This window comes from Leptodactylus fuscus, chromosome 11 (genome assembly GCF_031893055.1).
Source record: "Leptodactylus fuscus isolate aLepFus1 chromosome 11, aLepFus1.hap2, whole genome shotgun sequence".
In the NCBI taxonomy this organism is placed as follows: domain Eukaryota; kingdom Metazoa; phylum Chordata; class Amphibia; order Anura; family Leptodactylidae; genus Leptodactylus; species Leptodactylus fuscus.
The window spans coordinates 81362990-81472888 of NC_134275.1; the positions used below are offsets into that span (position 1 = coordinate 81362990).

At 46.1% G+C, this 109899-nt stretch overlaps 4 protein-coding genes and 1 non-coding gene across 7 annotated transcripts; 3 read left to right on the top strand and 2 right to left on the bottom strand.

Moving 5' to 3' along the window:
- Positions 1-15671: 15671 nt before the first annotated feature.
- On the bottom strand, positions 15672-15744 carry TRNAK-CUU (transfer RNA lysine (anticodon CUU)). The gene has a single exon. It is a non-coding gene; the product is annotated as a tRNA-Lys (tRNA).
- Positions 15745-23158: 7414 nt separating this feature from the next.
- PPP1R18 (protein phosphatase 1 regulatory subunit 18) lies at positions 23159-40777 on the top strand. Of its 2 annotated transcripts, none has more exons than XM_075260318.1 (4): positions 23159-23352; positions 25733-27124; positions 38470-38662; positions 38762-40777. In XM_075260318.1, exons 2-4 carry the CDS (start codon positions 25874-25876, stop codon positions 38779-38781), a joined length of 1464 nt encoding a protein of 487 aa, XP_075116419.1. In that variant the 5' UTR covers positions 23159-23352; positions 25733-25873; the 3' UTR covers positions 38782-40777. The 2 variants fall into 2 exon arrangements, with proteins under 2 accessions (XP_075116419.1, XP_075116420.1); XM_075260319.1 differs by lacking the exon at positions 23159-23352 and adding an exon at positions 23878-23903.
- A 6837-nt stretch (positions 40778-47614) lies between these two features.
- Positions 47615-62462, top strand: DHX16 (DEAH-box helicase 16). 2 transcript variants are annotated; one of them, XM_075259204.1, is made up of 22 exons: positions 47615-47672; positions 50133-50399; positions 50683-50894; positions 51248-51410; positions 52228-52284; positions 52970-53224; positions 53307-53525; positions 55570-55764; positions 55862-55972; positions 56492-56607; positions 56709-56919; positions 57524-57622; positions 57846-57998; positions 58101-58241; positions 58913-59075; positions 60130-60248; positions 60334-60401; positions 60486-60648; positions 61015-61176; positions 61339-61512; positions 62137-62296; positions 62395-62462. In XM_075259204.1, the coding sequence occupies exons 2-21, from the start codon at positions 50202-50204 to the stop codon at positions 62263-62265; spliced, it is 3108 nt and encodes a 1035-aa protein (XP_075115305.1). In that variant the 5' UTR covers positions 47615-47672; positions 50133-50201; the 3' UTR covers positions 62266-62296; positions 62395-62462. The 2 variants fall into 2 exon arrangements, with proteins under 2 accessions (XP_075115305.1, XP_075115304.1); XM_075259203.1 differs by having other exon boundaries at positions 47622-47696.
- Positions 62463-63895: 1433 nt separating this feature from the next.
- MRPS18B (mitochondrial ribosomal protein S18B) lies at positions 63896-83874 on the bottom strand. The gene is made up of 7 exons (XM_075259210.1): positions 83774-83874; positions 67128-67239; positions 66723-66820; positions 64981-65049; positions 64805-64871; positions 64668-64727; positions 63896-64185 (listed from the first exon to the last, which is right to left on the bottom strand). The coding sequence occupies exons 1-7, from the start codon at positions 83831-83833 to the stop codon at positions 63983-63985; spliced, it is 669 nt and encodes a 222-aa protein (XP_075115311.1). The 5' UTR covers positions 83834-83874; the 3' UTR covers positions 63896-63982.
- An 883-nt stretch (positions 83875-84757) lies between these two features.
- On the top strand, positions 84758-100814 carry PPP1R10 (protein phosphatase 1 regulatory subunit 10). Its single transcript, XM_075259206.1, has 19 exons — positions 84758-85494; positions 93886-94003; positions 94091-94177; positions 94355-94490; positions 94902-94953; positions 95074-95151; positions 95273-95443; positions 95544-95646; positions 95745-95854; positions 96075-96175; positions 96257-96404; positions 96496-96651; positions 97385-97631; positions 97722-97797; positions 97908-98096; positions 98229-98355; positions 98453-98578; positions 98833-99183; positions 99424-100814. The coding sequence occupies exons 2-19, from the start codon at positions 93897-93899 to the stop codon at positions 99528-99530; spliced, it is 2472 nt and encodes an 823-aa protein (XP_075115307.1). The 5' UTR covers positions 84758-85494; positions 93886-93896; the 3' UTR covers positions 99531-100814.
- Positions 100815-109899: the final 9085 nt, after the last annotated feature.

The window sequence follows — 109899 nt, forward strand, 5'->3', positions numbered from 1 at the left end:
ATGGACATGCTCAGTCCTCCATTTCTTTGCAGCCCCTTTGGCCCTGAATAGGGGTCCCCTCACTACTAACCCCAAATTTCCTAACTGGAGGCTTTATATTGGTTTATATTGGACGCCTTTAAAGCCCCTCACACAACCTATTCACATTGGAAAGTATTAGAAGCGACAAACAATATGAACGCCATAATCACTCCAACAGCAGTTGTGACTCAGCTTTCCCAGACTCCTGAATGACAAACCTGCCTATGTAAGCAGTGACACACCGCCACACCCCTTCTGCAGCGTATCTAAGCAGATTTACTCTTCAGAATTCTGTGAAATTCAGCTGCCGCCTTGCTCAGACCTGTTGTGGAACTGATCGTTCAGGGCGTGAAGTGAAATACAAGAGGTGACATTTGCTGGACAGGAGCCAGGAGGACGTCACGAGAAACTAATAATCCATAGAGATCTCCTGCTGAGCCCCAAACACTATCGCAGCCTTGTATTAGGGCGACGGACAGGTTAGGTGACCGGTATTATTTATAGGGATCGTCCACTATAGAGGAACAGTGACAGGTCTGTATTTCCTAAATCCAGTTGTCCCTCATTCACCCCCCCCCCCCTTAATGCTATTCCTGTTCTGGTAGGGCTGGAGCCAGTTATGAGGGTTCTGTGGAGGATATTTATGGGGGCGCTGTGGCTCATATTCATAGAATACTATTGCTGGCATGCATTTGTGAAATCAGGGCCAACTAAATATTGCCCCTATAAGTGTCAACCAGAGAGTACCCCTATAATCAGTGCCAACCAGATAATTGCCCTATAATCAGTGCCGGAAGGGAGTACCCCTATAATCAGTGTCAACCAGACAATTCCCCTATAATCAGTGCCAGGTAGAGAGTACTCCTATAATCAGTGCCAGACAGAGAGTAGCCCTATAATCAGTGCCAGAAGAGAGTACCCCTATAATCAGTGACAGGCAAAGAGTACCCCTATAAACAGTGTCAGGCAGAGAGTGTCTCTATAATCAGTGCCAGACAGAGAGTGTCTCTATAATCAGTGCCAACCAGATAATTCCCCTATAAACAGTGCCAGGAAGAGAGTACCCCTATAATCAGTGCCAGGCAGAGAGTACCCCTATAATCAGTGCCAGGAAGAGAGTACCCCTATAATCAGTGCCAGGAAGAGAGTACCCCTATAATCAGTGCCAACCAGATAATTCCCCAATAATCAGTGCCAGACAGAGAGTACCCCTATAATCAGTGCCAGACAGAGAGTACCCCTATAATCAGTGCCAAGCAGAGAGTACCCCTATAATTAGTTGCAGACAGAGAGTACCACTATAATCAGTGCCAATCAGATAATTCCCCTATAATCAGTGCCAGGCAGAGTACCCCTATAATCAGTGCCAGGAAGAGAGTACCCCTATAATCAGTGCCAGGAAGAGAGTACCCCTATAATCAGTGCCAGGAAGAGAATACCCCTATAATCAGTGCCAACCAGACAATTCCCCTATAATCAGTGCCAGGAAGAGAGTACCCCTATAATCAGTGCCAGGAAGAGAATACCCCTATAATCAGTGCCAACCAGACAATTCCCCTATAATCAGTGCCAGGAAGAGAGTACCCCTATAATCAGTGCCAGGCAGAGAGTACCCCTATAATCAGTGTCAACCAGATAATTCCCCTATAATCAGTGCCAGGCAGAGAGTACCTCTATAATCAGTGCCAGGCAGAGAGTACCCCTATAATCAGTGCCAGGAAGAGAGTACCCCTATAATCAGTACCAGGAAGAGAGTACCCCTATAATCAGTGCCAGGCAGAGAGTACCCCTATAATCAGTGCCAGGCAGAGAGTACCCCTATAATCAGTGCCAGGCAGAGAGTACCCCTATAATCAGTGTCAGACAGACAATGGCCCAATAAAAAAGCAGCTTTTCCGCAAAGTGGGGCCTCGGTCTATGGAAATCTCCCCTTTGTTCAGGAGACTTCAGGACAGTATGGTAAAGAGAGCCAGTGTGGCCAATGGGTCCACTGGGATTGGGGTCACTGTTTCCACTGCTATCTAAACCCTTTCTATAGTCCTCTGAGTCACTGCCATAGTAATGGTGGTCGCAATCCCCTATAGTAACAGTCCCAAGAAAAAAGTGGCACTATCGCTTAAAATCAAAAAGTTGTAGGTATAGCTTGCAATTTAGACATCATGCTCATATATACGGTCAAATATAAGTCTTCGAAGTGGGGCTCAACATCCCAAGCAAGACGGACAATGCCAAAATTGTAGAAGGAAAAAAGTAGGGGGCGCTCACCCATCTGGAGATATTTCTTAAAACTTTGTTTCCTTTATTAGAACATAGTAATTAAAACAAACTGGGAGGAAGAAATGACATACAATGGCGTGGGCAACAACCGTATCACGCCAACGCAGGCGCTTTCTCAAGCCTAGTATGTGTCAAATAGGCCACAATCCCCTATAGGCCAAGGTATATAGACCATATAGCCGAATTGGTTAATAGTCGTGAGGAAACAATTCACACCTAACCAAGGGAAGGCAATGTCATAATGTTACGGGTGGATATGCGGACAAACCACAACCAGTTCCAATACAACCTAAACCAGTATGTACCAGTAAGTACCAGTATGGTGAGTCTGGCCACAGATACATATATATATAGATAAGCCATACTGGGCAATCAGAAAAGGCGAGGGTTATGCAAATCTTGAACATAAAGGATCTTACAAATGTAACAGTATTATACAGATTAGGACGCTATAGGACGACTCTATAGGACGACTCTATAGGACGACTCTATGGGACGACTCTATAGGACAACTCTATAGGACGACTCTATAGGACGACTCTATAGGACAACTCTATAGGATGACTGTATAGGACGACTCTGTGGGACGACTCTATAGGACGACTCTATAGGACGACTGTATAGGACGACTCTATAGGACGACTCTATAGGACGACTCTATAGGACGACTTTATAGAACGACTGTATAGGACGACTCTATAGGACAACTCTATAGGACGACTCTGTAGGACGACTCTATAGGACGACTCTGTAGGACGACTCTATAGGACGACTCTATAGGACAACTCTATAGGACGACTCTATAGGACGACTCTATAGGACGACTCTATAGAACGACTGTATAGGACGACTCTATAGGACAACTCTATAGGACGACTCTATAGGACGACTCTATAGGATGACTCTATAGGACAACTCTATAGGATGACTCTATAGGACAACTCTATAAGACGACTCTATAGGACGACTCTATAGGATGACTCTATAGGACGACTCTGTAGGACGACTCTGTAGGACGACTCTATAGGACGACTCTATAGGACAACTGTATAGGACGACGCTATAGGACGACTCTGTAGGACAACTCTGTAGGATGACTCTATAGGATGACTGTATAGGACAACTCTATAGGACGACTCTATAGGACGACTCTATAGGACAACTCTATAGGCTCACTCCAATGTGATGTCATCTTAAAATAATGGAGACCAATGACCTGAGTAACTAATAACACCCATGTACATTTTTTTTTCTAATAGGAACTACAAAGTCAACAACAACAACAACACACAGTAAGTGCGGACACCAATATTCTGGGGGAGGGGGTGCACACCAGCCTGTAGGTAGCCAAATTTAACAATACACAATGTGAATGATGAGGTGAGCGCCATCAAGTGGTACCCGGGAGGGTTGTCACAACCCTGCTCCTACACTGCACAGATACAGAAATGTCTTCTAGTCACTGGCCGCTCTGCCAGATCCTAGCCCATGTAACTGTATATAGTAAGATCTGCTGTCATGTATATTGTGTATACAGGTTATTCATTGAGCTTTATGTCTTCCTCTCCCTGCAGAGTCTCTTATACCGACCTCTAAAGCTGAAGGTAAGCAGTCTGCAGTTTCTTATATAATAGGAAGGACTTAGAATAAAAGAGATAACTGTTCTGATGCCATCTTGTGATGCATTTCCAGGAGGGACAACAGAGGGACTGTACAATGCAGAGTTGTGATCACCCTTTGGTGCATTATATAATGATTAGACGCTTCTAGAAGTATTTCTATAGTATTTTTAGAGGCATTTGGTTCGCCAATATTTGTGCCTAAAACCATTGCATTTCAGTCCCTACTCTATTCCCTGGCAATAGATGGTCCATATATGAAGTCTATGGATTCTTGCCACCTATGACTGTACTTGTATTTATAGACGTCTTATTCATTGAGCTTTCTGTCTTCCTTACCCTCCAGCACCACTGGCAGCTGAGACCCCGACTCCTAGTAAGTAGCTTTTCTATAGCAACATTACTAAAGACATTGGCCTCCCCCTCCATGACACAGCGCTCAACCCTGCTACAGGTCTCGATGGAAAACCTCCTACCGTTCTGTGTATACAGCTTCTATGCTGACTATGTGTCTCCCCGTGTAGTCTGGTCCAGGAGTTACATGTAACAAACCATATGCAGAAAGTTCATTCTTTTCCTATTTCTTTGCAGCAACTGCCCCTGACGGAATTCCAACCTACGGCGTCATACTCGTCGCTTTGTTCTCAGCCATCGGTGGCGTTCTCATCTTTGTAGGAATCTGCTATGCCTGCAGCATCGTAAGTAGTTTTGGAAATTAAAGGGGTTTTCCCCATCTCCATCAGGATAAACCACCCATGTTCAATCTGTGGGATTCCAACCAGGGTCATCCTTGTGTCCAACCAGGGTCAACCATTCCACCACTTCTTCTCCTTGGCTTTTTCTGGAGTTGACTATCCTGGCCCAACCATACAGCATTCAGATTAAACCTAAAAAAAAATTTACGGCTTATCTCACAAAAGGCGTCATACAGCTGCGCCGATCTAAAAAAAGGGGGCCCACCATAAGACAAGTCCTAGGAAATAGACCATAGTACCCTTTGATCTTAGATGTCTTCTGTAGGACCATTATTGAGTTAGAGCCTTGGGCTCAGCAGAGAATCATCTGGTGCTCTAGTAGGACATTGGGTCCAAGAAGTTTAGGCATTGGAACTCTGTCAGCCCTATACACCTGCAGACCAACCTGTAGATCCACAGCTCCCCCTAGTGGAAGGGTTGATGAAGAGTGATTGTCCCTCACATGTCCTCTATTTTCCTCCTTAGATATTTTTGTAAGAACTTCGCTCCTCAGGACCGGACCTTTACCTGCATGAAGTCGTTCTTGACATTGTATTCCAAGCATATGAAGATGAAGAGATGGAAATACCGAGCTGATTTGTGTTTTCCTCTAAAGCCTTATATCACGCTTTCCTTAATGTAGTACAAGTATTCATCAGTTCAGTAGTATCCCGCCTAAAGGGGAATTCTGAGACTGGTCACCTACTGAAATGGGCCATCCATCAGAGGCGGTCCGGATCATGGCACCCCTGCCGATCACACCAGGGGTGCTGGGGTTGAATCTATGGATTGGTCATCAATAGCAATCTGGTTTGGGTCCAACTCCCGAGTCGGTCATATTCTATTTGACCAATTCTAACACTGTCATAGTACCCCGTAAGGGCAAAATGTGCCAAATGCTGCACTAGAGTGCGCTCCATCTGTACCGACGCTTCAGAGCGCCATTACTTATCTATTAGATTCCTTTTTCTAAATATTACAGGCCAGGAATTGAACAGATTGGGATGGCCCCATTGTATTGATGTCATGTGACACCATAGACCCCCAACTATCTGTATTTAACCCTTTATGGCAATGTGATGGTGGGACGGTCATGGCCACTCTACCTCCACAATATGTGTTTGTCTTTGTATTCTCTTCTCTAGCCCTTCTTGTCCGTGTCTCCGCCTCTACTTATAGTCTTTGTAATATAAATGTGTAACGTAAATTATTGATCGATTTATTTATGATTCTTTATTATATAAGGATATAGAGACAATCTATGTGCAGCTATTGAAAACCGATTTACTACATGTTGTCCTAAGAGGTAACATAATAAATACATCAACCGCAAATGTGTTGTGGTGTTTTGGTGGTGAATTCATCCTATTAATATTATAAATGTGAAAGTTTGTGTGTTTGGATGTTTGTGGGTTTGTGGATTTGGATGTTTGTTCCTCAATCACACCCGAACGGCTGAACGGATTTCATAGAAATTTCACACACACCTATAGGCTACTTTGAAAGTGTCTCACTCACCTCAAAAGATGTCTCCTTCTCCGCTGTTGGCCCGGGCATGACGTCAGCGCAGCTAGTTACATGCCACTCCTATTGGTGTATGGCGGTGTGTAGGCGGGATAGGGAGCCAGCACAGCGGCCCCATAGGTTTTGCGCCAAATTGTAGGCGTGGCCAGTGCACGGAAACCCTTTGCTCAACATGGTGGCTGCCCGCATGACATGCCAGCCGGCCACACATTGCATGCAGCAGCATACCCGGCCCGAACAAGGCCAGCTGCACGTACCCACGAACTGTGCGGCCGGACACACACACGGCTCCGGAAGGACCGCACATGCTTGCTGAGTGCTGCGGGTACAGGGGTCGGTGGGCTGCTTAAGGGAGGGGGGGGGGGCAACAGGTGATGGGTAGGGGCCGGGGGGGGTTGGTGGTTTGGGGGAGGTGGTGGTTGTTATGAAGGGGGGGGGGGTTAGGGCCAGAGGGCAGAAGGTAAGTAGGGGGAGGGGGGCCAGATTGCACATGTGGAAAGGGGGGAGGATAACCGGGGTCACGGGTGGGCGGTGGTGGGGGGAAGGGGTAGATGTACGAGGTGACTGTAATCTCTAAAGGGAGGGTTGGGAGGCATGGTTGGCGGGAATCGGGAGGGCCAGAGGTGCAGCAGCGGGGCCGTGGGGTCCCGGCCCACGATGCTGTGTGCGGGGCCCGTGCCGGCCGCAACGAAATGGCTGTGGGGGGCCACGGGCTGTGCTGCAGGTGGTTCACACAAGGCTGAGGGGACAGTGGACGAAGTCGCGGGTTATAGCTAGTAGTATATACTAATGGCGGACACTGTCTACTGGGATGGGTCCAAGGCTTAAGTTTACTACAATTTACACCGATTTCTGTCACAAATTAGTTAATGTATCGGTCCGACTCCCACTAACCCGTCTACTTTTGTTGCCATGTACAAAGGTGATGCGTAATTTACACCTTTTTTACTCCAGCCTAAATGAACACATCCTTCTAACCCATTGGATCTGTCTCAGCATGGCCGCCAGTTCCCTTGGGCTTATTCTCCAGTTACTAGAGGTATGTTGGAATCACAAGATGTAGCAGGCATCTCAACATGTCTTGGCTTCTCCTGGAGACAGAAAACAATCTTCCTTTCAATAATTAATAACTAATCGTGAAATACAATTTAGAATCCACAAGCAGCGAAATATCCCAAATCTACCATAGCCGTGACTGAGCTGAGAGGAGATATGGTGCAGTGACCCTTCACCTTTATCTCTGGGGTCTATCAGAAGAGGTTCATGGGCAGAGACTCCGACCAGTCACTATAAGAAAGGGGCCACATAGCAAGTAGTCCCAGTGATCTCAATGCAAGTGTCAGGATAGGGAGCAGTCCTAAGACATCAGACAACTAGGCCTGAAGCCTGCCCGGATCATGGAGAGGTAAGTAACAGTGTTTTTTATGTTTCTTACCCCTGCCGGGCCTCCAATCATTATACTCGGGGGTCTGAAAAGACCCCCGAGTATAATGATAGTGTTTGTGGGGCCCGCGGTGTCACTTACCGATCCCAGCCCTGCCAGGATCAGTAAATAAATAGGGCCCGTTACCGTAACAGCCTATAAAAAAAAAAACCGCAGCGGTAGCGTCTGTCACCAAGCCCCTAATGTCCCGGGCCCTGTGGCAGCTGCCTCTGCTGCTACGGCGGTAGTTACGCCCCTGTGGAACACCCATTCTTGTTATCGGTGGGGGTCCTAGTGAGCGGAGACACCTAACCCCTATCCTGTGAATAAGAGATGTGTTATTCATGGGAAAACCCAAATAAACTTTGTAGGATTTGCTTGTACTTGATTTTGGTGGCTCCGCCCTCGGTTGCACCTTGAGTAATCCTTGCATTCTTGTGACTCGATCACCGTCAATCCCGTGGCGCGGACTCTATTGTCAGCGTTTGTAATCCCGGTTGTTTATTAAGGTCAGTTCTGCCTATTATGATCAGATCTGGGAATTACGGAGCAGGAGAAAGACGTCGTCTCTGCAGGAAGTTGAGGTGAGAAGTGCGGAGATGTCTATACATGACATATGTCATAACTGGTATAACAGGTAACAATATCTGACATCGTTTAGTGATGTCTCATATTACGCAGCTCGGTTGTGTCCCTACAATGCTCAGCAGGTACAAGCCTTAGGGTTCTCCGCTTTCGTTAAAGGGGTGGTGTCGATATACAGACATCCCCTATCCACAGGACAGGAGGACAGGGGTGGAAAGTCTCCTGAAAGCCTCCTTGTGAATGGAGCAACAGTGCATAGGTGTCCAATACTCTGTTGACTTCTATAGGACGGCGGGGAAATGGAGCAACGGTCACTCAAGTGCACTGGTGCTCCATTCACAAGGAAGCTTTGCGGCAACTTTCATGTCCCGTCCTCCAGATCACTGCAGAATCCATGAAGAGATCGAGCAGAAGATTTACCCTTTCAGCGTCCTGCTTCAATCTCTGCCAATTCAGGGAGAAATTTGGCTCAGATTGTAAAATTTTTATTCTATTTCCTGGTCATGACCATGGGGCGGCCATCTTGTCTGAACTTCCCCTCTGTTAACAGCATTTAGTTATATGCTCTACAGCATAGTCGTGGCCATAGGCAGAATAGTCTGGAGATGACTCATTGAGATCTATGGGAGAGTTTTCTACAGATAATCTGTGCAGAGAGGAGGAGGAGATAATCTGTGACATCATCTATTGTCAGTGGTGACAAATTGGTTTAAAAAGGTAAATTTTTTTGCTTTAAGGTGTTAGTTTAATAAAAGATTGACAGTTCCTTGATGATTAGCAGTGTCAGGACAGCTGTTACAAGTAGGAGGCAAAGGAATCAGTGTGAAGATGCATCTCATAGAAATACACTGGAAATTCTGCACACAGCATTCACAGATAGAATGAACAGGCAGTATGAGTAAGCAAAACTTTATGGTCACTTTATTTCTCGTATGGTCACTTAATATATCACTGCAACCTTACTTGTGCTAAGTTTCTTCATTTCATGAGGCAAAGAGAGCAGTGTGAAGCTGCGTCTCATAGAAATACACTGGAGATTCTGTACACAGCAATCACAGATAGTATGAACAGGTAGCATTCTTGTATGGACTCAATATATCACTCCACCCCTGCTTCTGATAAGTTTCTTCATGACAGCTCTTACAAGCAGCGGGCAGTGGAAGCTATACCTCTAAATACACTGAACATTGTGCACACTGCACTCACAGATAGTATGAACAAGTAGCATGATTCAGGGAAGTGGTATATCTCTGAATTCAGTCATTGCATGGACTCATCTCACATATTATATCACTGCTCTCCTACTCCCTTAGATAAGATAGAAATCATATCTTCTGCAGGACTATATACTTGTAGAGACATATTGAGGAACAAAGAGGGTGGAGCTTGGTGGGGAGGAGAGAAGTCCAAGAACTGGCAGGAGGGATCTGATAGAAGGTGATATAATCCTGTAGTTCAAAGGAAGTCAACACAAGGAAGACTGACATCCTGTTTACACAGGTGAGCAAGCTCTGGGATGGTAGTCAGTCTTAGAACCAATGGCTATTAAGGTTAGAGTGTATGGGATCTGGAGATATGACGTCACAAGATCACATGAGATGGTCATATGATGCTTTGACAACATGGTCATTAGCAAAGTGCTGATTTTTAGGGGACTGATTTTAAGGGATTCGGTGTGGTCCTTCAGGTGTGTTTTCTGGAAGGTATGGTGGAGGTTGCTGTGTTGGAGGACATGGGTTCTGGAGATTCACTTGACCCAGATGCCCATAACAAAAGGGTCGAAACGCATGGGTGAAACGAATGACATGGCCACCTATTTCTGGTGAGCTTACAGGATATTTTTAAGAAATTGCTGGAGTGCCCCCATTAATACCCCAGAGAGGGGGTTGGAAATCCAGTGGTATATATCAAAATAGATGTTTTCAACTCTTCCATGTAATATGTGTGACAAAAAGATTCTACCAAGGAAGATCGAGCATTATCACCGGCTAGTTGTCACCCATTGGCCTATTTTGTTTATCACTAAACAACTTTTTTGTGGGCTTCAAAGAAGGTGCATGATCTGTCTCTATGGAAGGTAATATGCCACTAGTGATGGCTGATGACTAGATCAGTGCCCACCCACGAGGACCTCTGACCAGTCAAGATGGTAGGTTATATGCCACTAGTAATATCTGATGACTGGATCAGTGCCCACCTATGAGGACCTATATACCAGTCAATATGGTAGGTAATATGCCATTAGTAATGTCTGATGACTAGATCAGTGCCCACCTATGAGGACCTATTACCAGTCAATATAGTAGGTAATATGCCACTAGTAATGGCTGATGACTAGATCAGTGCCCACCTATGAGGACCTATTACCAGTCAATATAGTAGGTAATATGCCACTAGTAATGTCTGATGACTATATCAGTGCCCACCCATGAGGACCTATTACCAGTCAATATAGTAGGTAATATGCCCCTAGTAATGTCTAATGACTAGATCAGTGCCCACCTATGAGGACCTATTACCAGTCAATATGGTAGGTTATATGCCACTAGTAATGTCTGATGACTAGATCAGTGTCCACCTATGAGGACCTATTACCAGTCAAGATGGTAGGTAATATGCCCCTAGTAATGTCTGATGACTAGATCAGTGCCCACCCACGAGGGCCTATTACCAGACAATATGGTAGGTAATATGCCACTAGTAATGTCTGATGACTAGATCAGTGCCCACCTATGATGACCTATTACCAGTCAATATGGTAGGTAATATGCCCCTAGTAATGTCTGATGACTAGATCAGTGCCCACCTATGAGGACCTATTACCAGTCAATATGGTAGGAAATATGCCACTAGTGATGGCTGATGACTAGATCAGTGCCCACCCACGAGGACCTCTGACCAGTCAATATGGTAGGTAATATGCCACTAGTGATGGCTGATGACTAGATCAGTGCCCACCCACGAGGACCTCTGACCAGTCAATATGGTAGGTAATATGCCACTAGTAATGACTGATGACTAGATCAGTGCCCACCCACGAGGACCTCTGACCAGACAAGATGGTAGGTAATATGCCCCTAGTAATGTCTGATGACTAGATCAGTTCCCACCCATGAGGACCTCTGACCAGTCAAGATGGTAGGTAATATGTCACTAGTAATGTCTGATGACTAGATCAGTTCCCACCCACGAGGACCTCTGACCAGTCAACCATTCATGTGAGACACTGGTGAGATATCATCCAGTCAAGAGGACCTCACTTGGTAATTTGAGAAGGTTCCTTGGGCACTATTGTGGTCTTCTGATTATTATTAGGTGCCCTGGATTGTTGAAAAGACTGAAAGCAATCGAATTGGTCCATCTAGCTAAGCATTACATATCTAAAAATGTAGAGTATTTCCTTCCTCAGGCTGATCCTTACCAAAGGACATGAAGGTCTATAGAAAATATCAAAGAGGCCAGGTGGGAGCTCTAAAGCTTCTGAATGAAAAATAATAGAAGACTTCCTTAACTAAACTCTATCCTTGCATGTCTCCTGAGACTCAATGGGTCTGTTCCTTGTCATCCTTAGCCATAAAATCAATGTTTTGCAAGACGTCTTCATAGCTTACAAATCTGAATTCCTTTGACTTTAAGATCTCCTATTAATCCTTTAGCAGTAGAAGGAGGAAGTGCAAAGTAAATATCATTATCCTTAATTATTGTCAGTGCTGGAACTGTTGCAAGCCAAACACAGCCAAGCGAGCAGCGAAACGCACTATAGCTTAACCGTATAGAAGGTGACCGTGTTCAAGGGGATGGTCGTTTTAATGGTCGTCCTCGAGTGGTGATCTTATTGGCTCCATGTAGCTTCCTGGTGGTCAGCAGAGGAGAGAGCACCTACAGGTAATGATTGTATGGGACTATGTTAGCTGGTACTGCTGGGTAGGCTTTAGTATTATGTATCTGGTACAGCGTTGAGGACCCTTGAGGTCCCTATGGTGTGGCTCAAGCAACATGGCATTACCATTGAGACCAACTAGCCCTAAGTGACCCAAAAACAGAGGGTTTGTGTATCCAAATTGGTGATCTCTCACAATTATAGTGTTTGGGCTCAGGGGTATAGCTTGAAGTTCCTGGGTCCCTAAGTAATATCTGTAACAGCCCCTCAGTTGCATCATAATACTGGAGTCTTCTAAGGTGGCAGAGGAACCTCTGGCAGATCCTCCTCAGGTTCCAAGTTCTGTACCCTCTATAGTAACCACAAATAGGGAACATTGAATGCTACAGTATATGTTATGGGCAGAATGAAGGGCCACATTGGGCACCACTACAATGAGGCTGGTTGAACATGGTTGGTTTGGACATTATGATTTCCATGTCTTGTATCCAGATATTCAATCTTCAGTGACAGACGATTACTTAAGGAGGTTGAGAATTTGACCAGCTGCCAGTTTCATTGGTGTAAACTATGACATATTGTGTCAGCCCATTAGATGTTGTCTTCTCCCAAGGTAATTACATTCATGACCTACATGTGTGTCCTGTCCATAAACTTCCCAGAATTTCTCAAGCCAAAACGTCCTCCACCGGGTCTTATTACCAAGAATTGGTTGTTGTCCTGGTGAAGCTTCTCAATGTGACTGTAATGAAAATCTAAGGAGGTGATGACAAACTTATAGCCAAAAGAGAAGGTCATTGGGGAAAAGTGGTCAATTGGGTGGAGACTCTAGGATCCTGTTGTATGGTGTCCTGTGGCACATTTACCCACGATGTGGCCTCCATACTCCAACCTGACCGTCGTCCAATCTCAAACAGAACCTGGATTTGTATTGGTCCAGGTTTCTAGTTCCTGACACCATTGCAAACAGGTGGCAGTGGCTGGTTGTCAATAGCAGGACACGTAATGAACGCTGTCGCACCAAATGTCCTTCTGCTAAGTGTCACGAAGCGGGGAAGATGGGAGATGTTCTTGCTTCTTGGTGAATCAAACGATCCTCTCTAGTGGTGATCTGCCTGGTCTGACCAGAGCCTGTTCACCATGTGTGTATCCTAATATAACCATTACCCCCTACACATAACATCAGCACAACCTAGATGGCTATCAATGGCTACCTGCTTCCTCAGTCCAATGATGTACACCCTCTCAAAGTCTATCAACTGGTCAAGATGTCTTAGACGACATCATAGAGACATGTTTAACAATCACCAAAAGGTACACTACCCAAAAGTAGCCTTTAGGGCCGAGGTGGAAGCACTTTTGTGCCCTCTTGTGGCAAGACCAGTGTCAGACCACACCTGCAATCATATATGAATAAGTCTCTGTATTGTAAGTGGGTAAATAACTCTACGACAAGGCCAAGAACTTAGGACAAGTGGCAAAGGGTATCTATACCAAATGATCTCCTTCTAATTCCCACCATGTCTGTTCCTCCCCAGACCTGACTCCCAAGAATGACATCTACGTCTTCAACGCTCCTGTTATTTGGGCTCCTTCTCAGTGTTCCCATCCAGAACTTGGCCTGGGATGAAAAATGGGAAACCTTCAAGAAGAACCAAATCACAAGCTCCTCGGCGATCAACTGTGATGTGGTCATGGCGGGAAATTGCCGGGAGATGCAGAGCTTCATCCACACACAACCAAGCGTCCTGGAGAATTTCTGCAAAAGCATCACCGGAATAAAAAATATCAGCAGAAACAAAGAATTTAAGGTCAGCACCTGCGAAAGACAATGGAACGAAAGCTGTACCTACCAGGACGCCGAGGTCCAGATCGGGCGGATATGTCTGACCTGCAGGAACAGGAAACCCGTGCAATTTGTGAAAATGGGGACATGTTAGATTCTGCCGTAATTCCTGCAAAATTTGTAAAATTATGTTCTGTTCTGTATAATATATAAGATGGTGAAGGACAGAAAATCCTATAGGAATCATATACATATAAGGGGATGGATTACAGGGTGGGCACACCAGGCATGTACCCTAGACACCATGTCACCCGCCCATCTGTCTATCCGACAACACAAATCTCTTGTGTCCAGACAAATGCTGCAGCCTCCTCACTGCTTACCAAGCACAGCGCCGTCCATTGTACAGTGGCTGTGCTCGGTATTGCAACTCATTACCATTTGTTGGAATGGGACTGGCCATGCGATCATGTGAGCGTCATGGCTTCTTCAAACAGCTGATCAGAGGGGGCGCCGAGAGTTAGATCCCGACCAATATGATAGTCCTGATAAAACCCTTTAAGGCCTCATTTTTAATGGCCGTGTCTTACCATAGTCTTGCACATGAGGTCTAAGGGTTTGGGACGTCTGATATAATCGGGGCCAAATGTGTCAGTGTTACAAATCCCGATCTCTTCGTTCTCTTGCTGATGAGCTATTAATGAATTTATTTGACGTATGTGCAGTAAATGAAGTCGTGAACATCACATTGATCTGCGCAGCCTGATGTCCTCTGCCGTGACCTCGCACTCACCACCGGGTCTACTATGACTTTGGAGACTTCGCCACCAGGGCCCACGGGGACATCGGGGGACATAAGGGGTCACTCTTGATTTGTTACTCTATAACATTTCCTGTTGATACTTTGGGACAAATCCTTTAGGGCCCATTCGCACTATTGAATTATCCGTCTGGAGCTGACAATGAAAAAAACGGACAGGCCATAGTGAATAGTGAATGGAGTCTGTCATCGGATGTCAATTATAACTGCGGAAACCCTGGCGTCTTCCATGTACGTATAATACAGGCAGAGGAAAACACGAAGAAAAACTCTGCAGAAAAAAAAAACGATGCGTTCCCATTGTGGGCTTTTCCGCATAATTTTTTATGCCGCGTTCCTCTACGTGGAGACTTCAAACATGGCACATTATCTTTTGAGACAGTTGTTATTTTAATTTTCACCTGTAGGTGTCAGTATTGTTTTATCTGTTTTTTCAAAAAAAGAAAAAAAAAGAAAAAGAAATTTTTTGTAACGCCATAGGAGCGCCGGTCCTGACTGAAAGAGCCCGTCTGGCCTTGGCTTGTGTTTGGTCTTCAAGTAAATGTGACTAAACTGTAATACCAGACACGGCCACGAGATAAGACTGGCGCTGTTTCTGATGAAACAAAAATCAGACTAAAAAACCTAAGTGCCTGTAATGGTGACGGTTGTCGGGGTAGTTTAGAGTATATTCACACTGTTTCTTACGTTAGGAGTCTTACAAGACATGCTGTTACATCAAGGTGCTGCAAGGGGTTAATCATGTTTTTTCGGGTTGCCTCTGCATGGAAAAACAACATCAAACGACACTTTTCTAAGTGTTTTCTGACCGGAGGGATAGTAGAAGGACACGATTTTTGCACTGAAGGGGCGCTGTGCATGTGTACCATGGCGAGTAGTGTGTGTATATATATACTGTGTACTGTGTATATATTTTACTTAGAGAGTATACAATGCTATACAGATACTGTAACAAGCTTCGTAGACAATTTATTTCTGAAAAAGCAACATGGCAAAAACTTCCGCCCAACGTGGGGCTCGAACCCACGACCCTGAGATTAAGAGTCTCATGCTCTACCGACTGAGCTAGCCGGGCTGGATACAGACTGCTCCAAGCTACATCACCATCTACATAAGCCTTCCTCCTCCCCCTCCCCCCTGACTTCAGTGTGCGGTCAGGTTACTTGGAGTTTCTATGGGGGAGGGGTGGGGGCGGCCCTGCAGTTATTGGGAACGCCTTTTCTTATAATCCAAGACTCAGACAGAGGATTTGGTAATAAAATGACAGTCCACTAGATAAGATGATTTTATGGTCCAAACATGGATATTGGGCTCCGCGTCCCTTTAAGAAGCTCGGTTTAGGGCATTAATATGGAGGATCACAAGGATACGGCTACAATGTTCCTGCTGTATATTTACACAGACTAGTCCAGAAGTCAGAACACCAGAACACACACTTCAGACTCCTTTCCCTTTCTTTAGGACACTTCTTGCCGGTTATACTTTACTCCTGTATTTTGCGCCGAAAAATTACAGTAAGTCCCAAGTCTGTGACCCGGAAGGGCGAAAATACTGGAATAAAGTATATACAAGGGATTGATATAAAGTAGAGAAGACACAAGAATGGAATCAAAGAAGAATCGAGAAGGAATAAGGATAAATCTGTCCCCACTGGCAAGTGTCCACCAGGTGTCAGCAGTAACTGATAGATAGATAGATAGATAGATAGATAGATAGATAGATAGATAGATAGATAGATAGATAGATAGATAGGAGATAGATAGATAGATAGATAGATAGATAGATAGATAGGAGATAGATAGATAGATAGATAGATAGATAGATAGGAGATAGATAGATAGATAGATAGATAGATAGGAGATAGATAGATAGATAGATAGATAGATAGATAGATAGATAGGAGATAGATAGATAGATAGATAGATAGATAGATAGATAGGAGATAGATAGATAGATAGATAGATAGGAGATAGATAGATAGAAGATAGATAGATAGATAGATAGATAGATAGGAGATAGATAGATAGGAGATAGAGAGATAGATAGATAGATAGATAGATAGATAGATAGATAGATAGGAGATAGATAGATAGATAGATAGGAGATAGATAGATAGATAGAAGATAGATAGATAGATAGATAGATAGATAGATAGATGATAGATAGATAGATAGATAGATAGATAGATAGATAGATATATAGATAGGAGATAGATAGATAGCTAGATAGATAGATAGATAGATGATAGATAGATAGATATATAGATAGGAGATAGATAGATAGATAGATAGATAGATAGATAGATAGGAGATAGATAGGTAGATAGATAGATAGATAGGAGATAGATAGATAGGAGATAGAGAGATAGATAGATAGATAGATAGATAGATAGATAGATAGATGATAGATAGATAGATATATAGATAGGAGATAGATAGATAGATAGATAGATAGATAGATAGATAGATAGGAGATAGATAGGTAGATAGATAGATAGATAGATAGGAGATAGATAGATAGATAGATAGATAGATAGATAGAAGATAGGTAGGAGATAGATAGATAGATAGATAGATAGATAGATAGATAGATAGATAGATAGATAGGAGATAGATAGATAGGAGATAGATAGATAGATAGATAGATAGATAGGAGATAGATAGATAGATAGATAGATAGATAGATAGATAGGCGATAGATAGATAGATAGATAGATAGATAGATAGATAGATAGAAGATAGGTAGGTAGATAGATAGATAGATAGATAGATAGATAGATAAGATTTCTCTGCAGCCATACTTGTTCAGTCTTATACTATTTGTACTGTTATGAGCACTGAGCGTGCCGCGGCCTGTAGATTCTGAGATGTAGCTCTCGGGTTTTTTTGCTTTCTCTTAGCATTGCACAGTCTGACCTTGGGCTGAATTTCCTGGCACGTTCACTGCTGAGAAGATTGTCAACTGTTTTCCACTTGTGAATAATCTTTCTCAGAATTTTACATGATAGATCTCGAATCTCGGATTGATGGGCAACAACAACGGCGTCTCTAAAATCATTGCTGATGTCTTTCCTCTTTGGCATTGTGTGCAAATCCTGAAGACTCCAGACCAGCAAAATGCCAAAACTTCTGCTTGTGTTATTGGGGGGAGTCGAACTTATTGATCAATTAATAAAGTGCAATTACTATGGAAATAGTAAAAGACAAAAAAAACAAAAAAGATGGTTATTTTACCCTCCATACTTATTTCTCCCCCTACACTTCCTCTAGAATCTTACTGTAATAGAGAATTTCACTTCCCCTACACACACCACAGTGTCTGGCCTGTAAAACAGGAACTTAAAGCGAGAGAGACCTTAAAGGGGTCCTCATCCTGGACCTCCATCATTACCCAGAGCAGCTGCAGATAGATACATTACACAGACAGTCCCCATCACATGGGCAGCTACAGCCTGTACCATCTCTACCTGCTGAAGGTAGTCTCTATATTCTCCTAAATAATCTAACGACCCTAAGTATATAGTCAGGGGGGCGTAGCTGAGCTGCTTCTTTCTAACTGTGTGACGGGAGCTTGTCTAGTCCTCAGCAGTGACCGTGTTAGGAGATTGTGCTGTGTGAGTCTGGGCTGATACAAAGTAGTAAATATATATATATATCTGCAAGAAATGGCCCAACTGGTACAAGGAACATAAGATTTATGTAGGAAAAACTGGCATGAGTTATAATAAATCTGTTGGGTTGAGGTGCGGATGCCTCAGCCTGCCTTGATCTCCGGCCTGCCCACATTCGCACATTGTGGGGGGTGGGCAGGGGATTGAGGCTTAAGGTGCATGTTTGGGACAAAAAAGGGTTATGGCGCCTCAATATCATCCCTAGACATAGAGGGAATGATGAATTTGTCCTAATGTGTCATACAGCTGTCTGACACTATCCTCTCTTTAAGGTCGTTGCTTCATTCACTTCTATGGCCTGGCAGTCCTACAGAAGTCAATGAAGCGACTGTCACTTACATGGAGCACACTGTGGAACTTGCAGGTCCCCATTGTTGTAATCTCTGGGGTTCCCAGTGGTCACCCATCATACGGTTTCTCACTGTCCTCTTCATAAGGTCTAAGTGCTACTTGTAGTGCACAAGCACGGCCATCACCTAATTCACTTCTATAGCCTGGCAGTCCTACAGAAGTCAATGAAGCGACTGTCACTTACATGGAGCACACAGTGGAACTTGCAGGTCCCCATTGTTGTAATGTCTGGGGTTCCCAGTGGACGCCCTTTCCCCGTGAGCTGACACTTATCTCATACGCTGTGGGTAGAAATAAGTGTCTATAAGGGGACAGACCCATCTAATAGCTTGTCTGGTTCAGAGGTTTGGAAGACGCCTTATAGATGGTCGGCCAACCAAATCTAATGTGTATGTGCTGCATTACAAAGCAAGGTGCTATTTCCTGGGCTCGCCCCCTTTTAAATTCGAGCGAGACAACTATGTGGGTAAAAGACAATTACTACGGGAAGAATTTGTGCTCGGAAACGCGTTAGCCATGTCTCGAGCCTATCCAGTTATTTGCCACTGGACCGCAAACAATGTGCAGAATAAAGGGGCTACTGTACCCAGGGTAAAAGATCCTAGTGTCAGGGGTCAATTATTTGACAAAATTTTCCCTTTAAATTCCATTTTTGGTACGGAGATCCTTTTACTTAATACCTCCTATGGCCACCAGGGCGCGCACAGCCACGAATATCAATGAGGATAGCCATAAAATATTCATTGTATATTTGTATTTCATCCCATTTGTATGACGAGGCCGTACATCTTACAAGTCAGCGCTGTCCTCTTATGCCCTCTACCTACTGCCGGGCGACTTCTTCTCTTTGACGTTGCCATATTCCCACGTCCCCTAAGGCGTCAGACCTTTCTTTCGGATTGCTGTCTGCATAGCAAATGCTGTTCTTAAAGGGACAGTAAGAAATAAAATGGACAGTAAGGGATGTTTCACCGAATTTGAGGAATGAATTGCTGAAAATGAAGGCTGTGCCACGTATAAAAGTATTTCATTTCGGCCCTATCCTCCCAGCCAGGACTTTGTTGGAGGAGAGTTAGGACATCCCCATTACACGGTCGGCCGATCCTGTGGGTTTGACGGGTTCAGCCAATTACCCCAATATATATGGCCACCCTTTCATTCATTATGGCTAGGTGGTCATAGAGAGATGTTTCATCGATACTCACCATCCGTCAAACACCTACTGTACCCGTCCTCGTATTCCCAGTTGGGGTGAATACTTTGGACTACATCCAATTAGCAACTTGTCATCTTAAAGGGGCTGTCTAGTTTACAAAGAGTGTCTCTCTCTTTGGAGGACTTGTTTTATCCTACATTAAATAGACAACCTATTGATTTGAATGGACAGTGTGTAATTCCTCACTTCTCCTGCGGAGGTGCACTTGGGAAATTGAACACGTACTTCCAGGCTTCTCCATGGATTACAGTTGATCACTGGGATCTTAGCAGGTGGACGGGCACTTTCTGATCTGTATATTGTCAAGAGACCCTTCTAATAAGTGGGAATTGTACAAAGTTGAGAAGTCCTTTAACTGGTAGCAGTTGTATGACCTAAAAAAACTGCAGCCTGTGGTTAGAGATAACTATGAAAGACCTAAGGAGGAGATCACTAGAAGATAATCTGATCAGCCCAGCCTCTGTGCAAATGTATTAGTCAATGGACCTGATGTAGTCAGAGGGTATTGGGAGGGTCAATGAGTCTAGACAAGAGCCAAAATGATAGCAGGACAATGGGTCACATGTCTGTAAATCCAAACATTGATGTCTTCTCAAAGGTTCAGGAGGCCAAAAATCAGCAGATACCTCACCATATCTTATCAACCCCAACCCCCAGTACTACTGTATACAGGATGACAGGGCTGGGACCACCCACAATATAGTCTTTCAACGATCATGGACACACAAAATTCAGTCTGTACTTCAATGGTTGAACAACCATTGGCCAACTTTTGTTATATGTGTCCTAATGGGATGATCGTAAGGGACAATGCCTGGATTTTCCAATGAGAACCCAGTTAGGAGACCAGGAGTCCTGACATGATAGTGATCTATGATGCTGGGAGTCCCTGTGGACAGTAGACCCTCGAGGAAGGAGGGACTCAGCACCATGCAAGGAGTCCTGGTCTTCTGACTCCTTTCAGGGCTGGCAAATACAGCCAATATTCCAGCTTGGATTCCCACTTGGGCACCAGGGCCTGAGTTTTAAGCTACCTCTATACCACCTACAGCTATGTCCTGGGGTTTAGCACCTAACCTAGGGATTGCCGTACAAGAAAAATCTACTCTGTCTGAACCTGAGATGATGACGGATATCAAAGTTTGGACCAACATCCAGATTCTAGGTGTAGGGTTGTATATAGATATTGAGAAACAGTTGACTAGAAACCTTCACTGTGCACTGATCTTGGGCTCGCCTGTATTCACAGTTTTGCTGGTTGCCGTTGAAAACAGACAACAAGGTTGTTGACAGACACGCCCCCCCTGAATACGTCTGTACTTTCTATGGGCGCCATATAATACTACAGTCCGATGCTTCTGAGTTTCGTCCCAGCTTCAGTTGAACAAGGGTCTGTCTGCAGACAACGGCGGCCAAAAACAGGAGCCGCCAGTCATTATGTCAATCCCGCAATTAACATGATCACTGAGCCGAGCAGCCATGTACGTGGAGGAGGAAGGAAGAGGGACCGGAGGAAAACAACCTAAAGCGGGACACCTCTAATTTACATTGGATTCAATCCGGGAAAGTTCCCAGCAATCGTCCCAAGGGTATTAATAACGGCCCGTTCACACAGGCACAGAGGGGGCGGATTATGGCGCGGAATCAACGTCATAATCCGCCCCCTCACAATGAGGGTCTATGGAGGTAACACGCCGCTAGCGGAAAAAAGAAGCGAGTTGCTCTTTCTTCAGACGGACTCCGCGGCTCAATGAGCTCCGGCGTCCGCCTCGCGGCAGCAACCTCCAGAGTCGGCCCATTCATTTGAGTCTACTCCAGAGGGAGAAGCCGCGACTGTTGGAAGTCGCGACATTCATGGCAGCCGGATTTTGGACTGAGAGTGACGCAACTCCCCGCGTTACTCTCGGTGCCAAAATCCACCCCCGTGTGAACTAAACCTAAGTCCCCCATTCATCCAGTGTATACCATAAGACATATGGCATACCCCAGGCTACTGTGCCCCCTAGATTAGATGCCTATCGGAGATGTATCACATGGCGATATGTGGCATACGTCACAGCCTTCCATCAACGGTACAACTGTAATGAGGCCCCACGTTGCAGAAACGCAGATTTTTTGATTTTGTTGCAGATTTTGCTGTGGTTTTTGGAGCCAAACCCAGGAGTGGATTAACCAGAAGGGAGAACGTCGGAAACGTCGACAGTTTCCCTATAGGTATAGCGTTGCAGGAAATGCCGTGATGCGTTGTCAATGTGGTTTTTCCGGATTGCTTATATACTGCGGGACGCTACGTGGTGTCTTAGTCAGAGATGCCAAAATTATCAATGCCCAATTGGTATACTATGGATGGACGCGGTCACATGGGCAGATGCCTTTTCGCAGGTAACAAGTGTGACTTTGAGATGCAACATTGGGCTACCATGGCCATAGGTCCAGTGGCGCCTCCTGTGGTAATAAGAGTCTATGCACCCGCTGGGATTCCAAGTATCGATGATATAGTCTGCAATTTTTACGGATCCGTGTAGAAACCATACACAAAATGGAGCAGGTCTCGTGGCACAGACTCAACTTGGTGCATTTTGGCCAATCTCAGCGCCTACGAGCGGACGGAGCGAGTCGTAAGAATCCGCGATGACCTACGGATATGACCCGCGTGCACGGAACCTTGCAAATTTTTGATACTTTTCTATGATCATCCCATAATCCGGACCGTCGCCAGATTAAAGGAATTCTACTGTAAACCTATACACATAGAGTCAGACGTAACTCCAGGAGAAGATTGCCTACGATGCCGGACATTTTGGGCAGAGAGCTGGGAGATTTGGAGGATCTGAGGCTGGACGTGATGACTTGTGTTTTTTAATTGGCCCTTTTATGATGCGAGCATCGGAGGAAGTTGTCATCGGAAGTGAGCACTAAGTATAGGAATGTGGTTTTTTTGTAATATTACTGCAGGCTGTAGCCGTCCTCGCCCCTGGGCCGGCACGGCGAGGGTTAATAAGTCTGTATCTCCCCCCTCCTCCTTCCTTAGTGTCTCCACCCTCCCCCTTTACTCTCAGTATTATTCATAGCCGTAACCTCACCCACCACCCTCTTGCTCCTTCTGTCTGTGAATCAATTTCTTCTTTCCGCACACCCTTCTCTTCCCTTCTGCTTCATTTAAAGGGGCGGGTTTTTTTCAGCCCGGTTCCTTTTTTTAGAAGTTTAGATAGAAAAACACAAAAAATTTTTGTTTCCAAAAATAATACTAAATACAACTTGGAAATCCCACTTGGACCAAGACGGAGCTGAGATTTCTGGGAGGACGTTGGCTTTTCTGTGCGATGGAGAGGAGACGCTGCTGATGGGTTCGCCCCCTTCGCTCTGGTATAGGGTCCGTTTTCGGAGAAGTTGAGCGAGGAATGATCCTAAGGACATAACGGAGCGGCGCCGAGGATTTGGAAGCGGTATGTATATCCTATAGATGTGTGTATTCATTCTATATACATGTAGGCATGTATACATATGTCCTGAAATTCAGAGGGGGCACTACTCCTATGGCCAAAAGTGACCGTAATAATATTACGTACCAGAAAACCGCCATGGATATGTATACAAAGAGTAGGTGTGTGTATAGTATATAGGTATATATAGTGACTAACTTTCTTTGTCAGTATATAGCTCATGTTTCATATACGTCTGTCTATATGTCAGTATGTGTGGACAGCTGCGCCTTTGTCTCTCCATTGTCTCTCGCCAGGCCGATTACTCTCGTACAGTCACATCTCTCCGGACTCAGCTTTCTGACTGATCTGATAATGTTTCATCTGGCCGTACGGTCTCGCCGCCGTCTCATTGTTTTGGGTCGCTATGTCCCCGCCCCCAGTCGTCTGCCGAGCCCCCCCAGATTTATTGCACTGTATGGTCTTCTTGCCAGCTTGGTTATCCCATTGTGTTGGTGTTTCGTTGTCTCCTTGCACGCGTCTATCCCAGTCTACTGTCACTGTGTAAGGTTGGGGTAAGTTCACACAAGTGAAATATGCGGCGCAAAAAATCTGACGTGAATTTGGAGTGGAATTCATGGCAGAAATTGGATCGGCCCATTCAATGTTATGGGTTCTTTGCGATTTTCACATGGTATCCGCGGCCAGACGAGACACGTCCGTTGTATTCCAATTGATTGCACGAGGTCGACTTCCAATCTATGGTGGACTGTCACTGTGACCGTAGCTGAAAGCAAAGGGAGACAGACCAGGCAGTGCGACATACACAAAAAATCGCAATGAAATTTTTGCTGTGTGAACATACCCTTAGTCGACTGTCTAACTGCAAGATGCTGTCTCAATCTACTGTTAATGCACTGTGTTGTCTCACTTCTGTTATTGCACTGCACTGTCACACTCTACTGTCTCATTTCATTACGCTGTCATTGCACTGCTTTGTTCCACTGCACTCTACTGTCTCATTGCACTGTGCCATCTTACTGTAGCGTCTCTCTGCTGTCTCATTGCACTGTACCGAATTACTGTAGCGTCTCTCTGCACTGTGCCGTCTCACTGTAGCGTCTCTCTGCTGTCTCATTGCACTGTGCCGTCTTACTGTAGCATCTCTCTGCTGTCTCATTGCACTGTACCGAATTACTGTAGCGTCTCTCTGCACTGTGCCGTCTCAATGTAGCGTCTCTCTGCTGTCTCATTGCACTGTGCCGTCTTACTGTAGCATCTCTCTGTTGTCTCATTGCACTGTACCGTCTTACTGTAGCGTCTCTCTGCTGTCTCATTGCACTGTGCCGTCTTACTGTAGCATCTCTCTGCTGTCTCATTGCACTGTGCTGTCTTACTGTAGCGTCTCTCTGCACTGTGCCGTCTTACTGTAGCGTCTCTCTGCACTGTGCCGTCTTACTGTAGCGTCTCTCTGCTGTCTCATTGCACTGTGCCGTCTTACTGTAGCATCTCTCTGCTGTCTCATTGCACTGTGCTGTCTTACTGTAGCGTCTCTCTGCACTGTGCCGTCTTACTGTAGCGTCTCTCTGCACTGTGCCGTCTTACTGTAGCGTCTCTCTGCTGTCTCTCTGCACTGTGCCGTCTTACTGTAGCGTCTCTCTGCTGTCTCATTACACTGTACCGTCTCACTGCACAGCGTTGCACTCTTTCTCTGCTGTCGCTGCACCGTGCTGTCTCACGTGTTATGATTTGATTGTGCCGTCTCCTTCACTTATTTGGTTCTCCCATAGTACTAAGCAGTCTCATTTCACTACGCTCGGTTCATTCCATCCTTGCTCTTGCTGTCTCGTCCTACTTTCTCCTGTGATTCCAGTCTGTTTACATCCCCCACATCCCCTCTCCCTCTTTAACCAATAAAAATATTTGGCCTCCAAATGTACAATTTTGGAATTACAAGCCATAATCCTTAAATTGGTGTTTACTCTGATTCCCCCACAATAAATAGATCGACAATTACCATAATGAAATGCATATTAGTGATGCCATAGAGCGCCAGGTGGATCCGGGGTGCCAAACAATGGGCGACGGGTAATTACTATGCCATGAGCTACTATTAATATCATTTAGCCCTTCAGTCTAGAATTTTTGATGATAATTGTATAAAACATTGGTTCGTCACTTGCAAAATTTTTGGTTTGGTGGAACCAATTAAACGTGTCAAACCAAAACCTCATTGCTCCGACTTCTGTTTTTGTTAGATTTTCGCACTCGTGACCTCCTTTACTTCTCACTATTGATGTTTGATACAAACCGGTCGTCCTGCTAAAGTTCCTTTCGAGCCTTTATGTTTCATATTCCCATCTCTTTCTACCCATAATCGATATATCGTATTGTATTTCCCCAGGAACATCCAACGACAGTAAAGTAAGCTTGGTTTTCTCCTTCCGCCATGCCTCCTTGGCAAATATTGATCATGGTGTCTGAAAAATAACCCAGGAACTTGAGTCAACATCCAAGATCAACACTTGGATCCATCAATACTAAAATGATGGAGGTTCCAGACTGGAAGTTTCATCTTCTAGAAAGAAAAAGAAAGGAAGAAGAAGAGATGAAAAGGAGAGAGAGGGAGGAAGAAGAACGACTGGCCAAGATGCCTCCCTGGAAGAGAGAGATCATTCTTCGAAGGAAGGCCAAGGCTGAGGCGTCCGTTTCGGAGAACAAAACTGAAAGCGAAGGAGAACAAGAGGAGAAAGTAGGAGGAGGTGGTGGAGAAGAAGAGGAAAGAGAGAGCAGGGTTTTGAGAGAAAATATTGGTCCAGTCCAAAAAAATCCATTTATCCAACAGGAGAAGCAAAGACGGATACCGGAATATTCCTGTACTAGACCAAAGTCTACCAACGAACAAACAGTCCAACGCATTCCCAAGGTAGACGACCAAGTCAGAGATACAAATCTATCAAATGAGGTGAAGGAGCAAGATGCTCCAGCAGAGGAACCTCAACCTCCCTCCATTGATGTTAAAGGGAGGGTGAGCAGACTGCTTAGTAGATTTGGAGGTTCAAGGACCGAAGACGATAGCGGTGACCCATGTTTACAACGAGTAAATGGAGAAGGGGCGACCAAAACGGTATTGCCCACTACTCCTGTAGTAGTAGAGCCTGAAACCCAGGCCCCTAGTATTTCAAACCCCACTTCGCCTTCTCCTTCCTGCTTTCTTACTGCCACGGGAAGCCAGACTCTAACTCAGGAAACCACTCTCCCCTCCTACGTCACTCCTTCCTCTTCCTGTGTTGACTCGGAGCCATCAGAGCTTTCAATTTGTGCGGCCCCCACGGCCATGAGTGGGATCAACACCAGGCAAAGTATGACGGAAGAAGTTCGGCCTTTTCCTTTCCAGCTGCGTCCAGCATCTCCAGCCAGACATCTAAAGCAGACTACCCAAGTTTCTGGAATCTCCTCAAGGCCTGAACCCTTTAAAGTTAATGCTAGTAAAACAGAAGAAGATGGAGAAACCGGGCTTAGTCCTTCCAAAGTCACTTCTAATCTCCAGGCCATCAAAAGAGTGACAGGAGAGAGCCAAGCTTTGCAAAGGAGGAAAGGAAATACTATTACCGTCAACCCACGAAAAGCGGCGGTCTGCGAAAATGGGTATGCGGTCACAGAGACTAAGTCACCGACCACCAAGCCTGAGTCTGGCAAGAAACGTTACCCAACGGCAGAAGAGATCAAAGTCATCGGGGGCTACCTGGCGTTGTCTAGGTCCTGCCTGGCCAAGCACAGTCAGGACAAGAAGAAGGTAAGGGCTGGATTTAACCTTGTCCTTAACCTTTTTGCATTGCCATGTTTTAGCATGACAGACCCAATTTTCTTATATAGAATCTCTCTCGAGGTTAAGAACGTTATCTCAGATAACAAGACGACTATTATCTTCGTGTCTCTTCCTACGTCACAAGGCGAACATCCCATTTCTTATCTCCAGTCTGTCTGGGGCAAATTGTTCATCCTTGTGCCCTAAAGAGAAATATCATAAATTCTTCAAATATTGAAAAAAATAAAATTGCTCCCCCCAGCCATAGACCTATGTGAACCCTAGTGGGCCCGAATGCAGAATCTCTCCCAGGGCTTCCACCTACCGTGGGCCACTTATACTGCTCTCTTCTTTGGGTTTCCTTTGGCACGGGGTCCCAGATACAACTGTTACCTCTGCACCCTGGTAGGTGCACTAGATTTTTGGTAACGTAGAGCAATGATTTACCCAATTTAATTGTGTAAGATAAAAATCTGCCCGGTGTATTCATTCACACTTCTGTACAATCTTTGCAATGGAAATGGTTGACTTGTATGATGACTGGTGCATTATTTCTTAACTTGTCACCCTTCATCCCTCCGCCGCACCCCCTACATAACAACCCCCACCTCTATCTCTGCTGTAGAATGTTATCTCTCATCATTCCATTGGCAGGATGGAACACGTTGCAGGTCATATATAGAGCTTCAGCTGCTGTATACAAGGACTCTGCTGTCTCATCGCAACTCCCTAGCTGCATAAAGAATCCTGGTTATCTCTGCCTATTGCACAGTCCTCACATTTAGTCTTGGATTGACTACTTAAGAGCTTATCCTAGTACTCACCAAGAAGTACCTCCAGCAGGTGCAAGCGGTTGTACCGTATATAAACATCCATACGTGCTGCAAGATGGCGGCTGTCCTGAATGTTTAAGCAGTTGGCTGGTTGGGGCATCTATGAACATGGGGCTTGTATATACCCTTGGCACACTTAGAGGGCTCCTTGGCGAGCACTAAAGTAATCCCTGTAGTGAATTATTTGCATCGTATTCCATTACACAGAAGGGTATGATATTTTTGAAATTTGGCCAAAAAGCGGACAACCCCTTTAATGAAGACTATTTGCAAAGTGGCTTCCTTTCTCCTTATTACAGTAAGTAATGGGTAATTGCTAGGAAATGTGATCTGTGAGGTCTGACTTCTGTGATCTCTGCCGACTTCTAGAATAAAGGGAGAGGCCCTTTACGCTTTTTTCTTTGCACACACCACTCCTGACCAAGCATTGTGCAGGAAACACACCCAGGCCCAGTCACTTCGCCCTGCGTCTCTGTCTAATTCCTCTATCACCAGACATGTGGACGGGTTGCCATCTATGCAAACTCTTTTGTCCTGCTGAGTATGGAGAAGTGGTGGTGGGTGTTGGTATGATGGTTGGTGGGTGGTAGGTCTTAGAACAGGAGATGGTTTCTCCGGGCCCACAGAAATGGGGCATGTAATTCTGCAATGGATCCTCAAACCTTTGTTGCCTAGACCATTGGGGTTGTTTTTGGTGCAAACTTTTTGACTGTAACTTCAGAAGACTCAGCAACAAATGGGATGGACACCTGTTGTCCTATGCATTCTGCTATGAAGGGTCCATGGGAAAATGTCTCCAAGTTCCTCCGGACACATGTTCTCCAAATTACTGTGTGCATGTAAATACAGGAAGGGACTGAAACTCTACACAGGAAGCTCAATCGGAAAGATGTTTATTGCAGATTTACGCAACATGTAATGTGACCTTTGTGACCCCTTTTAGTTTAGATCTTGCAGGCATCTTGCTTAAAATGACCCAACCAAGTACGTCGCCCTCGTAAAGTCAGATGCAATATCGCCAGAGCAATGCACAGACCACCATTGAATTTATTTGTCTACTTAATAACCAGCAAGTCTAAGAACTTGAAGTTTCTGGTCAAAATATTTAGCCCCCTCCCTCTCCCCACCCAACCCAATTGTCAATTTGGTTGTTTCCAATGGTTAGTAGAGATTTTTCAAAAATGTGGAGGAACTTGAGTCCAAGCAGTGATTTCATTGACCAACCATAAGTAACACAAGAATACAACCCCAAGCTCTTAGGTGCAATGGTAAGGGCGTTGCCGCTTACCTCCTTGGAGCAATAACAGCCCTCTTTGCTCCGAAGAGTTCATTTGCATATTGACAAAACCCAGCAATATCTCGCCAACTGAGACAGCAAGTAACAAGGGGGGAAACACTGATTCGGGAGACCCTAACCTATCTGCAGGGCTAGTTTGTGGTGACTCCCATTTGGCCGGGCCTGCCAACCATCTGATGGGTATGGTGGTGTCCCAATCCTTCCTGATGGCAGATGTTGGGAGACGACCACTCCTTAGTTATGATGTAAAATAAGCCACTGCCAGAGGTGTCTGCTAGATAAACTATTGATCACCTATCATGAGGGTAGATCATCAGTATCAAATACACCTAAGCAGTGTTGGTTCCTTGGGGCTCACTAGACAATATGATTCTGGTAGTCCACATTCCAAAAACCCCTAAGAAATAGACCATAGCCTACTTCAATTTTGGGTGTCTTCTGCTTGACCATTATTGTGCTGAGCCTTGGCCCATTGGAGGATCCTCTAGAAGCCCAATGGGACACTCTGACACTGCACCTAAAGTCTTGGACAACTCTTTAAGTTATATAGTCAACTAGTCTAGTAGGAAAAGTTACCAAAGATGTTACCCATCAGGTGAAAAGTAAAGATAGACATTTTTGGAAACTCCTGTGTAAATTTGGCCTCTTTATTGCTGACGGTTATGAGGGTCAGGGGTCAACTGTGAAAGGACTCAACAACGGAGCGTCTCGGAGCTGATAGTATAACTATGTCCTCATGGCTAAACGTCACATCTCAGGTGAACATTACTGTCTATACACACTAGCCAAAATCTGCATAGCTGCCATACATTTACCCCATCATTTACACAATTTCTGACATAAATTATTATAAATATGATATGATGGCCTCACCCTACATAACCTCACCACTACCCCTTTTCAAGAAAGGGGTGAAGGCAGCGTAGCATTTTAAAAAGTTGTAAGAGGCAGGGCCCGGGCAAGAGTAAGAGTCAGGGCCCGGGCAAGAGGACAAGGCAGGGCCCCGGGCAAGAGTAAGAGTCAGGGCCCGGGTAAAAGTATGAGGAAGAGCCCAGGGAAGAGGACGAGGCAGGGCCAGGGCAAGAGTACGAGGCAGGGCCCGGGCAAGAGTACGAGGCAGGGCCAGGGCAAGAGTACGAGGCAGGGTCCCAGCAAGAGGACGAGGCAGGGCCAGGGCAAGAGGACGAGGCAGGGCCTGGATAAGAGGATGAAGCAGGGCCCGGGCAAGAGGACGAGGCAGGGCCCGGATAAGAGGATGAAGCAGGGCCCGGGCAAGAGGACAAGGCAGGGCCCGGGCAAGAGTACGAGGCAGGGCCCAGGTAAGAGGACGAGGCAGGGCCCGGATAAGAGGAGGAAGCAGGGCCCGGGCAAGAGGACAAGCAGGGGTGAACCTGCCCCTTTCGCCGCCCGAGGCGAACTACAGAAAGCCGCCCCCCCCCCCCCCGGGAGGAGGGGGCGGAACGGAGGGGCCGTGGCGGAGTGCGAGTGGGCAGGGCGAAGAAAAGGGGCGGGGCTTAGAGGCGTTCGCAGGCAGAGAGCAGGCAGTGAGAGGACCTGCTCTCTGCCTGAGCGTGGGGGGAGGCTGCTGGAGCAGCGCTGCTTCAGCGGCCTCCCCAATCCACCGCTCGGTGCTAAGCCAGTCCAGGACAGCTTGTCCTGGACTGACTTAGGTAATCAAAAATGCCGCCCTCCCTGGGGCCCTGACATAGCGCCGCCTGAAGCGGTCGCTTCAGGTCGCCTCATGGGAGGTGTGGCGCTGAGGACAAGGCAGGGCCCGGGCAAGAGTACGAGGCAGGGCCCAGGCAAGAGTACGAGGCAGGGCCCAGGCAAGAGTACGAGGCAGGGCCCAGGCAAGAGTACGAGGCAGGGCCCAGGCAAGAGTACGAGGCAGGGCCCAGGCAAGAGTACGAGGCAGGGCCCAGGCAAGAGTACGAGGCAGGGCCCAGGCAAGAGTACGAGGCAGGGCCATGGCAAGAGTACGAGGCAGGGCCCAGGCAAGAGTACGAGGCAGGGCCCAGGCAAGAGTACGAGGCAGGGCCCAGGCAAGAGTACGAGGCAGGGCCCAGGCAAGAGTACGAGGCAGGGCCATGGCAAGAGGACGAGTGTTCATCCTAAAATATATATAGCAGGCCCTGATTTTCAGCTCTCTGTCAAAACAGAGTGAATAATGAAATGATCCAGATTTGGCCTTCAGTCTTCAGTGACGTGGGGGTGGACTGAGTGCCGGAAATGGAAGCAATGAGTAATAGAAGGTAGAAGAGCGAAGAAAAGGATGTAATTACAGCGAGACAGCTGATAGTGGGCCGAGCAGCTGCACAGGGGTCGCAGTAAAGGCTCCGGGACATATTTTACACCAATTACACAGCGCAACGTCTCCTGTTACATATACGCGAATATCACTACTGTATACATTCTTTATATGGGACTGGCATTTAAAGGGAATGTATTGCCATAGTTTGGGGTTTTTTTTGTTCTTCATTACAACTAGATCTAAATCCATCCCTCTTTTCTAATCTGTTTTAAGTTTCTGCTTCATTTACAGCATTTAGTGATCTGCTTTACAGCAATCTAGATAGCAATAGCCTCAATGAGGCCTATGGGAGAGTTTTCTAGACCTGTTCTGTGCAGGGAGGGGGAGGAGATAAGCTATGACATCATCTATTTCCAGTAGTGATGTAATGATGGCTCAGTAGTAGAGATGAGCGAGTACTAGTCGAAACTCCCGTTTCGAATAGCACACACCCATAGGAATGAATGGACGTAGCCGGACGCTTCCATTCATTCCTATGGGTGCGTGCTATTCGAAATGGCCGTACTCGCTCATCTCTACTCAGCAGTGTTATCTATAGAGGTGTTATCTATAGCGTTGTTATCTATAGAGGTGTTATCTATAGTAGTGTTATCTATAGAGGTGTTATCTATAGTAGTGTTATCTATAGAGGTGTTATCTATAGAGGTGTTATCTATAGTAGTGTTATCTATAGAGGTGTTATCTATAGTAGTGTTATCTATAGAGGTGTTATCTATAGAGGTGTTATCTATAGTAGTGTTATCTATAGAGGTGTTATCTATAGTAGTGTTATCTATAGAAGTGTTATCTATAGTAGTGTTATCTATAGAGGTGTTATCGTCTAGTGTAATCCTGCTGTGATGTAAATAAAGTTGGTCGAATAACTGTGGGATGGGCAGACGCTTGGCTGGCAGCTTTATAAAGTGTATTGGTAGTTCTATAGCTTAGGAATGGCTTCTTATATGTTATATATGGGGGCTGTGTCACTGAGCAGGATGTATGGAGAGCAGCGTGACCAGCTTGTCTTTTAGCTGCGCTCTCTCCTTCCTCATTTCCGTCCATTGCAAGCAAGTCTGCGCTAACAAACCACCAACGAAACGTCGTTGTGTGTGACCCTTTTGCAATTGGACAATAGCTCTGCACTTTAATACCTCTCTTGTGCTGCACCATTATGGCCGCTTCTCCAATTTCAGCGCCTTCCTTTGCACCGGTTTCCTGCTCTATTGATGTCTTTGAATCCTCAATTTCTACCAACTGGGCACTTGCCCCATATACTACAAGTTCTTAGGTTTCACATGTTTTGTTGACCCTGCTGTCTGCAAGATTTCACATGAATAGCCGCACACCTGCTAAAGCACACACATTCTTCAGAAGCTGTGAAATGTGCAGAGACTCGCCGCAGGGTGCACGAAAACAAGTGCAAACCAAAATATATGTTGTGGATACCAACAAAGTACAGGGGGGTAATGAGAGTCTGTCACCAGAACCAGCATATCACCCCAGCCCTGCAGATAGATAGGTTACTGTCACCAGACCCAGCATATCTCCCCCGCCCTGCAGATAGATAGGTTACTGTCACCAGAACCAGCATATCACCCCAGCCCTGCAGATAGATAGGTTACTGTCACCAGAACCAGCATATCACCCCAGCCCTGCAGATAGATAGGTTACTGTCACCAGAACCAGCATATCACCCCAGTCCTGCAGATAGATAGGTTACTGTCACCAGAACCAGCATATCACCCCAGCCCTGCAGATAGATAGGTTACTGTCACCAGAACCAGCATATCACCCCAGCCCTGCAGATAGATAGGTTACTGTCACCAGACCCCTCCATATCACCCCAGCCCTGCAGATAGATAGGTTACTGTCACTAGAACCAGCATGTCACCCCAGCCCTGCAGATAGATAGGTTACTGTCACCAGAACCAGCATATCACCCCAGCCCTGCAGATAGATAGGTTACTGTCACTAGAACCAGCATGTCACCCCAGCCCTGCAGATAGATAGGTTACTGTCACCAGAACCAGCATATCACCCCAGCCCTGCAGATAGATAGGTTACTGTCACCAGAACCAGCATATCCCCCCAGCCCTGCAGATATATAGGTTACTGTCACCAGAACCAGCATATCACCCCAGCCCTGCAGATAGATAGGTTAGTGTCACCAGAACCAGTATATCACCCCAGCCCTGCAGATAGGTTACTGTCACCAGACCCAGCATATCACCCCAGCCCTGCAGATAGATAGGTTACTGTCACCAGAACCAGCATATCACCCCAGCCCTGCAGATAGATAGGTTACTGTCACCAGAACCAGCATACCACCGCAGTCCTGCAGATAGATAGGTTACTGTCACCAGAGCCAGCATATCACCCCAGCCCTGCAGATAGATAGGTTACTGTCATCAGACCCAGCATATCACCCCAGCCCTGCAGATAGATAGGTTACTGTCACCAGAACCAGTATATCACCCCAGCCCTGCAGATAGATAGGTTACTGTCACCAGACCCAGCATATCACCCCAGCCCTGCAGATAGATAGGTTACTGTCACCAGAACCAGCATATCACCCCAGCCCTGCAGATAGATAGGTTACTGTCACCAGAACCAGCATATCACCCCAGCCCTGCAGATAGATAGGTTACTGTCACCAGAACCAGTATATCACCCCAGCCCTGCAGATAGATAGGTTACTGTCACCAGACCCAGCATATCACCCCTGCCCTGCAGATAGATAGGTTAGTGTCACCAGAACCAGCATATCACCCCCAGCCCTGCAGATAGATAGGTTACTGTCACCAGAACCAGTATATCACCCCAGCCCTGCAGATAGATAGGTTACTGTCACCAGAACCAGTATATCACCCCAGCCCTGCAGATAGATAGGTTACTGTCACCAGAACCAGCATATCACCCCAGCCCTGCAGATAGATAGGTTACTGTCACCTGGATCACACAGTGTTTTCCCCTTGTGTCACACCGCCTCCATTGCTGAGATATCAGAGTTTTGGTTAATTTGGAAATGTGAGTATTGCTACTGCTTCACAAAGGTGAGTAGTATCGCCCTCATTGCTCCAAGGAGTTCATTTACATATTGACATAAATGGCGAGAGCTCGTCAACAACGGGACCAACTCAAAAGAGGAAGCACCATTTCGGGTTGATATGATGGGTTCTGGTTACAAAATTCCTTTAAGGGTGTGGTACACTACTAAGTAGCAATGGTCACAATGTAAGATGTCTTGCCTGGAAGACATTGATGTTGCATGACAAAATTTCAAAAGGTTGGGGTGGGGGTGGGGAGTCAAAGATGCCAGATGTCCCTATACATGTACAATGGCCAGTAGGGTGGCTCCTCCAGTTATGACCTCCTCTGTAGTCTAAAGCTTCCATATTGGTGGACTCCTACATTGTCACCCTTTTATGGGGATGTGCAGAGCTTCTCTCTGATAACAGCAAATTCCTGAAGGTTTTTAGGGGGGCCACAGCTGCCCATACACTTATAATAGCTGTCAGCCGAATGAGCTATTGCTTGGCTGATCCTCGTTCCCCTGACATCATGTGTTGGGATAGAGGCGGTAAACCCTCACACATATAAGAGAGTCTGATATCTGCTGACTCTTATGTGTATTGGCACCTTAACTTGCCTTTGATCACTTGCTACACATTTTGGGTTTTGGAGTGGGACAAGAACAGAACCTAGCAAGACCCCGCATCTCCATCCAGATGTTGCCCTGGTCACATGCAAACCGATGGGCCGCCACATTGCCCCAAATAATAATATTACTAAAAAAAAAGGCAGCAAAGAATCCGCATAATGTCAGAACTGATAGAAAAAATATTAGATCGCTATTTTAACCCCTGATAGACTGTCTGTTCCTTGACTCAAGTTAGGAAGACGATCCAGAAGTCGGATGCCATATATAGACAACATAAGGAGATTATCGGTGCCCTAAATGCAAGTCTGCAAAACTGAAGCCAGGCGGCGTGTAAACATATCCGAATACAGTAGTAATATCAGACGGCTGACACCAATCGCAACGCCACCAATTGCATAACTTCGCACGTCACCCCCGCACATAAGGCTGTATGAGCTGCGTGTCGCCACAGATTATGGAAAAATAAGATAAAAAACCAACTGATTTACCCCAAATAGTAAAAGATTGTAATGGAATTAAAGGAATACTCCAAGTAAAGCTGATACAATGGCCCGTATGTGCTAAGGCTATTGGTCACACAGTGTAAACCTCGACCCTGCCGCCACGAGATGCGCCAAATTCATCATAGTGGTGCACGCTGTTGACCGATTCGGTACATCGGGCCAAAAGGTGGACACGCCCAGGTTTCCCCTCCAGTCTAACTTAGTCATAGGTCATAGTGAGACCCCATTGATCATACGAACCCTAGTCTGAATGGAGCAGTGGTAGTGCAGGAACGTTCAATGGGACCACTGGGGATTAAAAGAGCGGCTGCAAGTCTGCTTGACCATTGTTCTATTCAGACTGGGGTGCAAGGTCCCCCTACGCTCATGAACGTTGGGCTGCCGACTGGTTGGACCCCCATCCACTTAACTGCCATGTAGGCGACTTCACATCTGTGTTGACATCTTTATTTGGAGCCTTTGGTGTAGAGTCCATCAGTCCATCAGATATCCCTTTATGCCAGGGAACAAAAATAACCGACTCCCGACTGAGCCCATTATAGTCAGGGTCCATTGTTCTTCATCAGTAGACAGATTTTTTTCCATTCTTCTGGTCTTGTGATGGATGATGGACCAGAACAACAGACAGAAGAATGCAGATGTGAACAGTTATACATTTGTCCCGTTGTAGAACTCAATAAAATCACGCCCACTTGTCTAATGCTTTTTAAAAGTGTCCAGGATGGTGCAAAGATTTTATATTTTTGTTGCAAATCAAAACTAGGTACAGATTACTCCAGAATTCTGGGCAAAGAACTTGGTGAATGTGGGATCTATGAAACGCCTAAGGGGGCGCCGTTCTGTTTGACACAGAAGGATACTGTTTCTTACTCTAAATCCCTGTGTCATACATCTCTCCGTCAGGCCATGCAGCACTCATAAAACAGTGAATTGATTTTTTGCTCTAGTTCCTGTCCACCGGCCTCCATCGATCCGGTCCTTGTGGTGTTCCCATCCATAATGATGTCCTTAGCATTAGGGTGGAAGAAACTTCATTGACATTGACCAAACGTATCATTGTGGTCAGGACATAAACATCAGAATGGCAGGACTAATGGAGGTCAGTGTCGTAGGAAAAGACCAGGATCACATTATCAGAGCCTCCAATGGTCAAGGACAGAAGCTTTGAGGGACCTACTAATGAGTTGGGTGTGTCGTACATCCAAGTCTTTGGTACCTTCTTAAATTCAAGGAAAAAGTCCTAATTCCCTTACCAATACATAAATTCCCCCTGAACCCTCTAAAGGCACAAAAATATACAAATAACTGAGTGTTGAGTTCCAATGGCCATTGTTGTCTTGACTTCCATCTGTCAAACTTTTGATACATCTGGTTCTAAAACTTCAGACGTGGTTGGAAAGTGTATGACCCCATAGGTCAAATTTGTCCAACTGTTTGTCCTTTGGGCAGTCCCCAAGGAATCAGATTTTATTTTTATCCACCCCCCACCCCACCCCCCATTGACTAGTTTAGTGAGTTACGTTGTCGGTGAGATCGTACACGTGAACAATCCTAGGGATGAGTGAGCCACCAAGTTATGGATCATGAGAATCTTACGCATGTGCAGCCAATAACCATCTTTTACGGTATTTGCAGAGATTTTCCCACCAAAAATGATTTGAGAAATCTCAGATGTAAATTTTTGAATTGACAAACAGTCAATTTTTGTTTTATTCGGGGTTTTTTTTGGGTGATGTTGAGTTTGACTGATCATAGAACACAGATGTGAAGGAAACCTTCCTAAAGAGAGACTAGAGGAGGCGACGCTGGCCAGGCGGCCTAAGGAAGAGTTAAGAAAGAGGAGGGGCACAGAACGGAGGAGACTTTGAGAAGAAGGCTCACGACATCTGGGGTCACTGGAGGAGGAGAGATAGCTGGGTGAGATAGGGAGGGGACATTGGAGAAGAGGGCCTGGAAATCCCCTGGGGCCCGAGAGAGAGACAGAGATTATTGATGGCTGGTGGACAATAGACAGAGCGAATAAAAGGGAAATACAGACTGTAGTAGGGAAGGGAGATCATAATAAAGTCTTTTATGGAGCAGCTCGGGAGGATATAATAACTGGAGCATAATACGATTATTCAGAGAGGAGGAGAATGTGTCGCTGTGACTGAGCTCCTTCCTCTTCTTTCTTCTTCATTTTCTCCCCGTACGGCTAGGCCCTTCTGTCTTCCTCCTCCATCTTGCCCTCACCCTTCACACCTTGCCAAGTCTCTGCTCCTTTCCTGGATAGATCTCGGCTTCTTAGCTCCCACTTGTCTCTTTGGGATGACCCCTAAGGATATAATCTCATTAAGGCCACAGCCAATTAAAAGATTAACATGGTTAACCCCTTCCTGGCAGGCCTGTAAAAATAAACATAACCAATGCGTGGCCCTGTCTGCTGCAGCACCCGTTTCACTGGTGGTCGGTGCATTAGGACCTGACCATCCTTTAGGTTAGGGTGTAGCACTGGTTGGCTACCGCAAACGAAAACTGGTGGCATGGTATGGTCAACGTCACCTTGGGTGACCGAACAGCTCCTTTGTACTTAGAGTGCCATGAGTAGAAGGAATGGTTTGGCCTAGAATCCACGAGTTATCCAACGTCAGTCGCTTCACGTAATGAACTCTCTTATCTCTGTTTCGATGGGAACTTCCATTCACCACATACATCTGTAAGAATCTGGACCCTTTTCACTAATCTCAGTTCTCCTCGCTTTCTTCCATAGATGAACATCTCCTTTCCAGAATCGGATCTAGAGAGTACCTTCGAGTATCCATCAGAGAGCTCTTTGTTAGCAGAATATGGCCCAGTAGATGAGCCAGAGATCCCAGTTCCTCCACTTGCTCAGCCCGAGGATGATGAGGAAGAAGAAAGTGCCCTGTTAGGAGGCATCTTACGAAGGAAAGCTCTCATAGTCGGTGAGAAGTTTGACAATAACTTGACTCAATTTTTAGTTCTTTTCTATGATCTCTTAGGATATTGTCTTATTTTCTTCTAACATGTCTGCTCTGTTGTAGATGAGTCCTGCAAACGCTGAGGAGAGGTCACAAAGCGTTTTGGGTACTGAGCACCATGCACCTGAGGATCCCGGTGTTTTTATACCAGTGGAACTAGCCCTGTTTACCAATGAGACCAGCACACACGACCAGTGGAAAAAACAGATGTTCCCTTCGGAGCCAAGAGATGACCCTGGCCAACCTATGAACAGTCGCTTCTGTCTTTCGGTCAATATGTATAACAGAGGTCGTGATGTTGTTTTCGCTCTTTGGACCATTGAACCTCCCATAGGGGGCATGACCATTGACCGAGGAACCAAGAGCACCATGTTTGGTTATGTTTACCAACTCCTTTTTGACGATTGAGTTCACCCCCGCCTTGTTATTTCCCTTGTTCCGGAGAACAACCGAAATAACGTCAGTGCTGGTTCCGTCACCAACGAAGCCTGAAAACCCCATTGACTTCATTGGGGTAAGTCAGGTTTCCGTCACGATGTCCATCTTTTTACTGGACCTATCACTATTTTGTCTGCCATGGACGAAACCTAACAGTGGAGGGGTAACAATGGCCTGTTCTTAGAATACATATTAGTGGTGTTGACTAGTTTTAGCCATCTATTAGTATCTTAGTTCATTGTGACGTCGTATAGACCAACTTCATTTAGGACTAGGACAGATTTCCATTAACCGGTTGTCCTATTTAGTCATACGTTAAAGGGGGTTGTACAGTTTTAGAAAAAGGATATCTACTCTTTTTTTAAAACAGCGACACCCGTGTTCAAGGGTTGTGTCTGGTATTGCGACCTGACTCCTTTGAAATGGAGGAGGCTGAACTGCAATACCGTACACAACCTGTGGACAGGTGAGGCACTGTTTTTGGAACAAAGAGGCCAAGTGTTGACTGTTAGTGGAACACGTTACTGTTACCAACCACTGAAAGCATCAATGGAGTCCATCGGGATACTCGTCGGCATGTTCGTTTTAGCTAGTCATTTAGTTTTTAGATAAAAATTTTTACTGCTAACCGAGTTGCCAGAGAATGTTTTCCTATCACTGGTAACCCCGGACGTATTACTGGTGACCGATACTGTAGTCTATGGTACTGCTATAAACCCATATTATACCATTGGTAACGCTGAGTCAATCAAGAAATTTTTTAGAACAAAGGTCTTCCATTGGCTCAGGATTGTCCCCGTTCTCGATGAGGACACACGGCTTCAGACTATTTTCAGATGGCTAGATCTTATTACCGGAAAGTATTTCTTGAAACTGCTTATTTTGTTGTTTTTGTAATTTTTTTATACTTTTTTTTTTTTTTTATATTTTTGTATTTTTTTATACAAGGAAATTTTGCAAGCGTTTGCTATCCAAGCTTTAAGATTTCTTCTATACGTGAGTGCCAAGCCCTTCATATGATTGTTTTGCAGGAAATATGGGTTATACAAAAAAAAAAAGACCCTTTGACTGTCCAACCACTTTGAATGTGTCGCCATATTTTAGGATTTTTATTTTTGCATATTATTTTTTACTGTTATTGGTGGTAAATGAGGTCCATAGTGGAGACCCTACGGAGACTGTGCCCCCTACATAGGGATGGTTGGCCAAGACGAGAGAAAATTATAATACGTCGGAATGGCTTCCACCACCGTGCGGGGGTTTACTGGCTCGCCGGACCTCATAGTATTCTAGCAGAGGCAAGTCTGCTTCAATAATGCACTGTGTTTTGCACTTATTTTTTGGATATTTTAATATATATGTATGTATGATTTCTCATTGTATTTCTCAGATGGATGTAAAACATGTTTGGGATCATGAAAGTACATGCTGTAAAATATACCATGAAGAGTATGAGTCCAATGACCACCTGGTGTAGAGTTTTTTTGTATTCTTATACTGTATGGTGCGGACCTTTGTTTTTGTATGACTATGCTGATACTGGAGGGGTTGCCAATTTGGATAGCACAGGGCCCCGAGGACAAACCGATCACTGGGCCCCTCTGCCTATACTTTGAATGTTTTTGAAGGGCACCCATTGCAATAAACCATTAAAATGTAACCCTGTTGTCTTCCAAAACTCTTGGATTTATGTAGTAGGGGGTAAATATCCTGAGAAGGATGAAGCCGGCCATGTGCTTTGGTCGGCTTTTGGCCGAAAGGAAACAAAAATTCTCAAGGAGTCTCGTGTGGACCTTCACCTAAGTGCGGTAGTAACTGCACAAATAGAAAATTGGTAAAAGTCTAATTTGGAGAATTCCTTTGCCCATGGAGGCCAATGGCAGATGTTGGAGGAGACAAGAATGAGGCCATTGGATTCCTACATACCTTTTGTTCTTTGTTGGCAGTGTCCGTCTCCTCTCGGGGAGTTTATCTATTGGCTGCCAACCATCTTAGGTGTATGTGCACCAGACACCTACATTGTAGTTACAAACTACCTTCTGTTAGGTGAAGGTCCGTACGAGGCCTAAGCGCTCCTCTGGAATTTTGGCTTTGCAAAGGTAATGAAGACAAGTTCTGACTAGAAGTTCAAAGAAGAACCCTTAGACCTAAATTTTGGGATCCTGGAGAAATCTTTTAAAATAATCCCGACTGACCGGTATACATCAGGCTTACATAAAGCATAAGCGCCATGTTCTAGTCCAATGACCTCTTTGGGGAAATATCTCAAGGATTTAATAAACTTTGTTCTTTTTCATATCAATTCACATTGACCACGTTGGGATCATGCTGGTATCACGTTGGTATCTTGTGACATGTCCATGATGTTACTGCAGGTCCATCAATTCAGATGCCACCATGGTGCACCATTTGGTTAACTGAAGGCTCTTCTATTTTTGGGCTGATGGGGACGTCCCACATGTATCACCTTTATCACCATTTATCTGGCTGCTGGGACCGCAACCAATCTCTAGAATGGGGTTCCCAAGCCGCCTCGTTCATTCACACAGCACAGTCGCAGCAGAGAACATCAAACGAAGATGTGGTTGAGCGTGATAAACGCCAAGGTCATTTCTACACAAAATACAAAGACGACTGCAAAACTGTTTACATTTTGTTAATAAAAAGTATTAAAAAATTCTGTCGTCTGACCGTGATGTGTTTACATTCAACCAAAGTGAAATCCACAGAACTTAAGCCTATCGAAAAGTAGAAAGGCCTCACCCTCCCAAGGCCCAGTAGAGTTCAAGACCAATGTCCTCAACTCACTGAGGCTTGGAGAGATCTTGTCTGCTCTTCATTATATGTATAAGCAACCACACATCCCCCCACTCCCTAGAGTTCAAAAACATAGGTTTGGCTCCCCCAGTGGTCGGGGGTCCTAATAGCCACACATGCACCAGGACACCCACAAAGATGTTGCATCCTAAATATTCCAAGAGACGTTCAGCATGTCGTGTGAGTGTATGAGGTATATAAAAAAATTAATATTGAGAAAGTGGATTTACCATGTCTCATGGATGTTCAGGTGCCCACTGGGCCACTTCGTCCTTGGCTTTCATATTCACTTACCTAATGGTACCAACCTGTGTACACCCAAGCTTAAGCTTTGCTTTGTATGTTCCCCTGCATTACCAATGGCCCCAATCCTAGCCATTAAAGAAGACTACATGAACTTAGCCAAAGGGCCAAGGAGCAATGTTTTTGGACATAATGTTGGCAATAGACACACCTATGGACACAACTGGTAATGATGATTTTAGTCGATAAATGCATTGCCCAGGTTGGAAACCACTGGAGATGCCTCATCCATAGTTAAGATGTCGAAAATCCTAAATATATGCAAAAACATTCCAAAAATATACAAAACGATCACCATCTGCTGGCCATAAACAGCACTACAGCTAAGCCAAAGAAACCCGTTCCCCGCGTCCATCCTCCTCCGAAGGTTTTGTTTGACTTTTTTTTCCACCACATGGAACTAAATAAGTCACCAAACCAGCTCGGACGGGTCCCAGAAACCTTGCACAACCGCAATCACATTAATCAGAAACCCGATCTCAGCGTGAAGGGCGACATAATCCATTTTTTGTGTAAGTTGTCTTAGACATGCACGTGGGTGGACAAGCTGCGTTATGTAGCACCTGGACCATCGGATGTTACGACAGGTCACTGCTGTACTCTAGGAGGTTTCACAAAAAATGCAAATAAGTAAATTAACTGTTCTATGGAAGAATTCTTAGAAAAAGATTCAGATCTCCAATAACCGGACAACTCTGCAGTCCATGTCAGTGTGTGCGTGATGTGACGGTAATCTGTATGTGTGATCTATCTACTCTCTTCTGGTCCTTGGCTTTGTCATGTGACCAGTTATAAGACTCTCCGACTCACATCAAGTGTGGAAAGACAGTCGGTTTCTCGAGTTGTTCCTGTGAGAGTCTGTACGTGAGTCTCACAGCACTGAATGAAGGAAGTGACTTCCAGAACACACGTAACATAATGTCACAGGGTATCGGTCACGTGACCCAGCTGAGGACCGGAAGGCGATGGATAACTCACAAATACAGCCGCCAGTAAGAAGATCACCTTCACTACAATTTACATGATGTATTTTTCTTACAGGACAGAAAATTTCAAAAAAAATTGAGCGCTACAGTAGTAAACCCAGCAGAAGTTTTTTTTAGGAACCCAAAGTGTTGTTTAGTATCCCTAATGTCAGTCCACTATTTTTCTGGACCCAAAATATTAGTCTACCCTTTCTAAGGATTCCAATCATCAGATAGTCCTCTATGGCGTGCTACGGGTCGGGCTGCCACCTTCTTGGTATTCCAGATCTCACTCAACCTTCTTGGATCCCAAGTGTTGGTCTGCCCTCATTCCAAGACCCCACGTCTCACAGTTCTCCCCTTTGGCATCTCCAAGGGTCAGTCCAAGTGTCAGTTTTCTTGATTGACCAATCCCAAGTGTCAGTCTGCCCTCTTTCCGTTATTCTAAGGGTCATCCCTCTTCAAGTGCAACTTTATCCTCTCTCTGGAATCTCAACAATCGGCCAACTCCTAAGTATCAGTCTGCCTTCTTACTGGAATGCCAAGTGTCAGACTGTCCTTTTCTTGGTAATCTAGTCTTCAGACAACCTTCCTTCTGGAATTCCAAGTGTCAGTCTGAGCCTGTCCTGAGACCCCAAGTATCTGGGTCTTCTGACTTTCTGGGATTTATAGCATTGGTTTGTCCAGTTCACCAGTTCCAAGCGTCAATCTGCCATCATTTCATGGTTCCAAGTGTCCGCGTGCCCTCTTTTTAGGGTTCCAAGTGTAACTTTACTTGCTTCCTTCTGGGATCTCAAGAATCTGTATCAGTGCCCTCTTTTTGGAATACCAAGTGTCCGTCTGTCCCTTATCTGTGAGCTTAGAGGTCCATTTAAACGGGGAGGTGACCTGACCGTAACAATCTTCAGTAGCAAATCGATCAACCCTTGTTTACTTGTGTTGTTTGCCCCATACAGTGCATTCTTTTTGGAAGCACATCCCCTGTTTTCTCAAGGTCATATGATGTCAAATGATGACAATGACATAACTCTAAGGATTGCAGGGATTGGTTCAGGAGCCATGGGGGCCCCACTAGGGCCAGATAGACTTCTTTGATCCCCTTTTTGATCTTCTTTGATGATCGTCAGTCTGTGCATTGTAAATGTATTTCCCCTGCTCTCTGGTGCACTGGAGTGAGAAGCTTTATGATACACAGCCTGCCACTGTCAGAAAGGAGAATATTAACCATTCCATGGCAAAAATAGCAGCTGATCAGCATTATATAGTCAAGGAGGGATTCTATAGGGGAGGTTGTGGCACAAAAGGGGGCATCATTACTATGCAGGGGACACTGACAGGGGATGTGAATGATGGGGACCTGCTGTGAAGAGCGAGACTATCTAGTCTTGAATGTCTTACAAGAACCGGCATCTCAATAAGCATGATGGTGAGGTCGGAGCAAACTGCCATGTCTTTGGCGAGCTCCATATCATGACATTTGGGTTCACGAAATAAAACCAATTGGGAAAAGCCACACGTTACTATTGGAAGTAAGAAAAGACATGGCAGAAGCGGCACTCGAGGAGGGTGAGAAATGAAGTCTACAGAAAAGTGCTGGATGAATGTGCTGCTGTGTTATCCTGCAGTGTGGAGGAGGCCCGAGGACAGTCATGGAAAACAAGAGAAAGCAGTATTGTCAGCCCTGATCCCGCACAGCGCCCTGATGTCACTTTACAGGAATGTCATTCTTGCTGGTGTACGGCCATTGACTTTGTGACCTGTGATATTTCATGGGCCAGCAGGGAGGATCACAGCCATGATATAATGTCTCCATTCAATAGGAATTCCAGATGACCCAGCCCAACTGTTAAAGGGACTGTCGCACGATAACAACCCCCTTAAGATTACATACATATGTTGGTGTATACTAAGCCCCACCCATTCATGTAGTGACACTGTGTATATCTACATTTATGATATATTATAGGATTGTATTACGGTATATAATATTTACAGTATATTTGTATATAAATGATGCATTATATGATTGATTGCATTGTATAATATTTATTTTTGTATATAGATGATGTGTTATAGGATTGCATTATGTTGTGTATATAGTTTGTGACCTATTTAATGATGTTTATAGTTGTACATTTATTATGTATTACATGATTGTATTATGTAATGTTTACAGTTGTATATTTATGATGCATTATATGATTGTACAGTATCCTATATTTAGCGTTGTATATAAATGATGAGTTATAGGATTGTATTATGTAATGCACATAGTTTGTGACATGATGTTTATAGCTGTAAATTTATGGTGTATTATAGGAGTGTTTTTATTTGAGCACTGACTGGCGGTGATATTTGTATGGAAAATAACATCACAATAGCATTTGGTGCCAAATTCTCTTACAGGCAGTGGGTGTCACAGTGATGAGGTGGAAGGTGTTGGGTCCCCTGGGGTGCTGCCTGCTATTGGTCTATGGTCATGTGATCCACTGGGGCCAGGAACTGCAGGAGATGCCGGATCCTCAAGGACTCAAATCAGCTCTGCAGTTCAGGTGGTATCAGTTCCAGTTGTAGGGGAAACCAATAAAAAAAATTGAGCAGAAGCGAGAAGTGTAACAAATTTCTTAAATATTTTCTATTGCTTTTGTAGTCATTATTGTCTTTGGCTGAAAAAAACGCTACAAAATCTGCAACAAAAAAAATCTGTGTTTCTACAAAGTGTGGCCTATGTCTTTAATATGCACTATTATTGACCCATGAATGATACTGATGATGTTCCGGCCAAAAGTGAAACACGAAACCATACCTCCCAACTTTTGAAGAGCCGAAAGAGGGACAAACTTCGCTCCGCCCATTTTTATGTTGACTCCGCCCATTCTCATTCATTTTTCATGTGCCCCCACACAGTATAATCTTCCTACAGTCACCTGTAATTTATATGTCCCCCCTCCATCTCTCACAGTTTCATATAACCCCTTTATCTGCCCCCAGTTTCATGTCCCCCCTCCATCTCTGCCCCCAGTTTCATGTCCCCCCTCCATCTCTGCCACCAGATTCATGTCCCCCCGTCTCTGCCCCCAGATTCATGTCTCCCCCCTTCATCTGCCCCAGTGTAATGCCGTTCTCCCCCCCTTCATCTGCCCCAGTGTCATGCTGTTCTCTCCCCCTTCATCTGCCCCAGTGTCATGCTGTTCTCCCCCCCTTCATCTGCCCCAGTGTAATGCCGTTCTCCCCCCCTTCATCTGCCCCAGTGTCATGTCGTTCTCCCCCCCTTCATCTGCCCCAGTGTCATGCCGTTCTCCCCCCTTCATCTGCCCCAGTGTCATGCTGTTCTTCCCCCTTCATCTGCCCCAGTGTAATGCCGTTCTCCCCCCCTTCATCTGCCTCAGTGTAATGCCGTTCTCCCCCCCTTCATCTGCCCCAGTGTAATGCCGTTCTCCCCCCTCCTTCATCTGCCCCACTGTCATGCCGTTCTCCACCACCCCTTCATCTGCCCCAGTGTCATGCTGTTCTCCCTCCCTTCATCTGCCCCAGTGTCATGCTGTTCTCCCCCCCTTCATCTGCCCCACTGTCATGCCGTTCTCCCCCACCCCTTCATCTGCCCCAGTGTCATGCTGTTCTCCCTCCCTTCATCTGCCCCAGTGTCATGCTGTTCTCCCCCCCTTCATCTGCCCCACTGTCATGCCGTTCTCCCCCTCTTCATCTGCCCCAGTGTCATGCCGTTCTCCCCCTCTTCATCTGCCCCAGTGCCATGCCGTTCTCCCCCACCTCATATGCCCCAAGTTTCACGGGCATTACATCGCGCTACACACGCCGAAGCCAGAGCGCAACGGTAAGGGAGGAGCTGAGCTGTGACAGCTCCTGCTTTACCCGCTTATATGTTCAACTCATCGGCGTCCTCCGGATGCCAATGAGTTGAAATCAGGACATACCTCCTGCCGACCAGGACCGCGGAACAGGACACGGAATTCATGAATGTCTTGCAGAAATCGGGACGGTTGGGAGGTATGCAAAGCTTATTGACCCCAATGCAAAATCTGTAATGGAGCCGCTATCTGCTTTGGACCATTTAGAACACTGGAAAACGTGTGAAAGCTGGTTTTATTGACCTAAAGCCTATTTATACATCATCATCATCATCATTATTATTATTATTATAGGTCACAATAATATTATAAATATCTTATGTATCTCTAAACAACTAAAGTTGTTTGCCGCCATGTTTCTGAAGCCCAGCCCTCGCTTCTATACAATCTGTTCCAAAATGGAGACAAGACAGCTTCCTACACTTTGGCCTCTAGCACGTGCATGGTGAACAGGACGTGACGTCATTGAGACGCATGATGCGTTCCATTGATGAGGGCAGAACGCTCCAAACATAGAGCTAAGGACGTCATCAGTAATCGCCAGACCGGATGTGGCTCGTTGTGTGTGGACTGAGCAGGAGGGATGTAAGTTTTATGTTCTTCTTATAGGTGAGTGATATGGCTGCGCTGGGGGGAATATTGTAATGCAGTATGGAGGGTAACGGGTCCACGGACGCAAGGGATTCTGGGATTTGTAGTACTCATACACTAGAACTAATACAGACGTAAGGTGACAGTGTTTCTCAGAGCAGCCAATCAGATCTCTGCTGTCAGTTCTAAACCTGCTGCGGTAAAATGAGAGCTGCAATCTGATTGGTTGCTTAGGGAATGGCTGACACTGCACATCTGCATGGCTTTTGTGTATTGTGAGGCTCTAAATGTGTAAGACACCGCACACCCTGTTTGGCTCCACAGCTGCTACACTGTATGCTGCACCACTACAGCATATTACACCACTCTTTGGTTTGGGTTACGTGGCGACTTTGGCCACGAACACCGCAGTGTTACATTGCAGCAATGCATCTGATTGTCAATGCGGTCGGGTTGTGACACAGGTCGTAATAGAGCGGTGGTGGCCAAAATCCAAACTTGCTGAGAGCAGAACTGTCACCAGCGTAGGCCTCAGTGTGACTGACAGGGGAGATGTCTGAGACGCTGCTACCTGTACCCTGATATTCTGTATCCAGAGTCATTGAGGAGCCTGGGCTTTACTTGGTGTCTCCTGTCCCATCTTTCTCCTTATAGGGGAGTTTGAATCCATTTGCCCAATCTGACTGGTGATGATCGACCTGGTGGTGCGGTCCTTGTCATGACCCCCAGGTCGTTCCTCCTTTCCCAATCTCACAGGTAACCAATGCTGTGTTCACTTCTGTTGGCGCTGCTAAAGATTTCAGTCCTGGTAACCCCAAAGAAGTGAAAGGAGCGCTGGTCACGCAGGAGCACTGGCACCACATTCACAAGGAGGCCTCGTCCCCTGATCACAGATGAGCCCCATCGATGTAAACTCCCCGGACGATCCCTTTAAAGGGGTTTTCTGTTCTCCAGGATAGATCTTCAGTATCCGATCAGTGAGATCTGACACATGGACCCAGCACAGATTTGCTGATCTCTCCGGGCACCAAAAAACTACTGCTATGGATGGAGGCGGAACCAGTTTTCTCCTATTTGAGTAATAGGCACAAAGCTGCTGCTTGCTGATCCCACTGCGATACAGCGGATGTGGCTGCGGCTCTGCCTAGTCCTTGAATGAGATCAGAGCTGCCTCCACCCCGTCCAGGTCAGTAGCTTCAGGTGTCCGGAGGTCGCCGGGTCTGTATGGTCTGTGTGTCAGTAGATTGTAAGCCCTTGTGGGCAGGGCCCTCTATCCCACTGTGCCAGTCAGTCATTGTTAGTATTCGATTGCTTTGTATATTTTGTGTACTGTATGTAAACCCTCAAGTATACAGCGCCATGGGAGTAATATAATAATGTACAGAGCACCATGGAATAATATAATAATGTACAGCACCATGGGATTAATATAATAATGTACAGAGCACCATGGGAGTAATATAATAATGTACAGAGAACCATGGAATAATATAATAATGTACAGAGCACCATGGAAGTAATATAATAATGTACAGAGCACCATGGAATAATATAATAATGTACAGCGCCATGGAAGTAATACAATAATGTACAGCGCCATGGAAGTAATATAATAATGTACAGCACCATGGGATTAATATAATAATGTACAGCACCATGGGATTAATATAATAATGTACAGCACCATGGAAGTAATATAATAATGTACAGCACCATGGGAATAATATAATAATGTACAGAGCACCATGGGATTAATATAATAATGTACAGAGCACCATGGGATTAATATAATAATGTACAGAGCACCATGGGATTAATATAATAATGTACAGCACCATGGAATTACTATAATAATGTACAGAGCGCCATGGGAGTAATATAATAATGTACAGCACCATGGGATTAATATAATAATGTACAGCACCATGGGATTAATATAATAATGTACAGCACCATGGGATTAATATAATAATGTACAGCACCATGGGATTAATCTAATAATGTACAGAGCACCATGGGATTAATATAATAATGTACAGAGCACCATGGGATTAATATAATAATGTACAGCACCATGGGATTAATCTAATAATGTACAGAGCACCATGGGAGTAATATAATAATGTACAGAGCGCCATGGGAATAATATAATAATGTACAGAGCACCATGGAATAATATAATAATGTACAGAGCACCATGGGAATAATATAATAATGTACAGCACCATGGAATTACTATAATAATGTACAGAGCGCCATGGGATTAATATAATAATGTACAGAGCACCATGGGAATAATATAATAATGTACAGCACTATGGGAATAATAATACTATATAAATAAACAATAATAAGAAGAATAATATCCATATTACAAATTCCTGGGACTCAGAAATCCCCTGTAAGACATTCTGTCCCAGCAAAGATAACTTTTCTTCTTCTCCCTCCCTGCAGCCTCCTGTCTCTTCTCACGACATCCAGACCACTTGTGGCCATTGCTGAGAACCATTCCCAATAACCGCAATGGATGGGATAGAAGTGTGGGTGAAGGACCGGCTCCACGATGTCCTGGGAATGAGTGACCGACATGTGGCGCAGTTCCTTATTGGCACCGCCCGGCGAAGTTCAAGTGCCGTAGACTTCATAAGCCGCCTGAATGATACGGGGGCCGTCGATGTGACCGACAAAGTGCGCAGCTTCGCAGAAGAGCTCTGGGGGAAGGTGAGGAGATGACACCACATATAGTCATATAAGAGCTGAAGGCCTTGGATGTGTAAGACGGGGGGAGGCCTTGTACTATTTATTCTCATCTTTCTTGGCCGCCATTTCTGTTGTGGGTTAAGGCTTCTGCTCTCTCCATCCCCCATGCTCTACACTGCACTTCTGCTTGGCTGTGTTGTATAAACCAGTGTCCCTGTGCGGATAATTCAGCCATGCTTACAGTGTGATAATGGAAAGATCTCGCCTGATAATGGATTTTCTCTTCATTCCCTCCTCGTCTCAGCTGCCCCGTAAAGCTGCGGTTGAGCGTCCGGCGAGAGCGGCCGAGAGAGAGGCTTTAGCAATGCAGCAGAAGAACAAATTGTACACCCTGCTGGAAGACAGCGACGAAGACGAGGACAAGGTCACGGGCAAAGATGAGAAGAAGAGGAAAAAGAAACATCTCAGGAAGAGGAAGAAAGAGGAGTCGTCTGACAGTGACAATGATGGAGTGCAGTGAGTATAGTCCATGGGGACCGCCATGTTTGTCTCCGTGGAGGGGAATAGTCACTAATAGAGATGAGCGAGTACTGTTGGGATCAGCCGATCCGAACAGCACGCTCACATAGAAATGAATGGACGTAGCCGGCACGCGGGGGGTTAAGCGGCCGGCCACCGTCAAAGCGGAAGTACCAGGTGCTTCCATTCATTTCTATGGAGCGTCCTGTTCGGATCGGCTGATCCCAACAGTACTCGCTCATCTCTAGTCACTAAGCTTGTATAAGAGCGTCACGTAGATCAGATGAAGGTCTACTCCATGCTCTCTACAAAGTGACCGCATTCATTAAACCGTCTCTTGATCCTACCAGGAATGAGAAGGCGCCATCACCACAGGTCATCTCTGATGATGAGGAAGAGCGAGAGGAGCAGGCCAGGCTGAAGGACCTGGAGGAGCGAGATGCATTTGCAGAGAGGGTAAAGCAGCGCGATAAGGAGAAGACCAGGAACATTGTGGAGCGATCGGATAAGAAGGTGAGACACTGACATGTGGGTGAGCAGAGGTTAAAGGGGTTCTCCCATCTGGGCAAACTACCCCCTATCCACAGGATAAGGGAGACCTTGCAGATCGGTAGGAGTTAGACTACCCAGGCCCGCACCAATTAGGAGAACGGGGGATTTATGTCCCTTGTTCTGAATCGATTAATGGGGGTTGAGACTGCAGGAACTGGGGCTACTAGTTACCCCTAGACACTTGGTTTGGGTGAGGAGAGGTTTGTCTGGAGTTATAGTCCATCATGCACCCTGCCAGTCCATACAATCTCTGTGTGAGTTATAGAAATGGCCGACAGTCAGACGCCATCGATCAGCTTTGCAGCGGAGGATCCATCCAGTCATTAGAACAGCGGACTTGTATCCTATACTTTTCTTCTGCATTTTTTGCTGATGTGAAGGCTGCCATACTCCCTGGTGTCCAGCTCCTGAGTAAGTCCTCCGTCCTGCTAATGCACGTGACGGGGGGTATACAGGGCTGCATTAGTTTGTATATTCTATAGCATTACATCACATATCCCCCTCCTAGAATAAAGGGTCTATTTGGGCCTTTCCCATTCTTGGTGTTCGGCTTATTCTCGCTCTGGATCTGGTATTTTCCAGGAATAGAGCTGAGCTGTAATCCAGACATGGCGGAGAGTAATTCTGTATATATGTGGCAGATGCTGAAGGGCTCCCCCTAGAGGCAGGGTCACAGGCAGGTTATACTGATGTAATATATTGGTCGCATGGTGCCGATACACAGTCCATCACCAGCCGGCTGATACGTTGACTTATACGTTATGTTCTTTCTCTATAGGCTTATGAAGAAGCGCAGAAGAGACTCAAAGTAGCAGAGGAGGACCGTAAGAAAATGGTAAGACTTATGTAGTGCTTAGAGGGGTTGTCAGGTGACGAGTCGATAAGGACATTGCATGGGACCTGTAGGGATCACAGCACTAGCACAAGTGCCACAGCTTCTTCACAGAGCTGATCAGCAGGGGTCCTGGGGTGCCTCTCTAAGACCTATTCTAACCTGCCACAGCTCCTTCTACAATGACCTCAGCACAGGTCACAGAGCATGCCCACAACACTATCCTGTAGAACACAATAGGTCTTCCAATTGCTTTTTCTTATGGATGACCCACCCACAGGATAGATCATTAGTGTCATCTGTCGGGGCTGATACCCAGGACCCACACAGATCTGCCGCTGGCAGCAATTGTAGGACTTCATGTGGGTCCTGAAAACCAATGTAATACCAGAGCAGTAAAATGGTTTGTATGATAGTAGAAAAAGATGGCTGCTTTCTTCCACGAACAGCGCCACCCTTGTCCACAGGTTGTGTGTGGTAAAACAGCTCAATGGACTGATTCTGAACTGCAATATTGGACACAATCTCTACATTAGGGAAAAATAATGTCTCCTTCGTTCTAAGAACAGCCCCCCCCCCCCCCCCCCGGCTATGGGATATGGGTAGGATGGCAGTTTAACCCTTTAGGTTACTTGTACCACCACCACACACGATGGCGCCTTATTTTACCTTCTCTTTTTGTTTGCAGGTTCCAGAGTTGAGGAAGAAATCCCGCAGAGATTATCTCGGAAAGAGAGAGAAGGAAAAGCTGGAGGACCTGGAAGCGGAGATCGCCGATGAGGAGTATTTCTTTGTGGACAGCAAGCTGACCTCGACCGAGAAGAAAGAACTTGAGTACAAGAAGAAAGTCCGAGATCTGGCCAAGGAATACAAGAAAGCCGGAGAGAAGGAGCGCATGGAAAAACACGACCGCTACTTCATGCCGGAGGAGACTAGGAGTAAAGTAAGTCTCAGAAACATAGGAAATATTCTAACCATTGTCTTACCCATAGTAATATCACTCATCGTGTTCTCTCGCCTCCCAGAAAATTCCAGACCGGTACGAGGAACCAGTGACCGAAGAGCGATTCGCTCCGCGGGAAGAACAAAGACGATGGGAGGAGGATCACATCGGAGCGGCTGCGCTGAAGTTTGGAGCTAAAGACGCTCGCGCTCGTGGCCAGAAGGAATATGACTACGTGATGGAGGAGGAGGAGGTCATACAGTTTGTCAGCGCCACACAAATGAAGGGGACTGTGGAGAAGGTAAGGGGGGGTGCATGGTTATGGCGGGGTCAGAGGTCTCCTAATATATTGGTATATTTCACTGACTGAATTTAGGGTCTTTTCCTTCTGTTTGCTGGACTCTGTTAGAGTAAGTTCACACAGGGGTTTTTGCAGGCAAATCCCGCCTCCAGAAACGTTAGCTTTGGTGGGAGTCACTTGCAGATTTTTTTCAAGGGATCCTATCATTGGATACGCTTTTTTTGTCCCTAACACGTAGGAATAGCCGTAAGAAAGGCTTTCCTTCTCCTACCTTTAGATGTCTTCTCCGGGCCACCGTTCTGCAGATATCCCAGTTTTCTTCGGTATGCAAATGAGTTCTCTCGCAGCACTGGGGGCGTGCCCAATGCTGCGAGAGAACTCTCCAGCGCTGCCTCTATCTTCTTCTGGAACGCCCTCTCCTTGTGTCTTCTTCTGTCCTGAGTTTCAATCTTCTAGGTTATGGGCAGAGCCGACTGTGCATGCTCAGGCCACAAGAAAATGGCCGCTTACACCAGCTTACTGTGTAAGCGGCACATTTTCTTGTGGCCCAGGCACGCACAGTCCGCTCTGCCTGAGGCCTAGAAGATTGAAACCCAGGACGGAAGAAAACGCGCAGAGAGGCTGTTCCAGAAGATGGAGGTGGCGCTGTGTTGTTTAAGCGCTGGAGCCCGCCCCCAGTGCTGCAAGAGAACTTATTTGCATATAGAAGAATACCGGGATTTCTACTGAATGTTGGTGCAGAGAAGACATCTAAAGGTAGGAGAAGAATAGCCTTTCTTACAGCTATTCCTACGTGTTAGTGAGAAAAAAAAGCGTATCCAATGATAGGATCCCTTTCAGTTGGAGGGGAATAAAAATGACATGACTTATCTTCAGGTGGATTCTGTCTTGAAAATCACACTGAAGTCAATAGGAGGCAGAAAAAAGGCGAGTGGTTTTTAATGTGGTGTTTGCACAAAAAAACATTCTAAAACTGCTGCAAAAACTGCCGCAAAAACTGCCAATGTTCTCTCTCAAAGAAGGCGGGGTCAAGCGTTGTCTCTAAGCCAATCGGGTGTCATCATCTCCTTTCCCCTTGACAAATAAGCTGGAACTTAAAGTTTAACCTTAAATTTCCAGGATGAATAACAGAGGAATTACACAGACGCTCCAGAATTGTTATGGAGAATTTAAGGGCTTACTAAAACGAGCCTGTCAGGAGAGCGCACGGAGGAGGGTGTGGCTTAAAGGGATTCTACCATTAAAACCTCTTTTTGTAGATAAGACGTCGGAATAGTCTTTAGAAAGGCTATTCGTCTCTTACCTTTACATGTGATCTCCGCCGCGCCGTTCCTTAGAAATACCGGGTTTTACCGGTATGCAAATGAGTTCTCTGGCAGCGATGGGGGCGGGCCCACTGCTGCTCGAGAACACGATTCTGCGATGCCTCTATCTTCGGCTGGATCCTCCCCTTCCTCCTGCGTCACCTCCGACGCCTGCGCAGTTGGCTCTGCCAATAAGACACTAGTAGAGCCGACTGCGCATGCCGGCTGGCGGCCATTTTTGGGAGGCCGCTCTTGCTCTTGTAGTTCAATGCAGGAGCGGCTTCCCAAAAATGGCCGCCAGCCGGCATTCACACTCGGCTCTGCTAGTGTCTTATTGGCAGAGCCAACTGCGCAGGCGTCGGAGGTGACGCAGGAGGAAGGGGAGGATCCAGCCGAAGAGAGAGGCGTCACAGGATCGTGTTCTCAAGCAGCAGTGGGGACGCCCCTATCGCATTTTCAGCGCTGAGGCCCGCCCCCATCGCTGCTAGATAACTAATTTGCATACCGGTAAAAACTAGTATTTCTAAGGAACGGCGCGGCAGAGATCGCATCTAAAGGTAAGAGACGAATAAAGTCTATCCCGACGTCTTATCCACAAAAAAAGAGGTTTTAATGGTAGAATCCCTTTAATGAAGCTGGAACGTTGGACATTGTTTTATATCGGTGACATAGAAGTAGCGACGTTCACCTTCCTATACTTTGCGCCTGTTATTATTAGTATCTGCGATTTCTCTCCTCAGGAGGACGAGAGCGCCAAGCAGATGTCCGAGCTGGAGAAGAAGCAGCTGTCCATCCAGGAGGTGAGGCGCAGTCTGCCCGTCTTCCCCTACCGCTCAGATCTTCTCCAGGCTATTTCGGAGCATCAGATCCTCATCATCGAAGGAGAGACCGGTTCTGGCAAGACAACTCAGATCCCCCAGTACCTGCACGAGGAGGTGAGTGGCTGCATGCCCGGCGTCCTTCTATCCCTCATAGATCCTGCAGTGACCCCATTAATGACCCCCCCCCCTCCTGTTTCTCTCGCCTGTTTAGGGTTACACTCAGAAAGGAATGAAAATCGGGTGCACTCAGCCTCGAAGAGTGGCCGCCATGAGTGTAGCCGCTCGTGTCGCTCAGGAAATGGCAGTGAAATTGGGCAATGAGGTAAGTCGCTATTGTGTTAGTGTCTGTAACAGATCAAAAAAACTGAAACTAAACCCTTAGGATAGATCAGTTGAAGATCAGCGGGGTTCTGACCCCTGAGTCCCCCGCAGATCAGCTGCTAGAAGCGGTAGCTCTACTTCCAATCCACTAGCCATGTGATGTCACTGTCATCAGTCACATGGCCTGTTCACGGCTCAGTCTCATTCAGGTGAATAGGGCTAAGCTGCAGTACCAAGCACAACCACTATACAAATGTATGGCGCTATGCTCTCACAAACGGGTCATCAGCGGGGGATCCAAGATGTCAGACCCCCACCAACCTTTAATTGATGACCTATCAAAAAGCTTAGGAAACCCCTTTAATGGGGTCCCTGACTATCAGCTGTCCTGCTGTAGCACCATCCGTAATAAGCTATATTCTGTGGAGAAAGCCTAGCAGCAGGTATTCTGTTTTCCTGCAGTGCCCCCGCAGGAGAAATGAAGTATTACACCATTGTCATTGATATTCTCTTCTCCCAGGTCGGATACAGCATTCGGTTTGAGGACTGCACGTCCGAGCGCACGGTCCTGAAGTACATGACGGACGGGATGCTGCTGCGTGAATTCCTCACCGAGCCAGACTTGGCCAGTTACAGGTAAGACCTCTCCATCCTCTCCATGGCCTGAGCTGTTCTCCTCCTCCACCCTCTGGATCGATTACTAATCCTGAGTTAACCCTTCACATGGCTTCTTTCAGTGTGATCATTATAGACGAGGCTCACGAGCGGACCCTGCACACAGACGTGCTCTTTGGCCTTATTAAAGACATTGCCCGTTTCCGTCCAGACCTCAAGGTCCTGGTGTCCAGCGCTACCCTCAACACCGAGCGGTTTTCTTCTTTCTTCGATGACGCTCCCATTTTCCGAATCCCTGGCCGACGGTATCCTGTAGATATTTACTACACCAAGGTGCGTAGCTGTAGATGATGGGTTAAAGTGTCTCTCTGAGTCTCGATATTGAAGGTTTATCCATAGGATCGGTCTCAGTATTCGGTGGGGATCTAACACCCAGCACCCCCACTGATCAGCATATCTCCTACATGTGAAGCCTACCTGATGGACTTGGTGGGATTATGGATTAAAAGGGCCTATCTAGGTCTCTGCTTCTGGTCTATCTTTAGAACCGGTCATCATTATTGCATCAGTGGAGGTCTGACACCCGGCACCCTTACAGATCAGCTGTTCACGCTGTATAGAACTGGAAGTAGATGGCTCTGTACACTGTGTATTGGCCGTGCCACGCTATTTCAGGTCAGAAATGGAGATTCTGTGGTTTCAAGGAAAACCAAGCACAGCGCCATACATTATATAGTGGCTGTTCTTGGTATTGCGACTCAGCCCTATTTACTTAAATGGGACTGAGCTGCAAACAGGCCATGTGACATCACCTGACCTATGAAGAGGTGCTTGGGTGCTGATCCTGCAGGGTCCTGGGTGTTGGATATCAGCTGATCTGTGGGTGACCTAATCCTGGAGAATCCCTTTAACTTATTGTATTGTATGTCTTCTCCAGGCACCAGAGGCTGATTACTTGGAGGCGTGCGTGGTGTCTGTCCTACAGATTCACGTCACACAACCAACTGGAGACGTCTTGGTCTTCTTGACTGGTCAGGTATGTACCGATCACGGGGTTGTGGGGTGTCCATGTGTTGCAGTTCACTTCAGCATCGAATACATAAAATCAGCTCGTGACGTGACTAATAAATCTATGTATTGTCTTAATTAATATTGTTATTCCTACTTGTGAACACCAGAGGGCAGTAACAATACACCCCTTATGTAGCTACATATTATAACTGATGGTGGTTCTACTCCCTGCCGTCCCTGTGTCGCAGGAGGAGATCGAGGCCTGCTGTGAGATGTTACAGGAGCGCTGCCGTAGGTTGGGCTCTAAGATCGCAGAGATGATGATTTTACCGATCTACGCCAACCTACCGTCCGACATGCAGGCCAAAATATTTGAGCCAACTCCGCCCGGAGCAAGAAAGGTATGAGGAAGAATCGGCTTACGGTTTTGATAGGGGAAGAACGGGGTCGTCCATTATTTCTATTGAATGTGGCCGCTTTTATCGTTACTTCTCCTTACTAAGGTCGTCGTTGCCACCAACATTGCCGAGACGTCGCTGACCATCGATGGGATCATTTACGTCATTGACCCCGGGTTCTGCAAGCAGAAGAGTTACAACGCCCGTACCGGAATGGAGTCGCTCATTGTCACCCCCTGCTCAAAGGTGACTCCTCTCGTTGCTCTTCCTGGTATTTTCTATGGTGTTTTTTTCTTAAAGGGGTTTTCCAGGGAAATTGAAGAAGGGTGGAATAAAATGTAAAAGCAATAATTACCTCCCGCAGGTCCTCCATTGCATCTGGTGCAGGCACTGGCCAGGGTGAAAGTGACGCAGCACAGGTGACCATTGCAGCCAATCACAAGCGTCAGCAGTCACATGTTGGGTACTGATGACATCACTGCTAATATGTCACTGGTACCCAACGTGTGGCTGCAATGGTCAGCCAAAGCCAGTTAATATCCGGCCTATCCAGTGCCAGCATGGAAGAGAACAGGGACCCAAAAATGAAACCGAGGATCAGGGGTAGATAATGTTTCAGTTTTCATGGAAAACCCCTTTAAGCAGACACAAGGCGACTCCTGGTCATCCCAAATACTTGAAAGAACAAAAATACAGATGGGCAGCCAATAGTAGTACAGCTCTCAGACGGACACTTTAGCCCCTTGTATACATCATTGATGAGGAGAACGCCTATGTTCTACATTTCCAGGAGGAATAACAGAGGGACAATACAATGCAAGTTTGCAAGAAAAGGTTCACGTGTCGGTCTCAATCACTGTACCTTACCTATGCCATATGTGATAGTAACAGGGTCTGTCTGGCCTTTTCACCTCCAGGCATCAGCCAACCAGAGAGCAGGGAGAGCCGGCCGTGTGGCTGCAGGAAAGTGCTTCCGACTATATACAGCCTGGGCGTACAAGAACGAGATGGAGGACACGACCGTACCAGAAATCCAGAGAACTAACCTGGGAAACGTGGTTCTGCTGCTGAAGAGTTTAGGTGAGTGGCGGCAGGGGCACAGGACCCTGTAGGAGGAGGATGGGGTGGGACAAGCTTGCATAAAATTTTGCAACTAATTCCTTACCAATCTCATGATCTTTACTTGCTGTATGTTTATTTGGAGACAGAAAACCTATCCTGATACAGTCCTGCTCACGTAGCTGAAGTTTGTCACAGTGTATCCGTGTATGTCATCTCCTGCACATGCTGATACACTGTGACAAACTGCAGCTGTAGACTGAGCCCAGGACAAGATCCTGAAGCCGGAACACAAAGGGGGAATTTACTGACCCGTTTACACCCATCTTTTCCATATGTATGGGTATAAATGTGGCACATCTTGGGCTCATGGCCCTTCCTTGAAGATGTGATACCTTGTTCCTTCTGCATGCTGGGCGCCAAAGTAGGTGCAGAGGGTCAGAGATCAAGGTGGACCAGGGCAGGGGACAACAAGTTTACTATAACTCACACGAGAGAACTGACATGTGCCTGAAATGTACGCCAGCTCCTGACTAGCTTAGATATAAAGTCTGGTGCACGGGGGTCCTGGAGCCTCTTAATAATTCAGGCACCTCTCACACTAGCCGGGGACTTGCTTAAGACAGAACACGCATACAGAACACCAGTGACAATAAATGATGGCGTATCGGTATATAGAGGGAGTCCAGAGTGGAGGACTACAGTGAAAAGCAGCTCCTGTTCTGGAGGACTCACCATGTCCATACTGTATAGAGTTGTAGTGTAATACCACATCTGTCCTATAGTGGTCACTGCAGCAAATATGTGCAGCTGAGTAATAGAAAGTGGCAAATAAGTGAAGACTCCGACACTTCTATTCTAGATTTTGTCATCTTCGCCTGAATTATGGATTTTTGGTTTTAAAGGGGTTGTCCCATCTCAAGGATCACAGGCGAGTTGGGAATACCCCTTTAAGCATTCTACACAACAAGGTTGTCACACACAGATGTAATGGGCCGTATTCACAGACTGGTCCCACCATTCCTCTCCTCTCCTTTACCTTCATGCAGTCAGATTTTCTTGTTCTCATTCCCAGGTATCAATGACCTCATACATTTTGACTTCATGGACCCCCCACCCCATGAGACGCTGGTTCTGGCGCTGGAGCAGTTGTACGCCCTGGGGGCCCTTAACCATCTAGGGGAGCTTACCAAGGTAGGCGTTGAGGGTATTGATGGTATAGAAAGTCTTCTCCGTCCATTCCTCTGCTGTAGATGATGTTTCTCCTTGCCTTCCGCAGCTCGGGAGGAGAATGGCTGAGCTCCCCGTGGACCCCATGTTGTCCAAGATGATTCTGGCATCTGAGAAGTGAGTGGCATTATCTGCATGGGCATGGACGCCGCTGTCTCTTCAGTCAGTCACCTTACAAGTATTTCTTCCTCTTCTTTCTAGGTACGGCTGTGCTGAGCAGATTCTGACCATCGCCGCCATGTTGTCTGTAAATAATGCAATCTTCTATCGACCGAAAGACAAGCTGGTTCATGCGGACACGGCACGTGCCAACTTTACTGTGCCCGGGGGAGACCACATGGTGCTGCTGAATGTATACACACAGGTAAAGATATGAACGTTAATATATAGGTAGAAAAACATGGCTGCTTCCTGCCATAAAGCACCACACATGTCCAGTGCTTGTATCTGGTATTACAAGTCTGTCACCCTCTATTATAGCTGACTTGCAATACCAGACTCAACCTATGGACAAGTGTGGCACTGTTTTATGACATCACAAACTGGAATTGCCCTTTAATGTATTCTCGAATGGCTTGTCAAGGTTTGGAAATCCCAATTTCAGGTCCCCTATGAGGCAATGTAAGTTACTAGCAGGGTCCGATATTCAGGATCATCTATTAGCGCAAATGCAAAGACTATCCGTCATTCTTGCACGTCTTGAGTCATGCTATCTTGTTGTCTTCTCCAGTGGGTGGAGACGGGTCACTCTCTGCAGTGGTGTTATGAGAACTTCATTCAGGCCCGTTCCCTCCGCCGCGCCCGCGATGTCCGAGAGCAGCTCGAAGGACTCATGTCAAGGATAGAAATTGAGTTGACGTCCTGCGAAGATGACACAGTGCCAATACGCAAGGTACGGCCCAATCACTCTCTAATACCTAGTGCAGGACCTGAGGGGGCGAAGCATGATACAGGGATTTAAAGGGGTTTTCCATCCCAAAGTCTATTTTTTTTTTATACTGATGACCTCTCCTGTGGACCAGCTGACTATATCTTATGTCTTCTTACCTATCAGGCAGTCACGGCCGGGTATTTCTACCACACCGCCAGGCTGACCCGCAGTGGGTACAAGACAGTGAAACAGCAGCAGTCGGTCTTCATCCACCCAAACAGCAGCCTACACGAGGAGCAGCCCCGCTGGGTCATATACCACGAGCTGGTCTTCACCACCAAGGAGTTCATGAGACAGGTCAGATATGATGGCACCAATATGGGACTGTCTGTATGCCTTAGGGGTCAGGTCACCGTCCACTTACAGTCAGGAGGTTAATGTTCTGCCATAGCGATAACAATTCATATAAATGCTAAGATGTTATTGTACCAAAACAAAGTACAACCCCTGCCGCAAAACACGAGACCTCATACAGCTACATTGCATCAAAAAAAGTTGTCAACTGAGAAGGATCTAAAAATTGTTCTAGTTTTAAAGATGTTTTTGGTCCTTTCCAGATGTCATAAGTATATGATCTGACCCCCAGACCCTGCACATATCCGCTGCTCTGACAACCTCCAGGCCTGGAAATCGGGGCAGTGTTTGTAGGTTGCTCCTATTCAATTCCAGGGAACCACCCTGCTATATAGTGTATGGGGCGGCCTGTACCCGCTCCTGATCTGTGCGGGGGTGCAGTTGTCGGACCTCCTGTAGATAGGTCATTGTATGAAAACGCCATTTACCTGCAGCCGCCTGATACTACCGTCACACGGCTGCCTGCTCCATGTACAACGCTGGAAATATTCCGTGTCCTATGTAGTTGTTGTTAGTAACTTGCTTGTACTTTATTCCGTCTCTAACCTGCGCTCGGTACCCCTGCAGATCATTGAAATTGACAGCGCCTGGCTCCTCGAGGTGGCGCCACATTACTACAAGTCCCGAGAACTGGAAGACGCCAGCAGTAAAAAGATGCCCAAACAAGCAGGAAAGAGCAAAGATGAGCTTGGCTGAACGGCGGCCATGTCTTCACTCTAGGACTCAGGTAAGATCAATCTATTACTAGGTCGCTGTATATTCCACATGGGGCATATACACTGTATACGGCTACCTGACTGCCATCTCTTGTATCTTCCTCCACAGGATGAAGGGCTGGAGCAGGAGATTCCCGTCAGCCTGTTATTGGAGTATATATATATCTGTACAGCTCGTGTATATAAAAGTTTGCATTTTGGATACAAATCGTGTTTGTCACTCGTATTGATAGGATCGCGTTGATGGCTTCCGTGCAGTAAGATTAGTCCCGTCCTACTCTGCAAGGTTCGGTTCACACTACCCATGATCCTCAGCCTGCATACCAGCTACTCTTCCCATCAAAATAGACGCCACAATGGATTCCCCTCACACCTCATTACAGACGCCATTTGTGCCTCGCTGATCCAGCACAGCCATAACAATTTCTGCTATAGTGGCAACCATGAGAGCAGCGTGCACAAAGCCTAAGCCAGACTGACAGATCATGTTCCTAGGCTTATTAATTCATGATCTATCAGGAGTCCAATGCCCAGGACCCTCCGCAATCAGCAGAAAACCAAGCACAGCGCCATACATCATATAGTGGCTGGACTTGGTATTGCAGCTTGAATGGGACTGAACTGTGAGCGTTAGCAGGTCATCCCGTGGCCGGTGAAGTGGAGGCCACACAAGGATCCCAGTGTCCTTATCCTAAGGATAGGTCATCAATTATAAATTCAGGAAAAACTGTGTTAGATTGCACAGCAGAATCTGGCACCGATTTTGATTTGGAATCAGCACCTCCGATTCCTCTTTTGCTGAACATACCCTTTAACTCCTGCTTGTGTGACTCCCCCTACACTGAACACATCACACGTAGAGATGAGCGAACATGCTCCCATAGAAATGAATGGACGTAGTCACGCGGGGGTTAAGGGGCCGGCCGCCAGCAAAGTCTGCGTGTCGGCCACTTCCATTAATTTCTATGGGAGCGTGCTATTCGAAACGGCTGTTTCGAATAGTGTTCGCTCATCTCTAATCACACGTACTTTCCTCTTATCTTCACTGTACCCTGTCTTGGTAAGGATTGTGTTTCACATGCTGGGCAGTAGATAGAATGACATACTGTGTTGTGTGTCAGTAATTCCAGCGTTATATCATACACACAGTGTTAGAGACAATTGGGGAGATTTACACGGTACGTGAGCCAATGTTTTGGTGCAAATGAAACAAATGCTGGCATGTTTAGTTTTGTTGATCTTTCCGAAATCTGAGAGCGTAATCATGGGAACTGTAATCCTTCGGATTGCTCATCCCACCTACGGCAAGTCCTAGCTGCATCCTAACAACGTGAGCCCAGAAATGGATCAGTTATAGTTACTTCTGACAACTTCTGGAGAGTTTTCCCAGAGATTTAGGTACTTTCCTGTATTTTAGAACCTTGCAATTTACATTGGTGCTTTGTAATACTGCAGTTCGTCTAAAGAGCTGACACTCTAAAAGGGGTTGTCAAAGTATGGACATGTATCTCCTATCCTGTGGGTAGGCAATAAGTGTCACATCACAGAGTTCAACCCCCTGCGGTCTCGTGTGACTGGCATATTACAGGGACTCCATTAGTTGCACCCGCTGTCATTCTAACCAGACCTATCACTTTATTCAATGTCACATACAGAAAATATAAAAGACACCCAGCGTTAACCACGTCATTGCCTTCTCACTGCTCCCCCCTCATCTGCTTCCAGTACGGCTTGTACAGCTTCTGTAACCGCGCCACGTCTTTTTCGGATGGCTCTTGCCACTCGTACCAGGAATACCAGGGACCTGCTGGGACCGGAGGGGTTTGTGCCACCGCACCGTGGTCCCGAGAGTAGTCTCCGAAGGTTATGTCCTTATGCTGGATTACTACTGGGAGGAAACCTACAAATGGGAAGAGAAACGATAGTCAATGGGCATTTATTTAGAATTTTTGGGACCACCACCATTACAAGAATGAGGGACTAATATCGATGACCTATCAGTTTAGAGGGGTTTAATACCTGGGGGCCCCCACAGTACCACTGCCTATCAGTCATGTGGCCCATATATGGCTCAGTCTCATTCAGAGGAGGAGCCAAACTGCAATTCCAAGCGCGGACACTATACAAGGAAGGCGCTGCAACGCTCCGACACCTACAACCTTGTCAAACGGCTGATTGTCGACAGTGTTGGACTCCTAAAGATCTGATATTTAGCCCCATAAATCCCCTTTGAACTATTCACAGGCCCCTATCCGCACAACAGAGGCCAGAAAGTGCTTTCCCAAGATGAATATTTTGTGCGCTATGGAACGTGTTGGAGCTATAAGAGAATAAACATTTCCTATATCTAGAAATCATTTCGGAGGGGCCGGGTCCTCTCACCATGATCCTGAGCCTCAGTGATGGCCTGCACCAGACGCTTGTATTGCTTCATGCACACACCTAGGACATAAATACATGAATTAGCTGGATAGGCGGATTCCCACGCCCTGAGTCACGCTGAGTAGTCAGTGACAAACCTGTTCTGGTAGGGTCATAGATGGCTCCGGTGTGCGGACAGATGAACTGCTGCAGCAACTTCACATTCTGCAGGAACATAATAAACCCTATAGTCACTGGGCCAGTGTGGGAGAATCTGACATAGTTAAAGAGACGGGTCACACAATAGTCGCCGCACCCATAAGAGCCGACTCACCCGGTAATCCACGCCGAGATTCTGGTCCCGGCAGATAGGGCAGGGATTCCCACAAACTTTATCTCCTCGCTGTAACATAAGACAAAATAGTTACTGCAGGATCATTGAATGAGGCGCAATACCAGACATCACCAGTACAAAAGAGGGGGCGCTGTTAACATCAGGCATCATGGCAGTGGGTGCGGCGAGTAGTTTCTCTACCGCCAGGCCTCTCATGTCCGTTCATGACCCCAGCCTCTGCTCCCATTGTGCTGAAGCGTGTTGGACGGCTTCCTTACGACTCCATACTAATTAATGGGGCTTTTCCTTCTTACCCTGAGCGCACACAGCACCCCCGCTCCTTCCAGACTAATTTTCTAACCTATCAATCTATTAAGGCGCTATACCTGGGGGCGCTGAGGCTGGGGTCTCGCACTCGCACTACTTCATGGCTACAGAAGCTTCTGCTCTGGATGCAAAGTACACCAAGGCCTCGCTCTACTCTTTACTCCAACCGTCTGTGTGAACTAGGCACGGCGCTTCCCCCATATGTGCTAAAATGGGAGGAAGAACTTCAAATGTCCCTCACACCCAAAGAAATATTCTCTGTCCTCAAGCGCTCCTTGGCCCTAGTTCTAAAGGTGTACGCTTGCAAGAGTCGAGCTTTAAGTTGGTCATCAAATGGTATAAAACGCCCATCGTAATCCATAAGTTCTATCCTGAGGCTTCCCCTTTGCGTTGGCGCTGCCATAAGGCCCCCAGGCTCCGATCTGCATATTTGGTGGGAATGCCAAACTATATCCCCCTTCTGGTTGCTCATTCAGTGGGTTTTGAACCAGGTTTGCGGACTCTCTAAACCTCTGACCCCTGTAGGCATATTTTTTGAATTTGTGGCCCCATCCTCTCCCCCGGTCTCCCAAGCGACTCTGGCTTCAACTTTTACCTATCGCCAAGTCTTTGATCCCCTTATACTTGGCATCCCAATATCCCTCTACAGTATCTCACTTTCTACGGAAAGATTCTCAAGTATACGCCGGTATGGAGGAGCTTTAACACTTTGCACTCATCAGAAGTTCAGCTCTATGTTGGCGCCCTGGTATACGTACTCTAGTGACCCTACCTGGGCACCCCTGTGGGAACCCCCTGGTTAATTATCATACTCTTTGAGACCCTGTAAATCAGAACAGGTTCAGGAGTCCTAGCAAAGCCAATGTAATGTTCCCCTGCTGAGAATGCTTAAGTAGGTAGCCAGGAGATAGCGATGACTCTTCTACGAGAGTCCCTTCACATCTGAAATCTTACTTAAACAACAGCTATATGAATGAGAGGTGTGACCCCGCTCCACCCCCTGGGGCAGGGACAGCACGCCTCTCATAAATACAGCTGACTAATACTGGTAACTATACAGCCAGACCCAGGAAAGCTGGATCATTTCCTCCATGTATCTGCAGCAAATCCTGTATATTGCACCTTCACTTCCAGACTTGCCATAGATTTCCCCTATGTATTACAATGCATACTGTCCTCACATGTGCAATACTATGAGCATGCTGCAGATACGTCGCCTGGCAAAGTGCAATATATGCAGGGACTCCAGTGACGGCCTTGACAACCCTGTTCCCATATCTCCCCGGACCCCTGTCCTGTGGGGGTTATCTGCTCCTGAGTCACAGGACTAGTCTATAGGTGCTCCTATACATCAATAGCACTTCTATTCCTATAACTACTGACCACACATCCATTCAATCCTCCCAAAGACTTACAATGCAGGTTTTTCGGGTTTTCTGCGGTGGGATCGATCCCTTGTGGTTTCTTCTGTAGTCGGCCCAGACATTTCTCTGTCCATAACGCTCCAAGTACTCTGCAGAGGGGAAATGATAACATGTAAGGACACGCATGTGCTGTCAACTCCGTGTATATCCGCTCAGTCAGCCAGTATATCACCCCGGCAGAGAATTACAACACATGAGAACCCGCACTGAAGGTGCATTCACACTGCGAAGTGAAAACTGCGCTGGAGAAAAAAACTGCAGGTGAAAATAAGTGTGTATGGTGATTAAAATAAAGAAATGCACCAAAAACTGCACCGTGTAAATACATCCTCAAATAAACACCTCCCCCAGCCTCTCCCAACCAGATACAGCTGATAACAGAGAGCAATGGCTTACCTTCACTGCTCAGATACTCCCAGGGATGCTCCTTATAACGAGAGGCCACATCAAACTCCTCAGGGGGGCTACAGAGGGAGCGGACCCCAAGGGGCAGTGCTGATGCCGGGGTCTACAAGGAGAACACACAGTATTATGGGGTACAGTACAGACATACACCTCTATATCCCGGGTATATAGTGAGGACACACAGTATTATGGGGTACAGTACAGACATACACCTCTATATCCCGGGTATGTAGGGAGGACACACAGTATTATGGGGTACAGTACAGACATACACCTCTATATCCCGGGTATGAGGGGAGGACACACAGTATTATGGGGTACAGTACAGACATACACCTCTATATCCCGGGTATGTAGGGAGGACACACAGTATTATGGGGTACAGTACAGACATACACCTCTATATCCCGGGTATGTAGGGAGGACACACAGTATTATGGGGTACAGTACAGACATACACCTCTATATCCCGGGTATGAGGGGAGGACACAGTATTATGGGGTACAGTACAGACATACACCTCTATATCCCGGGTATGAGGGGAGGACACACAGTATTATGGGGTACAGTACAGACATACACCTCTATATCCCGGGTATGAGGGGAGGACACAGTATTATGGGGTACAGTACAGACATACACCTCTATATCCCGGGTATGAGGGGAGGACACACAGTATTATGGGGTACAGTACAGACATACACCTCTATATCCCGGGTATGTAGGGAGGACACACAGTATTATGGGGTACAGTACAGACATACACCTCTATATCCCGGGTATGAGGAGAGGACACACAGTATTATGGGGTACAGTACAGACATACACCTCTATATCCCGGGTATGAGGGGAGGACGCACAGTATTATGGTGTACAGTACAGTCATACACCTCTATATCCCGGGTATGAGGAGAGGACACACAGTATTATGGGGTACAGTACAGTCATACACCTCTATATCCCGGGTATGAGGAGAGGACACACAGTATTATGGGGTACAGTACAGACATACACCTCTATATCCCGGGTATGTAGGGAGGACACACAGTATTATGGGGTACAGTACAGACATACACCTCTATATCCCGGGTATGAGGAGAGGGCACACAGTATTATGGGGTACAGTACAGCCATACACCTCTATATCCCGGGTATGAGGGGAGGACACAGTATTATGGGGTACAGTACAGACATACACCTCTATATCCCGGGTATGAGGGGAGGGCACACAGTATTATGGGGTACAGTACAGACATACACCTCTATATCCCGGGTATGAGGGGAGGACACACAGTATTATGGGGTACAGTACAGACATACACCTCTATATCCCGGGTATGAGGGGAGGGCACACAGTATTATGGGGTACAGTACAGACATACACCTCTATATCCCGGGTATGAGGGGAGGGCACACAGTATTATGGGGTACAGTACAGTCATACACCTCTATATCCCGGGTATGAGGAGAGGACACACAGTATTATGGGGTACAGTACAGACATACACCTCTATATCCCGGGTATGAGGGGAGGACACACAGTATTATGGGGTACAGTACAGACATACACCTCTATATCCCGGGTATATAGTGAGGACACACAGTATTATGGGGTACAGTACAGACATACCTCTATATCCCGGGTATGAGGGGAGGACACACAGTATTATGGGGTACAGTACAGACATACACCTCTATATCCCGGGTATGAGGGAGGACACACAGTATTATGGGGTACAGTACAGACATACACCTCTATATCCCGGGTATATAGTGAGGACACACAGTATTATGGGGTACAGTACAGACATACACCTCTATATCCCGGGTATGAGGGGAGGACACAGTATTATGGGGTACAGTACAGACATACACCTCTATATCCCGGGTATGAGGGGAGGACACAGTATTATGGGGTACAGTACAGACATACACCTCTATATCCCGGGTATGTAGGGAGGACACACAGTATTATGGGGTACAGTACAGACATACACCTCTATATCCCGGGTATGTAGGGAGGACACACAGTATTATGGGGTACAGTACAGACATACACCTCTATATCCCGGGTATATAGTGAGGACACACAGTATTATGGGGTACAGTACAGACATACACCTCTATATCCCGGGTATGAGGGGAGGACACACAGTATTATGGGGTACAGTACAGACATACACCTCTATATCCCGGGTATGAGGGGAGGGCACACAGTATTATGGGGTACAGTACAGACATACACCTCTATATCCCGGGTATGAGGGGAGGACACACAGTATTATGGGGTACAGTACAGACATACACCTCTATATCCCGGGTATGAGGGAGGACACACAGTATTATGGGGTACAGTACAGACATACACCTCTATATCCCGGGTATATAGTGAGGACACACAGTATTATGGGGTACAGTACAGACATACACCTCTATATCCCGGGTATGAGGGGAGGACACACAGTATTATGGGGTACAGTACAGACATACACCTCTATATCCCGGGTATGAGGGGAGGACACAGTATTATGGGGTACAGTACAGACATACACCTCTATATCCCGGGTATGTAGGGAGGACACACAGTATTATGGGGTACAGTACAGACATACACCTCTATATCCCGGGTATGTAGGGAGGACACACAGTATTATGGGGTACAGTACAGACATACACCTCTATATCCCGGGTATATAGTGAGGACACACAGTATTATGGGGTACAGTACAGACATACACCTCTATATCCCGGGTATGAGGGAGGACACACAGTATTATGGGGTACAGTACAGACATACACCTCTATATCCCGGGTATGAGGGAGGACACACAGTATTATGGGGTACAGTACAGTCATACACCTCTATATCCCGGGTATGAGGGGAGGACACACAGTATTATGGGGTACAGTACAGACATACACCTCTATATCCCGGGTATGAGGGGAGGACACACAGTATTATGGGGTACAGTACAGACATACACCTCTATATCCCGGGTATGTAGGGAGGACACACAGTATTATGGGGTACAGTACAGACATACACCTCTATATCCCGGGTATGAGGGGAGGACACACAGTATTATGGGGTACAGTACAGACATACACCTCTATATGCCGGGTATGAGGGGAGGACACACAGTATTATGGGGTACAGTACAGACATACACCTCTATATCCCGGGTATGTAGGGAGGACACACAGTATTATGGGGTACAGTACAGACATACACCTCTATATCCCGGGTATGAGGGGAGGACACACAGTATTATGGGGTACAGTACAGTCATACACCTCTATATCCCGGGTATGAGGAGAGGACACACAGTATTATGGGGTACAGTACAGACATACACCTCTATATCCCGGGTATGAGGGGAGGACACACAGTATTATGGGGTACAGTACAGACATACACCTCTATATCCCGGGTATGAGGGAGGACACACAGTATTATGGGGTACAGTACAGACATACACCTCTATATCCCGGGTATGAGGGGAGGACACACAGTATTATGGGGTACAGTACAGACATACACCTCTATATCCCGGGTATGAGGGGAGGACACACAGTATTATGGGGTACAGTACAGACATACACCTCTATATCCCGGGTATGAGGGAGGACACACAGTATTATGGGGTACAGTACAGACATACACCTCTATATCCCGGGTATGAGGGGAGGACACACAGTATTATGGGGTACAGTGCAGACATACACCTCTATATCCCCGGTATGTAGGGAGGACACACAGTATTATGGGGTACAGTACAGACATACACCTCTATATCCCGGGTATGTAGGGAGGACACACAGTATTATGGGGTACAGTACAGACATACACCTCTATATCCCGGGTATGAGGGGAGGGCACACAGTATTATGGGGTACAGTACAGACATACACCTCTATATCCCGGGTATGAGGAGAGGACACACAGTATTATGGGGTACAGTACAGACATACACCTCTATATCCCGGGTATGTAGGGAGGACACACAGTATTATGGGGTACAGTACAGACATACTCCTCTATATCCCGGGTATGTAGGGAGGACACACAGTATTATGGGGTACAGTACAGACATACACCTCTATATCCCGGGTATGAGGGGAGGACACACAGTATTATGGGGTACAGTACAGACATACACCTCTATATCCCGGGTATGAGGAGAGGACACACAGTATTATGGGGTACAGTACAGACATACACCTCTATATCCCGGGTATGAGGGGAGGACACACAGTATTATGGGGTACAGTACAGACATACACCTCTATATCCCGGGTATGAGGGGAGGACACACAGTATTATGGGGTACAGTACAGACATACACCTCTATATCCCGGGTATGTAGGGAGGACACACAGTATTATGGGGTACAGTACAGACATACACCTCTATATCCCGGGTATGTAGGGAGGACACACAGTATTATGGGGTACAGTACAGACATACACCTCTATATCCCGGGTATGTAGGGAGGACACACAGTATTATGGGGTACAGTACAGTCATACACCTCTATATCCCGGGTATGAGGGGAGGACACACAGTATTATGGGGTACAGTACAGACATACACCTCTATATCCCGGGTATGAGGAGAGGGCACACAGTATTATGGGGTGCAGTACAGCCATACACCTCTATATCCCGGGTATGAGGGGAGGACACAGTATTATGGGGTACAGTACAGACATACACCTCTATATCCCGGGTATGAGGGGAGGGCACACAGTATTATGGGGTACAGTACAGACATACACCTCTATATCCCGGGTATGAGGGGAGGACACACAGTATTATGGGGTACAGTACAGACATACACCTCTATATCCCGGGTATGAGGGGAGGGCACACAGTATTATGGGGTACAGTACAGACATACACCTCTATATCCCGGGTATGAGGGGAGGACACACAGTATTATGGGGTACAGTACAGACATACACCTCTATATCCCGGGTATATAGTGAGGACACACAGTATTATGGGGTACAGTACAGACATACACCTCTATATCCCGGGTATGAGGGGAGGACACAGTATTATGGGGTACAGTACAGACATACACCTCTATATCCCGGGTATGTAGGGAGGACACACAGTATTATGGGGTACAGTACAGACATACACCTCTATATCCCCGGTATGTAGGGAGGACACACAGTATTATGGGGTACAGTACAGACATACACCTCTATATCCCGGGTATGAGGGGAGGACACACAGTATTATGGGGTACAGTACAGACATACACCTCTATATCCCGGGTATGAGGAGAGGACACACAGTATTATGGGGTACAGTACAGACATACACCTCTATATCCCGGGTATGAGGGGAGGACACACAGTATTATGGGGTACAGTACAGACATACACCTCTATATCCCGGGTATGAGGGGAGGACACACAGTATTATGGGGTACAGTACAGACATACACCTCTATATCCCGGGTATGTAGGGAGGACACACAGTATTATGGGGTACAGTACAGACATACACCTCTATATCCCGGGTATGTAGGGAGGACACACAGTATTATGGGGTACAGTACAGACATACACCTCTATATCCCGGGTATGTAGGGAGGACACACAGTATTATGGGGTACAGTACAGTCATACACCTCTATATCCCGGGTATGAGGGGAGGACACACAGTATTATGGGGTACAGTACAGACATACACCTCTATATCCTGGGTATGAGGGGAGGACACACAGTATTATGGGGTACAGTACAGACATACACCTCTATATCCTGGGTATGAGGGGAGGACACACAGTATTATGGGGTACAGTACAGACATACACCTCTATATCCCGGGTATGAGGAGAGGGCACACAGTATTATGGGGTACAGTACAGCCATACACCTCTATATCCCGGGTATGAGGGGAGGACACAGTATTATGGGGTACAGTACAGACATACACCTCTATATCCCGGGTATGAGGGGAGGGCACACAGTATTATGGGGTACAGTACAGACATACACCTCTATATCCCGGGTATGAGGGGAGGACACACAGTATTATGGGGTACAGTACAGACATACACCTCTATATCCCGGGTATGAGGGGAGGGCACACAGTATTATGGGGTACAGTACAGACATACACCTCTATATCCCGGGTATGAGGGGAGGACACACAGTATTATGGGGTACAGTACAGACATACACCTCTATATCCCGGGTATATAGTGAGGACACACAGTATTATGGGGTACAGTACAGACATACACCTCTATATCCCGGGTATGAGGGGAGGACACAGTATTATGGGGTACAGTACAGACATACACCTCTATATCCCGGGTATGTAGGGAGGACACACAGTATTATGGGGTACAGTACAGACATACACCTCTATATCCCGGGTATGTAGGGAGGACACACAGTATTATGGGGTACAGTACAGACATACACCTCTATATCCCGGGTATATAGTGAGGACACACAGTATTATGGGGTACAGTACAGACATACACCTCTATATCCCGGGTATGAGGGGAGGACACACAGTATTATGGGGTACAGTACAGTCATACACCTCTATATCCCGGGTATGAGGAGAGGACACACAGTATTATGGGGTACAGTACAGACATACACCTCTATATCCCGGGTATGAGGGGAGGACACACAGTATTATGGGGTACAGTACAGACATACACCTCTATATCCCGGGTATGTAGGGAGGACACACAGTATTATGGGGTACAGTACAGACATACACCTCTATATCCCGGGTATGAGGGGAGGACACAGTATTATGGGGTACAGTACAGACATACACCTCTATATCCCGGGTATGAGGAGAGGACACACAGTATTATGGGGTACAGTACAGACATACACCTCTATATCCCGGGTATGTAGGGAGGACACACAGTATTATGGGGTACAGTACAGACATACACCTTTATATCCCGGGTATGTAGGGAGGACACACAGTATTATGGGGTACAGTACAGTCATACACCTCTATATCCCGGGTATGAGGAGAGGACACACAGTATTATGGGGTACAGTACAGACATACACCTCTATATCCCGGGTATGAGGGGAGGACACACAGTATTATGGGGTACAGTACAGACATACACCTCTATATCCCGGGTATGAGGGAGGACACACAGTATTATGGGGTACAGTACAGACATACACCTCTATATCCCGGGTATGTAGGGAGGACACACAGTATTATGGGGTACAGTACAGACATACACCTCTATATCCCGGGTATGAGGGGAGGACACACAGTATTATGGGGTACAGTACAGCCATACACCTCTATATCCCGGGTATGAGGGGAGGACACACAGTATTATGGGGTACAGTACAGACATACACCTCTATATCCCGGGTATGTAGGGAGGACACACAGTATTATGGGGTACAGTACAGACATACACCTCTATATCCCGGGTATGTAGGGAGGACACACAGTATTATGGGGTACAGTACAGTCATACACCTCTATATCCCGGGTATGAGGGGAGGACACACAGTATTATGGGGTACAGTACAGACATACACCTCTATATCCCGGGTATGAGGGGAGGACACACAGTATTATGGGGTACAGTACAGACATACACCTCTATATCCCGGGTATGTAGGGAGGACACACAGTATTATGGGGTACAGTACAGACATACACCTCTATATCCCGGGTATGTAGGGAGGACACACAGTATTATGGGGTACAGTACAGACATACACCTCTATATCCCGGGTATGTAGGGAGGACACACAGTATTATGGGGTACAGTACAGACATACACCTCTATATCCTGGGTATGAGGGGAGGACACACAGTATTATGGGGTACAGTACAGACATACACCTCTATATCCCGGGTATGAGGGGAGGACACACAGTATTATGGGGTACAGTACAGACATACACCTCTATATCCCGGGTATATAGTGAGGACACACAGTATTATGGGGTACAGTACAGACGTACACCTCTATATCCCGGGTATGAGGGGAGGACACACAGTATTATGGGGTACAGTACAGACATACACCTCTATATCCCGGGTATGAGGGAGGACGCACAGTATTATGGGGTACAGTACAGACATACACCTCTATATCCCGGGTATGAGGGGAGGACACACAGTATTATGGGGTACAGTACAGACATACACCTCTATATCCTGGGTATGTAGGGACGACACACAGTATTATGGGGTACAGTACAGTCATACACCTCTATATCCCGGGTATGAGGGGAGGACACACAGTATTATGGGGTACAGTACAGACATACACCTCTATATCCTGGGTATATAGTGAGGACACACAGTATTATGGGGTACAGTACAGACATACACCTCTATATCCCGGGTATGTAGGGAGGACACACAGTATTATGGGGTACAGTACAGACATACACCTCTATATCCCGGGTATGTAGGGAGGACACACAGTATTATGGGGTACAGTACAGTCATACACCTCTATATCCCGGGTATGAGGGGAGGACACACAGTATTATGGGGTACAGTACAGTCATACACCTCTATATCCCGGGTATGAGGGGAGGACACACAGTATTATGGGGTACAGTACAGACATACACCTCTATATCCCGGGTATGAGGGGAGGACACACAGTATTATGGGGTACAGTACAGACATACACCTCTATATCCCGGGTATGAGGAGAGGACACACAGTATTATGGGGTACAGTACAGACATACACCTCTATATCCCGGGTATGAGGGGAGGACACACAGTATTATGGGGTACAGTACAGACATACACCTCTATATCCCCGGTATGTAGGGAGGACACACAGTATTATGGGGTACAGTACAGACATACACCTCTATATCCCCGGTATGTAGGGAGGACACACAGTATTATGGGGTACAGTACAGTCATACACCTCTATATCCTGGGTATGAGGGGAGGGCACACAGTATTATGGGGTACAGTACAGACATACACCTCTATATCCCGGGTATGAGGGGAGGACACACAGTATTATGGGGTACAGTACAGACATACACCTCTATATCCCGGGTATGAGGGGAGGACACACAGTATTATGGGGTACAGTACAGACATACACCTCTATATCCCGGGTATATAGTGAGGACACACAGTATTATGGGGTACAGTACAGACATACACCTCTATATCCCGGGTATGAGGGGAGGACACAGTATTATGGGGTACAGTACAGACATACACCTCTATATCCCGGGTATGAGGGGAGGACACACAGTATTATGGGGTACAGTACAGACATACACCTCTATATCCCGGGTATGAGGGAGGACACACAGTATTATGGGGTACAGTACAGACATACACCTCTATATCCCGGGTATATAGTGAGGACACACAGTATTATGGGGTACAGTACAGACATACACCTCTATATCCCGGGTATGAGGGAGGACACACAGTATTATGGGGTACAGTACAGACATACACCTCTATATCCCGGGTATGTAGGGAGGACACACAGTATTATGGGGTACAGTACAGACATACACCTCTATATCCCGGGTATATAGTGAGGACACACAGTATTATGGGGTACAGTACAGACATACACCTCTATATCCCGGGTATATAGTGAGGACACACAGTATTATGGGGTACAGTACAGACATACACCTCTATATCCCGGGTATGTAGGGAGGACGCACAGTATTATGGGGTACAGTACAGACATACACCTCTATATCCCGGGTATGAGGAGAGGACACACAGTATTATGGGGTACAGTACAGACATACACCTCTATATCCCGGGTATGAGGGGAGGACACACAGTATTATGGGGTACAGTACAGACATACACCTCTATATCCCGGGTATGAGGGGAGGACACACAGTATTATGGGGTACAGTACAGACATACACCTCTATATCCCGGGTATGTAGGGAGGACACACAGTATTATGGGGTACAGTACAGACATACACCTCTATATCCCGGGTATGTAGGGAGGACACACAGTATTATGGGGTACAGTACAGACATACACCTCTATATCCCGGGTATGTAGGGAGGACACACAGTATTATGGGGTACAGTACAGACATACACCTCTATATCCCGGGTATGAGGGGAGGACACACAGTATTATGGGGTACAGTACAGACATACACCTCTATATCCCGGTATGAGGGAGGACACACAGTATTATGGGGTACAGTACAGACATACACCTCTATATCCCGGGTATGAGGGGAGGACACACAGTATTATGGGGTACAGTACAGACATACACCTCTATATCCCGGGTATGTAGGGAGGACACACAGTATTATGGGGTACAGTACAGACATACACCTCTATATCCCGGGTATGTAGGGAGGACACACAGTATTATGGGGTACAGTACAGACATACACCTCTATATCCCGGGTATGAGGGAGGACACACAGTATTATGGGGTACAGTACAGACATACACCTCTATATCCCCGGTATGTAGGGAGGACACACAGTATTATGGGGTACAGTACAGACATACACCTCTATATCCCGGGTATGAGGGGAGGACACACAGTATTATGGGGTACAGTACAGACATACACCTCTATATCCCGGGTATGAGGGAGGACACACAGTATTATGGGGTACAGTACAGACATACACCTCTATATCCCGGGTATGAGGGGAGGACACACAGTATTATGGGGTACAGTACAGTCATACACCTCTATATCCCGGGTATGAGGGAGGACACACAGTATTATGGGGTACAGTACAGACATACACCTCTATATCCCCGGTATGTAGGGAGGACACACAGTATTATGGGGTACAGTACAGACATACACCTCTATATCCCGGGTATGTAGGGAGGACACACAGTATTATGGGGTACAGTACAGACATACACCTCTATATCCCGGGTATGAGGGAGGACACACAGTATTATGGGGTACAGTACAGACATACACCTCTATATCCCGGGTATGAGGGAGGACACACAGTATTATGGGGTACAGTACAGACATACACCTCTATATCCCGGGTATGAGGGAGGACACACAGTATTATGGGGTACAGTACAGACATACACCTCTATATCCCCGGTATGTAGGGAGGACACACAGTATTATGGGGTACAGTACAGACATACACCTCTATATCCCGGGTATGAGGAGAGGACGCACAGTATTATGGGGTACAGTACAGACATACACCTCTATATCCCGGGTATGTAGGGAGGACACACAGTATTATGGGGTACAGTACAGACATACACCTCTATATCCCGGGTATGAGGGGAGGACACAGTATTATGGGGTACAGTACAGACATACACCCCTACATCCCGGGTATGAGGGAGGACACACAGTATTATGGGGTACAGTACAGACATACACCTCTATATCCCGGGTATGAGGGGAGGACACAGTATTATGGGGTACAGTACAGACATACACCTCTATATCCCGGGTATGTAGGGAGGGCACACAGTATTATGGGGTACAGTACATACACCCCTACATCCCGGGTATGAGGGAGGACACACAGTATTATGGGGTACAGTACAGACATACACCTCTATATCCCGGGTATGAGGGGAGGACACACAGTATTATGGGGTACAGTACAGACATACACCTCTATATCCCGGTATGAGGGAGGACACACAGTATTATGGGGTACAGTACAGACATACACCTCTATATCCCCGGTATGTAGGGAGGACACACAGTATTATGGGGTACAGTGCAGACATACACCTCTATATCCCGGGTATGAGGAGAGGACACACAGTATTATGGGGTACAGTACAGACATACACCTCTATATCCCCGGTATGTAGGGAGGACACACAGTATTATGGGGTACAGTGCAGACATACACCTCTATATCCCGGGTATGAGGAGAGGACACACAGTATTATGGGGTACAGTACAGACATACACCTCTATATCCCGGGTATGAGGGGAGGACACAGTATTATGGGGTACAGTACAGACATACACCTCTATATCCCGGGTATGAGGAGAGGACACACAGTATTATGGGGTACAGTACAGACATACACCTCTATATCCCGGGTATGAGGGGAGGACACAGTATTATGGGGTACAGTACAGACATACACCTCTATATCCCGGGTATGAGGGGAGGACACACAGTATTATGGGGTACAGTACAGACATACACCTCTATATCCCGGGTATGAGGGAGGACACACAGTATTATGGGGTACAGTACAGACATACACCTCTATATCCCCGGTATGTAGGGAGGACACACAGTATTATGGGGTACAGTACAGACATACACCTCTATATCCCGGGTATGTAGGGAGGGCACACAGTATTATGGGGTACAGTACAGACATACACCTCTATATCCCGGGTATGAGGGGAGGACACAGTATTATGGGGTACAGTACAGACATACACCCCTACATCCCGGGTATGAGGGAGGACACACAGTATTATGGGGTACAGTACAGACATACACCTCTATATCCCGGGTATGAGGGGAGGACACAGTATTATGGGGTACAGTACAGACATACACCTCTATATCCCGGGTATGAGGGGAGGACACACAGTATTATGGGGTACAGTACAGACATACACCTCTATATCCCGGGTATGTAGGGAGGGCACACAGTATTATGGGGTACAGTACATACACCCCTACATCCCGGGTATGAGGGAGGACACACAGTATTATGGGGTACAGTACAGACATACACCTCTATATCCCGGGTATGAGGGGAGGACACACAGTATTATGGGGTACAGTACAGACATACACCTCTATATCCCGGTATGAGGGAGGACACACAGTATTATGGGGTACAGTACAGTCATACACCTCTATATCCCGGGTATGAGGGGAGGACACACAGTATTATGGGGTACAGTACAGACATACACCTCTATATCCCGGGTATGAGGGGAGGACACACAGTATTATGGGGTACAGTACAGACATACACCTCTATATCCCGGGTATGTAGGGAGGACACACAGTATTATGGGGTACAGTACAGACATACACCTCTATATCCCCGGTATGTAGGGAGGACACACAGTATTATGGGGTACAGTACAGACATACACCTCTATATCCCGGGTATGAGGAGAGGACACACAGTATTATGGGGTACAGTACAGACATACACCTCTATATCCCGGGTATGAGGGGAGGACACAGTATTATGGGGTACAGTACAGACATACACCTCTATATCCCGGGTATGAGGGGAGGACACACAGTATTATGGGGTACAGTACAGACATACACCTCTATATCCCGGGTATGAGGGGAGGACACAGTATTATGGGGTACAGTACAGACATACACCTCTATATCCCGGGTATGAGGGAGGACACACAGTATTATGGGGTACAGTACAGACATACACCTCTATATCCCGGGTATGAGGGGAGGACACACAGTATTATGGGGTACAGTGCAGACATACACCTCTATATCCCGGGTATGAGGAGAGGACACACAGTATTATGGGGTACAGTACAGACATACACCTCTATATCCCGGGTATGTAGGGAGGACACACAGTATTATGGGGTACAGTACAGACATACACCTCTATATCCCGGGTATGTAGGGAGGACACACAGTATTATGGGGTACAGTACAGACATACACCTCTATATCCCGGGTATGAGGAGAGGACACACAGTATTATGGGGTACAGTACAGACATACACCTCTATATCCCGGGTATGAGGGGAGGACACAGTATTATGGGGTACAGTGCAGACATACACCTCTATATCCCGGGTATGAGGAGAGGACACACAGTATTATGGGGTACAGTACAGACATACACCTCTATATCCCGGGTATGAGGGGAGGACACACAGTATTATGGGGTACAGTACAGACATACACCTCTATATCCCGGGTATGAGGGGAGGACACAGTATTATGGGGTACAGTACAGACATACACCTCTATATCCCGGGTATGAGGGAGGACACACAGTATTATGGGGTACAGTACAGTCATACACCTCTATATCCCGGGTATGAGGGGAGGACACACAGTATTATGGGGTACAGTACAGACATACACCTCTATATCCCGGGTATGAGGGGAGGACACACAGTATTATGGGGTACAGTACAGACATACACCTCTATATCCCGGGTATGAGGGGAGGACACACAGTATTATGGGGTACAGTACAGACATACACCTCTATATCCCGGGTATGTAGGGAGGACACACAGTATTATGGGGTACAGTACAGACATACACCTCTATATCCCGGGTATGAGGGGAGGACACACAGTATTATGGGGTACAGTACAGACATACACCTCTATATCCCGGGTATGAGGGGAGGAAGCACAGTATTATGGGGTACAGTACAGACATACACCTCTATATCCCGGGTATGTAGGGAGGACACACAGTATTATGGGGTACAGTACAGACATACACCTCTATATCCCGGGTATGAGGGGAGGACACACAGTATTATGGGGTACAGTACAGACATACACCTCTATATCCCGGGTATGAGGGGAGGACACACAATATTATGGGGTACAGTACAGACATACACCTCTATATCCCGGGTATGTAGGGAGGACACACAGTATTATGGGGTACAGTACAGACATACACCTCTATATCCCGGGTATGAGGGGAGGACACACAGTATTATGGGGTACAGTACAGACATACACCTCTATATCCCGGGTATGAGGGGAGGACACAGTATTATGGGGTACAGTACAGACATACACCTCTATATCCCGGGTATGAGGGGAGGACACACAGTATTATGGGGTACAGTACAGACATACACCTCTATATCCCGGGTATGAGGGGAGGACACACAGTATTATGGGGTACAGTACAGACATACACCTCTATATCCCGGGTATGAGGGGAGGACACACAGTATTATGGGGTACAGTACAGACATACACCTCTATATCCCGGGTATGAGGGGAGGACACAGTATTATGGGGTACAGTGCAGACATACACCTCTATATCCCGGGTATGAGGAGAGGACACACAGTATTATGGGGTACAGTACAGACATACACCTCTATATCCCGGGTATGAGGGGAGGACACACAGTATTATGGGGTACAGTACAGACATACACCTCTATATCCCGGGTATGAGGGGAGGACGCACAGTATTATGGGGTACAGCACAGACATACACCTCTATATCCCGGGTATGAGGGGAGGACGCACAGTATTATGGGGTACAGTACAGACATACACCTCTATATCCCGGGTATGAGGGGAGGACGCACAGTATTATGGTGTACAGTACAGTCATACACCTCTATATCCCGGGTATGAGGAGAGGACACACAGTATTATGGGGTACAGTACAGTCATACACCTCTATATCCCGGGTATGAGGAGAGGACACACAGTATTATGGGGTACAGTACAGACATACACCTCTATATCCCGGGTATGAGGGGAGGACGCACAGTATTATGGGGTACAGTACAGACATACACCTCTATATCCCGGGTATGAGGGGAGGACGCACAGTATTATGGTGTACAGTACAGTCATACACCTCTATATCCCGGGTATGAGGGGAGGACACACAGTATTATGGGGTACAGTACAGTCATACACCTCTATATCCCGGGTATGAGGGGAGGACACACAGTATTATGGGGTACAGTACAGACATACACCTCTATATCCCGGGTATGAGGGGAGGACACACAGTATTATGGGGTACAGTATAGACATACACCTCTATATCCCGGGTATGAGGGGAGGACGCACAGTATTATGGGGTACAGTACAGACATACACCTCTATATCCCGGGTATGAGGGGAGGACGCACAGTATTATGGGGTACAGTACAGACATACACCTCTATATCCCGGGTATGTAGGGAGGACACACAGTATTATGGGGTACAGTGCAGACATACACCTCTATATCCCGGGTATGTAGGGAGGACACACAGTATTATGGGGTACAGTACAGACATACACCTCTATATCCCGGGTATGAGGGGAGGACACACAGTATTATGGGGTACAGTACAGACATACACCTCTATATCCCGGGTATGTAGGGAGGACACACAGTATTATGGGGTACAGTACAGACATACACCTCTATATGCCGGGTATGAGGGGAGGACACAGTATTATGGGGTACAGTACAGACATACACCTCTATATCCCGGGTATGTAGGGAGGACACACAGTATTATGGGGTACAGTGCAGACATACACCTCTATATCCCGGGTATGTAGGGAGGACACACAGTATTATGGGGTACAGTACAGACATACACCTCTATATCCCGGGTATGAGGGGAGGACACAGTATTATGGGGTACAGTACAGACATACACCTCTATATCCCGGGTATGTAGGGAGGACACACAGTATTATGGGGTACAGTACAGACATACACCTCTATATCCCGGGTATGAGGGAGGACACACAGTATTATGGGGTACAGTACAGTCATACACCTCTATATCCCGGGTATGAGGGGAGGACACACAGTATTATGGGGTACAGTACAGTCATACACCTCTATATCCCGGGTATGAGGGAGGACACAGTATTATGGGGTACAGTACAGTCATACACCCCCGCACTACAATCAATCCCCCATTACCCTGCTCCATAGAAGTCCTCTCACGCCCGTCACGCATAACCTGCCCAAGGAGGCCGCCATCTTGGAGAGGGAAGGACTAGTCTAACACAGTGACATCTGCCAACCACAGTACTGTATTTTTTTTCTTCATGAATCTTTATTAACAAAACAGAAACTGACAAACCCCCTCCCAGCCCGCCGTCTTTCCTCACACAGCCTCGCGAGCTCTATTGCACAATCCTCATATCTTAACAGTTGTGTTGTTTTTGTATTAACTTTATTAACAATGTTTCTGTAAACTGTTCGTTTAGACTGCGCAGGGTCCGAGCGTCTCCCAGCTTCATCATTAGTAACTCGGCTTAATCGCGTTTATGTCTAAAAATGTCAGAAAAGCTTTATCGAGCTCATGACACAGACCTATAAAACGTATAAGACACGTGTGGGGGGGTTAGTCAGCGTAGTTTAGTCAACAGGCGCCATCTTTCTGAAGACCACTCGTAGAGAAGCATAGGAGATGGCTTACACAAAATGGCGCCCGAGGGAGACGTTACAAAAAAAGGCGAGCTCTCGCGCTCTAGTTGACTCCGCCCACTCACCACATGAAAGGGCGTTGACGCCGTTACGTCACCCCAGCTAAGAATTGCCTCATATGGCATAAATACTAACATTTTACCTCAGTTAGTCGCCATTTTGAGGCGGCTTCAGTCAAGTAGAAGAAGAGGAACAAGAATCCACCAGTGTGGTCGCGCGTTATACACACAGAAGCGTGTTATCGTCGAGTTAAAGCCCGTGGGCGGAGGCAACGGCACTGGCGGTTAGCCGGCTCGTGATTGGTTTAGCCGCCCGACGTCACCAGTCGCTATCCGGTCTCTCAAATCTGCCTGGCTCTTGTAACCAATCGCGTTCCTTATTTCGGCGTTGGGCTGTCTCCGCCCCCATCTGACGTCACGAGCCTATATAAAGCGGAGTGCGTCACCCCTCCGCCATTCCACGCTTCGTCGTCAGGTATGTAGGTTCTCCAGAGCTGTTATCTGTTGTTGGCTCCTTCCCCTCCCCCATCGTGTCCTTCATCCCCTTCAGCCGCCATTTCGTGCCTTCGTTCGTCCCTTGCTTTGTTCAGACGCCATTACTTGCTGTTTTTCTCCCATGTTGGATGCCTCTTTGCCTTGTACTTAATCCATGTCTTTCTTTCCTCACAGGTCTTCACGAATATTCTGGGTTTTCCGCCTCTTCGCCCTGATAATGGACAATAGTTAAAGATTAATAACTAAAGAACTTGAAGCTTTTCCCCCCTTTTAATTTTTGTTGGATGAGTCTGAAGATCAGATTGCTCGAGGAAGCCTCTTCACACGACTTCTAACAATTTTTTTCCCCCCATCCACTCCCGTATCATTTTGTGCCGCTTTGATTAAAACAAAAAAAAGCCGAAAATCTTCCACCATCATCCCCTCTATAGGGTGGTTTCGTCTATAGCATAACCTTAGTCACATACGTAGTCCGTCGTCTTTCCGTGTGAAAGATAAGCTATAGAATAATTTTTTTAAGGTGTGGCAACAAATACCAAGACGGTGACTTGCTACGCCCTATAGAACATGGCCACCACAGACTTTTTCATGTGGTCATAAATCTGAGGCACATTTGTAAGGCTACATACCCCCCCCCCCCCCCTTCCCCTTGTTACTTTTTCTTCCTCTTTTTAGCCCAATACCTACGTACGACGCACAGGAGGAAAGTTTTGGATAGTAAGTGTTGCTTTTTTCGAACGACCTTGGAAAAAACAAAATCAATTTTTTTTTTATTACTCCTCATACCCCTCTACCACTGAAAAAAAACAAAAAAAAAAGTCCTAACTTCATAAAAAGCCCAATCCTACGGACTCTAGAAACAATGGCACAGTTTGAATCCTTAAGGCAAGACGAAAGCTGCAGAGAAAGATTTACCCTCTTGGTTTTTTTCCGTGCGCCATCACGTGTATCTTCTCTATAATTTGGCATGCCTATTCACCTCATACAGTAGACGAGAAGATGTTCTAGTGCTAGAGGTTGGATAAGCGGGCGTCTATGAGCCGCACTTACGCAGGGGGTTAGGGTTTTTCCTTAATGAGCTCCCACACTAGAGATGATGTTGGGAGCCCGTGGTCATAAAGCTTCATCTCTGTGTGGGAGACAATACAATACGAAGGGGAGTCTTAAAGCTTTTGACCTGGACGAGAGACAACCTGAAAAGATCCATGAGCAATCTGTACATAAAGATTGCAGGGAGAGACGTTACAGAAATGAACCTGATGGCAAATTTTCGAGATTAAACCCCCCCTCAAACCAGGCAGGAAGAGAAGTAGAGACGTAAATGACAGATATGGAAGGGGGCTAGGATAACCCGACCTAGGCTATGATATCTATGGATACGTTCTATTTATTTTGCAGCTTCCCTGTTTTGGTTCTACCTCCATATTACTGTAGTAACTGTTATTTTGTGTCCTTAAGGAATTGATATTTACACCTCAGTGGGTTCCAATTATTACTATTCTTTTTTTTTTTCCGGGCAAAATTACCTAAGAGAATTGCATGCAATCTAGCAATAAAGATTGCCAACCTCCTACCGGGGCATCTTTGTAGCATCGAAATATTACACTAATGACTGTTCTTAGGCCGTGGGATCCTCGGGCTTTGTTGTTCTATGTCATTATCTTTCTGTACATTTTTTGGACATGCTTGGCATTTCATAATCTCCATTTCGTCTTGGCTTTATTATTACAACACACATTTCATCGTCGCCGTAAATCTATTGATTATTTTTTATAGATATATAATATAATTCTTTGCGTATCTTTTTTTATTTATATAGATATATTAATAATTTTTTTATATTTAATTCTTAGTATGTTTATATCTTTCTATAGTTTTCTATTTGCTTGCCGAAAAGGTTCCAGTTTTATTTTTTTATAGATTATATTATGTCCTTGATTATTTTTTTTAGCCTGACTTTTTATTGCTTTTTTTTTTGTACATTTTTGTATTTAGTTTTTTTTATTTATTTTTTGTTGCCTTTTGCTAATTTGAAGCTTCAGATCCTTTCTCCAAAATGGCTGCCGTGCTTGTTGTTTTTCGATCTCTAGCAAGTTCCAACAGCAAAATGGCTCCTTGTCCCTCCTTTGTTTTTTTTTTTCCCGGCCGGGGCTTACAGGAGGGGGGGTGTACTGCAGTGGGTTGGCCTGTCGGATCAGCTTTTAGGAACGCCCCCATTACATCTACAAATGTCCCCTGATGAAGGGGGAGGGGAGAAAAGAGACTAGACGGGTCTTAGGACCTGCATTTTATACCGCTCTGCCCTCTTACAGATTATCATACAATGGTGCAAGGAACCAATTCTAGATCTTTTTTTTTAACAATTACGTGTATTTTTTAAAAAAAAAATTGTATTTTGGTTTTTTTACTGTGAACATACTGACCTCTATCCGAATACATGTCCTTCATTTCTATCTCGTAGCCTATACAGTAAATTTTTGTTCCATGGCCAGAAGGTTTTTTTTTTTTACTTGATTTATAGAATTTTCTGAATTTTTGCCCATTTTTATATAGATATGCCAGGTATGTCTTAGATTTTACCTATTTGGGAAAACAAAAACCGCTAAGTGCCGTCGGGTTGCGGTTGTTCTGTGCTCGGTTTGGCCATAGGTATGCTTGGCTTTGTCGTCGGTACACTCTTTATAAGACTTGTGGTTAAGCTTATTGTATATATTATATATATTCTATATGACCTATGTTCTATCTATAATATGCCATGCTGTAGTTGTCAGTGTAGCCATGCGCTGTGTAGTTGTGCACATACCGTATACATGTGTAGGTATCATAGATTATTAGGTCATTGTTCTTATGATCTATCTTTGCTCCTTTTTATGGAGAACCATTGCAGGTCCCGAGTCCTGAGCTGCTCCGGACGAGGCCCCGTCAGGTTCATCGATGTTTAGTTACGATGGTCGTCGGCAAAGCTTTTATTCATTTTTGGGGGGGGTTTATTGACATAATAGTAAAAAAAAACAAAACGTAGTTATAGCTTAATATTTCTAGTCTTGCACGTCACTGCTTATTTCTGATATTTTCCTCGTAGCATTCAGACGGAGCCTTTTTTTTTTTTTTTGTAGCCCTGACATGGTTAATCGGTTTGCCAAGGACACTTGTGTATATTTTTTTTTCTTCTCTTTACCGTTACCAGCATTGTAGGCTAGCTCTTACTTGCCAAAATGTCTTGCCATAAACGTTGCCGGGAATCAAAGGGTGAGTAATATGGAGCCAGTGTTTCCGCTGCAGTTAGCACAGAGACAACTCTTACGGCTTTCATCATTGCATGTAATGAGTGGAATAGAAGGATGGTCCTGCAAGATGACGCCGGCTCAAGTGGTGGTAAGAGAATACCCCGGTGTGTCAGTACGTATGAATGTGCAGATGGATGGATGTCTTGTATATATTACACATATATATATATATATATATATATATTACTATAGAGAGAGAGAGAACTACGACAACATAACTCAGGGGTCTTGTGCCCCTAACATATATATAGAGCGAGATATGTCTTTCTATACATATATATGTCAAACTTGACACCTCTAAAAGTTCATCAGCGTCCTGTTGATTGACTTTATAAGGCAGGCACGTGTTGTATGCATGTTAATATAAATCTAGTTCATGGGCCTATACGCCCCACTCTCCCAAGGAACGGCATCACCGCTGACCATGGGTTGTGTCTGGTATTAGAGCTCAGGTCCATTCAAGTGAGTAGGACTGAGGTGCAATACCGAACACAACCAGTGGGGAACGGTTTTGCAAAGGGGGGGGTAGGGGTGCAGACTTTACGGTGAAAAATTAGCCTGGTACCACAAAAAATGTATGTTATGAAGAATGAGATGAATTCATCTTACATGCTGTCAGAGCACCTGGGCCCATTTGGTAGCGGGGCCCTGCTGTACTCTTGATAATGGGGCCTGGGTGTTCTCATCGCTTGTATGTCGCCCCTATAATACCGCCAGTCTCTTCTGACAGAGCAGTATGTAGCATCACATACGTGTTTGTGGCTTCTGTGGTACGTCATACAACCCCTGTACACATAAGCGGTCGTGTGATTGGCTCGTGTGCTGCTGTCCTACATTGGAGCCAATCAATTCAAAAGGTTTTCCCACTAATACCTTATTCACACGGCCGCGTATAGAATGGCTCCCGTTTCTTTACAGGGACCCGTTCACTTCGCAATGGGCCAAGCTGGGAAATAGAGCGTGTTCTATTTTTTAACAGATGTCAGGTGTCACTTTGGCCTTGTGAATCAGCTCTTACAGTAACCCTGGCCCACATAATATTATATATATATATATATATATATATATATATATATATATATATATTATATCTATCTATAGTTGGGGGGTTCCAGCAATCACCAGAATGGGGGTCTTCATGTACCCTATTTTAATAGCATGGTAGTCTGTGTACGTGACAGTTGCTCTGTTTCCTTCTATGGGACTGACAGGTGGTGGCCGAGCACAACATAGGTCAGTCCAATAGAAGTGAATGGAGTAGTCGCACACGCGCTCGCTCCTCCCAGTGAAGTATTCTTGAGTTTGCTTGGTAATTCAGGGGTCAGACCTTTATTCCCCAATCTGTAGATAAGAGGTGTCACTGGGAAATCCCATTTCTGTAATGCCGTGTTGCACAGGGGTTGCATCAGATATCAGTAATATTATGAGAGCACTTTTGGCATTGCATCAGCTATAATATAGTCACAAAGTAAAGGGGAGAATGAGTGCAATGCAAAGGTGCGATGGCAAAATATATGCAGGCGGTGCGATACTGTGCGTGTTACTGTGCGTGTGTGCGAGTGTTTGTGTGTTCGGCTCCGTCTCTGCAGGGAAATCATCTAGGAACAGCCTTGTCTTTCAGGGAGAGGAGGGGGCGGCGGCCTCTGGCCATCTTACAAGGGCTCTCTGTCTCCCCCTACCTGGCAACGGTGGCAAAACAGAATGTGTAGTGTCTGAACATTATGCAAGATACTCGATGCAAGTGTCTGAGGCCTGTAGGAAGAGTCTTGCCTCCTTATATTTCGGGAATAGGATTTAATAATTTTTTTCAAATATTTAGCTCTTTTTCTTTTCCAACTTGCTTTCTTACGCCTCATGTCATACATTTGTCAATGACGTTCATAGTAAGGATAAAAGTCTGCTTTTTTTTTTTTTCGTCTCATCTACTGTAAGTGTTTAAAAAAAAAAGACAAAAGAAAACAAGACGACACGACCGAAATTCTCTGCAGCTTTGTAAACCTCTTGCCTCAACAAATCTAAACTGTGACCCATCCCAGAGTCTGTAAAGCGACCATTATAATAGTCGAATCTCATCTGTAACTGGATCCTTTTCATTCCAATAGCCCTAAGCCTCGGGACCTGTTCACACCTCAGCTCCTTATTCGTTTTGGTGTTTATCATTTCCAAAAATTTGGACTGGATCTAACATGACTAAAATGAAAGGTTCTCCATCTGTTGCCTGCTGGCACTGAATCGCACTTTTTGGCTTCCATGCGGAGCTGATAGGGGTCCCGGGGCACAAACAGGGTGATGGATCCCTTGGAAGTTGGTTCACACGGGCTTATGGGCCATGACAACAAAAATCTATTTAAATCAGTGAAAATCGTCCTGATAAATATCTGTAATGTCAAGTGCATGCTTACCCGCTTATAAGACGACGCTCACACCTGCACAGAAGTCTCGGATGAAAAGTTACGGCTTTTTCATCTGGCGCTGTCTGTTAAAAAAAATAAGATACCTGATGGACTCCTTAGGGAGCCTTCACACGGAGTAAATGCGCGTGTATTTTTGCAAAATACACGTGTAAAAAATAAGACTCCCATTGACTTCAATGACATTTTACCGGCGTATTTTTATACGTGTAAAAAATATCATCGAAGTCAATGGGAGTCTTATTTTTACACCTGTATTTTGCAAAAATACAGGTGCATTTACTCCGTGTGAAGGCTCCCTTATAGTCAATGGGGTCCTTATGGGATTTGTCGTTTAATGGGCCGTTCTTCTGGTCCTGCAAAGAGCAGATAGAAGGCTGCAAGTGTGAACTCTACACCTCTGTATCCTATTCTGCAGTATACATATGTATATATATATATATTATATATAGATATATATACTTACTGATGATATCTATATAAGCCACATTACAGCTCGCACTTGCTGTAGTCATATACAGAGAGTGACTTGTTATACAACTATTGTGCGGTAAGATACGTGAAGGGGATGACGCCTAAGGGTCTTCATTGGTGGCTGGATCTTTTTGTCCAATCAATGATATAGCATTTTCACATTGGGGTGATCATTCGATCGCCCGTTCTACCCCTCTGTCATAGCGGTAATGTCATTGTCAGATGACAAACATTGGCTTTTAATCCCCTCGATGAAAAGATGGCGGCAAAGACAAATGTTCTGTCGTTTTAATGGGCAGCAATGATCAGGTTGGAGCAATCGTTGCTTTGTGTAAAAGGCCATTAGGAATCAGTCCACACAATGGGCATGATCTAGTGTCAGTGTACAGAGACAACCCCTGTAATGTGCAGTATATTCTATATATGATATGACGAAATGGCCTAATGACAGAACTATTAGATCTGGCGTACATGAGTCCGGCTATAGGTTTATGTACCTGACCTCCAAGGAAACGTGCCGTATGTTGGGGAGGCCGGACACTTGTCACCACATGACTCCCCATATTTAATATTTCCTTTTTGTTCTTTGCATTAAAGGGGTCTCCCATGTACATAGATATTTTTAAATTTGTAGATAATTAAAAGTTAAACATTTTTGCAAATATAAGTAATGAAACATTTTGCAGAGTCACAGTCTTGTCATCTTGATCGGTTGCCAGTGGATACGACCATGAATGCTGGAACTTTCTAAGGTCAGAAAATCAGCCATGATGTCCTTATTGTGGTCGGGTTATCTTCTCATACATGTAGTGTCCTCCTGATAACCAGCCATGATGTCCTTATTGTGGTCAGGTTATCTTCTCATACATGTAGTGTCCTCTCCTGATAACCAGCCATGATGTCCTTATTGTGGTCAGGTTATCTTCTCATACATGTAGTGTCCTCTTGATAACCAGCCATGATGTCCTTATTGTGGTCCGGTTATCTTCTCATACATGTAGTGTCCCCTCCTGATAACCAGCCATGATGTCCTTATTGTGGTCAGGTTATCTTCTCATACATGTAGTGTCCTCCTGATAACCAGCCATGATGTCCTTATTGTGGTCGGGTTATCTTCTCATACATGTAGTGTCCTCCTGATAACCAGCCATGATGTCCTTATTGTGGTCGGGTTATCTTCTCATACATGTAGTGTCCTCCTGATAACCAGCCATGATGTCCTTATTGTGGTCGGGTTATCTTCTCATACATGTAGTGTCCTCCTGATAACCAGCCATGATGTCCTTATTGTGGTCGGGTTATCTTCTCATACATGTAGTGTCCTCCTGATAACCAGCCATGATGTCCTTATTGTGGTCCGGTTATCTTCTCATACATGTAGTGTCCCCTCCTGATAACCAGCCATGATGTCCTTATTGTGGTCAGGTTATCTTCTCATACATGCAGTGTCCTCCTGATAACCAGCCATGATGTCCTTATTGTGGTCAGGTTATCTTCTCATACATGTAGTGTCCTCCTGATAACCAGCCATGATGTCCTTATTGTGGTCGGGTTATCTTCTCATACATGTAGTGTCCTCCTGATAACCAGCCATGATGTCCTTATTGTGGTCAGGTTATCTTCTCATACATGTAGTGTCCTCCTGATAACCAGCCATGATGTCCTTATTGTGGTCGGGTTATCTTCTCATACATGTAGTGTCCCCTCCTGATAACCAGCCATGATGTCCTTATTGTGGTCGGGTTATCTTCTCATACATGTAGTGTCCTCCTGATAACCAGCCATGATGTCCTTATTGTGGTCAGGTTATCTTCTCATACATGTAGTGTCCCCTCCTGATAACCAGCCATGATGTCCTTATTGTGGTCGGGTTATCTTCTCATACATGTAGTGTCCTCCTGATAACCAGCCATGATGTCCTTATTGTGGTCAGGTTATCTTCTCATACATGTAGTGTCCTCTCCTGATAACCAGCCATGATGTCCTTATTGTGGTCAGGTTATCTTCTCATACATGTAGTGTCCTCCTGATAACCAGCCATGATGTCCTTATTGTGGTCGGGTTATCTTCTCATACATGTAGTGTCCTCCTGATAACCAGCCATGATGTCCTTATTGTGGTCGGGTTATCTTCTCATACATGTAGTGTCCTCCTGATAACCAGCCATGATGTCCTTATTGTGGTCAGGTTATCTTCTCATACATGTAGTGTCCTCCTGATAACCAGCCATGATGTCCTTATTGTGGTCCGGTTATCTTCTCATACATGTAGTGTCCTCCTGATAACCCGGCTACAATAAGAGAATCATAGTTGGGTTCCTGACAAGTCTCAGACCATAGAAAGTTTCTGCATTAGTGGTTGTATCCATTGGCAACCGATCAAGACTACAGACGTCACCACCGAGATGGCTAGAGGAAATCTTTAAAGCTCTATGGAATTTTTAACTACTTACATTTGCAAAAATGTCTAACTTTTAATTATCTACAAATAGAGATCTGATTCTGTACGTGGGAGACCCCTTTAATCCAGAACTCATTCACATGAACCTATTGCTGGTCCATCCATGAGCTGGCCAGGACAGGAACGGCTCCCATATTCGGCTTCATACATGCCTCCTGTATTTATGTGTTATACAGCCGTGTGCATGAGCCATTACAGGGGCCGTCCAGGGTAACACAGGTTCATAGGTCGTGTCTGGTATTGAGGTGAATAGGACTGAGCTGCTATACCAGACACAATCTGTGGACGTATGTGGTGCCGAACCCTTTAAGCATGGGCACTTCTCTCATATTGCTGGTACATGATCGGGTCTGGACTGGCCCATTTATGTTCTCCGTCTTTCACATGCTACTTGCCAATTGTATTTCAAAAATATCATGTAAGTTAATGACCCCCTCTTTTTTTTTTTTTTTTTTTTTTTTTTTTTTCTTCCTTAGCCACTAACAATATGGGGTCCGGACCTATAGACCCCCTTGAGCTCCTGAAGGGCCTAGACTGTTTCCTCGGACAGGAAGGCGAAGTGAAGGCTGTCGATGCAATGACCAAAATATACAAGTAGGTTTATCTAGACGTTGGCGTCATTTCCTTATCCAGGTATTCACGGATTCGGCAAAATCTTACATTTCCAATTGTTTCCCACAGCTTAATGAAAGAATCTAAAAAGATGGTGAGCCGGTGTATCTACCTGAACATTATCCTGCAGACGCAAGCCCCAGAAATTCTCTCCAAGTAAGTGACCGTTCAGACGTGTCTGTCAGAAAGCTGCAGCATATCATCTTACCACTGAACAACATGTGCGGGTTCACCCCGCTACATCTGTATTTGCCACAACATAGAGAGGAGCAAAAGTAGAAGATGGATTTGGGGGTAGACCATGTATGTGAACCTCTTTGTCTGCTCTTTCAGGTTTATTCGTGTCGGGGGATACAAGTTACTGAATAATTGGCTGACCTATGCCCGAACCAATAACAACAGCCCGCTGCTCCACCAGATCCTCCTCACCCTGCAACACTTACCTCTGACCGTGGACCACCTAAAACTGGTAAGGGAACGTACAGCGAAACAGTGTATATTACAGCAGGTTTGTAGTAGAGCAAACGAAACCCAGTCAGTTCATGTGAATGGGGCAACACGGTGTCTCAGCGGTTAGCACTGTAGCCTTGCAGCGCTGGAGTCCTGGGTTCGAATCCCACCAGGAACAACATCTGCAAGGAGTTTGTATGTTCTCCTGTGTTTGCGTGGATTTCCTCCCATTCTACAAAGACATACTGAAAAAAATATACATTGTGATCCCTATATGGGGTTCACAATCTACATAAGAAAAAATAGGATATATATATATATATATATATATATATATATATATATATATATATATATATATATATATGTCTGAACATATTCCAATCCTGTAGGGATTACGTACGAACAATCCTCTTTCTTGTCTCCACAGAACAACACAGCCAAACTGGTGAAGCAGCTCAGCAAAACCAGTGAAGATGAAGGTAAGCTATATTGTGTGTTTGTATGTCTATAGACAGATGTGATGTCAGTGCTGCCGCCGCCGTCCATGGTTGTAGTAAAGCACAAAGAGCTAAATAGTTTCCATGCGATTTTTCTTTCAGAGCTTCGGAAGTTGGCATCAGTTTTGGTCAGCGACTGGATGATGGTTATCCGAACCCAAAGCAACCTCCTACCTCCAGGTGAGATGACGCAGCCTTTGCCACCGCAGAAGAAATGTCTTTCTAGTTCATCTTCGGGTACGATATTGTATCTGAGACCGCGCACGCACTAAACGTATTCTCTTGTATTTCCTGCCGACAGAAAAAGACAAAAAGAAAAAGAAAGAAGACACTAAAGTGCGATCACCTATCGCCGATAAGAGCGCCGAGGCGAAAGCCGAAGCCCGAGCCGAGGAGCAAGGTGATAAAAAGAAAGAGAAACCAAAGGCCCCACGGACGACAGCCCCAAGTCACGCCAAATTCAGATCCACCGGTAAGTGGCCTCTCTGTGGTCGTTACAGGTTTTCTTATCCCGATTTAGGATCTTTTTCTTTTTGACAGATTTACTTATTTTCTGCTGTTTCCTCTTTTAGGTCTTGAAGTTGAAGCTCCTTCTCCTGCCCCCAGCAAGAAACCAACAACAGTTCCTGTTATATCTGACAAATACTTGAAGCCAGTCCCAGTAAAGAGGCAGGGGTGAGTAAGAGGGCTCATCGCTGTGATGTTTGGTATTTTATAAGTTTGTCCTCTGTTATGTAGTTCCTGATTTGCTCACACCTGTATTATTCCACCAGATCCGTGCCCACCGCTGCCGATGCCGCTCCTGCCGAGAAAAAGTACAAACCTCTCAATACTACGCCAAACGCTGCCAAAGAAATCAAAGTCAAGATCATTCCTCCTCAGCGTACGTACCGATCCCGATATCTCTCCCTGTCCTCCGCATCCTTAATCCTGATTCCCTCTGTCCAGGGTCAGCAGTTCTTGCTGCCATGTTTGTTAGTGACTTCCTTGTTTTCGTCTTGACCCTGTTTCCTTTTTAAATACTCCATTATCTGTATCCGTAATTGTCCTTTTCCTCTCCTCTGTATTCCCTCCAATAACACATTTGCATCCTCTTTCTACAGCTATGGAGAGTTTAGGTTTTCTGGACGCACTGAATTCTGCGCCCGTTCCCGGAATCAAGATCAAGAAGAAGAAAAAAGCAGTTTCTCCAACAAGTAATAAGGTAAGTTGGTGCCCAGTCTGAGCTTAGACCAAGTCTGATCGGTCATATCTGTATCTAATATATACACTTTGGTATTTGCAGCCCAGTCCATTTGACAGCAAGTCCCCAGGAGAGGCATCCAATATAAGCAAGCCATCGTCTCCTGAACCAGAGCCGCCAGCTGAAGGGATGGATGTGGAGAGGCCGGGGACGCCGGTGCCTGCTGTGGAGCTTCCAGAACCCATGGAGAGTAAGTCCTGATGATTTTTCTACTATGGTTTCCCTCATTGTTTCCTTCTTTCTATATCTGTATCTAATCTATCATGTCACCTCTTTTGTAGCTTCTGCTCCTGCTCCGGCATCCACAGAAGTAAAACCTAATGAACCTGAAGTCCCGCTACTAACAAAGAAGGGAAAGAAGAGGAAAAACGTCAGCTGGCCGGATGAGAGCCGTCTGCGGGAGTATTTCTACTTTGAGCTGGATGAAACAGAAAGAGGTAAATTCTAACAAAGTGTCCCTATACAGTCCTAACAAAGTGTCCCTATACAGTCCTAACAAAGTGTCCCTATACAGTCCCATCAAAGTGTCCCTATACAGTCCTAACAAAGTGTCCCTATACAGTCCCATCAAAGTGTCCCTATACAGTCCTATCAAAGTGTCCCTATACAGTCCTAACAAAGTGTCCCTATACAGTCCTAACAAAGTGTCCCTATACAGTCCTAACAAAGTGTCCCTATACAGTCCTAACAAAGTGTCCCTATACAGTCCTATCAAAGTGTCCCTATACAGTCCTATCAAAGTGTCCCTATACAGTCCTATCAAAGTGTCCCTATACAGTCCTAACAAAGTGTCCCTATACAGTCCTATCAAAGTGTCCCTATACAGTCCTAACAAAGTGTCCCTATACAGTCCTATCAAAGTGTCCCTATACAGTCCTATCAAAGTGTCCCTATACAGTCCTATCAAAGTGTCCCTATACAGTCCTATCAAAGTGTCCCTATACAGTCCTATCAAAGTGTCCCTATACAGTCCTATCATAGTGTCCCTATACAGTCCTAACAAAGTGTCCCTATACAGTCCTAACAAAGTGTCCCTATACAGTCCTAACAAAGTGTCCCTATACAGTCCTAACAAAGTGTCCCTATACAGTCCTAACAAAGTGTCCCTATACAGTCCTAACAAAGTGTCCCTATACAGTCCTAACAAAGTGTTCCGTCGTTCCTTTGCAGTCAATGTAAACAAGATCAAGGACTTCGGTGAAGCTGCCAAACGAGAGATGTTAATGGACCGTCGTGCTTTCCAAAACGCCCGGCGACTTAGTCACGATGCCATGGAAGAAGTCATACCCTGGGTACTACCCCGACCCCTGACCCTGCCGGGAGCCCTCGTACAAGTTGGCAGTAACAGTACAGAGAAGCATACCCAGGCAGAGCGAGAAATGGGGATTCTGCAGGAAATCTTTCTATCCAAAGAGAGGTACGTATGTTGTCAGTACAGCGTGGCAGCCAAGATGGCCCCAGTGCGCAGAAAGTGGAATTTTAATATATTTTATCTTGTTCAATACAGTGTTCCTGACACGCCGCATGAGCCAGACCCAGAACCTTATGAACCTTCACCTCCAAAGCTCATCCCCCTGGACGAGGTACGTTCTTTTCCATCCATCTTCTAATGCTTTCATGGTAACCTATATTTCTTCCTTGGCTGAGGGTCGGACCACAAATTAAACCTGTTTTTTTTATAATTCTTCTATAGGAATGTTCCATGGATGATGGGTCTTATATTGAGCCTATGGATCAGAGCGGAGCTTCACAATCTCCAGATTTATCTGGCGGTGCTAAGTTGCCCCCAGTACTTGCCAACTTAATGGGCAGCATGGGTAACACGAAGAGCCAAACCAGTCCCTTGCCAGACACCATGCAGGAGATCTTGACATCCTTAATGGTAAGAGACAGTGTGACAGGTTTATGTGGTGTGACGTCAGAAGCTGCGCCTTGTTAGCACACATGAGTTTTCTGCCCTCTGGTTCTTTTTGAGTGACTTTTTTTTTTTTTTTATGTATATATATTTTTTCAGACTGCACAAGGTAACGCCAAGACGGAGGATTTGATGAAACAGCCTGATTTCTCTGATAAAATAAAACAGCTTTTAGGATCACTACAAAGTCAGACACAGAATCAAAACCAGACCTCGCCAGGACCTCGTAAGTGCCCACAAGAGTGACTTCATGAAAGTAAATGTCTCCCCCTCTGCCATACATTGACTCATATCTAACCAATAATCTGCTACTCCCATTATAGCCGGACCTGGAATGGCAGGACCAATGCCAGCCAACAATGGCTTCCCACCACCAGTACCAAAAAATCCACAACAGCCACCACCGCCTCAGCACTATCCACCTCCTGGGCCTGGTGGACCATACCAAGGTATGTTTTGGGCTTTTCTGTTAAATGGCTGCATGTGTTTGGAATTGGAACTGAATCGGGGCAACACGGTGGCTCAGTGGTTAGCATTGCAGCGCCAGAGTCCTGGGTGTGAATCCTGCCAGGAACAACATCTGCAAGGAGATTGTATGTTCTTCCCGTGTGTGCGTGGATTGAATTGGAACTGAATCTTTCCTGTCATAGAATTAAAGCTGATACAGCTGAGCCTAAATCTAAAATGGAATTCTGTTTTATAGGGCCACATGGACCCCCTCCTGGTCCACGGATGATGGGACCGCCTCCTCCCCGCGACGGTTACTGGGAACCCCCGCCTAATGATATGAGAGGCGAACATCACGAAAACATGGGAGGAAGAGGAAGAATGAGGGGCGACAGAGGACATCCGCCTCCCCCTCCACCGTTCCACAGAAATAGAGGCGGCCGAGGAGGTGAGCCAGGATACAGAGGCCGAGGGGGAAGAGGAGGCGAAAGGGGGCCCCCGGGTAGAGGAAGAGATGGGCCTCATGGAATGGAACATAGAGGTTATGGTGGAGAGCATAGAGGTCATGGAGACCACCGAGGGCATGGAGAGCACAGAGGACACGGAGGTAAGGACAACAATGACTGAAGTGGCTTTTAGTTTCGGTATACTTAGAGGTATTGGCATATACACAGGGCCCCCCACCATACTGGATATAGGTGCGAGTCTATAGTCAGCACCTGCACCCACCAGACAATTCTGATATATCTGTGTATAGTCTGCAGGTATATAAGATGAGAGTATCCCTTTAATAGCTGTGATATTTTAGTCCCGATATATAACTCTTCTCTCCTTTTTTTTCCCCCAGATATGTCCCTCCGCCCCGTCTGCCGCCACTTCATGCTGAAAGGAAACTGCCGCTACGAAAACGGCTGCGCTTTCTACCACCCAGGCATCAACGGCCCCCCTCTATAGTGACACCCCCCCCCCCTCCCCCCAAAGAACATTTTACATCAGTGTTTTCCTGAAAGAAAGCGAACAAATGACTTTTGTGAATTCTTTGTCGGATTTCCTTCTTATTATGGCTTCTGTGAGGCCTGAACCCTCTCCCCTCACTAAAGCAGATCTGAAGACGGAGCAGAAAAGTCTGCCTGCCTCACCTTACTCAAGACGCTACTTGAATAGCATTAAAATAGTAAAAAAAAAAAAAAGCGCCTATTACCAAGCACAGCGGGATCTGGAGCGCCGCCCCGGCCTATTCCGTTGACCATTAGAAGGATGGAAATGTCCATTCGACGCATCAGCACGGACTGGAGGAGATGGGAACCCTGAAATAAGGAAAGCGAGTCGTTGTGGCCAAGGCTCGGGCTTACCCAGCTCTATCATATAATAATTCTGTGCTGCTACAGGGTAGTGAATGTCATTGTGATCGCAACACGACAACGGGCAGATCTTTACCCTGTTGTGTGACTATTCACTGCCATTAGTGGTCACAGGCAGCGTAACATTTGGGATCATAGTCACTGGGTGACCCTAGAAGTGGCCTTTGATTGTGTCGCCCTGCGGTTCCCCCGTTGCTCCCTTGCACTTTTTACGATTGTCCCACTTCCTTCCACGTGTTCACACTACAGCAGTGCCACGTGACTCAGTGTTGTCTGCGGACCTTCTAAGAACAAGTATTACGCTGACTTACACTAATGTGGGAAGACTCCTACAGCCTTGTATTGTTATGGACTCCTTTCCTGACTTTGGAAACCACTGATTTTTTTTTTTTTTTTTTTTCTAATAATCTGTATAATGGTAAATTGCAACGATGCTGAGCATCCGTATACTGTATATAGTGACCAGGCTGCTCTGTGTGATGTACAGGGTATCTCTATACAGAGTGTTTCTACTGTTGTGGCCTACCTACGAGGAGTTGATCACAGTCAATCAGTACACAAGGAGGATTTTGCCGTTTCGATAACGGTCTTTTTTTTTTGTCATTAACCCCTTGCAAATTACACCTACATATATTTAAATCCAGTATTAACAGGGCAAAGCTCTGACCTTTGTTACCCACTGACATCACGGGATGGGGGAAGGGCTCCGAGTCCCATCCTGTAAAAACTTGTTTTCTGTGAAAACTGTCCAAGAATATACATTGCATTTCTTTTTAATTGTTAATTGCTTTTTATGGGCCCCTGGAGGGAGCCCGGACGTCTTGGTTTTTTGTCTTTCTTTTTGTATACTTTGTAAATGATAAATAAACCCAATCAGAAGGTGGATTAAATAATTACTGTAAGATTTCTGAAGAAATGGATCGCAGCGAAGTAACATCTGTCTTATATGTGCTTTGGATAGATCCGAGCTGTTAGAAGGATCCCGAGTACGATTATAAGAACATGTCTCTGGGCTGGGGCACCCGTGGTCAGATGTATTGAAGGGATTCTACCACTAAAACTTTTTTTTTTTTTTTGTGGATAAGACATCAGAATAGCCTTTAGACGTGGTCTCCGCTGCGCCGTTCCTTAGAAATACAGTTTTTTACCGGTATGCAAATGAGTTCTCTTGCAGCAAATGGGGGTGGGCCCCAGCGCTCAAACAGCGATGGGGGTGTCCCCACCACTGCCAGAGAACTATCATCAAGCGCAGCCTCCTTCGTCCGCAGCATCATCTTCAATGTCTTCTTCTGGCGCAGGCTCGTAACTTCTAGGCGCACAGGTCATGGGAAAATCGCCACTTGCACAGTATTGTTAGCGTCCATTTTCCCGTGGCCTGTGTGGCTGCGCAGTCTGCTCTGCTAGAAGTTACGAGCCTGCGCCGGAAGAAGACATTGAAGATGACGCTGTGGACGAAGAAGGAGACGGCACTTAGAGATAGTTCTCGGGCAGCAGTGGGGACACCCCCATTGCTGTTTGAGCGCTGGGGCCCGCCCCCATTGCTGCGAGAGAGTTCATTTACATACCGGTAAAAACCAGTATTTCTAAGGAACGGCGCAGCGGAGATCACATCTAAAGGTAAGAGACGAATAGCCTCTCTAAAGATTACTCCGACGTCTTATCCACAAAAAAAAGGTTTTAATGGTAGAATCCCTTTAAGTGTTTCTACAGCGCCACCATAAGGGAATTAAATGGGCAATGATATTTTGACAATTTAGATATAAATCAATAGTACGGGAGAATATAAGATGTGATATACGGTATCAGATGTGCTTTGCTCTCAACAGACTCCTCCCCCTGCCATACTAATAGTTTACTCTGCTATATCTGTCCTTAGATTAACTGCAGGTCACATGACTCAGATTACACATGTCTATGGAGAGGGAAAGGAAGCAGGAGCCGAGAGAGTCAGTGGCTTGGTTTGAATGGAAAGATACTATCACAGACCAAGTACTTTATGAAACGGCAGAGTGCTACGTTTTATGAATTCCATAATTCCCATTAATTTCTATAGGATTTATGGGAACTATACAACAGCCTGCTTAGCTGGATCTGCCTCCGAACGCAAATCTTTATTGCCTTACATCCTACCAGCAGCACAATGATGGGGACTGTACAAGACTGTCCTTGTGTTACTGGTAGGGTAGATGGAATGTTTACTTTAAATTTCTGATCCTGCCCCCACTTACCAGGTTATATAAGGGTAAGTTCACATGGGGTTTTTTTTGGGTCCGGAACCTGAGTTGGCAATTAAAAAAAAGAAAAAAGTATGAATTTCAAAAATATTAATGTATAAAATAAGTTTCTAAAAAAAAAAAATTTCAATTTCAAATGGAGATAATCTTAAAAAAAAATTGGGTATAACTGTAAAAGTCTGAACTATCCAAATCTATTATTTACTAGCATCTGCCCACGACTTTGTCTGCAAGTTGGAGTTGGCACTGAGCCGCTGATATTTCGGCATTCACCGTTGGTTATGATCCGCCGTGTGGCGCCGCGTCCACTTCTGCGTGCCCCTGTCCCATTTGCTCCTCACCTGTCCCTTCGGGCTTTTTACCTACTGTCTGCTCCTAGCTCCCTGCAGCCACTCTCATCCCCCGCACCCATGGCCCTGGCCGCACCCCCTATGCCCTTATCCTCTCTACGCCCCTCCCGCAGCACCCCAGGTCAACCTCCCAACCCCCCTTTTATTGCCTCCACCTGTCGGGCCCCCTCCGCAAAATCCCCTAACTCCCCTGCTGGCACATGCACTGTCCTGCTGCCGAATGACACAGCGTACTCACCTAAGCTGGAGGGTCAGGAAGGCGCAAGACCAGAAAGTTGAGTGCGGCGTCGGGGACTGTCGCGGGCTGCCGAGGACTTCCGACGCAGCGGCCTAGGCTACAGCCGCAAAGTGGTGACGTCCCAGAAGACGTTGTATACATCGGCAATGTGCACGTGCGTTTGCAAATACAGTGTAGTTGCTGTGGCTGGCTGGGCGGTGTCGCGGATCCCGATTGCGCTGGTGTTCGGCAAAGATACCGGGCCCAGAGTGTGGAAGAGGTAGGCCGCTAGAGTAACCTTAACGTGAGCCGGGAAGTGTGAAAGTATATGTAAATGTTATTGCCTGGGATTAGGGGCTAGCCCGGAGGCGGCCATAGGGAGTTTGTGGCTTGCTATGCTAAGAAGTGTGTGGGATTGCAGACCTGCTGCTATGAGTTCTGGTTTTCGGCTGCTCCTGCCAAGAACGTATGTCCGTGATTGTGATGAAAAGTAGCCTATCATTCAATCCTGCCTATGAACTATGTTTGTGGAAAAATTCACGTGAATCGGTTGAGCGGTTTTTGCATGATTGAGGAACAAACATCCAAACACACAAACTTTCCCCTATTCCTGTATATTTCCGTCTGCCAATGGATTTCCTCTTCTCGCCTCCCAGAAAAATAAATAAAAGGTGAACAAAAAGTCATCGCAGAAAATGGCACCGATAATAAGTACAGCGTGGCCGGCTCATACACAGGCCCTGTGTAGCTGTGTCAAAAAATAAAAAATTCATAACCTGTAAGATGAGGCACCTGGAAAAAAAAAAACAACCAAAAGGAAAAAAAAAAAAAGAGGCCGGTTTATTTCTTTTTGTTCATTGATTCACAGCCTATTAAAAAAAAAAAAAAATAAGCCTATTAAAGGGGCCTGTCGGAGTTAAAAAAGTCATTATTTCGTCTGGCGGGTTTTCGGACTCAGATGGACCCGGCTTAGTTCTGATCCCCGGGTAATATAATCAGATGCAGACCGGAGGACGTGCCGCACTCTTTCTCTCCCCCTGATCTCATAGGAGGGGGTAAGGGGTTGGTGCCAGTCCAATGACTCGGGGGTCAGAACAGACGCACTGGAATCCACCAGAATTTTCATTTAGAAGCAAATTCTCATGAGTCCATTACAAGAATCTTCCTCGGAAAGAAGCTTATGGCAAGGTCAGAACTCTTCGGTCACCTCATTTCTAAATCAACTTTTTGTTTCTTTTTCCATCTGGGAGACAAGTTTTTATTTTTCAGTCCAATAACTATGGACTTAGCAAATCTGAACAAGCTGAGCACTATGGAGACCACCCGGTTAGTCCCAGCAATACTACAACCACATGGTTTCATGACTTCCATACTACTGTTAATAGTCGCTAGACTGATTTCTCTCTCATCGAATTTGGAGTCTAGCTCTGTTTGCTAGAGAGACTGGTCCTGACACACCTACGCCCCCTAGTGAGCTCCGCTCTGGACCCCTTCCAGTTTGCCCATCGGCCGGGCATTGGGGTAGATGACGCCATCATCCACCTTCTTCACAGAGCTCTCTCTGACCTGGAGAAACCCACGAACACTGTGAGAATAATGTTCTGTGATTTCTCCAGTGCTTTCAACACCATTCAGCCAGGGCTACTGAGGGAGAAGCTGAACCTTGGTGGTGAGGATCATCATCTGTCCAACTGGATCCTAGACTACCTGACAACCCGCCCTCAGTATGTGAGAGCCCAGGACGGTGTGTCTGACACTGTGATCTGTAGTACGGGGGCACCACAAGGTATAGTTCTTGCCACATTCCTCTTCACACTGTACACTGCTGAATTTAGGCACAACTCCTCCAGCTGTTACTTACAGAAGTACTCCGATGACTCTGCTATAGTCGGCCTTATCACTGATGGCGACGATAGGGAATACAGAGACTTATACCGGGACTGTGTGGACTGGTGCCAGTGGAACCATCTCAGGATTAATGCTGGGAAGACCAAGGAGATGGTGGTGGACTTTAGTAAACAGAGAAGTGCTCCGACCCCGGTGGAGATCCAAGGAACATGTATTGAGATAGTCAGGACCTATAAGTATCTGGGTGTGCTCCTCAATAATAAACTAGACTGGGCTGATCACCTGGAGGCGCTGCACAGAAAGGGCCACAGCAGACTCTACCTGCTCAGGAGGCTGAGGGCCTTCGGAGTCCAGGGGCCACTTCTTAGGGTCTTTTTCAACTCTGTGGTTGCTTCAGCCATCTTTTTCGGTGTGGCCTGCTGGGGGCGCTGTATATCAACCAGGGACAGAAATAGACTTGACAGGCTGATCAGGAGGGCCAGCTCTGTCCTGGGGAGCCCCCTGGACCCAGTACAGGTGGTGGGTGACAGAAGGATACTGTCCGTGGTGACCTCCATGCAGGAGAACAAATCCCACCCCATGTATGGGACCTTGATGGGACTTGGCAGCACTGTAAGTGACCGTCTGCTTCACCCCAAGTGTGAGAAGGAGCTATCGCAGGTCCTTCCTTCCAACCGCGACCAGGCTGTATAATCTACATCAGACCAAACGAAGACACTCCGCACAGAGAACTAATGATTATGACCATGAAGTCTTCCTTCTTTCTTCTCTGTTCCTTAGCTGCTATGGACTCCTAGTATATCTTTCTCAGCATTTGTGTGTCTACTACTTCTGTAATATATTACTGTGTATTATCCTGTATCTGTATTACTAGGCTGCTGTAACATACTGAGTATCCCCACTGTAGGACTATTAAAGGATTATCTTATCTTTAAAAAGCTGTGGGGTTAACCAGGAGCTGCTCTCTTGCCAGAAAGTCAATAATCATATTGCCCTGGATGAAGGCCAGTCTCATCAACAATTATCTGGTCTACATTTGGGTGCACCTACAGTAAGTTGGAAGCAGATGGGCCCGGCCGTAGTGACCTCCACCCAGCGTAATGAAGCCTGACTCTTCTGGCCTTATAGCAAATTGTTAACAAGTTGGGGCTTCCTGGTCTCTATGTAACCACAACCCAAAGTCATGCACAGTGACTATCGATCAGCGAGACCACCAAACACATTGTTGTCTTTCTCCACTTCTGCTGATGTGATTGAGGGATGCAAGGCCCAAGGTAATGGGTAGGTGTAGACGTAGGGTCCCAACCCCAAATATATCAATGGAAATGGAACGCAACACTTGTAGATGTGCCAATAATAGTAGTCTATTTAGGTAGAGTTAAACGTTTTTCGATATTTCATATATCTTCTTCAGACTCTTCAATTCAAAAGTCAAACTCCTAGTTTAGGATTTCCTGGGTATAGAGGATGATAAGCTCTCTGCACGGGGAGCCTGCAGGGTCCGCTGTACTGTATTAGCAAAAGGCAGTGGGTAGCGTGTTGGCGCCAAAAGTGAATGCAGTCCGGCTGTTTGAAAAAGGCTCTCCACTTCTGCTGTTACAGAGATCTCAAGAAGCTGGTGGACAAGCAGGTGGATGCCCCAGCCACGAAGCTATTCTTTTATATTGTCAGTCTCACATCGAGGGGTAGATATTGGGAATTTCCAGTTCAGCGGGATCTTCTCTTCCAGCAAAGGTTGCTTCATTCTCTTGTTAACAATCTTCGTTTTATGGTCTGATGTCTTGTAATGCAAAACAATCCGACTTGTCAGTCTACGTAGAGTATGAAGAATATACAAGGACCTTCACTTGTCCATTTTTAAATTTTACAGGGTTTCAGGAAGCTAAAATACACTGAAAACTCTTTACTCAACGATCTTCAGGTCACTACAGGACGGAGAGGCTCATGAATGGCCAGACTCGGCCTCCATCAGCAATATCTGCGCAAACCTCATCATCAACTACAAGTATCCTCTGACTGCGCGCCAACAAGGGTTTTACCACCAAGTATTAAGTCTTGTTTGCCAGAGGGATCAACTTCTTAATTCTCTATGCAAAATGCAAATAAATTTATAAAATTTATACAATGTGATTTTCTGGATTTTATCTTTGATATTCTATCTCTCGGTTAAAATTAACCGACCCTTAAAATTATAGACTGTTCATGTCTTTGTCAGGGGGGCAAACTTACAAAATCAGCAAGGGGTCACATACTTATTTCCTTCAATCTGGCAATCTACTCAAGACCCATTCACTGGAAAAATCGCCATTTTATTGTTTGCAAGAGATGGTAACACTATAGAAAGCTGGAATGATTCCTGTAAAAAGCTTTGCTGTCAGCAATACAATCTATAAAAGACCAAGTTGATCTTACCAAAATTTTACCTACTGGCTCATCCATCTCAATAGCACAGAACAGCAGATCTCCGGGGTCAGATGTCCACCGTTCAATGGATAGATCAGTCCTGGAAAACCCCTCTAATACACAAGTGTGCAATCTGAATATACGTGCTAGGTGTCTATGGTGACGCATACCTCCCAACCGTCCCGATTTCCGCGGGACAGTCACGATTTGGGTGACATGTCCCGCGGTCCTGGTTGGAGGGAGGTATGTCCCGATTTCAACTCAGATCTGCGTCCAGAGGATGCAGATCTGAGTTGAACACATATGCGGCTGAAGCAAGGAGCTGACACAGGTCAGCTCCTCGCTTCGCCGCTGCCGCCGGTCTCGCTGACACATATCTATGCTGCTGAAGCGAGGAGCTGACCTGTGTCATCTCCTTGCTTCGCCGCTGCCGCCGGTCTTGCTGACACATATGTGGCTGAAGCGAGGAGCTCCTCACTTCAGCCGCATATGTGTCAGCGAGACCGGTGGCAGCGGGGAAGCAAGGAGATGACACAGGTCAGCTCCTCGCTTCAGCCGCATATGTGTCAGTGAGAGAGGCGCGCAGAGAGCGGCGAGGGAGCGGAGGAGAAGGTAAGTTTAATGTGGAGGTGGAACGTGAAACTGGGGGCAGATGAAGGAGAGGACGGCATGACACTGGGGGCAGAGATGGAGAGGACGGCATGACACGGGGGGCAGAGATGTGGGGACATGAATCTGGGGCAGAGATGGGGGACATGAATCTGGGGGCAGAGATGGAGGGGACATGAAACTGGGGGCAGATGAAGGGTGTATATGAAACTGGGGGAGAGATAGAGGGGAGACATATATAGTTTACGGGTGACTGTAGGAGGATTATACTGTGTGCGGGCACATGAAAAAATTAACGAGTGGGCGGAGTCAACACAAAAGTGGGTGGGGCTAAATTTTCCGCCGCCGCGCGCACATTTTGTACCTCTTTCAGTTCCTCAAAAGTTGGGAGGTATGGTGACGTCATTACTAAAGATGAGCTAGTATTATTTGAAACAGCAGTTTCGAATTGCACGCTCCCATAGGAATGAATAGACGCAGCCGGCACACAGCTGGAGCCGGTGTCCTGTCGCTTAACCCCCTGCGCGCCGGCCACTCCCATCCATTCCTATGGGGGCGTGCTATTCGAAACTACCGTTTCAAATAGTACTCGCTCATTTCTAGTCATTACAGTTGGGCGTAATGGCCTCAGCAAATTAATAGTAAATTTTGCAGACTACAGCAGGAGCTAACACAGGAAAGATGGCCTAAGATGTCTAACAGTAGGTTCACACCTACATTCATGTTTCCGTTCTTTGGGTCCATTTGTGGGCCCAAAAAACGGACACCCAATCTGCTTAAACACATGGACCCCATAGACTAGAATGGGGTCCGCCTGGTTTCTGCCTGCATTTTTTCACTTCGGGGGTGGGATCCCCAAACAGAGACCGTGCGCAGGTGTGAAGTATATGATGATCTTTACCGGCAAGTGCTGTCTGTGAGAAGGTCGCTTATAGTCGGCCTTATCACTGATGGCGACGATAGGGAATACAGAGACTTAAACCGGGATTTTGTTGAATGGTGCCAGCAGAACCAGCTCAGGATTAATACTGGGAAGACCAAGGAGATGGTGGTGGACTTTAGTAAACGGAGAGGTGCTCCGACCCCGGTGGAGATCCAAGGAACATGTATTGAGATAGTCAGGACCTATAAGTATCTGGGTGTGCTCCTCAATAATAAACTAGACTGGGCTGATCACCTGGAGGCGCTGCACAGAAAGGGCCACAGCAGACTCTACCTGCTCAGGAGGCTGAGGGCCTTCGGAGTCCAGGGGACACGTCTTAGGGCCTTCGCAGTCCAGGGGACACTTCTTAGGGCCTTCTTCAACTCTGTGGTTGCTTCAGCCATCTTTTTCGGTGTGGCCTGCTGGGGGAAGCAGTATATCAACCAGGGACAGAAATAGACCTGACAGGCTGATCAGGAGGGCCAGCTCTGTCCTGGGGAGCCCCCTGGACCCAGTACAGGTGGTGGGTGACAGAAGGATACTGTCTGTGGTGACCTCCATGCGGGAGAACAAATCCCACCCCATGTATGGGACCCTGATGGGACTTGGCAGCACTGTAAGTGACCGTCTGCTTCACCCCAAGTGTGAGAAGGAGCTATCGCAGGTCCTTCCTTCCAACCGCGACCAGGCTGTATAATCTACATCAGACCAAGCGAAGACACTCCGCACAGAGAACTAATGATTATGACGATGACGTCCTCCTTCTTTCTTCTCTGTTCCTTAGCTGCTATGGACTCCTAGTATATCTTTCTCAGCATTTGTGTGTCTACTACTTCTGTAATATATTACTGTGTATTATCCTGTATCTGTATTACTAGGCAGCTGAAACATACTGAAATTTCCGCACTGTGGGACTATTAAAGGATTATCTTATCTTATGACGGACCTGAAACGCAGCTTGATTTTTACGGACTCGACTCTCCCATTGAAAGTCAATGGAGGCCATTTATGTCCCGCGCCGATGGTCATACAAATGATGATAGATCTGTCCAGGCTGGCGGCCCCAGCCACACCACTTACATTAAAAAGTTGTAGTTTTTATGTAAAAAATCTACTTTTTCATGCATTGTGTGCCAGAAGACTTAAGTACAAATCTGTCGCGACCGCTCCATGAAGAGATGCCACGCAGATGCTGACGCGTATGTGGAAAACCAAAGCCAAGCGCCAACATGGTCGTGCGAATAAAGCTTCGAAGGCAGGTAAAGAAGACAGGACTCAATCTCACCCCTAATGGCAAGTGATAGAAGGAAGAGGCAGCTGATGCTAAGGAAGGCCTGGCCCGTTGCGGTCACGTGACAGCCCATTCCCCGCTAGCCGGA

Excerpts from the sequence above, each read along its gene's own strand:
- PPP1R18 (XM_075260318.1), top strand. The coding sequence starts at position 25,874 with ATGATGGAGGTTCCAGACTGGAAGTTTCATCTTCTAGAAAGAAAAAGA. Across the intron at positions 27,125-38,469 it reads ACAGTCAGGACAAGAAGAAG|ATGAACATCTCCTTTCCAGA; the intron begins GTAAGGGCTGGA and ends TTTCTTCCATAG. Across the intron at positions 38,663-38,761 it reads AAGGAAAGCTCTCATAGTCG|ATGAGTCCTGCAAACGCTGA; the intron begins GTGAGAAGTTTG and ends GCTCTGTTGTAG.
- DHX16 (XM_075259204.1), top strand. The coding sequence starts at position 50,202 with ATGGATGGGATAGAAGTGTGGGTGAAGGACCGGCTCCACGATGTCCTG. Across the intron at positions 56,608-56,708 it reads CCAGACTTGGCCAGTTACAG|TGTGATCATTATAGACGAGG; the intron begins GTAAGACCTCTC and ends GGCTTCTTTCAG. Across the intron at positions 57,999-58,100 it reads CTCCGCCCGGAGCAAGAAAG|GTCGTCGTTGCCACCAACAT; the intron begins GTATGAGGAAGA and ends CTCCTTACTAAG.
- MRPS18B (XM_075259210.1), bottom strand. The coding sequence starts at position 83,833 with ATGGCGGCCTCCTTGGGCAGGTTATGCGTGACGGGCGTGAGAGGACTT. Across the intron at positions 65,050-66,722 it reads AAACCCGAAAAACCTGCATT|CGAGGAGATAAAGTTTGTGG; the intron begins GTAAGTCTTTGG and ends CTTATGTTACAG. Across the intron at positions 64,872-64,980 it reads ATCTCGGCGTGGATTACCGG|AATGTGAAGTTGCTGCAGCA; the intron begins GTGAGTCGGCTC and ends ATGTTCCTGCAG.
- PPP1R10 (XM_075259206.1), top strand. The coding sequence starts at position 93,897 with ATGGGGTCCGGACCTATAGACCCCCTTGAGCTCCTGAAGGGCCTAGAC. Across the intron at positions 94,178-94,354 it reads GCCCCAGAAATTCTCTCCAA|GTTTATTCGTGTCGGGGGAT; the intron begins GTAAGTGACCGT and ends CTGCTCTTTCAG. Across the intron at positions 95,152-95,272 it reads AAGCAACCTCCTACCTCCAG|AAAAAGACAAAAAGAAAAAG; the intron begins GTGAGATGACGC and ends TCCTGCCGACAG.